At 49.8% G+C, this 138675-nt stretch overlaps 8 protein-coding genes and 1 non-coding gene across 32 annotated transcripts; 5 read left to right on the forward strand and 4 right to left on the reverse strand.

Annotated features, from left to right (window-relative positions):
* Positions 1 to 2171: 2171 nt before the first annotated feature.
* Positions 2172 to 18279, forward strand: ADAM8 (ADAM metallopeptidase domain 8). Its single transcript, XM_051618658.1, has 22 exons — positions 2172 to 2247; positions 4018 to 4127; positions 7588 to 7664; positions 7945 to 8023; positions 8121 to 8197; positions 10039 to 10225; positions 10685 to 10750; positions 10853 to 10921; positions 11508 to 11677; positions 11760 to 11841; positions 12433 to 12578; positions 13273 to 13450; positions 14180 to 14269; positions 15447 to 15642; positions 15849 to 15948; positions 16042 to 16225; positions 16324 to 16401; positions 16506 to 16590; positions 16731 to 16845; positions 16936 to 17104; positions 17194 to 17250; positions 17500 to 18279. The coding sequence occupies exons 1-22, from the start codon at positions 2181 to 2183 to the stop codon at positions 17671 to 17673; spliced, it is 2556 nt and encodes an 851-aa protein (XP_051474618.1). The 5' UTR covers positions 2172 to 2180; the 3' UTR covers positions 17674 to 18279.
* Positions 18280 to 19075: 796 nt separating this feature from the next.
* ERLIN1 (ER lipid raft associated 1) lies at positions 19076 to 40720 on the reverse strand. 2 transcript variants are annotated; one of them, XM_051618686.1, is made up of 11 exons: positions 40489 to 40720; positions 38624 to 38705; positions 37897 to 37943; positions 31989 to 32050; positions 31056 to 31181; positions 30507 to 30580; positions 25355 to 25413; positions 24238 to 24329; positions 23618 to 23707; positions 22862 to 22941; positions 19076 to 22348 (listed from the first exon to the last, which is right to left on the reverse strand). In XM_051618686.1, exons 1-11 carry the CDS (start codon positions 40683 to 40685, stop codon positions 22130 to 22132), a joined length of 1128 nt encoding a protein of 375 aa, XP_051474646.1. In that variant the 5' UTR covers positions 40686 to 40720; the 3' UTR covers positions 19076 to 22129. The 2 variants fall into 2 exon arrangements, with proteins under 2 accessions (XP_051474646.1, XP_051474647.1); XM_051618687.1 differs by lacking the exons at positions 37897 to 37943; positions 40489 to 40720 and having other exon boundaries at positions 38624 to 38703.
* A 280-nt stretch (positions 40721 to 41000) lies between these two features.
* On the reverse strand, positions 41001 to 74476 carry CHUK (component of inhibitor of nuclear factor kappa B kinase complex). Of its 23 annotated transcripts, none has more exons than XM_051618684.1 (21): positions 74468 to 74476; positions 73160 to 73254; positions 71534 to 71648; positions 68422 to 68491; positions 65708 to 65796; positions 64735 to 64824; positions 64037 to 64161; positions 62970 to 63077; positions 61416 to 61551; positions 60030 to 60224; positions 59559 to 59661; positions 56493 to 56616; positions 55094 to 55245; positions 52283 to 52344; positions 49987 to 50096; positions 48251 to 48300; positions 47080 to 47176; positions 46249 to 46396; positions 45305 to 45432; positions 42747 to 42846; positions 41001 to 41518 (listed from the first exon to the last, which is right to left on the reverse strand). In XM_051618684.1, exons 2-21 carry the CDS (start codon positions 73165 to 73167, stop codon positions 41492 to 41494), a joined length of 2037 nt encoding a protein of 678 aa, XP_051474644.1. In that variant the 5' UTR covers positions 73168 to 73254; positions 74468 to 74476; the 3' UTR covers positions 41001 to 41491. The 23 variants fall into 23 exon arrangements, with proteins under 23 accessions (XP_051474644.1, XP_051474635.1, XP_051474643.1 ...); XM_051618675.1 differs by lacking the exon at positions 74468 to 74476 and adding an exon at positions 74452 to 74465; XM_051618683.1 differs by lacking the exon at positions 74468 to 74476 and adding an exon at positions 74394 to 74402.
* On the reverse strand, positions 73532 to 90946 carry CWF19L1 (CWF19 like cell cycle control factor 1). Its single transcript, XM_051618685.1, has 14 exons — positions 90857 to 90946; positions 90211 to 90295; positions 89564 to 89642; positions 86886 to 86987; positions 85758 to 85972; positions 84102 to 84220; positions 83358 to 83442; positions 82340 to 82480; positions 79332 to 79443; positions 77671 to 77750; positions 76617 to 76826; positions 75726 to 75845; positions 74552 to 74649; positions 73532 to 73758 (listed from the first exon to the last, which is right to left on the reverse strand). Exons 1-14 carry the CDS (start codon positions 90877 to 90879, stop codon positions 73614 to 73616), a joined length of 1614 nt encoding a protein of 537 aa, XP_051474645.1. The 5' UTR covers positions 90880 to 90946; the 3' UTR covers positions 73532 to 73613.
* Positions 76016 to 76157, reverse strand: LOC127384996 (small nucleolar RNA SNORA12). Its single transcript, XR_007889559.1, has one exon. It is a non-coding gene; the product is annotated as a small nucleolar RNA SNORA12 (small nucleolar RNA).
* A 20760-nt stretch (positions 90947 to 111706) lies between the features above and the next one.
* On the forward strand, positions 111707 to 113377 carry LOC127384171 (PHD finger protein 7-like). Its single transcript, XM_051618253.1, has 7 exons — positions 111707 to 111809; positions 111991 to 112082; positions 112168 to 112269; positions 112493 to 112650; positions 112733 to 112895; positions 113030 to 113136; positions 113263 to 113377. Exons 1-7 carry the CDS (start codon positions 111707 to 111709, stop codon positions 113375 to 113377), a joined length of 840 nt encoding a protein of 279 aa, XP_051474213.1.
* Positions 113378 to 116196: 2819 nt separating this feature from the next.
* LOC127384172 (PHD finger protein 7-like) lies at positions 116197 to 117867 on the forward strand. Its single transcript, XM_051618254.1, has 7 exons — positions 116197 to 116299; positions 116482 to 116573; positions 116659 to 116760; positions 116983 to 117140; positions 117223 to 117385; positions 117521 to 117627; positions 117753 to 117867. Exons 1-7 carry the CDS (start codon positions 116197 to 116199, stop codon positions 117865 to 117867), a joined length of 840 nt encoding a protein of 279 aa, XP_051474214.1.
* Positions 117868 to 120688: 2821 nt separating this feature from the next.
* LOC127384173 (PHD finger protein 7-like) lies at positions 120689 to 122357 on the forward strand. The gene is made up of 7 exons (XM_051618255.1): positions 120689 to 120791; positions 120973 to 121064; positions 121150 to 121251; positions 121474 to 121631; positions 121714 to 121876; positions 122011 to 122117; positions 122243 to 122357. The coding sequence occupies exons 1-7, from the start codon at positions 120689 to 120691 to the stop codon at positions 122355 to 122357; spliced, it is 840 nt and encodes a 279-aa protein (XP_051474215.1).
* Positions 122358 to 125178: 2821 nt separating this feature from the next.
* LOC127384174 (PHD finger protein 7-like) lies at positions 125179 to 126850 on the forward strand. The gene is given in 9 exon segments (XM_051618256.1): positions 125179 to 125281; positions 125464 to 125555; positions 125641 to 125742; positions 125965 to 126010; positions 126045 to 126123; positions 126206 to 126236; positions 126238 to 126369; positions 126504 to 126610; positions 126736 to 126850. Coding segments are annotated over 9 exon segments (807 nt in total).
* The last annotated feature ends 11825 nt before the right edge of the window (positions 126851 to 138675 follow it).

Genomic DNA, 138675 nt, shown 5'->3' on the forward strand with positions numbered 1-138675 from the left:
ATAGACTTAACAGCCTGTGCTGGAGCTCAGACAGAGGGGCCTAGGTCCTTGGAGGAGCCCTTGGTGTCCAACATCTCAGGCTAGAGAAACTCCCCTGGCACCTCGCTGTGTCACCATTCGTCACACATACTTATCTTAAACCAACAAGCAGGGTGGTGGCTGCTGCAGGAAAAAAAACAGTTCACCCAATTTAAATTAAACCAGGATTTAAGCTGTTCATAGATTATTAAGGTGCAATTAACCACCCAGCACTGAGTCTCAGCAGAAGTCAAAGTTGGTTTTGAAATACTAATTTTTCAGATGTGAGCAACCTAGTCCCCACTCACTGCAGGAGGTTGGACTAGATGGCCTTTGAAGGTCCCTTCCCACCCAAACCAGTCTGGGATTCTCTGATTCAGTTTCCGCAGAACTGTGGCCCACACGTGGATGAGGGGCTTAGGGTGCTTGGACAGGTCTCCACACAGGTCTAGCTGAGAGTAGACCTTGGTCCTGCCAGCCCAAGCAGGAGGTGGACATGGGTCTTCTCTCCCTTCACCAAAAGTCAGGAGGTGCCAGGACAGGGGCAAGAAAAGGTCCTTCAAGGCCAGCTCAGCTCTGTGAACCTCAAGAGAGTTATCATTGTGGTGGAGACAACCCTAATGGAGATGGTTAGATAGTCATGACCAGGAGGGTAAAGACACTGGAGTAGCACTTGTCTGCAGGGATCTCTCTGCCATTTTGAAGAGTATTTGTCCCTGGTGACAGAGCTCTGTTGCAGCCAAATTCAGTGTCTGATCCTGATCTTTCATTACATGCAAAAGTTTCCAAGTGTTTCCTGGCTGGTCTTGGCCCAAAACACTGAGAAAGTATAAAAAATTAGTTTTGTGGATGGGGTTCTCTCTTCACAAGTAACCACTTGGAAAAGACAAGGAGTCATGGGTTGCACAAGAAGCTTCACCATATTGCTAAGAAATACTTTATCCTGAGAACACTCACTTGCTGGAGTAACCCCCCCAGGGATGTGGTGGAGTCCCCATCATTGGAAGGTTTCAAGATGCATCTGGACAAGGTGCCAGATAACCTCATGCAGGCTCCCTTTGGCATGACAGGTTGAACCAGGTGATCTTCAGAGATCCTTTCTGACCCGGGGTGTTCCATGGACAAGGGGTGGACACCAGTCAGCTTTGTGGCAGACTGGAGAGCTCAGGGTGCAGGGCATCTCCCAGATCAGCCCCACATGGTGGTTCCAGCCCCTCCAATCCTTTGGGATCAGGGCGGGTCCCAGGTGCCCCACTGATATGCTCTGATGTCCCACACTCCCTGCAGGGCCCCTAACAGCTCAGTCCCCCACGGTGGCCCCAGCCCCTCCATCATCTTAGTGCTCCATCACCCCAGTGCCCCACAGACGCCCCCTTCCATGTCCATCAGACATGCTCAATGTCCCTGGACTCTCCAGCCCCTCTTGTCACCTAGAGACAAGCAGGTACCTCCAGTGCCCCATGGACACCCACCCCCATGCCCCACATACAGTCACCATCCAGTGCCCCATGGACAATTCTGCCTCCTGTGGCAGCCCCTCTGAGCCCCTCCAGCACCTCAGAGCCAGGTGGGGCTTCCCAGTGTCCCCTCCACCCCCAATACCCTACTGTCCCCTCTCAATGCCCTGTGGACCCTTACGGTGCCTCAGGACCTGTCCTCAGAGGCCATGGACCCTCCCTGGTGCCTCTTGGACATGCTCTGAAGCCACGTAGGCAGTTCCAGTGCCACTCGAACACCCTCTGATGCCATCTGCACACCTGACACCCCACAAACCCTTCTCTGTGTTTCACAAACATCCCTCGATGACCCGTGGACCCTCCTCAGTGCCCCAAGACCATCCCCAGTGCCTCAAGGACCCCTTCGATGCCTCTCGGACCCTCCCCAGTGCCTCACAAACTCTTCGCTGCCCTGTGGACCCCCTTGACGCCCTGTGGTCCCTCCCCAATTCCTCACTGACCCATTAATGCCCCGTGGTCCCTCCCAGTTCCCCACGCCCCCCCCCCCCCCCCCCCCGATGCCCCACGGACACCCCTCGGTGCCTCCCCACCGCCCCGCGGATCCCGCCGGCGGGGCCGCCCCGTCCCCGCCCCGTCCCGCCGGGTGAGTCACGGCAGCGGGGGCCGGCGGCAGCGGCGGGGCCGGGCAGGCGGCCGCTCCGAGCCATGGCCCCGGCGCTGCTGCTGCTGCTCCCGCGGCTCCTGCCGCCGCTGCTGCTGCTGCCGGGACACGGTGAGAGCCGGGGGGGGGCGGGGGGCAGCCCCCGGAGGAGCGGGGGGCACGGGCAGGAGCAGGGCAGGGAGAGGGGCAGGGCAGGGGCAGGAGCAGGGGAAGGAGCAGGGAGAGGGAGAGGGGAAGGAGCAGGGCAGGAGCAGGGGCAGGAGCAGGGGAAGGAGCAGGGGCAGGAGCAGGGGCAGGGAGAGGGGCAGGGAGAGGGGAAGGAGCAGGGGCAGGGAGAGGGGAAGGAGCAGGGGCAGGGAGAGGGGAAGGAGCAGGGCAGGAGCAGGGGCAGGGAGAGGGGAAGGAGCAGGGAGAGGGAGAGGGGAAGGAGCAGGGGCAGGAGCAGGGGCAGGGAGAGGGGAAGGAGCAGGGGCAGGAGCAGGGGCAGGGAGAGGGGAAGGAGCAGGGCAGGAGCAGGGGCAGGGAGAGGGGCAGGAGCAGGGGCAGGGAGAGGGGAAGGAGCAGGGCAGGAGCAGGGGCAGGGAGAGGGGAAGGAGCAGGGAGAGGGAGAGGGGAAGGAGCAGGGGCAGGAGCAGGGGCAGGGAGAGGGGAAGGAGCAGGGGCAGGAGCAGGGGCAGGGAGAGGGGAAGGAGCAGGGACAGGGACAAGGGCAGGGATAGGGACAAGGGAAGGAGCAGAAGCAGGAGCAGGGGCAGAAGCCGGGAGAGAGGCAGGAGCCAGGAGAGGGCAGGGGGGGACGGGCAGGGGCAGAACACGCAGGCAGCTGCGCTCCACCGACCGGACGAGCATGTAGTTTTGGGGGCGTGCGGCAAACACCCGTCTCCCCGGGGACCTTCTGCTGCAGGGCAGGGCCGCGGGTACCTTGGGCAGGGAGTGCTCTACTCTCGAGAATGAAGGGGACGCGGCACGGGAGGGATGTGCAGCGCGGCAGCTGGGCGTGGGGTGGCTTTTGGTGTCGGGTGACACCTCGACAGGGTTTCGGCTGCCATCTCTGCCGAGCCCTGAGGTCACTGAGGAGGCAGGTGGGGCACCGGAGGGCAAAGGCTGGAGAAAGGAGCTTGGGGGATCCGCTTGCAGCAGGGGAACCTTTGTGCCCCGTGTCCCCGCTGTCCCCCCGTGCAGTGGAGCACCCGCCCTGAGTTAAAGGCACCCTGGCCGGGAGGCTCCTGTGAGCAAGGGGAAATTTGTCACCGGCAGCCTGCGGCATGCCGGCGGAGTGGGGGATGAGTGGTGACTCAGCCGGCCGAGGGGGTGGGTGACAAGGCTCCTGGATCCCGCTCAAGCTGCTGGATCCAGCTGGGGTGCGTGGGCGAGGGCACCCGCAGACGGAGCACCCCGCTCTGCTGCCTGGGCTCTGCTGGCCCCGACTCACCCCGGGAGCACCAGTTTGGGGCTCTCAGAGAAGGTGGGGGGGTTATTGCAGCAGTGTCTCCCTTCTTACATTGAAAAAAGAGCCTGTGAGGAGACTGAGCCAGCCCAGAAATGAGCCCTTCTCCAAAACACAACCACCCCAAGCTCCAAGTCCCAAACTGAGGAGCTGAGAAACCTCAGTCTTTGTTTAGTCACCAGGGTCTCGGTTGGGTTTTCCAGCCTAAAATGGACTCGCTTGTCCATGGGAGATGTTGCGCATCCTGTGGGTGCCTGGGCTGGCGGGGCTGGTGCATCCCTGAAGCCAGTCAGGGAGCTGTGTTCTCCCAGTAGGTGCTTCAGGGTTGATGGATTTGGCTCTTCCTTGTGCCTTCACGTTATGTGCTTTTTCATTGATCCCCCAACTCAGTTGTTTCCGGGCACCCCAGCTCAAAGCCCTTTGACTTTTCCCAGCTGCCACAGCCAGGCTGGAGGAGAAGCTTGCCCATGTGGAGAAGTATGAGATGGTGACACCACACAAGGTGCTGGTGCCTCGGGGGAAGAGGGACCTCTCTGGGCCACCGGTGAGTAGCATTGCCTTCCATATACTGGCTTGTCAAAGCTGCTCTCTCTGGGGGACTGGGGAGGTGGGGGTGCAACCAGCGGAGACCCTTGGCCCATCCCTGGGCTCAGAGCTGGATCCTGTTAGCCCTGTGCCAGAAGAATGACCTGCTGCGCCTTTTCTTTCATTGTTGCCATCCCAGAGGATGGAAATCTTGAAGTGATTGATCAGCTCAGCTTCCCCAGGCTGTTTAGGGTCAAAATAGGAACTGCAGATGGCAAGGTGGACTCTTGGAGAGAGGGGACTGCTTTCTCCAATGCTTTCTTCAGAGACGTAACCCTGCGGCGCCACCTCTTGCAGTGATCTTGTGACACCCAGTCTTGGCTTCAGGAGGGATTTGGAAAGCCTCATGGTGCTGTAAGCACTTTTCTTGCTGCATTTGCTAAAGCTGTTTTTTTTTTTCATCCTTTGGGACAGGGAAGTAACAGTCAGAATATTGTAGCAACCCACATGAAAGCAAGCTAGTGTTATTTTTCTTAGGAAACCTTGTAATTTGGGGAAAGGAATGAGGTTTGACTCAGGAGTTTTGAGGGTTGACATCCACAGAATATCATCCTTGACCTCAAAGATGTTTTCTTCATTGTCTTAAAGTGAAATTCAGCCCAATATGTGGGTTCATTTTCTAGGACTGGAAGGCATCTGATGAGGTGGAGGGGCTGGGGACATTTATTTCCTACTAAAATCTTTTATCCATGATCATCAGTGATTCAAACCCTTTCTGATCAACTAGCTTCAGAAACACTCCCTGAAAGCATCTGTTTTCTCTGCTCTAGAAACCTAAACTTGTCCATGAGATAAACATTCTCCAGGATATTTCGAGATACCATCTGTGCTGGATATGCCAGGTGGCTCTGTACCCATCTCCCTGGAAAGGGGACCTCACCCATCTCATGGTCCTTCTGCTTTCCTTGGCAGGGGAGCAGATATCTGCCTTAAGCTGTGTCCTTTGGGACAGCCATGGGTAGTGTCTGCTGGGCGCTACTTGGTCTTGAACTGGGAGGTTCTGGGACCTCCCAGACCTCCTGTGTTGAGGGTTTGAGGTCTCATGACTCTCAAGCCATTTTTCTCCTCTTCCACAAAAGCTGGATTTGCTCTCCCAGAAACCTGGGTGGAGAAGAAGTTCTCAGCAAGGCTTGACCACCGCCAAGCCCCTCTTTGAAGAGGAGACAGGTAGCTGGATGGGCATTTTCTGTGCCACCTTGTGTTAGCAGTCTCTGGCTGGGATGGGCATGGGCCAAGATCTGGTTTCTGGGTCAGAGCAGTTGGGACACATGGGGTTGATCTAGTGGAACATCTGCCAGGTGAAGCTTGGAGCAAACCAGCTCCCCTGTGGCTTTGCTTAAATAAAAATGTTTAGCCCTGCAGATAGGGTGGATACCTGGGTCCTGCAGCACAGGATCTCTTGGGATGCCAGCCTTCCCAAAGGCCATGGTCTTCTCCTCCTACCTGCCCTTAGCAGGGACATGACAGGCCATGTGGGTTCTTCATAGAAAGGGACCTGAAATAGAGCAAGAAGGGCCTTCAACAAGATTTATAGTTGCACACTCTTGGTTGCACAAGTGCCATCTCTCTCTTGGTATGGAGCTCCAGCATTTTGAAGAGGTGCTTGGAATGGGAAGGTGCTTTCCCGGTCTTGTAAGCCCCTGGTGCTGCAAACTGCTGGCTTCTCCTCCAGCAGCCCCATGCTCACACCCTCCCCACTGCATCGAAGAGCCAGATGATGCAAAGAGGCAAGTCCTTTTGTCTGGGTGGAGACAGCCCATCTCCTGCTGGCCCAGCCTGGGGCTCTGCAGAAGGCAGCAGGATGTTGCAGAGTGAGCCGTGGGGCTGGGTGGAGCAGAAGCAAGGGATAGTGCTGGCACAGCGACCTGCTTTCTCCTCCTCTCTTGTGCCTCAGCTCCTCCATGGTGCAAGAAGCCCCATCATTAATGTGCTAGCAGGACCTGCCACATCTTCCCATCCAGGGTGGCATCAGATCCTGATGCTCTGCAGGTTCTCTGGGTCTGGGAAGAAATCCCTCCCAGCTGGGTGCTGTGACCAGGATGACTCTGCTTGGCTTGCTCAGCACTGCCACAGGGTCAGCTTTATCAGGACTCATTTTAACTTGCTCTGAGGTCATGTCCAAGAGACTGTCTCTGACCCACCACTGCCTTCCAATTGCTTTCCTGCCACTTCTTGAGACTTCTGGCTCTGGTGCTGCCAGCAACAACAAAGCCTGGCTATGTTGGTGGACATGGGATGGGATGGCCACATGGGGTGGGAGATGCTGGTCATGAGAGAAAACACTGCTGGGGTGCCATGAATGTGCCAGCACATGGGGCTGCCTGGCTGCCCCACAGGTTGTTGGAACCTGATGTCAGGTTGGAGACAAAAACTGGGTGGAACTGAGGGCGACCAAGCGATGAGCAAACCCTCTTACCTGGCCCTGCTGGAGCTAAGTCAGCAGGACCTTCTCCTCAGCCCCAGCTCCTGCCACATCATCCCCCTGGGAATGCTGAGCCATCCTATGACTCCCCAGGGAGAGGCTGCACATCACACCCAGGAGGAATGCTGGCCCTGCAGGAGATTTTTGCTTTGCCTTTTGCTCAGCGGTCCACCTCAGGATCCTGTAAGGGCTGAGGATGTGCCCTCAGGAGAGGTTTCTGTGCTGAGGTGGTCCCTGGTGCCAGTGGTGCAACCTGATACAGTGCATCAGGCAAGGGACAATTGTACCTCTTGGTGGCCCTGGTAGGATGGGATCTCTGGAGGGCTGTGGCCCAACCCTTGCAGCTGGAGATCACAAAGTAGCCCAGAGGGAAACACTTCTGGAGGGACATCTCCACCCTGGGGGTTGAGGGCTCGGCTGGGCTGAGCCACAGCCACCCCGACTCAGTCCATAGGGACTGGTGGTTGGACTTGAGTTGCCTGGAGGTCCCTTCCACCAGCATGAGGTGAGGGTCTGGCACATGGTACAGCTAAAATCTACAGTATCAGAGAACCAAGAGAAGGCTGATCTCCAACTGAGCTGTTGCTAGTTAGATGGATCAGAGATAAGGAAGTCTCTGCTCTTTGTGGTTCAGCCCATGAGTAAGAGCTCAGCTCAGTCCCCAAAAAAGGAGCTTTTTGATTGATGAGTAGGAAACCTCTGCAGTGTGTGTCAGAGACAGGAAACCAGACTTTGCTGACTCTGTTCCACTGCTGGTGACCTCTTCTTCATCTCGGGATGTGCTGGGGTTGGCTTTACTGTCCACATGCTTGCTTGCTGCTCTCCTGATTTCCTGTGTCTTTGCTGGTTGCCTCCGGGCTCCCTGTCCCACAGCTGCCTTCCCATGGGGCACATACATGTCCTTTCTGGGCAGGTCCTCTTTTCTGTAGCTCTTGCTCCTGGTGACGGTGGGTTTGTGGCTCCTGGTGATGGTGGGTTTGTGCTATCTTTATTGCAGAGCATCTACCCGGACCTTGTTCTCTACAACATCCATGCTGAAGGCAGAGACTACCTCCTTTGGCTGGAGAAGAACAAGTGAGTGTGGGTGGGTACAGTGGGATGTACTGGGGAGACTTTATTTCTTCCCCTTGCCATGAACATCACCTCTCCAAGGTCCAACATGACCACACTGGTGATCCAAACCCTCAGCCCACACCCTTGCTAGCAAAATAACTCTCTTTTTTTCCTCCTTGCCAAACCCACCCAGGGAGGTCATGGGCTCACCAAGCCCAATCTGACCTACCTCATCCCCAGAGCTTCACCGTTCCCTCCCCAAAAGTAGGCTCACAGCAAATGTCCCTTCCCCAACCTGCAGGGAGCTGCTGGGGCAGCACTACACCGAGACACACTACTCAGCCGAGGGCATGGAGGTGACAGAGAAGCCAGACACTCAGGTATGGAGCTGGCTCTGGGCATGGCAGTTTCCTTGCTCCCTTGGGGTCCCACCATGCAGACTCCCTGGTCACCTTGCTTCTCCTCTCTCGGGGGCAGGATCACTGCTTCTACCAGGGCCATGTGCAAGGACACACCGACTCGGCTGCCAGCATCAGCACCTGTGGTGGGCTCAGGTAGGGTCTGGCACTACTGCTCCTGGGGACACTGTGGGAGTCACAGGGGGTTGGTGTCACCCATCCCCACTAGTGCTGGACTGATGGAGAGAGGGCTCAGCTCTCCCCCGAGGAAGGGAAGGTGTCCCTTGTCCTGCTGGCAGTGGGAGTGCTGACCACCCTGGCTCGTGCCTGGCAGGAAAGGCTCGTGGTGCCACTTCTGGGGCTTAGACTGATGAGGTGGGATGAGGCTGGAAGCCTGAGCAGGGCAGAAGGTCTGGGCAGGAGTGCCCTCCGTGGGCAGAAAGGCACAGCTTGTCCCAGATCCCTCCTCTCTTCCCAGGGCAGACTGGCCCAAGCTCACAAAGGGGTGTGTGCAGAGCCATGCATGGGCTTGCAGGCAGCTGCCATCTCCTCCAGGCCAAGCTGAGGGCCTGGAGCTGGTGACCAAGTGCCTGGCCAAAAGAAAAGCAAAGCATGTGGTGCAGCAGGCCAGCTCTGTCTCCCTCTGCCCACTGGCTGCTGGCTGAGCTGGTGCTCATTCACCCGAGCTGGGCTGGGGCAACCACAGGCACAGATCCAGGCTGGGCAGAGAGTGGGTGGAGAGCAGCCCTGAGGAGAAGGACCTGAGGGTGTTGGGTGATGAGAAGCTCAACATGACCCAGCACCATGTGCTGGAGCCCAGAAACCACCCGTGTCCTGGGCTGCATCCCCAGCAGCGTGACCAGCAGGGCCAGGGAGGGCATTGTTCCCTCTGCTCTGCTCTGCTCTGCTGAGACCCCCCTGCAGGGCTGGGTCCAGCTCTGGGTTCCCCAACACAGGAAGGACATGGAGCTGTTGGAGAGAGTCCAGAGGAGGCCACAGAGATGATGGGAGGGCTGGAGCAGCTCTGCTCTGGAGACAGGCTGGGAGAGCTGGGGTGTTCAGCCTGGAGAAGAGAAGGCTCCAGGGAGACCTTAGAGCAGCTTCCAGTGCCTGAAGGGGCTCCAGGAAAGCTGGGGAGGGGCTTTGGACAAGGGCAGGGAGGGATGGGATGAGGGGTGATGGATTAAAACTGGAAGCAGGGAGATTTAGGATAGACATTAGGAGGAAATTCTTCACTGAGGGTGGTGAGACCCTGGCCCAGGCTGCCCAGGGAAGCTGTGGCTGCCCCATCCCTGGCAGTGTTGAAGGGCAGGTTGGATGGGGCTTGGAGCAACCTCGGCTGCTGGGAGGTGTCCCTGCCCATGCAGGGGGTTGGAACTAGCTGGTGGAGACCTTGGCTTTCACAGCTTGTGAATTCCTGGTACACCTGATATCCTTTTGAAGCAGGAGCACAAGATGTGGCAGGGCAGGGGAGGAGACAGAGCTGATAGACAGGGCCCATGGTGCCCCTAGCAGAAAGCATCTTGAAGGCCAGAGCTGCTCAGCTGCGTTAAACCTGGCCTGGCCACATAGCAAAGTTCTTCTAGCTGGATCCTGGGTTGTTTCAGGACTCTCCCCTTGCTGCCTCTCAGCAATGCTTCAGTTTGCTCCCTCCAAGCCCAGCAGCTGCTTTCCAGCCTCTCCAACGGGCCATTTGTTCAACCACAGCTTCTACAGCCTCTGAAAGCAGAAGCTGTGAACGTGCACTGCCCAAGGGCTGCTTGGGGCTTTTTTGCCTGGAGTATGGTTCATCCACATGGCCAGAAGGACCTGACTGTCATGGCCTGCTGGTGACCTGTAGCTCATCCAGGCTGCCGGTGGGAACCACTCTGGGGTGCGGTAGTTTCCTTGAGAGATTTAGCAGCTCTGCTTGTTAGCACCAGGCACTTGTGGAGGTGCATGTAGGGTCTGTCTGTGTCCTGCTGGACATCTCCCCAACTTGCCCTTTCCCTTTGCAGTGGGTTTTTCCGGGTTAACGAGACCACCTTCCTGCTGGAGCCCCTGGAGGAGGACGCGGCCGGCCAGCACGCGGTGTACAGAGCAGCCCACCTGCGCGGCAAGCGCGGCACGTGCCCCCACCCTGGGGCCAGCCTGGAGTATGACCATGAGCCCCAAATCCCTGCGGCCATGAAGCTCTACCACTGGGTCAGGGATTGCATTTCTTCTCCTTCCTGTAGCTGGAGTGGCAGGAGCTTAGGGCCTGTGAAGTCCAGGAAAGGAGTGGGGCTGTGCCACATCTCCTGGAGATGGTCCTCTCCCATGCCTTGTTGTTTGGGTACCCAAACAGAGGTTGCTCCTGCTGGCCTAGCTCCTGGTTGGACCAAGTCCTCAAATCCTGTACCATTAGCACGAGCATCCTCCTAACCCATGAGCTCTGTGGTGCCCACACCACAGAGTGCCTTATCTTGTGCCTCATCCCAGTAGCAGGCTCGAGTTTTTCCTTTGTTGGAAGTTGTCTGAAACGCCCAGCAAAGTAACAGCAGAGCTAGAAGACCTACTAGCCTTGAATTAGCATTGGACCACATCCTAAGATCCACACATCCCACAGGAGAGTCCAGGCAAGCTGCAACCCCTCCTTGTGCTCACTTTCCTCTTCCCTTCCAGAAATCAGCTCCATTACACAAAGGACCCCGATACGTGGAGCTGGTCCTGGTGGTGGACAACAAGGAGGTAAGCTTGGCAGGGGCAAGCCAGTGCCTGTATTTTCACTGTCATCTACTGCAGTGAGGAGGTGGAAGCCAGCCTGGAAACATCTCTGTATCCTTCCCATAGTTCAGGAAACACAAGGACTTGCGCACTGTGCAGAACCGCATGAAGGAGATCGTGAACCACGTTGACAAGGTGAGGCCAAGGGCCTGGACCTCCCCCACATGCCAACACAGGCATGAAGGCTGTGGAGGAGAGGTTGACAATAATAGGGTGATGGAACTGATCTTAAGCCCATAGAAGGGATTCCACAGGGTGGCCAACCCTCCTGGCCAACAGTGTCTGTGAAGTGGAGGTGACTAGCAGCTCAGCACTGACACCTCAGGAGCTCAGTTGGCTCCCAGCTCTCCCATATGGAAAGGGGTGAGAAGCTTCTTCTTGAACCCCTCGGAAGGACATCCCATAGCCACTCTAAAGCTGGAGCAGGTGCTAACAAGGGGAGGCTGATGCACCAAGGTGGGGTTTCTGCTCACCTTGCTTCAGTCCCACTTTTTGGTCAGCAGCATGGGATTGCTCCTGGCCAAGAGGGAGCCCAGAAGTTCCAGGGTAAACCCTGTCTACGTGATCACCCCAGCTTGTGTTATTTATTGAAGGGCTGACAGAGTTGCACAGTGAGGTGGGATCTTGGCTGTGGCTGTGGTTCCCCAAGGAAGGTGGGACCTTCTTCTCTGCTCGTACAGCTCAGTTCTCAGGTCTCCTTCCTGGATGTCTCCTGCCCCAGCTTTATCAACCTCTTCGCCTGCGGGTGGCCTTGATCGGCTTGGAGGTGTGGAGTCACAGGGACAAAATCGTGGTCAGTCCCAACCCAGAGGTGACGCTGGACAACTTTCTCCACTGGCGGGAGGTAGAGCTGCTGCGGAGGAAGCCACACGACAATGCCCAGCTGATCACGTAAGGATGGGGGGGGCCACCACCTTGCTGCCCTCGCAGCCCTGCTGCTGCCTGGGCCACACATGGCATCTGCATCCCATAGGGGCATAGACTTCCATGGCACGACCGTAGGGCTCGCCAAGAAGCTTGTGATGTGCACCAGGGACTCAGGCGGTGTCAACCAGGTGGGTCCCACTACCTGGATGTGTGCCTGGAGGGCAGCAGTGTTCCCACCAGCTGCACTCTCTGCTTTGTGTTTTCCACAGCGGGTCTCACCTCCACTGCTCTCCAGCTTTCCCCCTCCACAGCCTTAGGGCTGGATCTGGTTCCTGGCAGCTCCAGCCCTTGAGCAGATCACCCCCAGAGAAGTGTGGGGGTCTGAGGGGAAGCCTGTGTAGGGCTCTGGTGAACCTGAGCCCTGAAGAACCTCCCAGACCAGCTCCTCAGCCACTCTGGCTGTGCTTCTCATCCATCCCCAGGGAAGGCATCCTATGCTGGAGCAGGAATGGTTGGCCATGGGACATGTGACTCTCCAGAACCACCACAAAGCATTGTTGCAGGATAGCTGCTACATCTAAGTGTCCTTACACCCCTGAGAGCCCCAGCTGGAAGTCTTCAGGGGCCATGGGCCCAAACCCAGCTTTTGTCTTCTTTTACCTCAGCATGGCAGCATTAGGGAATGAATTGTAGATGCCATTAGCAGCTGAAGAGCCCCAGTGGGGCCATGGAGATGCTGCTGAGAGCATTTGGGCCACACTGCACCTCTTGTTCCACAGGACCATAGCATGAATCCTATTGGCGCTGCATCCACCTTGGCTCACGAGATGGGGCACAACCTGGGGATGTCTCATGATGAAGACGTTGGCTGCCGCTGTCATGTCCTCAAAGCTGATGGAGGATGTGTCATGGCAGCAAGTGTTGGGTGAGTCTTGGAGCAAGTCCAGAGAAGGCCATGCAGATGATCCAGGGCTGGAGCAGCTCTGCTCTGGAGACAGGCTGAGAGAGTTGGGGTGTTCAGCCTGGAGAAGAGAAGGCTCCAGGGAGACCTTAGAGCAGCTTCCAGTGCCTGAAGGGGCTCCAGGAAAGCTGGGGAGGAGTTGTTTACAGGGGTGTGTAGTGAGAGGACAAGGTGGGGGGAGGGTTTTAAACTGGAGAAGGGGAGATTTAGGTGAGACATTAGGAAGAAATTCTTCACTGTGAGGGTGGTGAGACCCTGGCCCAGGTTGCCCAGAGAAGTTATGGCTGCCCCATCCCTGGCAGTGTTGAAGGGCAGGTTGGATGGGGCTTGGAGCAACCTGGGCTGCTGGGAGGTGTCCCTGCCCATGCAGGGGGGTTGGAACTAGATGGAACTAGATGATCTTCAAGGTCCCTTCCAACCCAAACCAGTCTGTGATTCCATGAGTGAAGGAGGAAGGGGAATGTCCCTGGGCAGTAAATATCCTGAGGTGTCCTCCAGCATTGTCCTGATGGCATGAAGCCTGCGAGATGATCAGGTCACAGGGGTGGACACTTCATTTGAAAATTGGTGGCCCTCCAGCTTCTCCTTGGTCTTGTGGCTAGAAGGGTCCTTGTGCTCTCACCTCTGCTCATGGCTGCCTGTTTCTGTGCCCCTTCAGCTTGGTGTACCCCAAGCGCTTCAGCCGCTGCAGTGAGCAGGACATGTGGCAGTTCCTGGGAGACCCCAGGACCAGCTGCCTGCTGAACGTCCCCAAGGCAGAGGAGCTGTTTGGGGGACCAGTGTGTGGGAACCAGTTTGTGGAGCGGGGAGAAGAGTGTGACTGCGGCACGCCAGAGGTAGGGACCTTGCTGGGCACCTGGGAAGAGCGGGCAGCAGGGACCTGGCATTCATAATCTGAAGAGGTTGTGCAAGGACACCTTGCTTTACAAGACTCATCTTATGTTCCTGAAGCTTCTGCTGAGGAACCTTATGTTCCTGAAGCTTCTGCTGAGGAATGACTTGTGGAGGACATTTGTTACATGGATGTGTGCCCCCCCTTCATGTAGCTGGCTGTTTTTAGCAGGGAAGATGGACATTCCACCCAGCATGTTCTCCAAAGAGGTGATTCAAGGAGGGGGACATCATTGCCCTTTCAAGAGGCTTGCTCAGCTTTTCCTCATCCCTTGCAGCCCATCATGGCATCGCAGTGGGGAGGTCTGAGACAAAGGGCCAGGCCATGTCTCTGGGATAAATCCCTGGGTCACAAGCTTGCTGTGGGACCTGAAGAGGTGCTCCTCCGATACAGAAAGTACAGAGACCCTCTTGTGTTCTCCTTCTTGGAGTTGTGCAAATGGTGCTACCAGAGAGCAGGGGCCCAGCTCAGGTCCCAGCTTCTGAGAAATCTCTTCTGTTAGCAATAGGGGTAGAAGTGGCAGGAACAGTTCACCCCAGGGGTGATGCTGTAGTTTTGCCCTAGTGTTCAGCCCATGGTGGCCCTTGGCAACTGTGTCCCCCCACCCAGGAAAGGAAAGAAAGGGTCTTCCAGGGGGCTCTCAGGAGGATTTTAGCTCCTCCCTGTCTTGCAGGAGTGCTCCGACCGTTGCTGCAATGCCACCACTTGCCAGCTGAAAGAGGGAGCCGAGTGTGCCCAGGGTGACTGCTGCCAGGACTGCAAGGTACTGCTGCCACCAGGGGTCCAGCTGGGTGGGGAGAGAGCTGGTGGGTGTGTGGTCCTGTCCTGGGCTCCAACGGAGCAGGGCAAGTAGAGGCAAGATGTGTCCGTTGACCCCTGTAGAGCCTGAGGGACCTCCATAGCATCCCACCAAGAGCCAAACACACCCAGTGGTTTGGGAGGGGTCATGGGTAGTCAGCATCCTGGATGGAAGTGGTTGGGAAGATGAAGCAGCTTCTGTTTCTGCCATCTTGGAGCCCAGGTCCCCTCACTCTGTTAGGTTAAGTGCAGGATGAAAGGTATTGAAGAACTGGGCCATGTTCAGAAGAGATCATCATGGCCCATTCCTTACTTGTGAAACCAACCTGCCTCCAAGTTGAGAGGTCCATGCATTGGTTCCTGCATGTGGGCATAAAAAATGCCTCAGTGTGATGAGACAGGGCTGGAAGAGGAGAGCAATGAGGCTGGTGAAGGGACTAGAGGGAAAGTCTTCTGAGGAGAGGCTGAGGGAGCTGGGGTTGTTTAGCCTGGAGGTGACTCAGGGGGGACCTTCTCGCTCTCTACAACTACCTGAAGTAGTTGTTGCAGTCAGGGGGGTCTGGACTCTTCTCCCAGGCAAGTAGTGACAGGATGAGAGGGCCTGGCCTGAAGCTGCTCCAGGGGAGGTTTAGGTTGGATATTAGGAAGCACTTCCTCATGGAGAGGGTGATTAGACATTGGGATGGACTGCCCAAGGCAGTGGTGGAGGCACCATCCCTGGAGGTGCTCAAGGACAGGCTGGAGGTGGCACTTAGTGCCATGGTCTGGAGATGTGGTGGTGTTAGATCATAGGCTGGACTTGATGATCTTAAAGGTCTTTTCCAATCTTGGTGATTCTTTGATTCTGTGGAAGAGGACCTTGGGGCAAGACCAGAATGGAAGAACAGCACAAGGTGTTGCCAAAGGGGAGATACTTAACTATGGGAAGCTCCAGTCTCAGTCCTGATGCTGTGTCACATCCTGCACAGTAGCTCAGTCCATAGCAAATGTTTTTGTGTCAGAGCAGCTCAAGCTGCCATGTCTAGATCTGTCAGGTGTCAGGAGATGTTCTTGAAGACGAGGGTGCTGCCTGACTGTGGCACCAGGTGGGTCTGAGGATGTGGGAGCCTTGAGGCAGCGGCCATGTCCCCTCCTGTGTGCAGGTGAAGGCGGCTGGTGTGCTCTGCCGGGCCAGCAAGAACGACTGTGACCTGCCCGAGCACTGCAGCGGCCTCAGCCCCAGGTGCCCAGAGGACGTCTTCCAGGAGAACGGCGTCCCCTGCCAGCACGGCACCGGCTACTGCTACAACGGGGCCTGCCCCTCGCGTGGCGAGCAGTGCCGTGCGCTCTGGGGCACAGGTAGCTGTCCCCCTGCCCACCCTCCTCACCCCGAGGTTCAGGTGATGTGCCTGGACCTCCTCGGGCCGGGTCCACGCTCAGCGCTGTCCCCTCCTGCATCTCTAGCAGTGGTGCCACACCTGCTGGCCCCACAGTGTGGCCACTAGTGCTGGTGCCACCCGCTTGCTGTGGCTCTGACTCCACCTGGCCCTTTGTGTGTGCCGTAGAGGCCCAGGTGGCTCCTGATGTCTGCTTTAAGCACAATAGTGAGCACCATCTTCACCTCCACTGCCTGACCGAGTACGGGAAGCAGCCCTGTAGCCCCAAGTAAGGAGCGTGGGACAGAGGCCGGGAGGTGGTGTCCATGCCACCTGCCCTGTGCCACCCCGTCACTGGTGCTCACGGCTGTGTCTCCTGCAGGGATGTGAAGTGTGGGACGCTGCTGTGCCTGAGTGACAATGCCACCCCCATCCTCGGTGGTGGCTCCTACTCCCTCTTCTTCGGTCGCGTCAAGTGCAAGGCGGTCATTGCCAGCAGCGACGCCAGTGAGGTGGTGGCCAAGCTCAGGCTGGTGCCCACTGGCACCAAGTGCGGAGAGGAGATGGTGAGGACTCTGGTGGCCATGCTGGGGTGGCAGACAGGGGGGTGTCCACTGGCCACAGCGACCTGGGGCAGCCTCAGAGCCCCCCTGCCTGCCCCCAGGTCTGCTACGCCGGGCGCTGCCAGAGCCTCCTGGTCTACGGCAACAAGAACTGCTCGGCCAAGTGCAACAACCATGGGGTAGGCAGTGGGATTGTCCCCTCCCAGAGCAGCCCCAGGGCCAGGCAGCTGGCCTGGCCCTTATGGCGTGTCCACCACCATGGTGCTTCCCTCCTTTCGCTCAGGTGTGCAACCACAAGCGGGAGTGTCACTGCGAGCTGGGCTGGGCAGGGCCCCACTGCCAGCAGGAGATCTCAGGGATGGTGGCAGGTACAGCATCCCCCGCACCCGGCTGGCACCAGCTCCCTCAGCTTGTGCTGGGCAGTGTGGAGCTGGTGGATGCTGCTCCATCCCCACAGGTGCCCCCAGCACAGGGGGCACCCACCCTGATGCCCGCTGGTTCTCCACAGGGAGCAGCAGGGTGGTGATGGTGGCCACGCTGGCCGTGCCGCTGCTCGGTGGCATCCTGCTGGGCAGCGCCGTGGTGCTCCTCAGGGGCAGGGCAGCCAGACGCCACCACAAAGGGTAACTCCCCCCCTCCCCTGCCCCCCAGTGGGGTTGAGCCATGGCTCAGGGGTGCCTGGAGCAGCCCCCCACTGTCCCTATGCCCCACAGGACCCCCAGCAGACCTGCTGCTGGCCTCGCCAACCCACTCTTCCAGGAGAGCGGGCGGCTGCCCCGCCAGCAGCTGTCCCACCTGGACATCGGCCACCCCAGCCTGCTGAGCAGCACAGCAGCCCCCCGGGACACCCGGCCCCTGTGGCCCTGCTGCCCTGCCCCACAGGTAGGAGGTGTGGGCTGCACAGGGCCTAGCATGGGGCAGCCTTGGTGGGGTGTGGAGTGGGCTCACCCCATGTCTTCTTGACCCTGCAGCCACCAGCACCAGTCCCCCAGGCGCCAACTCCAGCCCCTCCAGGAGGGCATCTGCAGGTAACCACCCCTCTAAAAGCCACTGCTGCCTCGTGGTGAGGTGGCCTGTCCTTCCCACCATCTGAGCAGCTCTCGGACATCCCCCCCTACCCTCCCCTGACCTGACCAGCCCAAGACGTGGGGTGCATCCATGGGGTGGCCCAGGCAGCTGATGACTTTGGAGGAGGCCCTTCCTCTGCCCTGTGTCCCCCTCTGTGTCCCTCCCTGGCACCCAGATGAGGGACTCTGGTCACTCTCTCCTCTTACCAGGCAAAGCCAAAGCCACCCAGCAAGCCTCTCCCAGCACTGAAGAGCAAGATCCTGTCCCATGGTGAGGGGCCACCAGGACCAGACCTCCATCAGCTGCCACCAGCACCTCCCTCAGTCTTGCAGCAGGGTGTTCCCCTGAAGGTGGCCCTGAAGCCACCCCCGGCCTGGAGGTGACCAAGGATATTCCATCCACTGTGGCAGTCAAGTTGGTGGCTGTGGCACTAGGGTGGCATTGCTGGGGAGCCACCATCTCATTTCCACCCTTGCTTGGATTGCCCACCAGACGCTCCCCCGAGGGGGGACACAAGTGTTTACAGATACTTCAGTTGTGCCTTTAGCAGACTTTGTAGCCTCACAGCTGGCCCAGGGAGAGCCATCATCTGGAGTTTCTTGAGGAGACCAGGACCAAGGACAATACCAGCTCTGGTTTTGAGGCAGCCCTGAGTTGGCCCCCTGTGTGCTGGGAGCTGCTGCCTACTAGCACCACATTCTGTGTCCTGCTCCTCCTGCCCCTTCCCTGCTGGGGCCATGGTGAGGAGCTTCTGGCGTGGTCTGTGAAACTGGCCTTGGCAGGAGTTCTGCATTGCTGGGACCAAGCCCTGGGGAAACCACCCAGGCTGGGGACAGTCACACAGGGGGGGACCCAGGTCCAAGCCTTGCTTGGCCTCCCTGCAGGGCTTTGACCTCTGAAGTTATCACTGATATTACTGCTCTCCCAAAAGGGAATTTACTAGGAGCCTTTTTACTGCAGCCATTAACTGATGCCCCTTCTGGAACCACTTTGAGCCCTCTCCATTTTTTTATATAAATTAAGTTGAAGGCTTTTATACCAATAAAGAGTGAAGGTAGTGGTGTCATGGGGTGTCTCTCAGCAGAAAAGGGCAGCACAGGCAGGGGGGTGGGAGGGCAGTGGGGTGGCAGTGGGCAGGGCGATGCCCAGGCAGAGCTGGCATGGGTGGAGCAGCACTAGAGCCACTCAAAGCTCCTAAACCCTGTGCCAGAGCCACGGGGACAGACGGCACCACTTCCTGCCAGCTACATGGCACGAGGCTGCCACAAGGGCTGGAGGATGCCACAGGGAGACCCTGCCTGGCACACAGCACTGGTTGCCCCCAGCTGCAACAGGCCCTGGGCTTGCTCTATGATCAAAGACTGGCTATCATGATTTCCACCACCAGCTGGGCTCCCAGCATTCTGGTCCAGGACAAATGTTCAATGCTTGCAGGCAATGTCAGTGCCCAGGGACACAGTGGCCATGGCTGTGTAGGACACACTACCACACTGGCTGCATGTGAGCAACGGGGCAGCTCTTCTGGGGGCCCACGGGCTAGCAGGGCTTAGCTCCCTCCACAAGATTAGAGGATGAAAGCAGAATTCCAGCCATGTCCTAAGTGCTGCTGCTGCTGCTCAGCACCATCCTGGGGGTGTTTTGGAGCCCAGGCTGCTGTGAGGCTCCTCCACTGCAGCTGGGGACATACAGCTAGATGCAGTGTTTCTGCAGGATGACAGGTGTAGGTGTCCCCTCTCCATGTGCCTACAGCAACCACCCCTAGGACTGAGAAAGCCACCAAGGAAATGGTAACAAAATAAGTTTTATTCTGCTTTATCAAAAGAACTTAACACTGTGCATGTAAACTTGAACATTCTATCGACTTTCCTTAAAGAAGGTGTGACTCCAGTGGCTGACCCCTTGAGTCACCCGAATCACCTTTTTAACAGGCAGAAAAGAAACAGTTCAATGCCACATTCCTGGCTGCACTGGTGCTCCTGCTCTGCAGCTCCCACCTTGGGGAGAAGCAAAGCCTCCTGCACACCTGCTTTAGATGTGGTGGCTGAAGAAGCAGAGAGGTGGAGGAGGCATCTCCAGAAGGCACTGAGCATCACACGTTACTGTGGACTTGCAACCACAGGAGCATCCCAGGTGTCCCTCAGCCCACAGGGGTAGGAGGTGGCTGCTGCCTACCCAACCAGAGCAGGATGACATTTCCCCACTAACAGCAAAGCCGTGCCACCTGGATGGCTGCAGGGAAGCTCAGATCCAAAGGAAAGCAGCCTTTCCTGCAGTGGCCTGGAAGGCTTTCCTGGTCCCTGCACATGGGTCTTGCTCTGATGCCTGCAGGAGCACTGTGAGCTGCCTGGTTATTGCTTCTAGTGGTTCCCCTCACTTCTTGTCTCCAGGCTGGCAAAACGTACCCTGTCCACCCAAGCTGATGCCAGCAGTGGGCAGTGCCCAACCCCAGAGAGGACCACCGGAGGACAAGTCTACATCTTTAGGCACTTTCAGGAGTGCCTTTGTTCTAAAAAGCCTGCCTTCATCCCCAAACTCAACCCAATTGGCTGCAGCAAGGCAACAACACTAAGGAGGTAGAGGGTCAGAGAGATTAACAGGCTCCTCAAAGCCCTTCCCACAGGAGAAAGGGGACCTTGAACGTCAAACAGCACTTCCAGGAGACATTTCAAACATCAGCAGCTGCTCTTCACCAAGAGGGCAGTTTGCTCTACCCTTTGGCAGCTGAAGACATGACCCCCCCCCCCCCATGCAAAAGCTGGGCTCAAGTGTTCCCCTGGGATCTGCAAGGCACAGAGCTGTGCCACAAAGCCTGCAACCAGGTGTGCTCAGTGAAAACTGGAGAAACCTCCTGGCAGGAGCAGTACCCTGCCTCTCATTTTCAGAGCACAAGGATGTACCCTCACCCAGGACCTCCCTGGAAGCCAGGATTGGTGCTCAGTACCTTCAGCTGGCCTTTCACTGGAGCAGGGTACTGCTTCCTGGCTCCTGCCATGGCTGGGTTTGATGAAAACCTGGAGCAGGGCACCCACTGGGCCTTGGGAGCTTGCAGACAATTGGAGGAAAGACCAACAACCAGCTGCTAAGCCCCACAGCCATGCATTACCCAAGCTGGCCAGCAGTGAGGAGAGGCAGGACCAATGCATCCCTGCTCTGTCCCAGTGAGAGACCAGAGGCAGCTTGGGCAGGGGCTGAGACAGTGGGAGTCACCCTATGCCACCAAGTTTCTTTGAGGAGAGACACTGCCACCCTCCAAGTCAAGCTACGCAGGACAGGGAACAGCACTGGAAAGCCTGAAGGCGACACAACTCATTTGGAGAAATCAGCAGAGGTGAAGTTCAAGCTGTTGTTTTAGACTCTTCACCAAGGCAGAAGCTAAAGCCCTTGCTGCAGATGGCCTCAATGCCAGCACTAACGGGCCAAGTGCCCAGAGCGCCCCAGGGCCACAGTGGTGCTGTCACATGGGGAACAGCGTCACAACACAAGCTCTTGCCAGTTGTTTCCCCAGCCACTGTCATCTGGGATCATGGCAGAACATAACAAGCAACAGGTCCTAGAAGCAAGCATGTCCTCACAAGCAAAGAGGAGGGTGGAGAAGAGGAAAGCAGGTCATACCAGCAGATCTCCCCCCTGAGCACACCTCTCTCACCCTGCAGTGGTCCCCAGGGAGCAGAGGTTGGACAGATTCCAACACTCAGCAGGTGTAAAGCTCCTCCTGACAGCACTGCTTGCGAGTCAGAAGCCCTGTGATGCCACAAAGCCTGGCCAGTGCTGAGAGGACCAGCGACAAGACACCACCACAGCTGTTCAAGGACTCATGAGGCAGGTCCCACTTCTTGGAGCGATGGCTTTTGCACCAGGGAGCAGCAAGGCCTCCTCTGCTTTGCAGCCAAGGTGTCAAGTGTCTGGTCTGCTGCAGAGTGGAGTCCTCTTCTCTTCCCCTTCACTCTTGCCCTTCACTTTGCCAGCCAAGCAGAGTAGTGGAAATTCAGCCCCTTTTCCCTGGTGGAAAGACCTACGGGGAAGCTGGGTGCTGAGGGAAGGTGTCCCAGCTCTGTTCCCAACCAGCTGCTTGGAGGTGCTCCATGCACTCTGGGATCTGATGCAGGGTGGAAGATGAGACCCAGCCACCCACCTGAAATATGTTCCAGTCAGTCACATGTGGCCAGCACGAGGCTCTTGCTTGGAGAGGGGGAGTTAGAGAAGTCATTTAGAAGTTGCTTGCTCTGAGTTGTTATCTAGTGCCACTGCTTACAGGAAAGATGATTATGGCTATTCAAATAACCTACTCCACACCAAATCACTCTGTGGCCAGGCCTTGCTCAGACCAGGAACATGCAGCCTCCACTGGCCAAGGAAAGCCCATTCCACTGGAGTCCTTGAGGAGAGTTAAGAGAAGCGCCGGTAGAAACCTGCCTCTGAGTCCACCAAGGCGAAGCTTCATCAGCAGGATGAAGGAAACCTCTTGGCTCAGGCTCAGCCAGGAGCTCCGGGGAAATGATGAATATGCAGCAGCACAGCCCTCAAAGCCACATCTCCTGCCTCCAGAGTAATGCTTGCTAAATAATTGCACCTACTGCAGAAGGCTTTCCTGGTGTCTGTCTTTTAATATTCCAGTATAGGTGTGTTAGTACAGGATTATCCCTCATTTGGAAGCACCAATTTAATAAGGGAAGAAACAGAAGAGGCAGAGAACTTGCAACATGTTGCTAGAAGAAAATCACCCCAACTGCCAACTATACACAAGATGTCCATGCTGCATCTGCCCTACCAGCCCAGGGCAACATCCTCGTTCACAGCTGGGCTAGCTGTCAAGCCACACTAGCTAGCTTTCCACCTCCCTCAGCTAGTGCTTTCTTTTGCTCTGAGGTGGTTTTCTCTAGAGGTCTCTGGGGCCTCCTGCGAGGGAAGGCTGGTTTCTTGGGCAGTCCCCAGATTGGGTTGCTGGAAGGCACAGGAATCCAGAAACATGTTAGGGATGCGGTCCCCAAAATACAGCTTGCTGTTGGCAGATATTGCCTGGTATTTCATGAGTTCCAGATACTCAGGGGTCAGTTTCAGCTACAAAAGAGAAACCAGACATTGTAAGATAAAACCTTCTGGGCCCCACATCATAGAATCATAGAATTGAGGGGACTTCTGGTGATCATTTGAGTCCAACCCCCCTGCCAGAGCAGGATCACCTGGGGCAGATCACACAGAAATGTGTCCAGACGGGTCTTGAAAGTCCCCAGAAGAGCCTCCACAACCTCTCTGGGCAGCCTGTCCCAGTGCTCTGTAACCCTCACAGTAAAGAACTTTTTCCTCATGTTGAGGTGGAACTTCCAGTGTTCCATCCAGTTTGTGTCCATTGTCCCTCATCCTATCACAGGGCACCACTGAGAAGAGACTGGCCCATTCTTGACACCCACCATTCAGATATCTGTAAACATTACATTTCATCTTGGGCAGCTGCTAGCTGGGATGTGAGCTGCTGAATCCACTGGTTTTCCAGTGCTGCCCACTTGAGCCCAGCCTCCTGTACGGAGGAAAAGAGCAAGCAAGTCCTCTTCTGACCACCTTTCAAGTGCTCACCTTGTTGGAGTCAGCCAGCTTCCGAGCAGTGTAGAACTCTGCATCAGCTTTTGCTTTCTCTCTTGCTAGGAATGCAGCATCTAATCCCAAAACAGAGTGCAAAGAGGAAAATAATCACAGAGAATTACAGAATCATCACGGTAGGAAAAGGACACTAAGATCACTGAGTCCAACCGTCAACCCTGAAAACCCTCCATGCCCACTAGAGCATGTCCTGAAGTGCCACCTCTACATGTTTCTTGAATCCCTCCAGGGATGGTGACTCCACCACCTCCCTGGGCAGCCCCTTCCAGTGTCCAACCACTCTTTGGGTAAAGAAATTCTTCCTAATATCCAGTCTGAACCTCCTCTGGTGCAACTTCAGGCTACTTTCTCTGGTCCTGTCATTATTCACTTGGGAGAAGAGCCCAACTCCCACCTCCTTACAACCTCCTTTCAGGGAGTTGTAGAGAGCAATGAGGTCTCCCCTTGGCCTCCTCTTCTCCAAACTAAACAATTCAAGAAGCTTTAGCAAGTCAACAGCCGCAGGACATCGAGCACCGGAGCATTTGTCCCATGTGGAGGAGCTAACCCAAACGTGCTAGTGACACAGCCTGGCTATGTAACTCCACTGGTGGCTTCTGAGAGAGGGACTTGCACTAGAGAGGAATGACCTCAGTGCACAACCTTGCATTACTGCACCTTCTGTTCCAGCTCCGAGGATCCTTCCCCCTGCCACCACCCTTAGCTGGAAGATGACCTCAGCAGCACAGTTACCTTCGATCTCAGAAATTCGCTTCTCTGTTTCCTTCTCCATAATCTTCTGTTGATAGTGAATCCTGGCCACCTGAGCAGCCTTCTCTGCCTCTGCAATCACAACAGGCTCAGCTCAGACATCTTCTCAGGGCTTGAGCAGCAACACCCTGACCCCAGCACACTGGTGGCAGGACCTGCCACCTGAGTCACTGGCTCTCTGCTGCCTCCCCTTCTGCTCAGCTCCTGCAGTGCCAGGTTCTCCTCCAAGCAACAGTTACAGAAAGAAAACACAGTGCTGATGTTTCCACAGCTGCACTACTTAATGTCCCTTTTACAAGCATGAGTCCCCCTGACATAAGGGGACTTTAAGCCCAAACAGTTCCACTGGCAGAGCTGCCACCTCTTGGCCTGCTGTAGGACAGAGGTGTTGGCTGCTCTGCTGCCATGGGCAGGAAGGTGGGACACAGACAGAGCAGTAAAAACACTCATGTTTCCCAAATGACTGCTGGTGCAGCCTGGCCATGCCTCCTGCAGCGACCTGTCACTGAAGCAAGACAAGGTCCTACCCCAGGTCTGAGGAGGATGCAGGAATGGAAATTCAGCATGGCCCCCATCTCCCAGTACCCCAACTGGTGACGCACCAATGAGCGCTTTCTTCCGGTCTGTCTCTGCCTCCTTCTCGACTACCTTCTGCTTCTGGGCTGCAATCAGCAGCTTGGTCTTCTCAGCCTCCCTGCAGGATGAGAAACATGATCACAGGGAAAAGAGCAGCTCTGCAAATCACGGTGTGAGGGCCAAGGGTAGGAGCTGCCAGCATCACAGCCCCATGGCTGTGGAGACCAGTGCTGCCCTCAGTGTCCACGGAAGGGACTGTTCCCCTTCTTTGGCTCTGATGTAAGGTGCTATATGCAACACACAGCCTGAGGCCCCCAGGGACACAGCCCATCCCTGGGGACACAGCCCATCCCAGTGCCAGCAGATAGGGCCCGAAGCTGGGGGGATCCCAATCCCTGCAGATGCCTCAGTTCACCCAGACATGGTCCACTGGGACCTGCCACAGCTGTGGCACTGGCCCTGCTTTGAGAATGGGCTTGGGCAGAAGACCTCCACGGGCACATATGAGACTAATTCTGCATTGCTGGAGGGGAGCTCACAGGTGAGAGATCAAGACCCCTGAACCCTGAATCATAGAATCCCAGACTGGTTTGGGTGGGAAGGGACCTTAAAGATCATCTAGATCCAATCCCCTGCATGGGCAGGGACACCTCCCACCAGCCCAGGTTGTTCCAAGCCCCATCCAACCTGCCCTTGAACACTGCCAGGGATGGGGCAGCCACAGCTTCTCTGGGCAACCCGTTCCAGTCTCTCACCAGCCTCACAGTGAAGAATTTCCTCCTAATGTCTAACCTAAATCTCCCCTCTTCCAGTTTTAATCCTCTCACTACAAGCCTTTCCAAGTCCAGTTTATAAGTCTCCTGTAGGTTCTTTACAGCACATCAGTGTCCCCTCTACAACAAGGAGCAGGAATGTAGCCTTCATCCAGACTAACAACCATCTTTGTGACAGGTTCAAAGGCTTCAAGGTCAAGAGCTACGGAAATGGGAGCAACAGAAAGCACAAGTGCACCTGGCCAAGCACACACTGACCAGAAGCCCACCTCTCACCTTCTGAGCACCAGGAAGAGCTTTCTAAGGGCATTATGTCTGTACTGGACCCTAAAAAAATACAATTAATACAATGTCATGTTCAGCCACTCACATGAGCTCAAAATTCCTTCGGATAGCTTCTGGGATTTTGGGTTTGGTCACACGGACAGCCTGTGGGAAAACAAAAAGGGAGTGCACTTGATTAAACATTTTAATGTGAGCTGCATAGAAACATCTTTGCCAAACCAGCTGTGGTGCTCTGGACATCTCCACATTGACCCATTGACCGAAACCCACACCCTCCTGTGCCACACAGCTAAGCACAGCCATGCTCACAGAGGTGCCTTACATTTGTGTTTTCTGTATCTGAACTTTTATGGCACCTCAGTGACCAAGTAAGGCCTGTAGAATAGATGGCTGAAGAGGTCCTCCACCCTGGTTACAAGCAGCTTAATTCTCCACCCCAAGGACTATTAAAACATCACCAAACAACACTTCTCAAAGTACTGCTCAAGAATGGGGCTCACCAAGCTGATGAAATCAAACTACAACAGCAAGACCAGAGGCAGGGATAGGAGGTCAGGAATGGGTTTTCCAGGAGAAAAGCTTGCAAAAACCACCACACAATGAGAGACACAGCAGTGAGGATAGGGGAGAGCAGCAGAGCATGGGTGGGACATGGGAACTCCTGTTGGATGCAACTGCAGACCACCAAGGGTGATGTGCACTGTGACACTAACACCACAGCCCAGGGACATGCGACAACCTCCAAACTGCTCTGGGTAGGACTGTGAAACACCACAGAACCACAGAATCTACACTAGTTTGGGTTGGAAGGGACCTTAAATACCATCTAGGTCCAACCCCCCTGCATGGGTGGGGACACCTCCCACTAGACCAGGTTGCTTCAAGACCCATCCAACCTGCCTGAGGATTACAAAGAGGTTGTGCAAGCAGCTAGGGATCAGGTCAGGAAAGTCAAATCCCAGATGGAATTAAATCTCAGCAGGGATGGAAAGAGCAGTAAGAAAAGCTTCTATAGGTATGTCGGGGATAAAAGGACAAGCAAGGAAAATGTAGGCCCTCTCCTGAAGGAAACAGGAGACCTAGCTGCTCAGGATATTGAGAAGGCTGAGGTTCTCAAGGACTTCTTGGCATCAGACTTCTCTGGCAAGTGCTCCAACCTCATCACAAAGGCCACAGCAGGTGAAAGCAGGGACTGGGCGAACGAAGCATCCCCCACTGTAGAAGAAAAACAGGTTCATGACCATCTAAAGAACCTGAAGGTGCACAAGTCTGTGGAACGTGATGGGTGCAACCATGGGTCCTGAGGGAGTGGGGGATGCAGCTGCTGAGCCTCTGTCCATCACACTTGAGAGGTCCTGGTGGTCTGGTGAGGTTCCCACTGACTGGAGAACAGGTCCCACAGCCCATTTTTAAAAAGGGGTAAAGGAAGAGCCGGGAACTACAGGCCAGTCAGTCTCACCTCTGTGCCCAGCAAGATCATGGAGCAGATCCTCCTGGAAGCTCTGCTGAGGCACATTGAAAATAAGGTGATTGGTGACAGCCAACATTGCTTCACTAAGGGCAGATCATGCCTGACCACTTGGGTGGCCTTCTATGACAAGGCTACAGAAATGGTGGATAATGGCAGAGCAACTGATGACATCTATCTGGGTTTGTGCAAGGCATCTGACACTGTCCCACATGGCATCCTGGTCTCCAGACTGACAAGGCATGGACTGGACAGAGGGACCACTCAGTGGATCAGGAATTGGCTGGATGGCCCCACCCAGAGAGTTGGATCCTGATGATCTTTAAGATCCCTTCCAACCTTAACCATTCTATGATTCTGTGATTCTATGGGGCAGCCACAGCTTCTCTGGGCAATCTGGGCCAGTGTCTCATCACCTCCACAGTGAAGATTTTCTTCCACGTGTCTACCCTAAATCTTCTCTCTTCCAGTTGAAAGCCATCAACCCTTGTCCTCTCACTCCCTGCCCTTGTCCCAAGTCCCTCCCCAGCTTTCCTGGAGCCCCTTCAGGCACTAGAAGGTACTCTAAGGTCTCCCTGGAGCCTTCTCTTCTCCAGGCTGAACACCCCAACTCTGCTGCTACTCTGAACATAGAGAGCAGATTTATGGAACAATGGACAAGAGCATTCTGCAGTGGAAGGAATTTCCTAAGGTCCTACCAGGCACAAAGCCTTCCCAAATCCCTAGAAAGGCAGCAAGCTTACCTCACCAGCCACTGCAGAGAGTGAAAGGGACGGTCTTTCTACCTCCATAATGATCCCTGCCCTGAAGACTGATTTCCAGAACCTCTTCCAACATGGGCAAAGATTCCTCTGCCAACAGGAAAGCTGCCACCACTTTGAGAATCCCCACTAGCTGCTTCTTTTTGAAACCAATGGTTCAATCTATTTAAAGGTGAAGTTGACTTCAATCTACTAGATAGAAACACCACTGTACACTGTAAATGTTGTTAACAATCAAATGTCAAGGCATTGGGAACCTGCTGGGACCAACTGGCTGAGCAACAGCTTTGCAAAACAAAAAGAGCATGAAGACATCAAAGGAAAAGCTGACTGTATGACAGCACCTTCTCCCTGTGGCCACGAAGCCCAGACCCATCCTGAACTACACTGTCCAAACTCAGCAGGAGGCTGAAGGCAATTTTTATGCCCCTCGACTTTGCACCAGGAAGGCTGCATCTGGATACTGTACCCAGTGTGAGGAAGCCCCTCGTAGGGATTCCAATAAAGTGAGAAGTACAGTTGAAAGCCACTGAGATGGCAAAGTAAGTGCTGCAGAGCATGGGAACAGGCTGATGGTCTGGGACTTCTCTCCTGGAGATCCTCCCCCTTGCACGTGGGCGTGATATTTGCCTATTCCCAGTTTTTAGAGACCTCCCTTGGCTACTGCCATCTTCCAGAGATAAAGAGAGCAGCTTCATGATGGTGCAGGCCACCAACTCAGCACCCTGTGATGCATCCCAGCTGATCCCACAGACTTGCGTGTGTCCATTTGCACAGCTGTCCTCCACCATGAGTAATGTTTCACCTCAGCACTCTGATGCTAGGTTGAGGAACGGGGAGGCCCCAGGGCAGACCTTGCCAGAAAGAAGTCAAAGGAGGTGTTGAGTACTTCAGTATTTCCACTGTGACCTCATGGCTTCCTTGGCCTTCCCTTTGCTGTGGATGCACCTCAGAAGCCCCTTGTGATGCCCTGCACAGCTATCATGAGGTCAAAGCCCAGCTGAGCTTTGGTTCTCCTGTCACCCTGCTCTCAGCTCAACTCACTTTATTCCTCCCTGCTCATCTATTCCTACTCCAACTTTTCTGAGTTTCCGTTTTGCTGTTCAGCTCAGTCAGGAGGTCCCTGTTCATCCCCACTGCTACCAGACTTTGCTTCTAAACTGTTTCTTCCTTGTTTCTAAAAGGTGCAGAAGAGCATCTTCCCCAGTCAGCTCTGCTCACCAGTGCCAAAACCTGTGTTCAACACCCTTCAGAAGCATCCAGCATGGCTTGCACCCAGCCCTGCTGCCCTTCCAGAAGACTCTGAGGTGGTCAGAGACCTCCATGAGTACTAGGGGCTCTAATCATGAGGCTTCCTCTAGTCTTCTACAGGCAGCTTTACCTACCTCGTGGTACTAACTGGGTGATCTGCAACAGCCAAGGACCATGTGGTCCTCCACATTGGTCCCATTCTTACCTAGATTGGCTCTTACCTGAGCTGTCCATCAATCACCCCAAAGTGAAGCTCCACATGATTAGGGACAGTCCTCTGCAGGCATCACAACCCTGCTGCCTCACCTCAGTTCATCCTCCCCAGAGAGCCTGTACCCACCCACAGCAGCACTGCCCTCCCATCAGGTGTCCCACCAGGCCCCAGTGCCTCAGGTTTGTTTCCCAGGACGTGTGCTTCTGTCCAGCCACCTGAGACAAGTCCCAAGGTGTGCTGCTTTCCCCAGGGAAGTGCAGACGCCTCCTCACTACGACACTTGTCACTAGACACCTCTTACCATCCACTGGCCTCCACTTCTCTTCAGGCTGTTGGTCACCCATTCCAGTTAAGAAAGGAAGTTTTGCACTGAGCAACTTGGAGGACTTGTGAAGGCTTCATATACAAGAAATAGTTTTCATAAGCTTAGAAGTAAATGCTGTAAATTACCTCTAACAGCATCTTTTCAATAACTGAGCTGTTTCCTGTGTCACTCCTTTAAAAAACAAATTGTCAGTGATCTCTGAAGTACTCAGGAATGCAAATGTGCTCTTCAAGAGGAGAACATCTTGCCCAAATCCAGAACTATTTCCATTAGAGGCCACAAAACAATTACATTCTAGGTACAGTTAAGTTACACAGCTGCATGAGGAGAGTTTAAAGAAACCTGAGGTCTTCACTGAAGGAGCAGGGTATCTTCTGACAGGGGACACAACAACATGGCAGAGTTGTATACTGAGGGACAATTTTACAAGAGATGAAGGTGCAGCTCTGTTTTGAGAGGGACCAACAGGAACACGAGGGCAGGATCACACTTTCTCCTAGAGAGGAACCACTTTTACCACAAGTTGTGGGACCTATTCAAACTGCTGGTCTGGTGAGCTCAGTCAGGACTGATACAGGCAAGATAGCCTTCAACTTCCAACCAACAGGGAGGGTTTGGCAAGCCAAACTGAGGTGGGACAGTGTGTGCTGAAGATCAGATTCAGCTCTGCAGTTCCCATCTCTCAGCAGAGAGCTGTGAGCTTTGCTTATGCCCTTCCATACCCTGCGATCAAAAAGGGTCATCACGTTATGAGGATGATTTTGATCAATGATGAACTTTTGTAGGAAATCTCTCTGTGATGCACAGCACAAGTTAATCTGGATATTTGGAAGACTGGTGCCACCTCAGCTTCTCTGTGATGAGACACTGCCTGTGGGCCACCCTCATCCAGACAGAGCAAGCCAAGCATAAAGGAGCCACAAAGCAGAAGGCAGTTTTAAGAAAAAGATTTTCTTGCTCTTTGCAAATTAAATCCAATACCTGCAGTCCTGTGGCATGAAAGGTCCTTTTCCCTAACCTGCAGGTCTTCTCCTAACATCCAACTAGTGTCTAGAAGTAGTCACTGTCACATGGACAGTCTTCAACTGATGAACCTCAACTCAAGGCTCAACTATTTCAACTATTTGGAAAACCAAAGCAAGACACCTCATCAATTCAGCAAAAGGTGAGCAAATCTGAGGTGGGAAAAGAATTATCTTTAATAGGAAATGAACCTACCTGGATAGTGAGACCTGGTGCCATGACATTGAGATCCTTCTGCAGGGCCAGCTTCAGATTCTCATCTATCTGATCTGTGGTTGGAGGACAAAAGAGAGACCAGTTAGCTTAGCATCATTTCTCCTACAGCTTGTGTGGCAGAGCCAGCTGGCCTTGAAGAGCAAGTATCTCTATGGTGTAAGACAGAGGTGCTTTCCCATGTGCAGATGTTGAAAATCAAAGAAATGTGACTTGTTCAAGTTACATGGGAAGTGATGTATGGATATATGATGAGCTGGATTCTAGACTGCACCTCCAGCACAGTCATAGAATCCCAGACTGTTTTGGGTTGGAAGGGACCAACCTAGATCCAACTCCCTGCACGGGCAGGGACACCTCCCACCAGCCCAGGCTGCTCCAAGCCCCATCCAACCTGCCCTTCAACACTGCCAGGGATGGGGCAGCCACAGCTTCCCTGGGCAACCTGTTCCAGCGTTTCACCACCCTCACACAGAAGCTGTAACACATTCCACAGCAGAAGAGGGAGATGCCCCAACCCCCCCCACTCACCAAACAGCTCGATGTACACCTCCTGCAGGGTGTGGGCACTGCAGAACTGATTCAGTTCATGGTGAATTTTATTGAAGATCAAGGTCTTATCGTAGTCAGCAGTATAGTTTCTCACAATGTCATACACTGAGGAAGCAAGAGGGTCATCAAATGTCACCATGAGATTTACTGCTTTCTGCAGCACCACAACCACAGAATAACACAGTTCTAGGCTATGGGGAGGGGAGTGCAGCACTGGGACAGGCAGGTGTGGCAGCTCCATCCTTGGGAGGCCTCAAGACTTGACTGGACAAAAACACAGCTGCCCTGCCCAACTGCTGGGAGGGCAGGGATGTCACGAGAAACTTGCAGAAGTCCTTTCCACCAGTGCTGCTGGGATTGCAATGCCTGCCCAGGGTACACGTCCATGGGAGCAGACACCACTGTAAAGTGAAAACAAGACTCATTCCCACAATTATAACATTAATTCACCCTTCACTGCCTCAGTCACATCTGTATCTTCATTAAGCCCTGCTAAAAAAGCAGCTATGTGGGTCTTTGTTTTGGCAGCTGGTGAAATAAGGAGGTATGAGGCTCTACACAGGCTTTGCCTTTGGAAGTCTCCCAGGAGCTGAGCTGGCAAGAACCTGTGGCCTTTCTCCCGTGTCTTTAGCTGTGACAGGTGGTCTTCTCTTCAAGAAACATGACTGCTTGAGCACCAGCCACATTTCTAACCATGCAGGGGAAATGCAATCCTAGGCTTTCTTTTCATCTCTGCAAACCTGATGCTTTTTGGAGAGCTCACAGACACCTGCATGAAACAGAGAGCTACAGTGCTGGGAACCATAAGGACGCTGAGACACAGAAAATGGAAGCCTTGCTAACCAAGACAGAGAGACTCCAGGAGGAGTGAAGCCAGTCATGGAGACACTTGTTGGAACAGGATGGAAATACCTGCATATGGTGCCAACTTATTCACAACTTCTATTCGGTCTATGTAGATCATAACACCACCACTGTAAGCAAGAAAGAACATCAATGAATTACTATTGCAACTGGTAACACTGGACTATATTTAAAACAAAGTAATCTTTTTCCCTCTTTAATTCTTAATTCTGCATGTGTGCCCAGGCATGTGCAGTGGTGGGAAGCTCCAGACACCTCATCACAAGAGGCCTGCAGGCAGCCCTCTTCCCAAAGGATCAGCCAGAGAAAAGGGAGAATCAGAGGCTTCTTTATCCCAGCCTCTGCTCTTACTGAGGCTTTCAGCAGATCATGCTCACCCCTAGGGAACTGTAGCACCAAAAGCACCAACTCTACAGTGAAGGAAAAAACCTTCATTTTTACCGTGTCCAGCTCTGGAGCACCCAACAAAAGAACGACATGGAGCTCCTGGAGCAATTCCAGAGGCCATGAAGATGCTCAGAGGGCTGGAGCAGCTCTGCTATGGAGCCAGGCTGAGAGAGTTGCGGTGTATCAGCCTTGAGAAAAGAAGGCTCCAGGGAGACCTTAGAGCACCTTCCAGTGCCTGAAGGGGCTCCAGGAAAGCTGGGGAGGGACTTGGGACAAGGATGTGTAGTGAGAGGACAAGGGGGAAGAGGGGAGATTTAAGTGAGACACTAGGAAGAAGTTCTTCCCTGTGAGGGTGGGGAGACCCTGGCCCAGGTTGCCCAGGGAAGCTGTGGCTGCCCCATCCCTGGCAGTGTTGAAGGGCAGGTTGGAAGGGGCTTGGAGCAGCCTGGGCTGGTGGGAGGTGTCCCTGCCCATGCAGGGGGTGGGACTGGATGATCTTTAAGGTTCCTTCCAACCCAAACCATTCTATGATTCTGTGAATTTTAGAGTTTAAGTCTCTCTCCAGCTTATTTTTAAAGCCATTTTCTCCTCGGGGCAAAGGTACATGGCAAGCAAGAAGCTTCAGCAGTAATTGCTTGGAGACATCTGATGCAGACCTCTTATGGTTTAAGTGGCCCTGGCAAGTTTTTGACACCTATAAGAGGAACTAGAGAGAGGGTCTTTAGGACCCTGAAAAACCCAGGAGGGTCAGAACAGGGGTGGTCAGGATTCCCTCCCACTTCCTACCATGCTCTAGAAAAGCCAGGAGAACCAGAAGCTCAGCTCCTTTTTACTGCACCATCTTCCTTGCTGCTGCTGCTCAGAGCCATGTCCTCTCCAGAATTCAACTCCACCGGGTGCTGTGTTGACCCCCTCTTCTGAGGCAGCCTTGCCACAAGGGACCCTCATGCACTTATTCCTGCCATCATCAAGATTAGTTTTTTATCTTTCTGGATATAAACCTCACACATTTCCAACCTGAGCCTCTCGGGTGTCTGAACTCCAGTCTGGCCTCCGTGACAGGCTCAGTTTCTTATTCAGCAGATCTTCATCTCTGGCATTTGAAAGCAAAATCTGCAGAAACATCACCTAAGCTTGCCCGTGTCTGGGCTCTTTTAGAAAAGGTGTCTCTGACCCCACCTGCTTCTTAGCAACCTACAAGCCAAAACCATCAGTGATGGACAGAACTTGCCTGCTGGAAGGGACAAGCCGGCAAAAAAGAGATTTCACAGAATCATCCTGGTTGGAAAAGACCCAGAAGATCATCAAATCCAACCATAACCTAAATCCACCAACCATAACCTAATCAACCTGTTCAGTGCTTAAATCATGTCCTTAAGCACCACATCTGTATTTCTTTAAAACGCTTCCAGGGATGGTGACTCCACCACCTCCCTGGGCAGCCCCTTCCAGTGTCCCACCCGTTGAGTAAAGAAATTCTTCTTAACATCCAGTCTAAACCTCCCCTGGAGCAGCTTCAGTCCATTTCCTCTGGTCCTGTCATTATTCACTTCGGAGAAGAGGCCAACTCCCACCTCCCTACAACCTCCTTTCAGGGAGTTGTAGAGAGCAATGACCAGACCTTCCACCAGCTTGGTAGCTCTTCTCTGGAGCTATTTGTGGCTAAGGAGACCTATTTCCCAGTGTTCTCCATCTCACTTGTTCTGCACTATAATTGTCCCACCACCTCCAGTAAAATGCCTATATATGGTTGCAACTGACATCCAACAATATCACAACTTCTAATCCTCCTGATTTGTTCCAGTCACCTTATGACACCTCCACCAGATGAACCCCTGGCTCCAAAGCTGGATCAGCCCCTGGCCCATGCAGCCTTTGAAGGACCATGGTGGAGCAGATGTGAGCCTGGAGCCTGTGAAAGACTCTGATTGATTCACTCACTGGAGTCGTTGCCATTTGACACCAGGCAGGGGACCAAAAGACACTGCAGGCATTTCAGGAGAACTTTGGAAGCCTCCTGCATTTCAGGCTTTGGCTTATGAAGGGCCAGAAGACAAGGGAAAAAGGGGCCATAAAAAAAGGCAAAGGGTTAACGCTCATTGCTAGAGCTGCCCACAAACAAGATCAGAGCAGGTTAGGCAATCAGAGCGTGGAAAAATAGGGCCTAAAGGTCAGACATCAGAGCAGGTCAGGCAATCAGAGCGTGGAAAAATAGGGCCTAAAGGTCAGACCTGGTGTGTCTGGAGCTACAGGGATTGATGCAATATATCCACCTGCAGTATTCATGACCCATTTTTCCCCGTGACTGGCGCTGTCCCAGGCCAGCATTCCTCCAGCTCTGAATCTGCCAGCCATCTCCAGCACCAGACAACTCACGCCTTTGCTAATGGCAATAAGCAACATTACTGCTCAGTCTCCTGGCTATTCACTGTTTCTTACCATTCTAAAATTTTTTATTTAGCATTATTTAGCATTTTAATAAATATTTAGCATGAGTCTAAGTTGATAAGAAAAATGCTCCTTACCTAATTCTTTCATGATATTTGCATGACACCATTTAAAAAACCCATTTCTTGAACTCCATGGTGAATATATTTGTGAGTATATTAATTCTCAATGAATTATTTCTGTCAGTCCTTTGGATTATTTCACTCTCCTAAAACTAGTTTGTTGAACTGATTTTTCTATTGGGTTTTGGAGCTGAGCAGACCTTCCAGGAAGAAACTGCTAAACTTTCCAGGGAACTCTACAGGTATTTTCTTGTTGGGGAAAGCCAGAAATTGCAGACACCAGAGACAATCCACAGCACAGAGCAGGTACAAATTCCACCTGCTGCAGTTAAATGGTTTTTGTCTCTGGAGTGACAGCTGTTTTATGAAAACCAGTCATCTGGTGCCAAAGTATTTTAAACCTGTATTTAATGTATTCAGTTCATGCTGTTGAGTATAAAGCGGGTAAGGAGGGAAGAAACTGGGGCTTGGACACCCACCCAGCCATTCAGAAGCTTCCTCATGTAGATGAGGAAACAGGAATATGGATACAGTGGAAGAGAAACACAGTCCTTAAAATCTGGAGGTTTAACACACATTTACAGACATTTAAACTGTTTAGGATCTATTCTTGTAATCAACTTCAAAACAGAACAGTGAAATGTCACATTTGATCCATCTGTTATTTATAAGGTAACGTTTTGTTATGGAAATGTGGATCCAAAGCTTTGGCATGGGAGCAGCTGCAGACTTTGATTCCAAACACAGCATATCTAAAGGCTCCTGCAGCAACACCTTAAAAACGGACAGGGCTACTGGGACCTTTGCTCTGAAGTGTATTCAATTATTAACCAAGAATTGCTTCACCAACTGTTTGGTGTTTTAAAGCATGTTTATTACCTGTAACTTCCCAACCACCTGTACTGCCCAACTGAAACCTGCTGAAATGCAACAGGAACTGAATGAACCAACTCTACTGAATTAAGCAGAATACTTAGCTCCTAAATCACAGACATACAGAATGGTGGAGCCTGGCAGGGACCTCTGGGGGTCACCTTGTTCCACCTCCCTGCTCAAGCAGGGTCAAAGCAGCATGGTTTCATTCTCGTTGTATTAGTATGGCAAACATGGTGAATCATAGAATCATAGGGGTTGGGAGGGACCTCTGAAGATCATCCAGTCCAACCCCTGCTGCAGCAGGAACACCTGGGGCAGGTCACACAGGAACGTGTCCAGATGGGTCTTGAAAGTCTCCAGAGAAGGAGCCTCCACAACCTCCCTGGGCAGCCTGTCCCAGGGCTCTGTCACCCTCACAGCAAAGAAGTTTCTCCTCATGTTGAGGTGGAGCTTCCTGTGTTGTCACTTGGTGCCATTTCCCCTCGTCCTGTCACAGGCACCACTGAACAGAGACTGGCCCATTCCTGACACCCACCCTGCAGGTATTGATAGACATTGATAAGGTCCCCCCTCAGTCTTCTCAAGACTAAACAGCCCCAGGTCTCTCAGTCTTTCCTCACCAGGCAGATGTTCCAGTCCCTTCATCATCCTTGTAGCCTCCTTTGGACTCTTTCCAGTAGATCCCTGTCCCTCTTGAACTGGGGAGCCCAGAACTGGACCCAACACTCCAGATGGGGTCTTATGAGGGCAGAGTAGCGGGGGAGGAGAACCTCCCTTGACCTGCTAGCCACACTGTTCTTAATGCACCCCAAGATACTATTGGCTCTCTTGGCCATGAGGGCACATTGCTGTCCCATGCATAACCTGTTGTCCAGCAGGACCCCAAGGTCCTTCTCCATAGGGATGTTTTCTAGCAGGTCAACTCCTCATCTATATCGGTGAAGATTCAGCAGAAAGCTTTGCTTGATCTGTTGAGAAAGGTATGCTGGAGAGCAGGACACCATCCCTGGCCCAGAGATGTTTACAACTTGCTGCATGTGAAGTATTGCTCCTCACATGCTACTGCAGAGCTACCAGTTTTCTTATACTCTGCTCACTTATTTTTACCTATGCCATTTAAAAGATACGAACCTGGAAGATCAGGAGTCTTACCCCACCTTCCTATAATGACTGTTTGCTTGACCGAAAACTCTTCACCCAACCACAAAGGCATGGCCGCAGCACTGAGCAGTGCTGTGACCTCCAGAACCTCCTGGAAGAGGTCTGAGATCTGGAACTGAAGCCAGCCAGGATTCACAAGATCTTTGTGGTAGTATTTAAGCCCAACACACGTCTGATCATTTCTTATACGAGTAATTCTAAGAGCTCATTTCAGTTCCAAGGGCTAAACCAGATAAAAATTCACTGCCTCATTAGTGTTGCCACTAATATTCAGTTTCTAATTTCAACATGATTGTTACATGTCATCACTCAAGTAATTCTGACTTATTTTTTTAAAACACAAATACTGAGGATCCTGAAGATAAAGACAAGGAGAATCACCAGATTTGTTTTGATCCTTAAGAAACAGGTTTTACGTTGTGAAGGAACCAACACAATGAGATATGCAGCCCAGCTCAATTATCCTCTCAATCTGCTACTGCTCTCCTTGTTAGAACTATACACATCTGTGCTGATATAAGGATCATCTTAATTATGGAGCGCGCAAGTGCCACCCATGCATGGGCTTCTTCTTTATTCTGTCTCACTCTTAGGACAAATGTCAACTCCAAAAATGACCAAATGATTCCAGGAGACTCCTCAGTTTTGAAATGACCCATCTCCCACTAGAAGGATTCCCATCCACCACTTCCCTTTGCCAACTGCTGGGGTCAATATCTGTATTAGCCACGATTCAGGCTTGAAATTCCCCCCAGCAGAGGACAGCCCAAAGCACAAGCAATGGAAGAAGGGGAGAAAAATCAAGAGACTATCACTAGAAAAGCAAAAACCTTCAGATGATCAATTCCACGAAAAGCAAGAGCACTCCCACACCTCCTGTGTACAAGTGTGATGCATGTGTCTACGCTGGGGGCTAATTTTACAGTATGTGCCTCTCCTCTTCAGCCTCTGTCACAGCACTGCACATGACTACATGACAAGAGTGCATCTGCCCACCACCAGAAGAAAAATGAAGAACATACCTTGTCCCACAAGGCACATTTTTCACTTCATCAGTCTGCAACGTAGTCTGAAATAAGAAGACAACCCGTGTTGACCAAACCTCTCCATTCTCCAGGATGATCATGTTGTGCCCAGACCCTCATACCATGACACAGGAACATGGAGCCAAAAAGATGTCCTCTGCCTCCCTCCTGACTTTTGCAGGTGTGTGGAGAATCACAAAATCATGGAATGGTTTGGATTGGAAGGGACCTTAAGGATCACCTAGTTCCACCCCCCTGCATGGGCAGGGACACCTTCCACCAGCCCAGGCTGCTCCAAGCCCCATCCAACCTGCCCTTCAATACTGCCAGGGATGGGGCAGCCACAGCTTCTCTGGGCAACCTGGGCCAGAGAAGATGGACTTCTTTTCCTCTTGTCTTCTGGGAGACAGACAGGCAGCTATGCTCACCTCCCTGCTCTCACGTCCTGCAGCTGTAAGGCCTGCAGGTCTTCTGGAGCCACAAGCTCAGACTGTCCTCCCAGAGCACAGCATCTCCTGTCCCAAGCAGCACACATGCATGTTGTGGAGATGCCACCAAAAGGGTACACCTAAGGCAGAAGGAACCAGGGAACCAGAGCTGCTGCTCTGACTATGATACTGCTGATTCCTTCTGCAAACACCAGTTGCCCAAGTCACCCCCATCCTGCAACATCCCTCCTGCCACTTCTCCCACTCACCCTCTTCCAAGGCAAGAAGATACCAACCTGCACGGATTTGAATGTGGTAATGAAGGGGAGCATGATGTGGTAGCCTGGTCCACTTGGGCTGCTTAACAGGGCACCACCCCTACAGAAAGCAAGAGAAACAGGGAAAAGGATCAAGCAACTGGGCAACAGTAAGTGCTGGCTTGGAGAGCAAGCAAGTGCATTCAAATTGGCAGGAGTCACAGCTGTGGTGGTGTAAATTATCCTACTGACCTGCACCAAATCAGCCACCAATTCCTTTACAAAGGGGCTGACTGCATATGACCTTTGTCTGCTGCAGCTCAACAACCCTATGCTTCAGTTCTGGCAGCCCTGGGCTTGTAAAGCAGGCAGCTCTTGCTACATTTTTGCATCACTGCAACATGCAGAGAGCTTATCACAGAATCCCAGACTGCTTTGGGTTGGGAGGAACCTTCAAGATCATCTAGATCCAACCCCCCTGCATGGGCAGGGACACCTCCGACCAGCCCAGGCTGCTCCAAGCCCCATCCAACCTGCCCTTCAACACTGCCAGGGATGGGGCAGCCACAGCTTCCCTGGGCAGCCTGTTCCAGTGTCTCACCATCCTCACAATAAACCTTCAAGAAGATGCATTTTCCTCTCTAAATACTTCATTAGCAACCATGGAAAAATCCAGCAGTTCAGAATTCCAAAGGCATTCCACAGAGTCTCCTCCCCAAAGCACAAAGAGAACCTGCAGTCTTTGGTGGGGACTGGTAGGTGGCTAAAGAACAGGAGAGACCACAAGAGACTGATCCCTGCAGGGCAGAACAGACTCAGCACACATAAAAGGTAAAAGGGAGAAAACTGGCCCATGCTGGTGAATGTGAAAGGTAGAAATGACGGGGAAAAAACCAGCAGAAACGGCAAAAAGTGCAGACAGGTTGGTATGGAATTTCTCCATTTATTACAATTTGAAGCAAAATGTGGTCAGGAGGTGGCACTGAGTGTGACCACTTGCTGTTGGGGACTGCCAAGGAGTTGCTCTGCAGATGCTGTTCAGTGGAGCTACAAGCCTCAGATGAAACCCACAGAAGAGTGGGGGTTGGAAGGGACCTCTGCAAATCATCCAGTCCAGCCCCTCTGCTAGAGCACGGTCACCTACAGTAGATGCCACAGGAAAACATCCAGAGGGATTTGGAATGTCTCCAAAGATTCCACAGCCTCTCTGGGCAGCCTGTCCCAGGGCTCTGTCACCTTCACAATAAAGAAGTTTTCCCTCATGTTGAGGTGGAACTTCCTGTGTTCAATCTTGTGCCTGTTACCTCTTGTCCTGTCACTGGGCACCACTGAAAAAAAACTGATCCCATCCTCCTGACACCCACCCCTGAAGGATTTAGAAGCCTTGGTAAGATCCCCCTCAGTCTTCTCTAGACTAAAAAGACCCAAGTCCCTCAGCCTTTCCTCACAACAGATGTTCTAGTGCCGTAATTATCTCGATAGCTCTTTACTGTCTCCTCTCCAGCAGTTCCCTGTCCTTCATGACCCGGAGAGTCCAGGACTGGACGCAGCATTCCAGAGGCGGCCGCACCAGAGCAGAGGAGCCGGAGAACCTCCCTCGACCTGCTGGCGACACTGCTCTTAATGCAGAGCAGGACGGCACCAGCCCTCCTGGCTGCGAGGGCTCGCTGCCGGCCCGCGGGCAGCCAGGACCCAAGGTCTCCTCCCCCGAGCAGCTCTCCAGCACGTCACCCCCGTTGTGCTGATCATGGGCTTGTTCCTGACGAGGCACAAGGCCCCACGCAGCCCAGAGCCGGGGAGGACACTCAGTCCAAAGCCACAAGCTCTGGGGCTGCCTGCGCGACAGCCCTGGGACACCGGCGACAGCCCTGGCGGTAAGAGGGGGTGCCCGGGGTCCCCAGTACCTGTAGTACACGGCCAGGTGTCCCTCCTCGACCCTGTGGATGGAGCAGTACAGCAGCAACGCCAGGAGCCCCGCGGCCGCTGCAGCGACGGCCCCGGCCTGGGCCATGCTCATCCTCGCATCGCCTGCGGGACACGGAGCGTCACCCGCGGGAGGCCCCGCGCCCCGCGGAACATCCCGCCCGGGCCCCCCCGACATCCCGCCCGGGCCCCCCGGGACATCCCGCCCGGGATTCCCGGGACATCCCGCCCCCCCGGGCGCTCCCGCCGGGACCGGCCCCCCCCCGGTCCGGCCCCCCCCCCCCCCCCCCCCCCCCCCACCTTCCGCCGCGCGCCCACGTGCGCCCCAGGCCTCGCGCCCTCCCCGCCGCGCACGCGCACCAGCCCGAACCGCCGCCGGGGGGAGGGGGGAGCGCGCGCCGCCCGGCGCCTGCCGATGGCGTCATCGCGAGCAGCGACACCGCCCCGCCCCCCCACGTTGCCTAGCAACAGAGCCAGACCCGGCAGCCAAAGCGCCCCCGCAGCCTCCACAGCATTTATTGCAGGTAACTCTATTTTAAAATAGTATATAGAATCTGTACACTGATTGCGACACACGTGAAGAGGCGGGAGGGGCGGGGAGGGGGCGCAGGGGCTCGGCCCCTCGGCAACCGCCGCCCTCTCGGCCCTCCTCCCCCTCCCGCCAGGCCCGGCCGCCCTGCCCGAGCGCTCCGGGCCCCGGGACGGCCATGGCTGGTAGCCCCGGGAGTGCTCGCCACAGGTGCGTCTCTGACAAGCAGTTAACTTGTTTAGTTGAAGGCCCGACAGGGCAACAGCCTTGAAAATGCTGGTTGTTCCTGCCAAGAGTCTATCCGCTACTGACCACCACCTTTGTCATCAACATCCTGAAGGTTTACAAAGTACAGGGTGGACCACCAGTCCCCTCTGGTGCGTCACATCCAAGGCTGCCAAGCTCACTCTCAGCACGAAGGCACTTTGCTGATAGCAGCACGGCAGCTCCTTGGGCTATTTCAGCCAGCTCCAGTCAAAACTCTGCAAAAAGAAGCAAGAAAACAACTGAAATTTGTGGCTCTGAGGAACCTGGTCTAGTAGGAGGTGTCCCTGCCCATGCAGGGGGGTTGGAATTAGATCATCTTTCAGGTCCCTCCCAACCTAAATCAGTCTGGGATTCTATGAAGAGCAAGAAATGGCTGTTGACCATGGAATTTCCAAGGTGGTGACCAAAGGACACTCAGTATCCAGTATCTCTCATCCTCCTGATCTAAGTACATGAAAAGTAATCTCACCACTTCACAACTCAGCTTGCCCTTGATAGAAAATTCCCCAAACTTCTAGCAGTGCTCAGGCACGTTATGGACGGTACTCCATTTTGAAATCCCACTTTGTGCCTGCAAAAGCCTTCCACCAGGGTTCTTAGTGCACCACAGGACGTGGCGGTAGTGCAAAAACAAATGAGAAAGAACGGCTCCAAGTCAAACGTATGCAATAAAAGGTTCTTATTAATTCCATTTCTCCATTCATTCTTCAATCCCCACTAGTAAATTTTCATTTTATCATCCCAAATAACTTAGTAATTCCAGTTCACTCTTTATTATTATTATTACTCACCAACATAGACCATGAAAATGTTTGGGAATTAAAATGTTTATGAATTGCAAGAGCTCAATTTCATCAATCACCTCAAGCTCCGCAACCCTCTCTCTGTTCCATGCTATTTCAGAAGTTAAAGCTTCTTTAGCCCATGAGAATGGAAGTTACCCCAAGGAGACCTTTAGGAAGTGTTTTGAAAACCCAAGTTACAGCACATCAGTGGACCTTTCTTCTTTACAGGACTTCAATAAATTTGTGAGACAATCTCATGCCAACAGAAGCTACACTGACTCTTCTCCATTACAAACAGGTCAATATACATGCCTAATTGTCCTTTTCTCATCTTTATACAGGTGCTTCTATGATACAGCCTCTAAAAGAGGCTCTCAGCTGCTTTTAAAAGCATTCTGTAGTACTCTTCCATTCTTCTGGTAACCAGGCTCTTTTGAGCAATTAGTAGAGTCCAGGAACTGAGCTTCAGATTCTGTCAAAACATCTGGGTAATAATTGGGTGACCTGGGTCACTTCTTGCCTATTTCAAACACCAACTGAGCAAAGGACTCTCTGAAGCCCCACTTCTGCCACAAGAAGAGCTTCTGTTCATGGTCAGGAAAGGGCTGTGGCTGAAGCTCTCAGAGATCAGGTCCCCAGGGGGTTTCATCAGACTTACCATCACACTGTTGCTCTGCTCCCGTCTTGCCTCCTGCAAAATACTGCTAAAGAGTTCGAGGTAATACAGATTCTCTTCTATCACGTGGACAAAATTGTCCCTGCAGAGAAGGGAAGGCGTAAGGTGACAGATTCAGCACCAACTTCAAAAGGCTCTGCACTGGGGAAAACCAAACCAAACGAAAACCACACACACACACAAAAACCCTAACCCACGACAAAACCCAAACATCCCAAAAATCTAATTTATAGGAGTGCATTATAACTGTAGGAGCTACCATAGGACACAAAAACGTGTTGAAGTGGCATTCTGCAGATCCCCACCCTAGAAGTGTGGATTTGCTCTCTTTGGCTCCAGAGGAACTGCTCAAACCATGCTGAAACTCAGCAGAACCTAGGAATTAGCTGAGGGGGCTGACATTACTGCCCACTCCCCACAAAGTTTGAATCTCTTGGCTCGCTGTACAGTGAAGTCATGGTTCCAGGAGGAGCTCTGAGATGATCCAAAGGCACCTTGCTCAGGAAAGCACCTATTAAAGGGTGCTCACCCCACACTGCTCAGAGGCAAAAATTCTCCTGCAGCAGCAGATGGAAAAGAGGAAGTGGAAAAGGTTGGTCAGGTTACAGATAAATCAGCTGACTTCCAGCAGAAGCCTGCTTAGAAGATGTGGGTCTTCAGGACTTAGGTCTTCCCCTGAGCACCACTCACCAAAAAGGAAGAGATGGCTGAATGGTTTGATGCCCACATTCACAGCCCAAACAGAAACAGCACTGCTGCGTATCAAGGGCTGAGCAGTCTTTCTGTTATGCTGACTGGAAGTAAAATTGCTAGTGAAAAAAAGAAAAAAACCTCTTCAGGTCCTGACCTCTTTCTTACCCAGGTGGGAGTGTCTGAGAGAGGGGCCTTGATAACTAAATCCAACCCCACGACAGAACAACACGAAATGCAAGAAATGAATAGCATAGTGCTAGCTGATGGAGATCATCAACTGTAGCTGAGAGTGGCCTGTGGACCAGAGAGTTCAACCTAATTCCTGATTTTTTAAGAGCATTAGCAACGTTTGAGCTACTGAAACTTTAGTGGAAGAATGAAAAAACCCAAACCAACAGCTACTGAACCAGAGGGATTGCTTAGTGCTGACCTTCAGAGATCTGTTTGAATTACAACTTCTTAAAATCACTGAAGCTCTAACAAGGACTAGGTATGGTCTGATTTATTCTCTGGAACTTGCACCAGAGCCTGGGCATGAAAAGAAACTGCATTTTGGGTCAAAATCTCATTGCTGCCTTTTGCTGTTGTATGGCCAGAGGCAAGTTAGAACCATACAATCATAGGGGTAGGAAGGGACCTCTGAAGATCATCCAGTCCAACCCCTGCTGCAGCAGGAACACCTGGGGCAGGTCACACAGGAACGTGTCCAGATGGGTCTTGAAAGTCTCCAGAGAAGGAGCCTCCACAACCTCCCTGGGCAGCCTGTCCCAGGGCTCTGTCACCCTCACAGCAAAGAAGTTTCTCCTCATGTTGAGGTGGAGCTTCCTGTGTTGTCACTTGGTGCCATTTCCCCTCGTCCTGTCACAGGCACCACTGAACAGAGACTGGCCCATTCCTGACACCCACCCTGCAGGTATTTATAGACATTGATAAGGTCCCCCCTCAGTCTTCTCAAGACTAAACAGCCCCAGGTCTCTCAGTCTTTCCTCACCAGGCAGATGTTCCAGTCCCTTCATCATCCTTGTAGCCTCCTTTGGACTCTTTCCAGTAGATCCCTGTCCCTCTTGAACTGGGGAGCCCAGAACTGGACCCAACACTCCAGATGGGGTCTTATGAGGGCAGAGTAGCGGGGGAGGAGAACCTCCCTTGACCTGCTAGCCACACTGTTCTTAATGCACCCCAAGATACTATTGGCTCTCTTGGCCACAAGGGCACATTGTTGTCCCATGCATAACCTGTTGTCCACCAGGACCCCAATGTCCTTCTTCATGGGGCTGCTTTCTAGCAGGGCAACCCCTCATCTATATTGGTGCATGGTGTTTCTTCTCCCCAGGTGCGGGACTCTGCGCTTACTCTTGTTGAACCTCACCAGGTTCCTCTTTGCCCAGCTCTCCAGCCTGTCCAATTTCATATCATCAACAAACTTGCTGAGGATACACTCCATCCCCTCATCCAGGTCACTGATGAAGATGTTGAGTAAGACTGGGCCCAGCACTGACCCCTGGGGAATACCACTAGTCACAGGTCCCCAGCAGGTCTCTGCACCATTGATCACAACTCTCTGGGCTCTGTTGTTTATCCAGTTCTCCATCCATCTCACTGTCCACTCTTCTAACTCACTGAAGTTACTGAAAACTCCAGTCAGGAGCTGAATAACGTTGCCTTTAGAGATGGCCCAGTATGCCAAAACCCTCCCTGCCCAGCACATCCAAACCCCATCCCACAGGATATGGTGAAGACCCATGCAATGGAGACTCCAGTGGCGGAGGACAGGATTTCAGAGTGCACACACACAAACTGGCTCCACAGATGTCTCTGCAGTGACCTACTTTCCCAACAGCTCTTACCCATCCTCAGGAGTTGCCACAGATGACAGAGGGTGAGGCACGCTGCCCTGTGGGAGCCAGGTGGCTGCTGGAGTCGAGGCTGTCCCTTCCAGGCTGGAGCTCACCAGTGATCGAGAAGAGCTCTGAGTCTAGAAAAGAGAAATTCATCTGCTGTGATCGACAAAGGGAGAATTAAAGCTTAATTGTGTACACAAAAGCTGTGATTAAACATAAGCCCTCCTTGTACCACAAACACGTCTAGGCCATGACTAGGCAAGTCAGCTGAGACAACCTGCTGCAGGTTCTGCAAACAGCTGGCACCAAATGACCTTGCAGTTAAGCCACCCAAGGTGAACCTGGCATGTCTTCTACCTTGAGGGATTAGGAGGGAGTGCCATGTCCATGCCCAGCAGCAACCCTCCTGATGGGGGAAAGACAGGACATGGTTCCTGTGCTGCCCTTGAATGCAGGCATGTGGAAAGCAGGAGACTGCTTCAGCTATATCATCATTGTACTTGATGCAGGAAAAGCAGTGTAGTCTTAAAACACCTTCAGCTAAGAAGGAAACCAGCTATTTTGCTTTTGAAGCACCAAAATCATGACAGGTTCAATACACCAGGCTGAAGTTCACCAATCCCAGCGTATGCCCCTCAAGAGCAGCCTACACTGGATGTCCAGGGGATGTAAAACTAAGCTCATGGCTTGGCATGACCACCATATTCCAGTCACCAGCCATCTCCAGTTTGATGACCTGTTGGGACCAAGGCCTTCTATACTGGGCTTCTCTTCCAGGAATTTGTCTGTCTCCTTTCTAAACCTGTGCCAATTTTAAGCATCTCAATCTTCCCTTCTCTACAGTGAAATCAACTGTTGTGTGGAAGTTCTCCCTTTCTGGTCTCTCCAGAACTTCATTTGACATCCCCTGGCTCCTGCACTGGAAGGAAAAGCAAACAAAAGCTACTTACACAAGCAATTTTCAGCAAATGCCAGATCTCCCTTTGCCTTTTGCCCTGCATCTGCATCACTAAGCTGTCTGCTTCCTTGATGTTATTTAGAGCCACTTCAATCTTTGGAAGCAGGTCAATGATCTTCTGCTTACAGCCCAGCAGCTTGCTGTAAGCAAAACCAAACACAAAGTTACTTTTCCATCCTTTGTAGCAACACATTCTGGCAAAAACCAAAGCCTAACCTTGGGATTCAGGAAAAATTCTGAAAATACCACTTTTCTGTTAGCACAGCACTGACAGCTGCAGCAGCTCAACCAGGGTATTTTACTGATCTCATCTGTATTGGTCTCTCTGGGCTGACCATACCATAGCTAATTTCTTTCTTCATGGGACCTCCTAAGCACAAGCCACATGGGAAAAAGCTAAATAATGCTTTGCTGACTTCTGATAATGACATTTTTTTCTGAGCTCCATGAAGAATGAATCAATTAATGAACAAATCACTGTGGCATCTTCTCAGCTGTTACACTGTTCCTTTTCTTTTTTCCCCTTAAGATGTTAATCCCAACCTAAATACTGGCAGAATTTGTCTAATTCTAAAATGAAATCTTGGATGCTGGCACTACAAGGTTCCCATTCCCAATTAGCTCTACATTTTTAAAAAGGAAGTGGAAATTCAACAGACACAAAAGAGCAGATTTAATATTGCCGTGAGAAATGCACCCCTCTGGAGAGAGCTTTTGGGCTCTGTTCTCCATGTTTTTTATCTCTCCTCTCTTGCTACAAAGCTACAAATGCTGCAAGTTGAATTTGTTTGTTGTTTGTTGTTTTTTTCCTGCATAAAAGTACCTGAGATGGCCGAAGAGCTCCTTGAGAACTCGGTCTTGGCTCTGAACTGTCTGCACAATGATCTTCACCATGTCTGTGCTGTCACTGTAGGCATGGTCTGGAAGGAACATCAATCACCACATCAACAAACTGCTCTGGACACAACTGCCCAGAAATAAGGAAAGCTTTGACTCCATGAGTGCAGCCAAACAAGCTGAAACACAATGAAACATCTTAAAACCTGTCCCAGCTTCTCCTCCGGCACAGCCTTTCCTTCATGTCTCCTCTCTGCAGTAACACACCATTCCAGCCATTGTCACTGTCTAGAGTACAGTGTGTACTGGCTTCAGTCATGACTGCAGGAAGCTGCCAAACACACAAGTGGCTAAATCCTTCTCTCAACAGTTACAATGATCAGAACATCGTAACTCCCAAACATGGGATTAAGAGAGGGAGAAGAGAGACTGCCCTGGGCTTGGAGTGATGACAGAGGAACAAGGAGATCCTCCCATGTCTGCGAGGAGAAAAATGATGGTACCAGGGACAGGAAAGATCAGGTAGAGAATGCCAAAAGGCAGACAGGCATTCAGGGCAGATGCTCCAAGACTGAAAACCTTGTTTTTTCAGAAGGCTCCAGGGAGACCTTAGAGCACCTTCCAGTGCCTGAAGGGGCTCCAGGAAAGCTGGGGAGGGACTTCTGAGAAGGGCAGGGAGTGAGAGGACAAGAGGGAATGGATTAAAACTGGAAGAGGGGAGATTTAGGATAGACATGAGGAGGAAATTTTTCACTGTGAAGGTGGTGAGACCTTGGCCCAGGTTGCCCAGAGAAGCTGTGGCTGCCCCATCCTTGGGAGTGTTCAAGGGCAGGCTGGATGGGGCTTGGAGCAGCCTGGGCTGGTGGGAGGTGTCCCTGCCCATGCAGGAAGGTTAGGACTAGGTGGTCTTTAAGGTCCCTTCCAACCCAAACCATTCTATGAAAAGACAAACCTAAGGCTGAAGGAACAGAACTACAGGAATCTGGGAGAGCTCTAGGCTCAGCACAAGAAATCAGCTTAAGGCATACCCTTGGATCTGGTTCACTCTAATAAAACCATCTGCCTTCTCCTACTAAAAAGTATTTTGTGGGGTTGAGTTCAGAAAAATGAGTCATACAGTATGAGTGGGAAAGTCTGTGAAACATTTCCTTCCATACCTGGAGGTCTTGTTTTCAACTGCTTGTACAGGTCTATGGCTCTCTGCTCCCTTTAAAAAGAAGAAAATTGTTCATATATTTATCAACCAGCAGATGTCTCAGGAACAAAAGCAATGCAGTGAAGTTAAGCCCTCCTGAACCTCAGGGCACTGGAGATACCACCTTCTTCTACAGCTGCTACACCAGGTATGACATTTGGAACACAAGGATGGTCTTCCTGTGATGGAAACCGACTCTTTCCTCAAAGCTGTCTCTTCCTCTGATTGTGTATTTTCTTCTGAGATAACCATCCCAATTAGAGGCTATTTTCAGTTTCAAATTTGCAAGTGTCTCAGCTATGTTTTCTTTCCGTGTTATCCTTAGTTATGAAACTTCATTTCTGTAACTAGAAGAGCTACTTCTGCACAATTGAGAAATTCTTGTTCCTGTTCTGCATTTTCTACCTGAATTTTACAGTGATACTGAGAACAGAAAGAGACAGCTGCATCACAAACAAGAGGAAAGTGTTTCTCCTCTTCCATGAAATAAATGTTACTTCTTTCAAATATTTCCAAAGCAGACCAACACTGAAAACTTCCCTCCTTGAACAAATAAATCTTCAGTGCTTTAAATCAAAAGTCTGTCAGAAACAAGCAGTTTAGCCAGTTCTAACTCTGCTTTTGAGCCCTCACCAGACCTCCTCTCCCCCTCAGATCACCCCAATGCTGTTTCAAGAGATCCTGCAAGCTGCTTCTCCTTAGCTAAGCCAGTATTTCCAGCGTGCTGGACAATTAATCATCTTGAAACTCCTGCATCAACCCAGGATAGGGGGAGAGGGTAGCTCTGTTCCTGCTGCACTAGGGAAAAGAGAATATCAGCATCCAGCACTGGCAGGGAAATCTGAAATGTCACCAGGACCCATTTGTGTCTGCTGGTTGTGCACCTCAAACTGTCAGCTGTACTCTGCACTAGGCTTTGCTACAGCCCCAAAAACTACAGAGCAGGAAACTCCAACTTGAGGTTTCAACAACGATCAGGAGCAGCTTCAGGCACACTTTAAGCACATTTCAAAAATTAGGTGCTGCAAACTTGGGTTTGCAGTGGTGAAAGTGCCTAAAAAAGAGGTTGTAGGAGGCAGGTTCATGATGATTTTAAGCTGCTCTGAATGTGGGCTATCGCTGCAAGAGCTGATAGCTCCCACCACTTCCTCCCCTCTGCACCAGTTCTGCTGCTCTTGCAACTGCACGTGGATGAACATAGCTGATCCAACCCTTCAAAGAGGGTGAGGAAGAACATGCCAGCAATGGGCCTGAACAATCAGTCATTCAGAAAAGCTCTAATTAAGAACAGGTTTAACCACCAAGATTCAACAGCCACTCTGATCCCTCTCTTTTTTAATTGCCACTTGTACTCAGCAACAGCCCAAACTACAATAACTACTTCCTACGTCTTCTTATGATCAGTAATACCACTTAGCTCTTTCTTGAATACTTTTAAAAAAGATAAATATTCAAGTTCCCAAATATTCAAGTATCCATGAGGTGTTAATTAACTTTACTTTGAAAACACGTGGAAGATATTTAACAGGATTTTACAACAATCTCATAATCTTCCTCACTCGACCCCATAAAATTTACTCTTCTCCAAGGCAAAAAGAAATCCTCTGCATTTTGCAGTTGAGACCAAGATGTATTTCAGGGCCACCCTCTTCTAAGATTCCATTTATGTGCAATAAAGATAATAAGCAAAGAACTTACAAGCTCTCCATGACCTCTCCTTGGCGCCTTGCATATGGACTCTTCTGAAGCTCCACGATCTCTGTGTGCAGAGCCATGATCTGCTCATCCAGATATCCAATATCTTCAGCCTAATGGTCCAATGTAGGTACAAAGGAAACCGAAGGAGGTGAGCAATAAAGTAGCTAAAGATCCTCGGCAAAACTGTTTGGATAATGGACTGTCTCCGTACAGAGTTTGGGAGAAAAAAAACTCTTTGACTTTATTGCTGCTACAATAATTGAGGTTACTGTTATTACCTTCTCAGTGCATGATACCACCTAGATTCAAATCTCTGACGACCACACTGGATGAGAAAAAGCAGTTTCTTTATAAATACTGCCTCTTTGGGATGCAGGCTGCACACACACACACACACACACACACACACGTGCCCACAGTAAGTCAAGTGAGGCAGCCAACAACATCTCTGAGCGTGAGGAGTAGATACATTAAAATATTTTGAGATCTTTCAGCTTTTCCTTTCTGACCTGGGGCTGTATGACCTGAAAAGCAAAGATTTTCCAGGATATACCCCCTGCTGAAGCTGCAGAAGTACTTGGTATGAGGCCATATAAATGACCTTGTTCAGAAAGGGATGTCTGTTGGTCTTGCAGGTACAGAATAAACCAACAAGAAGTGAGAAGCAACACAATCAAAAGAGAAGCAGATTGTGAGAAAACTGTGAAGTAAACCCTGTTATCAAAATAAACATTTTAATCTGAAGCACCATGAGTCCCCACACAGCATGACACTGATTCTTGAAATCACAGCAGTTAAGCAAAACACCTTCCATTCCTGACAAATGGATATGGTGTGACCACACATGTGGACTGCACAGCCAGAACATAATCCTTAGGGTATGCCAAGTAAATATTTATTGAGGTTCTTGGTGTTTTAGAAACAGGCAGTGGCAGCTTTGTGTTACTCTGCTGGAAGCAGCCTCCCTTGTATGTTTCTTACTTCCTAACAGGGAGCAACAAGATCCCAAAATATAAAGAGCTAAAGAGAGGTGAATTCAGGTGGCAATCCCAATTCCTTTCTCTCCATCACAGGACAAAGCAGAGTCAAGGCTCCAAGAAACTTCTGACTTTGATGAAGATACCTAATGGATCCCAGAACCTTAACTGCCCAGTCTATTTCTTCATAGGGGCAAAAAATAGGCAAGGTAATTAATTGCTGTGTTTCTCATGGTGTCTCAGATGTGTAGGTATTAATCAGTGTGCTGTGTGTAAGAGCCAAAACAAAACCTCCCTGCAGGGGAGAGGGGAAATACAAGACATCAGCCCACAGTCCTGGCCAGCAGAACAAGCCATGTTCTTGGCAGTCCTGCACACAGCTACTGTCACAGAACACAAAACCAAGGGACACTGGAGATACTTTAAAGACCTCTACTCTGATAATAAGCTACAAATGTCCTGATTTTTCCTTGTATTCTTTCCCAATGCTCTGCTCTGAATGCCTCCCTGCTCCCAAGCTTTATTCAGTAGGTCCAGTAGAAGAGAAGGATAAACTGCTTTTGACAATAAACTACAACAATCCTAACACTGTCCCTAGTTTTCACAGCTAAAAAGCTTATTCCTTCCCTGGACAGAACTGTAGGCAGAAATATGCTCTGTCAAAAAGGTGTCTGCCTCCTTGTTTTTCAGTGGAGGTAAAATGCTCTTTCCCAGAAGACAGATAAGAATTCTAAGCAGTAGGTAATTTTGAAGTAGCCTTCAGCTCAACTGTCCATAAACCACAAGTGAAAACATCTGTTTTCATGACTCAGAGTAAGAATTGGCTCTACCTCTGCTCTAAATTTAATCAGGATGACTCTTATTAAAAATTATTTTGCATATTGACTTGTAGATCACCAGAAATTTCTGTCAGTTCTCCTAAACAAAGTACTACAATTTTGAAATCTCTGCACAGCAAGTGATTTGTATTAGTGCCACCTTCAGCAATGGAAATTTTTGTGTGCAATAAATCCAACCAGGAAGATTCTTGTCTACAGCAACACTGTTTCTTTTGGGCAATAAATGATATGTCTCTACAGTCTACTTTCCTATCTAGACAACTGAGTCTAGTGACACTTGTGTTGGTTTTGTTCAAATCACTAGAGTCAAACAACCTGAGGATGGGGGCTGTTTCTTTTTTAATGTACCCATAGTGATAGTCTCTTTCCCACAGCATGAAACACACTGGAGGGACAGAGCAGTGCCACATAGGACACTCCAATTCCCTGTCACCATCTCCTTCACAAAGAGATCATGAAGCTTTCTTTACTGTCCCTTACCTTTGCACACTGAGAGGCCTTCTCTTCCATCTCCTTCCAGGCTTTGAGCATCTTTTCTGAAGCTTCAGAGAAGAGAGTTTTTAATTTATAAAAAGATACAGACACAAAAATAAAGCATGACCTAAATTTTATATACATCAGTTGGATTTGAACACCAAGACCAAGCAAGAGTGCTGACCCAGAGATTCCAGAGACAGCAAAATTGCTGCTTAATGACTCCATGCTCGACCTTAACTCACATAACAAACCCTTTGGTAGGATTTCACTGCTTGCAATCACCAGCATAAAAGGAGTTTGAGTCTTCACCCTCCACCATTTAGCTCAAGAACTGCCACTTTTGATTAAACACAGTCCAAAACCAGTTCACCAAGAATCTCCATTTTCCATCATTATCATTCAGCCTAATCATAATTTTTTACTCAAGTTTCAGTTTTTAGCCATATATCCAAACTAAGCATAAATATTACTATTCTCCTCTGAAAAATATTTGTAAGCTCCAAATGTTTCCGTGATGTTAAAGCCGTAGCTGGTGATTTTTCATAGAACCATTCAGGTTGGAAAAGACCCTCGGGATCACCGAGTCCAACCATCATCCTTACTCTACAAAGTTCTCCCCTAAACCACATCCACCAACACCACATCCAAACGACCCTTAAACACATCCAGGGATGGTGACCTCTCCCTGGGCAGCCTGTTCCAGTGTCCAACCACTCTTTCTGTGAAAATTTTTTTCCTAATATCCAGTCTGAACCTACCCTGGTGTAGCTTTTATTCCTTCCCCCTTGTTCTATCACTAATTACCTGTGAGAAGAGACCAGCACCAACCTCTCTACAACGTCCTTTCAGGTAGTTGTAGAGACTGATGAGGTCTCCCCTCAGCCTCCTTTTCCTCAAACTAAACATTCTCTGCTCCTTCAGGTGTTCTTCATAAGATTTATTCTCTAGGCCCTTCACCAGCTTCATTGCCCTCATCTGTACTTGCTCCAGCACCTCGAGATCTCTCTTGAATTGAGGTGCCCAGAACTGGACACAATACTCAGGTGTGGCCTCACCAGTGCTGAGGACAGGGGGACAATCACCTCTCTACTTCTGCTGGTCACACTATTTCTAATACAAGCCAGGATGCCACTGGCTTTCTTGGCCACCTGGGCACACTGCTGCCTCATGTTCAGCCGCTTGTCAATTAGAACCCCCAGGTCCTTTCCTGCCAGACACTTTCCAGCCACACTTCCCCAAGCCTGGAGCATTGCCTAGGGTTGCTGTGGCCCAAGTGCAAGGCCCGGCACTTCACCTTGTTGAAGCCCAGACCACTGCCATCAGCCCAACAATCCAGTCTATCCAGGTCTCTCTGTAGAGCCTCCCTGTCCTCATACAGACCAACACTCCCGCCTAGCTTGGTGTCATCTGCAGACTTACTGATAATACACTCTATGTTCTTATCAAGATCATCAATAAAGATGTTAAACAGAAATGGTCCCAACACTGAGCCCTGAGAAACACCACTTGTGACCAGCCCCAGCTGGATTGGACTCCATTGACCCATTGATTCTTTGGGCCCAACCGTCCAGCCAGAGCTTGATCCAACTTATCGTTTGTTCATCCAGGCCATGAGCAGCCATCTCTTCACCTCATCTGCCATCCTGACTCACACTACCTCCCAATCTCAAGCACAGCAAGACCCCTCCCTTAGCACAGCTCAAAACATTTCTACAATCACTCTGCCCGTTTCTTCAGCCACAGGGGGTTAGTGACTCTTCCATGTCTGCCCTTCACTTTATGCCCAGTGACAACTCCAAAGGAATCAGACTCTGAATGAATAAATCACAGAATTACTGAGGCTGGAAAAGACTTTAAGATCATCAAGTCCACCCTATGATCTAACACCACCACATCTCCAGACCATGGCACTAAGTGCCACATCCAGCCTTTCCTTGAGCACCTCCAGGGACGGTGCCTCCACCACTTCCCTGGGCAGTCCATTCCAATGTCTGATCACGCTTTCCATGAGGAAGTGTTTTCTGATGTGCAACCTAAACCTCCCCTGGAGCAGCTTCAGGCCAGGCCCTCTCATCCTGCCACTCCTTGCCTGGGAGAAGAGCCCAACCCCACCTGACTACAACCTCCTTTCAGGTAGTTGTAGAGAGTGAGGTCCTCTCTGAGACTCCTCCAGGCTAAACAACCCCAGCTCCCTCAGCCTCTCCTCAGAAGACTTTCCCTCTAGTCCCTTCACCACCCTTGTTCTCTTTTGGAGCTGCTCCAGCACCTCAATATCCTTGTTGAAATGAGGGGCCCAGAACTGGACATAGGACTCAAGCTGAGGCCTCACCAGTGCTGAGCACAGAGGGAGAATCACATCCCTACTCCTGCTGGCCACACTATTCCTGATACAAGCCAGGATGCCATTGGCCTTCTGGGCCACCTGGACACACTGTTGACTCATGTTAAACCGGTTGTCAACCAGTCCTCCCAGGTCCCTCTCTGCTGGGCCACTCTCCAACCACTCCTCCTCCAGCCTGCAGTGCTGTAGGGGGTGGATTGTGTTTATTTACATCACGAGTACTGTTAATTTTCCTAGCCTGGTGTTCTCAGGGTACAAGAGCTGACCACTTGTTTCACTGGCACTGAAGGTCTCAAAAAATATTTCATTTTTTCTCCTCCTGCCTGTGCTTCTGCCAAACTCTTCTGCCAGCTAAAACACCCCCATAAAGATGCTGAGGAACACAACTAATTTTCTTTCAAGCTAGCTCTTAACCACAGTCCTTTCTTACTGGGATCAGCCAAGAACCCTAGCAAGTATCCCACAATACATACATATGCCATAAGCCATCTGGTCACTGTATTTCTCCAGGTCGAGACGAATGCTTTGATGGAAGAATTCCAGCTTTGCTTTCAGTTGCTGGGATGCTGACACCATGTTGTTCTTCATCTTGATTAGGTTGGCATTATACCGAAGCAGACTGAGCCTGCCCAATGAACCAAGAACAGGAGGTGTTAGCTGAAAAGCAGAGCTGGGAGAGGAAAGGCTGAGAGACCTGGGTCTTTTCAGTCTAGCGAGGAGAAGACTGAGGGAGCATCTAATTAACATCTATAAATACATGAGGGCTGGGGGTCAAGAAGGCAGGGACAACCTCTTGTCACTTGTGGCCTGTGATAGGATGATGGGCAATGGATTCAAACTCCAGCACAGGAAGTTCCACCTCAACATGAGGCTGCCCAGAGAGGCTGTGGAGTCTCCTCTGGAGACTTTCAAGACCTGTCTGGATGCCTTTCTGAGTGATATGCCCTAGTTTTGGTCCTGCTCTGGCAGAGGGGTTGGACTTGATGATATTTGGAGGTCCTTTCCAACCCCTGACATTCTGTGATTCTGTGATTCCAAGTTTTTGTCCAGCTCAGTTAAACACTCTTAGCAATGTGAAGTGTTTCTTAGCATCTACAGGGTCCTGCAGTGAATGTTGCCCCTGGGAAATGCTGGCATCTTTTATATCACTTGAGATCACTGAGTCATCATGGTTGGAAAAGACCTCTAAGATCATGTAGTCCAGCCATCCATCCAAGCCTGGGGGCGGGGGAAACAACACAACCCACCCAAATAAACAACAACAAAAAAGCCCCAAACCAAAAAAATACAACCACACCACAACCACTCGCCCCATAAAATCAACAACACACAACCCACAAAAAAAACCCCAAGCCCACTAGACCATGCCCTGAAATGCCACAACTACAAGTTTCTTGAATACCTCCAGGGAAGGCAGCCCCTTCAAGTGCCCAGGGACAGGACCAGAGGCAATGGGCAAAAAACTGAAACACAGGAGGTTTTCCCTGAACATCAGGAAACCCTTTTTTACTGTGAGGGTGACTCAGCACTGGCAGAGGTTGCCCAGAGAGGTTATGGAGTCCTCATGTTTGGAGATACTTAAGTCACCTGGACAGCTGACTCTGCTGGAGCAGGAGGTTGGACCTTCAGAGGTCCCTGCTGACCTGTGACTATATTCGAGGTTCAAGTTTTTTCACCTTTTATCAATGTCAGGCACTAGGCAGTAAACCTCCTGGAGCAGAATAAGCTCCCAGCCTAAATATATTTTATAACATAGAAGTTTTGAACAATGGAGAGCTGTAAAACTTTGGGTCACCAAAATGCAGATTTCCATGCAAACACTCTCTGTATTTGCTTACTACTGAACCTTCTGAATAAGGAGGAACAACTTACATGGCAGCTCTCTGGCCCTGAAAAAGCCTGCTGTAATCTTCTTTCAGCCCAATCACGTAGTGAACTGCTTCTGCCCACACCTTACGCAGCTGAGGAACTGGAAGCTGGATTTTACTGTCCTGCACTGAATACAAGAAAACCACAGTTGTACACAAATTAAAGGACAACTCTAGAAAAGGAGTTCAGTGCTTGCCAATATTCCCAATTCCTGCTTCAGGTGTCTAAACTAAGGAACCAAGCCACATAGGATCTGCTCAATTTGTATGTGATGCTGCCTACATATGTATGAGCTTTTGACGTGTTGACTCCCCAGGTGTTTGACCACCTGCTACTGGCTGGGCAACAGCTTGTGTTTGAACTCACAGCCATGAGGGCAGTGACTTCTTTGAGCACTTTGGGCCAAAGTCCTCAGTTGGGGATGTTCAGCCTTGAGAAGAGAAAGCTCTGGGGAAACCTCAGAGCAGCTTCCAGGGGCTACAAGAAAGCTGGGGAGGGACTTTGGACAAGGATAGGGAGTGACAGAACTAGGGGGAAGGGTTTGAAACTGGAAGAGGAGAGATTTAGGTTAGACATTAGGAGGAAATTCTTTGCTGTGAAGGTGGTGAGGCACTATAACAGGTTACCCAGGGAAGCTGTGGCTGCCCCATCCCTGGAAGTGTTCAAGGCCAGGCTGGATGGGGCTTGGAGCAACCTAGTCTAGTGGGAGGTGTCCTTGCCCATGCAGGGGGTTGGAACTAGATGAACTTTAAGGTCCCTTCCAATCCAAACCATTCTACACTCCTAATAATTCTGTAATAATTATATTGGCCCCAGCAGACATAGGGCACATGGCATGAAACATGGCACAAGACAGAACCCATGGGTGGCTTTCTCCAAAAACTCTACTTAAAGCACTTGCTCAAGGTAGCAAGTGATACTGGTCACTGTATTGATATATGTTTAGTATGAAAATGTCTTCAAACCTTTTGTACATTTCCTCACATATTTCTGATGTAGATGTTTAATGGGAAAAGATCCAAGACTTACGTGTGTTCCCTTCAGAGACGGGGAACTGTTGGTAGGTTGGGATGTAAATAAACATCGTGCGAAAAGCCTCAGCTCCAAGAGACTCAGCACAATGATGCCACATAATGAGATCTGGCCAGAATAATATAGCCCAGAACACAGACAGTAAAAGGAGACAGGGAAACCAACCCAACTTCCCCAGAGCCAGGTCAAAGAAAATAAAGCTATTTCACAATAAGTCTCCATTACATGCAGTATCCCAGCAGGTGTGTCCTGTCGCTTTAGACCATTTTTTCTTTCATAGGGGTATACAAGGTCCTTCATACAGATACATTTGGTATCTATAAACCTTCAGAGGTAGTTTAGGTCCTGCAGATGACTGCTGTCATTACAGGAGAAATGTAAGGGAAGCTGTAAGCAGAGAAGTAGCTTTCATGGTTGGTCTAAAAATACAGGCTCCCCAGGGAGGCAGTAATGGCACCAAGCCCGACAATATTCAAGAAACACTTGGACAAGGCCCTCAGGGACATGGTGTGAACTTTGGGCTTGTCCTGTTCTGGGGTGGGAGATGGACTCAGTGATCCAGGCTGTCTGAGGAGGTGGATGAGCCACCATCCCTAGAGACATCTAAGAAGACATATGTGGTGCCAGGGGACAAGGTTTAGTGGTGGATGCAACAAAGTTAGGGTAGTTGTTGGACTCAATGATCTTGAAGGTCTTTTCCAACCAGAGTGATACTGTGATACACCGATGATGCCAGGGCTAGGCAATGGCAGCAGAACTAAGAGAAACCATTGGAGAAGATCCCACAAGTATCCCTGCAGCGACAGGCTCTACTCCTAGCAGTTCAAGAGGAAGGAGAGGCCTGGACTTTCTCAGACACTTGGTGAGACCAGAAGTAGGATCAGTGCCATAGAGTTATGGTCACTTTATCACTAGAGCTAAAACCTGTGGCAAAGACCATACAAGAGTGCTGGTTTTACACCTTTACCGAGGGTATCTCAGAAGACCAACCCTAACTCATAGCCTTGACAGGGGAGCAAATCCAGTTCTGCAACTGGTGCAACATGGCCAAAAGCACTGGCTTGGCTTCATGACCAGAGCAAGGTGGACTTCCTCACACAGGGCCTGAACGATCAGCAGCATAGATGGAGGAACCTGTTCCTTCAGGTGAGACAGAAGAGATGGATCATTTTTGGGGTTGGACTAGGTCACCTTCAGAGGTCCCTTCCAAACCCGACCACTCTGTAAAATGCAATTACCGCAGGTAGAGGCCAAAAGGGTAACTGGTATCCTCAAGATGCTGATATTCAGAAGCATAAACCTAGGAGAGCTGTAGGGCAACTGCTCATGGACAACCAAACCACCCAATCTCAAGAGACAGGACTGCAAGGACCTGCAACCTGCTTGTACTTGTGCACAGGGAGAAGGAGAAGAGGGGTTATATATGCACAACTTCTTCAGATACTGAGTCCTAAGATAAGAAGGTCCCTGTCCCTTGGTACCACCAGAGGATATCTGTGTAGGCTTCCTCTCAAGTTGTGCCAACATCTCCTGGCACAATGTCACTGCAACACTCGGTGGGTGTGAAGGGATCCCTGAGCAGAGCAGAAGGCTGTGCAAATCTATTCACAGCCCCCAGGTCAGAATCTTCTTCCCAGGACATAGTGTGCAGATGCAGACTAAAAGTTCACCTCTCTGGGCTATAAGATGAGGTTACCCTCCCCGGCCTTCCCTCACCCCACCATTCTGTTTAAGTGGGGCAAGACTTAGGCTTAAGTGTTCAGTGCACAGAATTTAAACACCAGGGCAAAAACCTTATACGAATTCTGAAGTTGCTCTACAGGAAAGTTCCCAAAGGGCAGGCAAGAAATTCTCTGACCCATTACATCTACAAAACGTGGAGACAACTTTGTTAGGCTCCTCCAGGTTCTTATATGATCCTCTTTGAAACTGAGAATGCCCTTCAAGGTAATACACAGAAATCTGTGAGGCAAACCTACTCTCACACTAGGTGAGCAGCAGTGCTTTCAGCGCTGAGCTGCCTCTCAGCCTACTTACCAATGTAATTGACACAGTCAGACAGACTCCGAGAAGCAAAGGGTCCATCATAGACAGTTTTGCTTTTATCGAACAAATAGACCATGTAGCTATCCCAGCCTCTCTGGTGAGAGAAGAGAAGAATATAAGCAAAACAAATCTCAAACACAGCTCCTACTAACTCAGAGAGCCCTGGTTACATCATGAACTCATGACTGTGGGCAGACACTCTTCTTATCAGGTGCCTTCAAAACCTGATTTTGACAGATCCCACAGGAAAACGGGACCCTTTGCTAACAAGTTACTTGATTTAGATGTTTAGACAGAGTAATAACTGTAGGAATCTGATTACCTCATAAAGGTAATGCTAGACCTTAAGAACTACCAGAGTCCCACTGTCTCCAGTGGGAGATTAACATTATTTATCTTCCCCAAGATGTTTAAATTCCCCGAGAACGTGGAAAGACATTAAATGGACAGAATCCTTCTTACAACGCCATCAATAACACACTGGGAAGCAGGTTTCCGAGGATCCAGACAAATCCCTGTTTCCAGAAGCAGTTCCTGATTCCCAGTACTTATTCCAGTTTCAAACTCGATCCGAATCTGAAGGGAATGAAGGCTTTCCTCAGGATGCAGAAGAAATGAAACAATCTTGGCAGAGGTCATATTTAGTATGTGAACTATCTGTAAAAAGAGGACAAGTTTATTACAAGTCACTGGCTACCAAACACAAAGAGCAGCAAGGGAGGGAGTTTGTAACAATTAGCACATTAGGCTGAGAGCATCTTTTGAGTTTTAATGACTACAACAAGCAAGTTCACGAGTAAAGTCCCACATTAATAAAACTCCCAAGTCAGGGCCTGTAACTTTTAACTTCATGTCAGAGAAAAAGACAATCAAACCCACTTAACAGCCTTCACAAGCCATGCTGCAGCTTAATGACATCAAAAGGATGGTGACAAGATAGCAAGAAGGCCACCTTGAGCCTTGCTGGCTCTGATGCTGGTCAGCACTGCTCCCAGGAAAGGAAGCACCATTTCCTTTAATCCCTATTAACTACCACTGCTTGTCTTCTCATTGCTCTCCTGGCTTCTCTCTAGTTTTACTAAATCTAGGCTGAGACTATGGGACCCAAACCCCACCATGATATGCAGATTTTGACAAGTTCCAGTTATGGGCACAATATTTTATGTTTCAGACTTTAATTCCTTTGGAATCCTTCCAGATCAGACAAAATTCTCCTCTGGCTTCTACACATGCTTGCTTCACCTGGTCAATAATTACTTGAAGGGGAAGAGTCAGGTGAGTGTAAATTCTATTCTGGACTAGATGATCTTTGAAGGTCCCTTCCAACCCAAACAACTCGCAGAATCTTGGAATTGTCAGAGTTGGAAAGGACCTCTAGATATCATCTGGTCCAACTGCCCTGCTAAAGCAGGATCACCTAGAGCACACTGCTCAAGACTGCAGCCAGGGGCGTGATTCTACTACAGATACTACTATTAATACATGGACATGGAGGTCACAGCATCAGTACTGGAGTTCAGGAAAACAGTTATTAGCAAATACTAAACCATTACTAGATCTTGGTAAGTCCTTTCTGAGATGGCAGGCAGTAAAGCAGGGCATTCTTCTACTCCAAGTGCAGAGCTAGAGATTAATATTGCTGGTGATATTTTGCCTTCTGGTATGTACTGGACAGGCTGTAAATACACTCACTTCCTGATCCCAGGAAAAACATTCCTTGTGATCCTGCAGCTGGATTATGCCAAGATTACAGTTCTCCTCCACTGACCACACTTTCTGTCCTGTGAGACACCTTCTCTGTGAGATACTTTCAGTTGGCCTTTAAACCCAGTAACAACCCTCACTCACCTTCAAATTCAGAATGTGATCCATTATTAGGAAACACTTGGGACGACTGGTCTCAGGATCTAAACCTCCACCCCTCTGCTGTGGATCCCAATTCAGCATCAGTTGCAGCCAATTTTCCATTGGTTCTACAATTAAACTACAAGAGAGGCTGTAAGAAAGACTGTAGATATTCTACAGCACTCAGATGGCTTAAGAAACCAGGGTCTCACGAGAACAACAAGCTTACAATTTGTGCAGCACCCAGTGAACACGTGTGAGCAGCAGGGAAAGCTTGAAGGGGAGGAAAGTGCCTGGAGAGTGAGCACCCTCACCCTAACAACAGCCTCCACTGGCCTCAGCAAGAGCACGCCCCCATCCAACACACCTTGCATGACACTTCTCCCTCTTCCTGACTCCTGTTCACTGAGTCAAAAGTACCCTGACACATCAGTAAGGCGTGTTTTTTTTTTCCTCCCAAACCTGTCTGTGATGCACACAAAATCAGTTTTCAAAGCCTGGTCTGCAAAATAACCAGGCCTATGCTCCAGAGCCACCTGGAAGGTTCTTCTACATGTTTATCCACACAAGCAGCACCTAAGTTTATTGTCAAGAATGCCTTTAAAGGCAGTACAGAGTGCAAAAAGCCCAAAGCCATTTTTACTTCATCCTCAAATCCAGCAACCTGCTAGTGCCAATGAGCTGTGCTGCACAGCTAGGCACACCTAAAGCCACAATCACTAAATGAGGGACAAATCAGAGCCTGACTTCTGACATGGTGTGGGCCAGTTAATTCAGGTTGAAGGCTCTCCTGGAGGTCTCTGGTCTGAACTATGACCCACAGCAGGGCCAATGTCACAGGAAGCCGCTCAGGACTGTGTCCAAGTGAGTCTGGGCAGTCCCCACAGTTGGAGGTCACCACTGCTCAGGTCCTGTCCCAGGGGTGCATCAAGAGCACTGGGAAATCTTTTGTCCTGTGCCCAAATTTCATTTCCCTCCTTGTAACTTATTTCTGTCATCCTTTTACTTCGCCCCTCTGAGAAGAGCCTAGATCCATTTTCTCTGGAATGTCCCAACAGACAGAAGACAAAATTAACACCTTCTTTATTCCAGACTGACCAAGCTCAGCTCTCTGGGCCTCTCCTTGTCTGCTCTGTTCAGCAGGCTCTGACCATCTTTGTGGCCTCTGCTGCTGATTTCCCAACACAAAAACTAGAAACTTCTGCTTTTGTGGAGCAGCTAACTCTAGTAGTTGGTTTACGAGACTCAATACCATCAAGTTCTTGGGTAGATGTTACTCAGTGGCCTTGTGATAATGGATGGGAAGCAGCCACAGAATTCAGACTGCAAGATGACCCAACATCATCCTGCCAACCACAGAGGGAACGGCCACTGGAGAGCCTCAAGTATCAAAAAAGAGCCATGTGACCATGGGCTATTCCTTATCAACTTGCCAGGAGCTTGAAGCTCTCCTTGGGAGAAAGGAGGACATCTTAGCAGTTGGGATAGAGAAGAAGGAGACCTCATTGTAAAAGACAAGTAAAAAAAAACCCCATGTAGCCCCAAGAACACACTTACCCACAGAGGCTGTGAGGCTGTGGCAAATGGGTACTAAAGCGAACCTCCCCGTTCATCTCTTCAGAAGCAAAGATGTGCTTGGGATCCTTTTTCTTGATTTTTTCATGCCTAGAAAATAATATCCTTTGTGGATAGACTGACAGCATCAACTTGGTCAAGGGCCATCTGAATATGGCAGCAGCAAAAAGAGCCACAGGGTGGCACCTTTGGAAAAGAACCTCTTCTTTCAGGACAAAGACAACATTTCCAAACAATCCACCCAGAACATCTCCAAGTGAAAGAGGGGAGCCCTTGCAATCAACTCTGACTCTGGGAACAGTTTTACGTTCTAAGCCCCATCCAACCTGCCCTTGAACACTTCCAGGGATGGGGCAACCACAGCTTCCCTGGGCAACCTGGGCCAGGGTCTCACCACTTTCGCAGTGAAGAACTTCTTCCTTATGTCTATCCTAAATCTCCCCTCTTCCAGTTTTAAGCCATTACTCCTTGTCCTCTCACCACAAGCCCTTGTCAAGAGTCCCTTCCCAGCTTTCCTGGAGCCCCTTCAGGCACTGGAAAGTGCTCGAAGGTCTCCCTGCAGCCTTCTCTTCTCCAGGCTGAACACCCCAACTCTTCCAGCCCGTCTCCAGAGCAGAGCTGCTCCAGCCCTCTGAGCATCTCTGTGGCCTCCTCTGGACTAGCTAGAACAGCCTCATGTCCTTTCTGTGTTGGGGGCTCCAGAGCTGGACCCAGCCCCCCACCCACCCAGGTGGGGTCTCCCCAGAGCAGAGCAGAGGGGACAATCCCCTCCCTGGCCCTGCTGGTCACACTGCTGGGGATGCAGCCCAGGACACGGGTGGTTTCTGGGCTCCAGCACATGGTGCGAACTCGTGCTGAGCATCTCATCACCCAACACCCCAAAATCCTTCTCCTCAGGACTGCTCTCCACCCACTCTCTGCCCAGCCTGGATTTGTGGTTGGGATTGCCCCAACCCAGGTGCATTCATCATTCTGGTCCACACTGTAACCTCCCCACAGGCAGCAGGTGTCACTGCCTGGCATCACCCCTTGTAGAGTCAGTGTCTCACCAGGTGAAGGGCTGTAGGTTGTGTAGGAAAGGTCTAAATCCCACAATGCACTCAAACACCATTGTCCCAAAGCTCCAGTAATCAACAGTAACTGAGTAGGATTTGTTCTCAAAGAGTTCTGGAGCCTAAAAAGTATCACAGAAAGACAGGTTGAAAGTGGCATTTCAGGTTGTCTATTTTCTTGCATTTCTGCAGAGACAAAGCTGTCCCCAGTTCCAGAGTGCACAGGGACCTGCATGCAGCTCTGCCTGGGCTGCCTGGAGCACACAACCCACCAGGAGATGGGAGGGAGCTGGGCTTGTCGGGTCCAGCTGTGAGGAGGTTGGAGGGGGTATCTAGGAGCAGCCCCCAGCTGTGGCACAGGAAAGAATGGATGGGGCCAAACTCATCTTGGAAGGTGATTCAAGGAGGGGCAACTGCCCCAGATCACCCTCTGGGAAGTTCAGGTTGGACGTAAAGAAACACTCCTTCCCTGGGGAGGGACCACATGTGGTCAAGATCCCCAGGAAGGTGTGGGGCTCCATTTCTGGAGGTTTCAGGGCTTGGCTGGACCAAGCCACAGCAGTTCTGACCTATAGCTGGTGACAGCTGTCAGTGGGAGGCTGGACAAAGGCTCCTTCTGACACACCCTTCTGTGATTCTATAAAATTTAGCAAAGTATCATCGCTTGTATACACGAAAAAATAATAATTTCTTACCAAATACTGTAAAGTTCCAACAAATGAAGTGCATAAACTTCCTTGATCCAGATCCTTTGCATATCCCAGGTCTATTATTTTGTGAACAATCTATAGACAGTTTAAATAATTCATGAAAAGAGCAAACTCGGAGGAAAAAACCCACCAAACAACCCCAAATCTGGGCAGTGACATCCACAGCAAACACTCCAGAAGAAGAAAGCCAGAACGGAAGTTCTGGAGACAGTCAATGGCAAAGCTTGAAGATGTGACACAGTGTAAAGGCTTGCTGTTTCACCACAGAAGCTGACCTTGTTATCAAGCACAGACTGGTTTGGGTTGGACTTTAAAGGTCATCTAGTCCAAGCCCCCTCCCACTAGACCAGGTTGCTCCAAGCCCCATCCAACCTGCCCTTGAACACTTCCAGGGATGAGGCAGCCACAGCTTCCCTGGGCAACCTGTTCTAGTGTCTCACCACTGTCACAGCAAAGAATTTCTTCCTTGTATCTCATCTACGTCTACTATCTGACTTCCTCTTTGTTGGGATGCATTGCTCCTGGGCTTGGAGGTGGTGCTCCTTGAATATTAACCAGCATTCCTGGGCCCCTCTTCCCTCCAAGGCTTTATCCTATGGTACCCTACTGAGCAGGCCCCTGAAGAGGTCAAAGTTTGCTCTCTTGAAGTCCAGGGTAGTGAGCTTGCTGTCCTACAAATCTTGAACTCCATCTCATGGTCCCTGCAGCCAACGTTGCCCTCCAGCCTCACATTCCCTACCTGTGCCTCCTTTTTGGTGAAAACAAGGTGCAGCATGGCACCACTCCTTGTTGGCTCCTCTATCACTTGGAAAAGGAAGTAATCATCCACACATTCCAGGAACCTCCTTGCTGTCCAGCTATTTCAACTTGACTTTATCTAGCTTTTTATCTGGGAACTTCAATACCAACTTCCAGAAATGACAGTGGGAACACCACTAACAGAGGCCACCTGACTTACCTTCCCACCTTCATCCTGAAGAACAATATTTTCAGGCTTTAAATCTCTGTGTATAATTCTGTTTTCATGCAAATACTGGATACCAGACCCTGAAAGACACGTATTTGATTTAGTAGAAAATAAACTCACATCACCATCAGATGTGTCTGATAAAAATCTAATATGGGGTTGACATCAATACATTTTCATTTTAAAGCACTGCTAAGAGCTTTCATTGACTTGAAAGATTCACCATATTTCTGCCAGGCCTGAACTAGCTCTGTTCCTCTGCAGAAATGGATGTTCCTGTGGAGCTCAGACCTCATGGTGGTAACCACGGGTCACATCTGCAAGGCAGCTCAATTCTTCTCAAACTGTAGAGCTACAATATGAAACCCAGCAGGCAAACAAAGAAAACAGGTCTCCAAAATGTGCAGGCAGCTTCAAACAGCTCTGCATGTCCTCTTGCCTAGGATCTTGGGACGTTAACAAAACAAAAAGACAACTTTATATACCTGAGCACATTATACAAGATGCTAATGAAAGAAAATGCTGAAATTAAGCAAATGAAAAATCAGTTGAGTTTCCCTTTGACCTAAAGCTACTGCCAAACAGTCTATGAGGGGGTTGTGCCTACAAGGAATACAGGTACCCACATTCTCCTTTCCCAGATGCCATTTCCATGGCAACACAAGCATTTATGGTCAGCTTGGTCCTCAGACTGAGCCAGCTGGAAAGTACCAAGAAAACAGAATGTTTTTAGCCAGCCTGGGTTCCAGAACCTGCTCCTCACCTGGGCACTGGAGCGGCTGCAAGAGGGGAAGGAATGACAGGCAGAGAGAAGGACTCTGCCTTGTGGCAACAGTCCACACTTGAACTGCCTCAGTGGGACTGTGGAGACACTAATAAAAGAGAAATAAGATAAATTATAGATGTGGGAAGGGGAAAATTCACTACTGGTCCACCCAAATAACAACACTGGCTGCTAAATAAAAGCTTAGCAGGCAAGTGTCTGCCACAGAACATGATTTTTCAATCTTGGAGATGTGCAAGTGGAAATCAAAGGAAAGGTCCCATCATGTAAGGCCCAAGGCAGGTCTTGTTTCATTGTGGGGGAATTAAGAAAACAAGGAGCTTTACTGAGGAACTCTGCTGGAAAGCCTACTTGCTAGAGAAACCACCTGTAGGCATCACCCTCAATCAGATTACTTGTCAACCCCAGGGTGTCCAAGAAGCCAGGCACTTCTTGACAGACAGAAAGGCCAGTTTGAAGTCCCACATATTCTGTTTACTTACAGTGCTCTCAGTGGTCAAGAACTTGGTATCAGACAAGCTACAGCTCAGCAGCTTGAAAAATGAGGTATTTCACTTCTGGACCCCATCAAGTTTGTGTCACAGAATTATTTCCATGGATTATTGCAGCCTTGGGAAGGGACTTTAAAGCAGGCACTCAAAGGCATTGAATAAAATTGCTTCCTCTGAGTACTGCTGTCATCTTGGGCTGCTCCCATCCTGTGCAGATTTGCTGCCTGCTCCCTTTCCCAACTGCAGAATCTGGAATCCACATGGTAGCAGACACCTTCTGCCATGGAGATCAAACTGATGTCTAGCTAATCCTCACCTTTTCACCACTCTGCCACCCTGTGGGCTGCCTTGGGACCCTCCCCAGGACCATGCACAGCACAACAGCAGTGCTGGTAGGAAAGGTTTCTTCTCCAACCATGCACTTCAACCTCCCATGGTGTAGCATGGAGCTGGTGCCCCGTGATGCTGCTCACCAAGTATAGTCTGGTCCCATCCATCACCTTTGCACCTGTCCTTTCTGTCACCACAGACCCTCCTCAGCCTCCCTGTGATCACATACAACAGGCCTATCTCCTGGTGGCTCAGGTGCTTCAAGCCTTGGGCACTCTTCGTAGGGCCTTGCCAGGATCCATGTCCCTTCTGAGACATGGGGCAGATGTGGACAACTGTATCCAGATCCACAGTGCTGACTGCAGCAGATGTGTGTGTTAGCCACAACCCTGATGCAGATCAAGAGAACTGCTCTTCAAAAACGAAAAGCTTCTCAATAGTTAGACACGCTTCTCTTGGGATCACCTACCTAATTAACCTACAGTTGAGAGCAAATCATTAGGCAGAAGACTGCTGGAGTAGCCATGGCATGGGTGGCTTCCTCTTCTGCTATGCTCTTAGCTATCTCGCTCTCAGCTCCATTCCAGTTTATCATCTCCCTACTGCCACCCTTAATAAACAAGATTTCCCTCCTACTAAGCAAATCCAACACAAAGTAGCCATAGGACAACTTTTGCACTTCTGATGTTGGTACTTGCTTTTTGCCTTGTAAAAGTCACATTCTTTCAAGTGACATTCCACTGGGCATGGGGGGGTTTGAATGGACATTAAAAACCAAAATGTTCAGGTCATAGTTACTTCCAACTGACAACTACACATCTTCTTCAATCCCATTCCACAGACACATACATCATCTGTGCAAACTCCTTGTCTGTGGAATAAGCAGGGATACCAAGTCCTTCCTTTGAAACAGAAACCTGATTTGTTTTAACACCTTGTTCTCCTTAGTCCCCTTTTCAGGATCAGCTGAAAAAGCAAAATGCCATTACACATAATAAAAAAACCACTCCACGAAAACCAAAACACAAATGGCATTAAAAAAACCCAAACTAATCAACAAAAAAAGCCCCAAAACAAAAGAAAGGTATTAAACTACATACCAATGTCACTAAGCAGAGAAAGTATTTGGCTTTCCTTAAGTCCACAGCAGTTTTCCGGTTTGTTTAGCAACTACAGTAAAGAAAAAGATGTTTAGACCCAGGAGGCAACAGTTAATAGTCAAGAAAAACATCTTCCATCCCCTGCTGACCCAACACAGAAAACAGCAAAGCTCAGGTATAACTCTAGTTAAACAAGGTAAGATGACTTGGTGAAACAAAAGCACACGGGGAAAAGAAAACAACTCAGACAAAAAGGAAATTCCTTGCACAGAGATGGAATTGAAAACAGGATGAGAATTGCTAGAGTTGTACCACAACAGCATGAAAGCCACCAAAATGCAAACAGGCAAGACATGCAGAAAGGGTTGTACAGTTGCAGGCGCCAGGGATCCTGAGGCTCCTGGAACCTGCTTGTTCTTCATCTGAAGTTCATAGAATCCCAGACTGGTTTGGGTTGGAAAGGACCTTAAAGACCATCTAGTTCCAACCCCCATGCATGAGCAGGGACACCTTCCACTAGACCAGGCTGGTCAACGCTCCATCCTGGCCTTGAAGACTTCCAGGAAGGGGGCAACCACAACCTCCCTGGGCAACCTGTTCAGCATCTCACCACCCTCACAGGAAAGAACTTTTTCCTAATGTCAAACCTAAATCTCCCCTCTTTAACTTTCAAACCATTACCTCTTGTCCTCTCACTACATATCCATGTAAAAAACCCTACCCCAGCTTTCCTGTAGGTCCCTTCAGCTATTGAAAAGCTGCTCTAAGGTCACTACCGAGCCTCCTGTTCTCTAGGCTGAACAACCCCAATTTCTTCAGCCTGTCTTCACAGGGAGGTGCTCCAGCCCTCTGATCATCCTCGTGGCCTCCTCTGGACACGCTCAAAGAGTTTGGCTTGATGGAATCTGGGAACACCTGAAATACCTAAAGCAGGAACGCTGCTTGGAAGAGCAACTATCCGTGAGGAAAATAAACAGTTACCAAAAGCAAGAGGAATGGATAGGATCTAAGCCCTTGACACTCCAACATGGGTCACTGATAAAGGGACAAGCTCACCAACATATGAGCTCCTAAATTTGGTATAGGGCACAGACCAGAAGGTGACTGCAGGCATTGACAGATCCCAAACAGCCCAGCTGGCCCAGAGCAATTGCTGCTGCTTTAATCCAAACAGGGGGTCCATGGGCTCTAGCAGAGCCTAAGTTCCTCAGTGTGCTGCACCCAAGTGATAACCCCTGCTGTGGAAAAGCCACACAGGTACCAGCCCCTGCTGCAAAGTGGAGTACTCCCTCACTCCAAAGTGCTTCTTTGTCTCTCTTCTCCCTTGCCCCAAGTTCTTCTCCTCTAGCAAAAGGTATGGTAGAAGCATCATTGGAAGCCCCCTCCTAAGCACTGTCTTCATGACCCGTCAGTAAGTTCAGCCATTTGCCCTGTACACCCTGAGGCAATCAACATGTGATTTGATGTTCTGATCACTACAGTGAAGGCTTTTACAGGTGACTCAGGTCCAGCTGGGCACTGCAGCCACCCCTCCCATGATGTACCCTCCTCTTTTTACCACCTCCCACATCTCAGGCACCAGCAGCAATCCAGCCGCTATGGGGAAGAATCATAGAATCATCACGGTTGGAAAAGTCCTCTAAGATCATCAAGCCCAGCTGTCCACCCTACAACACCTAATCACTAAACTATCTCCCAAAACACTAAATCCAGCTGTTTTTTGAACACCTACAGGGATGGTGCCTCCACCACCTCCCTGGGCAGCCTGTTCCAAATCCTCACTGCTCCCTCTCACCCCTTCAGTTCTGGGTAGCTGTGATGAACAACAAAGGGGGAGGGGAGCAAAGTCATAAATGCAGCTTAGAGCCCACAGCACTACCCTGAAAGAGCACAAGCATGAAAGTGCGCACATCCCACAGACACAAGCAAGTAATCTTCCAGGCTTTACGAAGATTACGGATATGCAGTAAGAAATTAACAGCAGTGCAGAATGCAGATGATGCCAAGTGAGTGTAAGTAAGATTTAAAAAGCAGGACCAGAAACAAAAAAAAAGGTTGATTTTTTTTTTCCTTAAAGGAACAAATGAAACAAAGCAGGTTACTGTCTAAATCGACCCGGCATCTCTGCAACACCTATGGATTATTAGAAACTAAATTATCCAATAGTGCATTGCAAGTAGAGCCAAGGTAACCCCAAATTTCTTGGCCAGGGTCTCCAATTTACCTTCAAGCAGTCTCCAAATATTTACTGCAAAAATACATCAACCAAGGGTCACTAAGAACGTGGTCAGCTATGTTTGTTTGCAACATCCACATGCTGTTTTCTTAGACACACACTTCCTTTCATTGCCAACCTTGTCTCTTAAAAGTATCTCTACTGTTTTGAAAAACCTCAAAAGCATAAAAGGAGGCTCAGAAAGTTACTAGCTGCTGTCACAGATATGCAGTTATTGCTTTCAACATCTGCTCATGTTTCTCCAGTCCCATTTAATATCAGTAACAAAAACAACAGAAAAATGAGCTTTCTGATCTCTCAGAGGAGGTGATTTCTAAATAAACCTTAAGCAAGGTCTTCTTCACCCACACATAAACAGTTGCTTCCTGAATCCAGGTGGAAAAGGAGCACAAACTCTACCAGACCATACAGCCTTTACCTCAGGAACTACTGAGAAGTCCCTTTACTCTTGGGTGTTGCTGCTTTGAAAGGCAGTTCACAATTCAGCAGCAAAGTCTCTGAAGCCCTGGAGGCCCCAGAACGATTCTTCCCTGTGCTGAGCAACACAACCCTGGGTACATGGGAGTCAAAGCCCTATCAGACTCCAGAGACACACTGCAGCAAAGGCAAATACGCTGGGCTGCAGGAGGTTGGATTAATGCTACTGCAGCTCGAGGAAAGAACACACAGCTTCAGGATAAAAGAGTATCTGCCCTTGGATTGCTCTCAGTCCTCTCTGGTTTCAACAACAAAAGCCTCATTCCCCACTTTACATTTTCATCCCCACAACTGTACCTACAAAGGAAAGGTCCACAGACCACATATGGTTTCACAGACAGCCACAAATACAGAAGCAGCATTAAGGTGCTACATGTCGCAAAGCAAAGCAGCCATTACCTTCCGGAGGTCACCCCCTGAACAATATTCCATTGCCAGAAGAGGAACATCATTAACCAGAAAGTTCATCTCCTCAGGAACTTCACAGGCTCTTACTACACTGGGATGGTTCAACCTAAGTATATGGAAAGCTGGATGAATATGACTCCTCTTTTGGAAGAAGGAGACAACAGATTGTCCACCCACCATGTTTTATGTTTCATGTACAATTTCTGTCCCTCAAATGTATCCTTGCATGAGAAGAACATTCTTCAGCTGGTGTCTACCAGTATCCCAATGCATAAAATCCATACCTTGGGAATACGTAAGCCAGTGACGAGCAGAACCAATGTCTCAAAGTCAAGGTACAGGACTTTGATGATGGGGATCTGGGCTCAAGTTCTGCATTCCTGCACATTCCTGGCAAACTCGTTACATCTGTCCCTGTTTCTCTGTGTGGGAACAGTTTCCCCCGGCCTGTTTAAGAGGAATCCATTAACAGCTGTGTAACTGTACTAGGTAGGTAGAACCAGGCAGATTAAATCCATTTACATGGAGAATTAACTTCTGCAACTGAATTAAACCAGTTTTTTCCTGATCATTTCTAATATATGTTCCTCTTAGGACTAAACTAGCAGGAAATGAAGACAAATTACCTTTGTGTACACCTTCCAAAGCCTCTGGAAGCCACCAGAAAAGCACCTGTAGGTGTGCAGCTCAGTGCTTGTACCCAAAAAATAAATATGGTGAAAGCCCTAAGATCAGTGATCACCAAGCCCCGACTTAGAAGCATAGGTTGCCTGCAAGAGGTTTCCTCTGATGTTCCTGCATAGAGTGAGCAGACAATGGTGATACGAAGGCAGAGTGGGAGCCCAGTGTAGCTCCCACTGGAGCAGGAGCAATGCTGGTCTTAGCGAGGACAACTCAGAACAAAACTGATTGGCAGCATTGCTCCCACCACTGGGACAGAGCATTTCATGCTCCAGAATCTCTCTCAAAGGGAATGAGAAATTCTCAGGACAAGAGAACAACTGTATGAGGCTCACATCCATGAGAACAAACCTGGCCAGCTCTGGTTCCCAGGTTCCTCAGAGTAACATGCTGGAGCAAGGGATGGTGGGCAGCACAGAGTACATAGTTTCTTGTAAGAAAGCACTAGGAGAAGTTACTCTGTGCCTGTGGAAGTGCGACAGATAAAAAGCAATTCCTAGATTTCCTGGTTGCTAGATCAAAGATGAATATCCTGCATGGTGTGGGAACGTGTGGTTGTCTTCATGTCACCACACTGAGACAACACACCGTGTGGTGCGAGTCAGGAGGTGTTTGGGATGGACAAACAGCTCAGGCAGCACCAGAATGTAGTGTGCTTGGATGTTGCCAGGTCTCAGGAGAAGACACGAGCTAACAGACCAGAGCAGAAGTGCTCAGACATCTTGGTAAGACAGATAAACTAGGGGAGAACTGCGGGGTGACAGGCTGGCTCTGGGGTGGGCTGTCCCCACCTGCCGGTCAGGGCTGGCAGGCGAGAGGCTCCCAGCCACGGGCCGCGGTCCCTCAGCCCGGCCGGTCGCGGAGCTTCCTGCCCCTGCGGCCCGCTCGCTGGGCCCGGCCGGGCCAGGGCCTCGGGGCCGCCCCCCCCGCACTCACTTCTTCATGATGTCGATCTCGTGGCACCAGCGGTCCTTGTTCTTGACGCTGAGCTCCAGCCGGCACGATTTGATGGCCACCCGAGCGCCCGAGTCCTGCGGGACACAGCGACGTCAGCCGCCCCGGCCCGGCCCTCCCGCCGCCCGGCCCCGCTCCCGCCGCCCCACCTGGTGCTGGTACAGACAGACGTTGCCGAAGCCGCCGGTGCCCAGGCGGTCGCGCATCTCCCAGGGCCCGCAGCCGCCCGCCGGCTGCCCCCGCAGCGCCGCCCCGCCCGGGGCCCGCTCCGCCGCGCCGCCGAGCCCGCCCCGCTCCGCGGACCCGCCGGGCCCGGGCGGGCCGCCCCGCTCCATCGCCGCAGCCACTCGCCGCCACCGGGGACTCCGCCTTTATTGCCGCGTCATCCGCGCGCGCCCGCCCGCCCCCTCCGGCACCGTCATCGGCGTCGTCACCATCAGTCGCGGAGGGTGAAGTCGAAGGGCTGGAAGGCCTGGCGGAAGGCGCGGGCCTGCGCCGCCTCCTCCTCCCGGCCCGCCGCGCAGCGCCGCCAGTCCGCGCGCTCCGGCAGCCGCAGCAGCGCCGGGCTGGCCAGCACCGCCCTGCAAGCACCGCCGCGTCACGCACCGCCCTGCACGCACCGCCCTGCAAGCACCGCCCGCGCCACGCACCGCCCGCGCCACGCACCGCCCTGCAAGCACCGCCCGCGCCACGCACCGCCCTGCACGCACCGCCCTGCAAGCACCGCCCTGCAAGCACCGCCCGCGCCACGCACCGCCCTGCAAGCACCGCCCGCGCCACGCACCGCCCGCGTCACGCACCGCCCTGCACGCACCGCCCTGCACGCACCGCCCGCGCCACGCACCGCCCTGCAAGCACCGCCCTGCAAGCACCGCCCGCGCCACGCACCGCCCTGCACGCACCGCCCGCGTCACGCACCGCCCTGCACGCACCGCCCGCGCCACGCACCGCCCGCGTCACGCACCGCCCTGCACGCACCGCCCGCGCCACGCACCGCCCTGCAAGCACCGCCCTGCAAGCACCGCCCGCGCCACGCACCGCCCTGCACGCACCGCCCGCGTCACGCACCGCCCTGCACGCACCGCCCGCGCCACGCACCGCCCGCGTCACGCACCGCCCTGCAAGCACCGCCCTGCAAGCACCGCCCTGCAAGCACCGCCCGCGCCACGCACCGCCCTGCAAGCACCGCCCTGCACGCACCGCCCGCGCCACGCACCGCCCTGCAAGCACCGCCCTGCACGCACCGCCCGCGCCACGCACCGCCCTGCACGCACCGCCCGCGTCACGCACCGCCCTGCAAGCACCGCCCGGCACGCGCCGCCCGCGGCACCGGCGGGAGAGCGGGGAGGGGGTTACACGGGGGAGGGGCCCGACCTGCCGAACTGCAGCGGGAAGCGGCCGCGGATGCGGTGGAAAAGTTTCTGCCCCGTGTCCAGCTCCACGTAGAAGTAGGGTGTTCCCGACGGCACCACCTGCGGGGTGGGGGCGGTTAGGGGGACAACCCAGCACCCCCAGACCCTCCTGCCAGTTCTGCCTGCCTGCAGGAAGCCCGGTCTGATGTCTCCAAACCGGAGAGGTGTTTCTGTTGAGAGGGAAACTCCAGAAAACAAACCGACCAACGCGAAGATGCCAAACTGTGTCTGGCTGTCAGACTTCTGCAGCCACCACTACAGAAATGAGCCAGCCAGGCTGTGCTGGTCACTCTCAGCCTGAGCCGAGTCTTCCCATACCAAGAAAAGCACATGAAGAGACTGCATCATAGAATTATGGAATTGTCTGGGTTGGAAAAGACCTTTAAGACCATCCAGTCCAAGCACTAACCCCGCCCTGCCAAGGCCACCCCTGCCCCGTGTCCCTCAGCACCATCTCCAGGGCTTTGAAATTCCTCCAGGGATGGGGACTCCCCCCCTGCCCTGGGCAGCCTGGGCCAGGGCCTGACAACCCTCTCTGTGAATAAATTGTTCCTAGTATCCAATCTAAACCTCCCCTGGCAATTGAGGCCATTTCCTCTTGTCCGATCACATGTAACTTGGGAGAAGAGACAAACATGCACATTTCTTGGCTGAGAAATCGGTCTCTGAGCTGACCAACACGGGTATCAAAAGCTGCAATGGCTTCCAGACAAGTGCACACATAACGCTATTTCTGGCTCCTGCTGCAGCTCAGGTCTCCCTGGGACCACTGAGCACGAACAAAAAACCAAACCCATGTCACTACTGACTCATTTCTCTAACAGAACAGGAAGACTCCTTTCAAATTTGAGTCAAAGGGAACCTAAAACTACCTGATGTGCAGAGACACTGAAAAGAGGGTTGGAATCTGGTATCCAGAAGGAATGAATTCAGCAAGCCTTACTGACACCTCTAAAGCTTTTGAGATAAGCAACACATCTGTTGCTCACAGGAACTTCACCCAGGGGAGAACATATCTGGCATATTGCCAAATCAAGTCTACAAAGGTCTATCTCCAATAGCTTAAGCCTACCACACAGTGACCTCAGAGGGAAACAGCAGCCTGGAGGACAGAGGGAAAGTGACAGGTTTCATACTTGCGTGATGTCTGAGTGCTCTGGGATTTCTAATAATTCAATCTGCTGTTCCTGTGCCTGTGTGATAAAGGACTCTTTAATGTCTTCAGAAGTACAGTGCTCCAACGGTACAGGAATCACCTTGAGAGGGATAACAATATTTCCATAAGAAGAAAAAAAAGACAAAACAAACCACTTGCAGAAAACAATCAGTCCATCACTGGAGCTGGTACACTCCTCAGTACCTCTCAGCATCATCAAACCAGAGAGGTGAGCACCTCTCTGTACAGGCTTAAACTTATGAGATTTTTTTCTGTAGGAGACAGACAAAAAGCTGAAAACTAAAAGCTTGAAAAAGTTCTCAGCACAGCCATCTCCTTTCTGATTTCTGTGGTGGTTTAAGGCTGCTCTGACACAGTTACAGATCTGCCAAATACAGAAACCACCACAATAAACCCAACACACAGTAACACCAACAAAGAAATAATGAAAGATCTGGTCCTGGTGGGCAACAACCAGAGTTCTGCATCTATCCTTAGATGTTCAGCCTACTTCAGTGACAAATGTGAGCACAGTGGTTCATGTGCTATTGTGAGCCAGCAGAGGCAGAGCACAGTCTTGCAACTTCTCTGAAAACCTCACAGGCTTTTTACTGCTTCCACACGGGAAAACTTTTCCTCACCCACTCAACACAGCCCGTGCGCTGTGCTGCTGGAACAGGAAGAATTAAATGTGGCAGAACCAGCACCCTGGTTTTACTTTTGCTCTGGCTCTATCTGTGGGGTAAGATGACTTCTCTGCACGCTCTGGGAAGGCACAGAATAAAGAAATTTGCAGGTGAGCTTTCTCTCTCAGTTCCTTTGCATCATAAGTACAAGTTTACATTCTCCCAGGGTGCCACTAAAACCGTACCTGTAACTGCAGATGCTGACTCCTATAGTTTCTTTCAAATAGGACGTATCTCTTTCCCTTGCTTCTGAAAAATTCCTTTAGGGCAGATTTGTACTTGGTCACTTCTTCCACCACCTCTGAGGACAAGTCAACCACTGACTGATAGTGCCCAATAGGCAAAATCAAGACGTGATCAGGCAACAAGCCACCTTTTGCCAAGGCGAGGTAGCACTAGAGTGAAATGATACACACCAGTTACTCGCTGCAAGTACCAATTCATCACCCTGCTGTAGAAATTCCCTCCCTGACTGCACTGAGTGTCCTCCAGCCTAGCAATTCTGCCTCAGAAACAGGGAAGTCTTCTCCTCCATGTCACTTCTAAGAGATTATTTATTAGCAATTTATTAATTACTAGAAAAATGAGAGAGGGACTGCTAAAGGACAACAAAAATAGAAATTATTGAATGCCAGAGAATGCTTTGTCAGCAGCTGAGTTAACTTCACCATTGTGGCTAGACTTTCTTACCAGGACAAGAAACTGTACCTGAAAATTGCTAACAGCTTTTAAAATAAGACCATGGACAAACCTGTCCCTGTCACAGTCTGAAGTGGATTAAACTATATAGGAGCAAGAACTTTAAGGAAAGTGACTCTATCAATGACTGAATTAACCTCCAAGATGTACTTTAAGATGTTGACTTGCAAGGTACCTTCTCTCCTGTTTAATCTATGCATAACAAAATTGAACTAAATCACCCCAGGGAGCTCTGGCTTCACTCCAGACAGCACATCCTTTCAAAGCAGATCCCACTTTACACTGAGTTCATGCTGGAAAAGTTCTGCCAGTAACATAAGCAGACCGTGAGGGGCTGGCACAGCAAAAAGTGTTCTGGCACGCTCGTCCATCTCTCCTGCTGGAGCAAATCTGGGCTATGCTTCATTATTTAAAATACTTTATTTATATAATTCTGCCTTTTGTAGGGAGATGTGCAGAAACTGAACACAAAACCAAGAGTCAGCTTCAAATTAGGTTTGTGTGGTTTTTTTAAGATTTAAAGTTGCTACAGGTACTTACATGAGTGCCAATACTAACAACCAAGTGCTTCTCAACCTCTGGGCTGGCAAGGCAGAACCAGCAGGGCCCCGTGGGCTGTGCTTTATTGAGAGAGGAAAGAGAAACAAGTGTTAGCACAAGGCTGATTTGTCAGAACAAGGAAGGGAACAAGATCTGGAAGATCAGTTCTTTTCCAGCCTCCCTTCCCAGTTGATAAAGTGCTGAATATGTCAGAAAGACATGACTGCTGGGAGCTGATGGTGCCTCTAGGAAATTCCAACAAGAGAGGAGGTGGCAGGAGTCACACCCTTGCTGACTGTCATTTGATGGAAGAACACTAATTCCAGGAATTTAGTGGTTACAGCTCACTAATAAGAAAGCCCCAGTAAATTTAAAGAAACAAATCAAAACCAGGTAAAATTACTGCATAGGTACAGACAATGACAGATGCTGTCAAACACACCTGGCAGTTCTGGCCTAGTCACCACACTCAGAACACCTGGATTTACACCCAAACTGTGGTACCTGAGCTAATCTTTCACGTGAGTGGAGGGCAGTGCTAAGCCAAGCTTCTCCTTAGGGTTGGACACTATACCCAAACCCTCTCCAGGCTGCTTGCAAGAGTAGATAAGCAGCTTTGCAAAGGCAATAACCATGACAGGGCTCCCCCAAGAACCGTGGGAAACCAAACATTCAGTTCTAGAGCTCGTTTCTCAGCACAACAGTGTAACCAGGCTCTGTTCATGTGACATCAAGTTCCAGAAGACTTTGGAAGTTATACAGAAATATAAGAAAACAAAAAAACCCACACAGATATTCATTCTTTCATCAAAACTGACTGCCATCACAGCCAGTTGTGCCTCTGCACACAGACAGAGAACTGATACTGCACTCAGTTGAGCACAAAGAAATTCAGCCCATGGAACCATTACGTGGAAGGACTATGCAAAGCATTTGGAAATCTAATATATAAAAACTGAACAAGTTAGTCTCATAGAACAAAGGCAACCAGATTTACCTACCAGAGGCGCTTCTGAAGAAAGTCTTCTTACCTGCTGGCAGTGGGAAGAGCTTTCACAGAAACAAAAGGGGAGGCTGACGCCTACATTTGCCTACATTTGAAGCCCAAATTTCTTTATAACTGAGACCAACATTTATAAAGATCCATGCTTGCAGTAACACTCTCACTGACAAGTCGCAATGCTTAAAAGTTTCATGTCAATTTCTTCAAGTCAGACAAACTCCAAGGGGATATACAACACAGAAATACAAAGGTAACTGAAGGGCTTCTTCCCTTCATAGCTGATTAATACTTTGGGAACTCGCAGCACAGAACTTCTGTCTCATGCATTCCCTCTGAGTGGAAGTGTGTTGCTCTGTGGAACAGCCTGTTGTCACATACGGAGGCCAGCTGGGTCCACAGAGTAAATGGCATCAGTCCAACTACAACACCACAGATCCAACTAGCTTTTAAAATGTGCTTTTGACTTTATTTTCAGCTGTGTAGGAAACAAGGGACCCTTCGTTCCTCTGTATTCCCACAGCATCTAGCACAGTGACAGAGCACATTGGCAAGCTGACACACACAGCTCAACAGCATGAGACAAATGAAGAGTGAGATGGTCCAATACTTCACTGCAAGAGCCCAGGGATACTTACTGGAGGAGCACCTGCATACTTACGGGGTTTTCTGGCTTGTTTAGGTTGGGAGTTCCCTCTCTCTTTCCCATCTGAGGGACGTTTCTTTCCCTGATGCTTGTTCAAATCAAAGAAAAACTGACAAGCTGGTTCTTCCTGTTCAGAAAATGAAGACCAAAGCCCATTATAACTGCATCACAGAGAGTCACAGTACATCCAAGAATTAGCTTTTTCATGAGGAGCTGTTGTCCTGGTTTGAGCCAGGATGAAGCCAATTTTCTTTTTACTGATTTTTTTTCCTTCAGTGAACTCTCTTTTAAGCAGCCACTTGCTGAAAGTAGCAGCAAGTTCTCCAGCCAGTGCACTGGTGACGCTCTAACATTTATAGTTACTGGTGAGGGACCATGCTCTGCTTGTTGAATCTGCTGCTTCACACACTAAAGGAGCAGAAGAGTCATATCTGCAACCCTCCCACAGGGAGGAGAGGACTAGAGAGAGGGGAAGATTGGCCAGACAGATGATCCCATCCCATATATGTAATTATCAGTATAAATTCAGGGATCACAGAAGGGAAATTCTCTCTCCTGTCCATGGCCAGCATCCAGAGAGGACTTCATGTGTTCATCTCCAGGCCTGTGCATCCCTGCCCCTCATCACTCTCCCCTCAGCTCCTGTCTGCTCTGCCCTCTCTCCAGCAGCTCCAGGACATTTTGGGGCTGCTCACAGCTCAGGAAATACCGGGGGAGTTTTGGAGGTGGGGGGAGGCAAGAGGGGTTTGCACATTCCTGAACACATTTGTATATAATTTTACATATTTTCTTTTATGATTAGTGTTTAATTAAAGCTGTCTAGTTTAGTTTTCAATCTGGAAAGCCTCTCTTTTTCAATCTCTCTCTCCTTTCCCTACCTGGGTGGGAGCGGGAGGGAATCAAGAGCATTGTTGTCTCTGGTTTTACACTTGACAGCCAGTGCCAAAGAGAATGTCTGTATTTCTTAGAAAAAGAGGCTGAAAGTATTTGACTGAATTGTCATGTAGGGCAAAATGCCATCAGAAGGCTTTAATGCTGAAGAATAAAGCACTTGGCAAGAGGATGGCAAACAGCTCTGGTGAGGCCACATCTCAAGAACTAGGACCAGTTCTGGGCTCCCCAGTTCAAGAGAGACAGGGAACTGCTGGAGAGAGTCCAGGGTGGGCAACAAAGATGACTGCGGGATTGGAACATCTCCCTTATGAGGAAAGGCTGAGAGAGCTGGGACTGTTCAGCCTGGAGAAGAGAAGGCTGAGGGGAGACCTTATTAATGTCTATAAATATCTAAGGAGCGAGTGTAAGGAGGATGGAGTCAGCCCAGCAACAGGACAGGGGGCAATGGACATAAACTGGAACATAGGAAGTTCCATCTGAACATGAGGTAAAACTTCTTTATGACGAGGTTGACAGAGCCCTGGGACAGGCTGCCCAGGAAGGTTCTGTAGTCTCCTTCTCTGGAGACATTCAAGACCCCCCTGGATGCACTCCAGGGGATCCTGCTTTAGTGGGGGAGTTGGACACAATGAGCTCTAGAGGTCCCTTCCAACTCTGATGATTCTGTGATTCCCTGCCATCAGGGATTTCTCAATTAGGTTTCTCTATATTACATTAAGATATTGTAATTAGGAGTCCAGAGGAGGCCACAGAGATGCTCAGAGGGCTGGAGCAGCTCTGCTCTGGAGACAGGCTGAGAGAGTTGGGGTGTTCAGCCTGGAGAAGAGAAGGCTCCAGGGAGACCTTAGAGCACCTTCCAGTGCCTGAAGGGGCTCCAGGAAAGCTGGGGAGGGATTTTGGACAAGGGCAGGGAGGGATGGGACGAGAGGGAATGGATTAAAACTGGAAGAGGGGAGACTGAGGTGAGACATGACTAGATTCTTCACTGTGAGGGTGGTGAGACACTGGCCCAGGCTGCCCAGAGAGAACCTGTGGCTGCCCATCCCTGGCAGTGTTGAAGGGCAGGTTGGATGGGGCTTGGAGCAGCCTGGTCTGGTGGGAGGTGTCCCTGCCCATGCAGGGGTTTGGAACTAGATGATCTTTAAGGTCCCTCCAACCCAAACCATTTTATGATTCTATGGTATTAGGCACAACTATTCACACATCCACATTAGCCAAGTATCCCATGACACTTAAGGGGGAAATAATCTGATTCTCTCCACTGATGAACACAAACCACTTGCCTGGCGATCAAATTATAAAGTTGGTAATTTCAAATCTTCTGAGACCAACAGCTGAGTCATCAAGCCCCAGGAAGGAAGCCTTCTAGCCTCAGGTGGCAAGCAAGCAATATTTAGAGCAGCACAAAGGTGTTAACTTAGGACACTTGTGGAAAAAAAAATCAGCTGTACCCAACACAGCTCACCAGCACTGAAGGATGCAGAGGAAATACACCATTGGTGCTGGCACCTGGGTAGTCAACAGTCTGATGAAGAAAATAAAGCCAAATGCCAAGGACAACTTTTAAGTCTTCAAGCTGAGAAAGAATAAGACCATGTGTGCTGAGATGCCCATAGGGAACAGTCCTGACAAGCAAGTAGATCTAACTACAGCATCACCACGCAGACCTGCATGAAGAACCATAGAATGGTTTGCGTGGGAAGGACCTTTAAAGACCACCTAGTCCAACCCCTTGCAGTGAGCAGGGACATCTGTAACTAGATCAGGTTGCTCATCTTCGTGGTCTTCTCTAGACTCACTCCAACATCTTTATGTCCTTCTTGTGTTGGGGACTCCAGAGCTGGACCCAGCCCCACAGGGGTGTCTTCCCAGAGCAGAGGGGGACAATCCCCTCCCTGGTCCTGCTGGTCACACTGCCAGGATACAGCCCAGGACACGGGTGGCTTAAGAAGGCACAAACTGTAACAAAATGCCATTGGAATTGCACCTATATAATTTGGTTGATATAAATAGTTGACACAGAACCCTGAAGTGCTTTGGACAGCAGTGCAAGGTGAGAACCAAACACTCTTCTAAGCTCCCTGAACACCCAGAGTGAAACCAGAGCACACACATGGAAGAGACGGTACCTCTGCGCACAGGGGTGCTCTGGTCTTCTGTGCCTCCTTCTGGGATTTTCGGTAGGGATTTTCGGTGACGTCCTGTGGCTGTTTAACCAGCTCTGCAGGGTCCATGGAGCTCATGGGCACAATGCTGAAGGCATAGAGGTACTAGAACAAAGAGATATGGCTCAAGTGAAAGAAGCTTTTGCCATGACTGCAAGTCTGAAGAGGTCAGCTGTGAACTAAGCCACCCTGAAATGGCAACACACAACTGAGCACTGCAGGAACTAAGCAAATCCACGTTGAAGCTATGGCAGGACATGAAAAACACACTTCCCGTGCCTGACTTACACCCAGTGCAACCAGGTGTTCATGGGGTGCTTCCACTGGTCATTCCTTTTACTGTAAGGAAAGATCTTTTTGAAAAGCAGCAGGACATCCTACTTGAAAAAGAATTGATCCTTGCCTGTTTCCAGGCCTTCTTCCTGTCCAGAACTCCTGGATCTGTTTTTGTTACCAGACCCAGTTCCTGTGCCTACTCAATCACTAGCAACCTGTCCTTCTATACCAATAATCTGAAACTTTCTTAAGGGGAGAGAGAACAAATTAAAACCAAAAAACTAATCCAACAAAAACAATGACCAGCAACTCTCTTCACATCCCAGAAGTTATCTCCAGTGATCTGTAAGGCCTCCTTTGGAATTTTGCTCCCTTCTTAAAGCAGGCCATGTGGACAGAAAACATGGAAAGTAGCTGGGCAAGAGGAAGGAGTGGCAGCTTTCTAACCACCTTCCTCTGTAGCTGCCTTCACAGCTAAATGCCATCTGAACAGGTAGAAAAGAACCACGGTGCCTCAGAACACATCTTGCAGCCTTTTCCTTTCTGATATAACAGGTAAATGGTACCTATCACTCAGGCAAGACAGATCCCTCCAGCTCAGTCAAGCTGGGAAGTGATCAACACTGTCCTCTAGCAAGCCAAAGCTGGGCCTACTGCCCTGCTCCTTCTACTTGAGACATGAAGAAAGATTAGAGAGTGTCAATACCTTTTTCTTGCTTGTATTGCCAACATCAGCAAGCGCAATAAACCTGCTCACATGCTGTGGGGCCTCCTGTAGCACTGTGTGGTTCCTGTAAGGAAGCAAAACACAATTGTACTGGTATGTACCAGAGAAAAGCCCTCCATGAAGCTTATCAGACAGCATGTTGGCCACATACAGGCTTTGGCTAGGAAGGAGGCTTGAGGACAGACTTGTGAGATGAAACAGCTGCACAGACCCAGATGACATCTCACTGCAGTCCAGAGATGAGAGGACAATTTATTGGGTGAAGAACAGCTACACCTTTGAGGCGTTTCCTATGGCAAGGAATCTTACCAAACACTAGCACAACAGCCTTAGTTTTAGTTGTAGGTTGTTCTGACACCCACCTTGTGTCACTGGTCACATTTTATACACCAAGTTATGGCTGAAGACACCAATCTCTTCACCACACAAGAGCTTTTCCACAATACATTTGCAGACACAACCCTGAATTAGCCTGAACAATGTTTAAATACAACTAACATGGCCTCAGATTCACAGCAAGGTACTCAGACAAGTATTGGCAGCTACTGCACAGTTTGAGGCAGCAGCAATTATGGTCATGAGATGTATCTAAGAAACCATTTTGATCCTGTGTTGCAGCTGGATGACTTCCCAACTTCCCAAAATTATTTTAAAGTCGTCCTCCTGTGTTCTTTAAAAACTGAACTCTTATTAGAAAATGAGCTTTCACATGGTCCTACAAACCTGTAGGGCAGTCTTTCATAATAGGCCTTTTCCAGGGCAGCAAAGTGGTACCTTGGCTTGAGACTTGCAGCTAGATCAGATATTAACTTGGAGCCACATTTCTTGGTATCTATTTCTCCCTACAAAATACAAACCAAAGAAACTTGTCAGTCTGCAGTGAAATTAAACAGTTCTATACAGAACTGCATGCTGGAAATTTAAGAGACTGGTTATAGTGGTTGCCATTCCCTGGAAGTGGAAAAAAAAAAGTCAAAAGGGCTGGATCTCTTGTCACCAACCAAAGCCTACTCATTTATTCCATCCTGGGTACTCAGGATTTGCACCCATTCATATCACGGACCCAAATTTGTAGTATTTTTCTTCTCTCACCCTTGTGAAGCCAGAGCAGCACAGAGCAAGCTGGGCAAACACCAACAGATGTCAAAATCCTTAAGTTTTGACCACATGGCCGGAGTGCCAGAGCTTTAGCGCATGAGTCAATAGGAAAGCTCTGAGGTTTGCTTAGGAAGCAACATTTTATCCTGCTCCCATCCCTGAGCAATCAAAACACAACCAAAGAGCAGGCTTCAAACCATTCCCCTGGGTGCAGACCATGCAATTTAGCTCCTCACATCACTTTTGCTGAAAGCTCAACTTCAGGTGACAAAGAGCAAGAGACCGAAGTGTTCATTCCTCAAACTTCCTGCTTCATTCGAGTGACAGGATTTCAGGGGAAGACTTATCACTGAAGTGCTCAGGTGACAAAGCACATGATGCTTTGTCCAACACACATGATGTGTGTTGGAGGCACACATCCAACATGATGCATATTTTAATACAATCACTGTAAATACACTCCTCTGTTAACTCAAGTGAGTAAGTTCTCAGAAAATTCCTGCTGAGGGAAGCCAAGTGTGGAATTATAAATGGAACTACTACAGAGATTCCCTGTGGGAAGCCACAACATCGCTACAACTTATTTCTCTGCAACGCCCTCAGCTAGTAGGGTTGGTTTTTCTGTGGAGGAAGACAGGGAAAGGTTCTTGATTATTTCAGACTGAGGATCATCTCTTTTTTGGAGGTCAGAAGATACGAGAGAAAGCAAAATGTGTCCTTTTGCCATGGTGTGCAGCCATGTTCTCCAGGAAGATTTTGCATCACCTGAGCTTAGGACTGGAAAATCATTTCTGTTGAGGAGCATGAGCAACAGAAAACTGGACACAAATGAAACATCCTCAAAATCCAGACAGGGATGAACCAGACCATTTAGTACAGCTGCTATTTATAGAAAACACCAAAACATTTTAAGAAGTTTTGAAGGGGGGAGGAAGAATTACTTCATGTCAAGTGGTAGTGGAGATGCTTAGACCTTAGCATTCCACATCAGAAACCAGCAGCACTGTTCCACAGCAGCTGCAATGAACTGAATTCAGAGCAACTCTTGTGATGAAAGAAATCTATTAACTCTGATTTTTCAGGTAGGGACAGATCAAACACCCTCCAGTTTCACAAACCTCCCTCCCCATGGGTCCTTCTTCTCTGAAGAACCAGAACATTTGCTGTCTATTTTTCACTTTCAGCTTTTTTGTTTGTTTTTTTTTTGTCACAGCAAGCAGAAAGGCAGTCCTTTGTTAAACCCACCTGGAACCCCATTCCACCAGAAAACAGGACACTTACCGCACTGTTGGCAAAAGTCCCCACACCTCTGGGCCAGGGGGATGTCAGCAAGATATCCACGCCTCTGAAATTGGGGGTTGATAACAAGGATGTTTTCAGTTCTGCCACATCCTTTGAGCTGAAGCTGTAGGCAGGAGCTGGCTCCCCTTGGGCCTCGGTGCCACTCAGGTATGCGATCTGCAGCCCAGAGGTGCCACTGTAGAGCCCTCGCCGGCCTGCGGTGACACACCAGCACACACTTGAGATGTTGGAAAGTGATTTCTTGCTAGGGCTTGGAAGGGATCTCTGCAGATCATCTAGTCCAACACCCTGCTAGAGCAAGATCACCTACAGCAGATCCCATAGGAACATGTCCAGATAGGTTTGGAATGTCTCCAGAGAAGGAGCCTCCACACCCTCTCTGGGCAGCCTGTCCCAGGGCTCTATCACCCTCACAGTAAAGTTTTTTCTCACGTTGAGGTGGAATTTCCTGTGTTCCATCCTGTTTGTGTCCACTGCCCCTCGTCCTATCACAGGGCACCACTGAGAAGAGACTGACCCCCTCTTCTTGACACCCACCCTTCAGATATTAATAAGATCCCCTCTCAGTCTTCTCCAGACTGAACAGCCTTTCCTTATAAAAAGAAGTTCAAGTCCCTTAATCATCCTTTTGTCCTCTGTTGGACCTTCTCTAGTATATCCCTGTCCCTCTTGAACTGCTTTTTCCTTTTAGCTTTGGTGCAGCTTTGTTACCTTTAAAGATGACATTTCTTGTCTCTGCTCCAGGACAGCTTCAGAGCACAGAGAAATCATACTTCAAGTAGGAAACCTTTCCCACCCAATGACAGGCCTGCTCTGAGAATAAGATACTCTCAAAGAACAGGCTCTTTCAACCACTATTCCTTTTGGTAAGCAAGCTCAGTGTTAGAAAACAAAAAAAAAATCAGGGTTTTCTTTCACATTTTACATAGCAGATTGCTTCACCCTTTCCACACAGAGTCAAGCTCCAGTCTGAACCCCAGAATAAGAAGTGCCACCATAACATTTTCAGAATAAAAGGAAGAACTTTGAACTGGGAAGATCAGAAAAGGTTCACAAAAGCACCATGGGAAAATGCACATCCTTATCACACATCAACTGCAGCCTTACCTAAATAGGTGATGTTCTCAGCTAATTCACAGCCACTGACATCTGGGAAACAGCTGACAGTCTCCTGGTCATTAGCACCAAGCACATAGGTTGGAATTGGAGCTGAGGAGGAAAACCACATGCACTCTGTCTGCTTCAGTTTAAGTACATCAGCACATGGGGTAAGGGATCAACACTTGAAGAGGGAAGATTTAGGTTAGACATTAGGAGGAAATTCTTCACTGTGAGGGTGGTGAGATACTGGAAGCTGTAGCTGCCCCATCCTTTTGGGTGTTCAAGGTCAGGTCGGATGGGGCTTGGAGCAGCCTGGTCTAGTGAGAGGTGTCCCTGCCCATGCAGGGGGTTGGAACTGGATGGTCTTTAAAGTCCTTTGCTACCCAAACTAGTCTGGGATTCTATGAAGTCCAGTCCACACTTCTGAGAAGCAGAGCAGGTCCCAGCCATTCCTACAGCCCCCACCACCACTCCTTGGCAGCATGCTGAGAAGCAGGAAGCACAGAACAAGAAACCTGCTCTCACAGTGACTCCCCACACCTGCTGTATCCACAGATCCCACAGCACCGGCAGAGAACAACCTCTGCTTCACCTACAGCTTGCTCCACTGCCTGCTCAAGAAGATCAGCTCCAAAACAATCCATTTTTCACTGAACAAAACCCAGTAATAGTTTCCTAGTGAAGAAGGGAGAGCAGCAGCTCTGCTACAGCTGCTGGGGAACTGGTGCTTGACGTTCCAGCTCCCACAGTCAGAAGGTACAGGTGATTGCTTTCAAGCATAGGGTTGAGCTTGAAAACATTATGAATGGCTTCAAACGAAAATGAAGGGACAGGAATTTTGTATCTGTCTGTATAGGTGAGGTTATAAGCTACAGATTTATTTTCAACAGTTCAAAGGCTAAAGACAGCTCAAGTGAGCATGAGCAGTGAAGTCTCTGCAAGTCCATGGAAGCCTTTGCTGTTCACACCCACTCTCCTCCCTGCACATACAGGAGAGCCAGGTTTAAACCATTAACAACTCTCCTGACATTCTCAAAGCAACAGGAACACAAGGCAGCAGATGCCTCGCCACAGTAAGTCCTCAGCCACAAGCAGCAAATGGGACAATCTTTGCCCAGATGGCTTACATAGATGCAGGAACAAGCAGGGGAGAGCTGGGAGGTGATGCAGCTGCACAGAGGAACCAGAAAGCAGGAGGGCCAGTGCCTTTTTGGCTCACCTCATGCCAGAGGCGAGAGCCACAGTAGCACCAAGGAGAAAATAGGAACAGCACAAATGGTCATGAAGTAGCATCTGTTTTACAAGATGGGTGTGGAAAGAGGCAGAAAAGTCCACAGAGCACTCTCTGTATTCATGGCTAGGAAAACATCTTCAGCACAAGGGCTGCAGGAGGGCAAAATCCTCTCCTCTGGAAAGCCTTGTGATCTCCCTGCCTGAAGAACACAGATGTTTAGCCCACCAGCACCTCTTTTCCCTCTGTTCTCCTTGGGCCTGAATGCAGGGAGGGGAATAACAGCACAGCTACACACTGCAGGGAGGAGTCGGGGGGAAGCATGAACATGGGTGTGAACAGGGGACAACGGGGAATTTCTGCAAGAGAATCACAAGGTGGTCAGGGTTAGAAGGGACCTCTACAGATCATCTAGTCCAATCCCTGCTAGAGCACGGTCACCTACAGTAGATCCCACAGAAATACATCCAGATGGGTTTGGAATGTCTCCAGAAGAAGAGACTCCATAGCCTCTCTGGACAGCCTGTCCCAGGGCTCTCTTACTCTTTTTCTTTACACAGTAAATAAGTTTTCCCTTATATTTAGCTTGAACCTTCCATGTTTCAAGCTTGTGCCCATTGCCCCTTGTCCTGCCACTGAACACCACTGAGAAGAGTCTGGACCCATCCTCCTGACACCCATTAACCTCATGGTTAACTTACTGTCTAGAGGACTCTGACATCCTTCTCCTCAGGGCTGCTTTCCAGGTCATCCCCTAATCTATACTGATGTGTGGCATTGTTCCTCCCAAAGTGCAGGACTGTATACTTGCCCTTGTTGAACCCCATTAGGTTCCCCTCTGCCCCAGCTGTCCAGCTGGGCACAGCCCTCTGGAGTGTCACCAGCCCTCCCAGTTTGGTACCATTAGTGAACTTGAGTGAAGAACCAGGAGTGGCAGAAGAAGTGCTACACACTAGTAGGCTTGCTGGGATCCCATGGCCTGCTGACCCAAGCACCATAAACATGCAGCCTCCCAGGAGACCCAGGTTGGGAAACAAGGACTGCCCCACACAGCAGCCTGCAGGCTGAAGCTTTGAGGAGGTGATGGCAGGAACAGAAGTGTGACCATAAGACATACAGGCAAGGAGAGAGAGAAGACTCTGACACCAATTAGCAGCATCCTGTGTCTGTCCTCTGACTAGAGATGACTCAGGAATAGGTCATGAAACCCAAACTGTGGGTAGGCCACTTAGACACAAGCATCATTGTGCTCCCAAGTGTGGGAGCAGGACAGAAATGAGTTTTGTTTGAAAACAAAGCTATCCTCTTTCCCTCCTGCGTGGAATTTTCCTACTGAAGGGTAACTGCTTTATCATTACACCACTGAACTGCCACTTCTGCACTCGGCAGCAGTGAAGCAGGTGGTTAAATGGTAAGTGACATCAGTCACAGCACCCCACAACACCTTCCTTACCTCTCTTGGCCCCGCTGCGATACTCTGCCCATTCTGTCGCTGATGTAGAGCCAAAAAAATTCCCAACGCACAAAAGCATCTAAAAACATCAGACAAAGAATTGCCATCTGGCCCGGGCCAGAACACCCGCAGCTTTCCCCCCTGTGCGGCTCCCTCCCAACGCCACGACGCGCGGCCCCGCAGAGGCATTTTAGTGGTGTGGGAGAGAGGACCGTCTGGCTTCACCTCCTGTTTCAAACTTCATAATCATGGGTTTAGAGGAGACAAAGAGGCTGCTGCTCTCCCCAGCTCTGCCCGCACAAATCACAGCTCCTGTCCCAGGGCTCTCTTACTCTTTTTCTTTACACAGTAAATAAGTTTTCCCTTATATTTAGCTTGAACCTTCCGTGTTTCAAGCTTGTGCCCATTGCCCCTTGTCCTGCCACTGAACACCACTGAGAAGAGTCTGGACCCATCCTCCTGACACCCATTAACCTCATGGTTAACTTACTGTCTAGAGGACTCCGACATCCTTCTCCTCAGGGCTGCTTCCACGCCAAACCCGCCCACCGTGTCACCCGTGTCAGCCATCCCAACGCTCCCGCCCACCCAAAGGGTGTCTACGGGAACCCCCGCCGAGGAGCCCAAACCTCCCCCCGGAGCCTTACGTCGAAGTGGCCGCTCTTGCCCTGGATGGCCCGGACCCGCCCGAAGAGGGTCTCCAGCCGTCCCTCCACGTCGCCACAAGCCAGACTGCGAGACACGGCGCCTCAGCGGCCGTCCCAGCCGCCCCGCCCCGCTCCGTCCCTCTCTGTCCCGTCCCGTCCCGCTCCGCTCCGTCCCGCTCTGTCCCGTCCCGTCCCGTCCCGCCCCGCTCCGTCCCGCTCCGCTCCGTCCCGTCCCGCTCCGTCCCGTCCCGCTCCGTCCCGTCCCGCTCCGTCCCGTCCCGTCCCGTCCCGCTCTGTCCCGTCCCGTCCCGCCCCGTCCCGTCCCGCCCCGTCCCGTCCCGCCCCGCTCCGTCCCGTCCCGCTCCGTCCCGCTCCGCTCCGTCCCGTCCCGTCCCGTCCCGTCCCGCTCCGTCCCGTCCCGTCCCGCCCCGCTCCGCTCCGCTCCGCTCCGCCCCGTCCCGTCCCGCCCCGCTCCGTCCCGTCCCGCTCCGTCCCGTCCCGTCCCGCCCCGTCCCGACCCGTCCCGACCCGTCCCGCCCCGTCCCGTCCTGTCCCGTCCCGTCCCGTCCCGCCCCGTCCCGACCCGTCCCGTCCCGTCCCGTCCCGTCCCGCTCCGCTCCGCCCCGTCCCGTCCCGCCGCACTCACACGCGCAGCGGCGCCGCCGCCATCGCGGACGTGCCGGAGCCGCAGCAGCAGCCGCGCCCGCGCCCCGAACCTCCCGCCGCCGCCGCTTCCGGTCCGCCGCCCCAAGCGCTCCGCCGCTTCCGGTCCGCCGCCCCGAGCGCTCCGCCGCTTCCGGGGAGCCGCGGGGTGTGTGGGCAGCAGCGATCGGCCCGCCCCGGTGAGCGGCGGGGCTGGGGTTGTGCCCGAGCCCGGCTGGCGCCCCGCAGGGCTGAGGGAGCTGCCAGGAGCCCGCACGGAGCCGCTCCCTGTTGGCTCGGGAGGGCCCCAGCAGGGAGAGGCTCCCGAGGACTGGGGTGAAACACCTGTCGCTCCTCTCCCGCGGCGTTGAGCGGGACTCAGAATGACCGCGCTGCAGGGCGTTAAGTGCTGGACTGGTGCGTCGTTAACCAGACAGGTAAAACCAGGAACGCCCCCCGGGCCGGTGTCGTTAAGAGGCTGTCACAGGAACACGAAGAGGAGGAATGCGCCCGAGGCAGGCGCTGCTAGGAGGGCGTGAAGGCAGCAGGACTGTCCTGGGCGGAGCTCGATACATTCCAGGTGCTCAGGAGGAAGTCTCCGGGACCCCTTCCCCAGCGTGGCAGCACCCGCGGGGGCTTTAATCCGTGACCTTTCCCCCTTCCCCGTGAGGCTCCAGGCTGCACCATCAGGAAGTCTCCACGTCCTACCACACAACAGATCAACCCCTCAGATGTTCATGTTATCAGCACCCACCAATATTTCCACATGGATCCAGGGCTTCCCAGAGACAGGTTGCTTGGGGATGCAGCTCAAAGCAGGTGGAAAGCTCCAGCTCAGGCTGAAGACTGGTACAAGGTCAAAAACCAACAAGGACTGTGGTGGAACATTGGAAAGAGATCGGTGAGTGAGTCTCCACTTGCCTGGAAGGACAAGCTCAGCCAGCATGGCCAGGGGCTGCGGCACTGTTACCATCCTGCAAGGTGCTGCCCCTCCAGCTCCGCAGGGACAGCCTGGAGTCTCTTGGTCCTCCCATTGTCCTGCACAGTCCCAAAAGCACCTTTGTGTCCTCCAGAGCAAGGGAGGAAGCTGTTCATACAGCCCTGTGAGGAAGAGCTCCCCTGCCTGCATTGGGCACTGCAGGACTATGTGCCCTGGGCGCTGTCCAGAAGATACTGGCAGGTCCCAGCTGCTGTAGCACTGCCTGGTGCTGGTCCTGCAGAGCCAGCTCCTCCACTGGTCCTGTCCAGGACAGAAGTAGGATGTGACCCAGTGTCACGGCTTGACTCAGGATGGACAATTAAACCAGAGACAACAATGCTCTTGGTTCCCTCCCTCTCCCACTCAGGTAGGGAAGGAGAGAGAGAATGAGAAAGGATTGAAAACTAAATTTAATCAAACACTAATGTTAAAATAAAATATGTACAATTATGTACAAATGTGTTCAGGAATGTGCAAACCACTCTTGCCTCCTCCCACCCCCACAACTCCCCTGGCATCTCCTGAGCTGTGAGCAGCCCCAAAATGTCCCAGAGCTGCCAGAGAGAGGGCAGAGCAGCCAGGAGCTGAGGGCAGAGTGATGAGGGACAGGGATGCACAGGCCTGGGGATCAACGGGGATGGATGGATGGATGGATGGATGGATGGATGGATGGATGGATGGATGGGTGGATGGACGGACGGATGGAGTCCTCCCCAGACTCCAGCCATGTATGGGAGAGAAAGGGAGAAGAAGCCAAAAGGGGCTTTACTTCCATGATCCCTGAGCTTACACTGAGATTATGTAGATATATGACATTTAATACTTTGGTCAATTTGCTGTCCATCTAGTCCATCTCTTCCCTATGGCAGAGCTGCAGATACGACTATTCTGCCCCTGAAGCATCTGAGGTGGCACAGCAAAGTATCCTTGGAGTCTCAGCAGTAATATAAACTTTCCAGTGTTATCAGTCCCAGCTGGAACACTTGCTGCTAGTTAAAAGAAAGCTTGCTGAAGGAAAAAAAACCCAACAAAACAGTAAAAGGAAAATTTGCTTCATCCTGGCTCAAACCAGGACACCTGTCTGGATGCCTTTCTGAGTGACCTGCCCTAGATTCTGTGGTGGTCCTGCTCTGGCAGGGGGGTTGGACTTGACGATCTCCGGAGGTCACTTCCAACCCCTGACATTCTGTGATTCTGTGATCCTGGACCTGTCCACATTTTATACTCTGAAGCTGCATTTTACAGATTGTTTCCTTCTTGGAAACAGTTATAGTTATTTTGCTTTCTAGACACTGACTATTGGCAATATGTTTAGAATTTGCAAATAAAGTATTTTTTCTCCTTGTTCATTGTTCAGTATCTTAATGGCACTCGCCAAATGGGGTTGGTTCATATTAGCTGCCTCAAAGACTTAGGTTTGCTCAGAGACAGTTGTATCATTAATTGCTACCTTCAAAATTACATCTTACTAGAGGACTTCAAAAAAAGCCCAATTATTTTACATTGATTCTGTCTTCTCAGAAAATTAGGCTCTAAATATAAAGCTTTTAAAGGGTGTGCCAACGTGGAACTGCATTTTTGTCATCTGAAAATGCACAGACATAAGCTGACTTGTATCCACTATGCTTTTACTGATCCTGTTTACCTAGTAGATTCCTCTGATTACTACCCACTGCTGATTTTTCAGGTTGGCAGTGACAAAATCATTACGAGAAATGTAAGGGCAATGAAGAGAGACTTCAGGGCCCTGGGACGGCTAGTTAGGGGGTCTGGAGCGCAAGTAGTGTTTGCCTCCATACCTCCTGTAAGAATGGGTGGGGTGGTAAATAGGAAGAGTTTACAGGTCAACAAATGGCTAAGAGACTGGTGCCAAAGACAGGGTTTTGGTTTTTTTAATCATGGGCTGCTGTATGAGACACCTGGCCTGATGGTGGCAGGTGAGATGCACCTGTCCCAGAGGGGGAAAAGGCTTTTGGGGCAGGACTTAGCAGGGCTCATTGAGAGAGCTTTAAACTAGATGTGAAGGGGGAAGGGGAGAAAACTGGGTCTGTTAGGGACAAGCCCAAGAGGAACATACCAGGGCCTGAAGGAAGGTGGTCTAAGGAGGTTTTGGTCCCACCAGTGTGCTCTGCTTGCTTCCTGAAATGCCTGTACACCAATGCACGCAGCATGGGGAATAAACAGGAGGAGTTAGAGGTCTGTGTGCGGTCTAAGGGTTATGATCTGGTAGCAATAACTGAGACATCGTAGGACAGCTCACACGACTGGAATGTGGCCATGGGTGGCTCTGTGCTTTTTAGGAAAGATTGGTCGGTGAAGCGAGGTGGTGGAGTTGCTCTTTATGTGAGAGAGCAACTAGAATGTATCGAGTTTTGTGCAGGGGCTGATGAGGGGCAAGTTGAAAGTCTGTGGGTAAGAATTAAAGGGCAGGCTGGTGTGGGTGATACAGTTGTGGGGGTCTACTACAGACCTCCTGATCAAGGCAAGGAAGTTGATGAGGCTTTCTACAAGCAGCTGAAAGCAGCCTCACAACTACAGTCCCTAGTCCTTATGGGAGATTTTAACTACCCTGATATCTGCTGGAAGACCTACACAGCCAGCCTTGCACAGTCTAGGAGGTTCCTCCAGTGCATTGACGACAACTTCTTAATGCAAATGGTGGACAAGTCGACTAGAAGAGGAGCGCTCCTGGATCTTGTGCTCACCAACAAGGAGGACCTTGTTGAAGCAGTGGTGGTCAATGGCAGCCTTGGCTGCCGTGACCATGAGATGGTGGAGTTCAGGATCCTGTGTGGAAGGAACACAATACCCAGCAGGACCAGAACCCTGGACTTCCGAAGGGCAAACTTTGGCCTCCTCAATCAACTGTTAAGGGAAATCCCATGGGATAAGGTGCTAGAAGGTAAAGGGGCTCAAGATAGCTGGTCAACATTCAGGGACCACTTCTTGCAAGGACAGGATCAGAGCGTCCCAATGGTTAGGAAATCTAGTAAGGGAGCTAGGAGACCTGCATAGTTAAAAAAGGAACTGCTGGGCAAACTTAAGTGGAAAAAGAAAGTCTACAGATCATGGAAGGAGGGGCTGGTAACTTGGGAGGAATATAGGACTGTTGTCAGAGAATGTAGGGAGGCAATTAGGAAAGCTAAGGCCTCCTTGGAACTTAATCTTGCAAGTCGGGTTAAGGATAATAGAAAGAGCTTTTTCAAATACATAGCTAACAAAACAAACACTAGAGGCAATATTGGCCCACTGTTGAATGAGGTGGGAGCCCTGGTGACAGAGGATATAAAGAAGGCAGAGGTGCTGAACGCCTTCTTTGCCTCTGTCTTTACTCCTGCAGGCTTTCCCCATGAGACCAGTTTCATATAGCCCCAGTAGAAGTCAAGATAAAGGAGGAGTTTGCCCAGGTAGATGAGGATTGGGTTAGGGATCAGTTGAGTAATCTGGACATCCATAAATCGATGGGTCCGGATGAAATGCATCCAAGGGTGCTGAGGGAGCTGGCGGAGGTCATTGCTAGGCCACTCTCCATCATCTTCGGTAAGTCATGGGTAACAGGAGAGGTGCCTGAGGACTGGAGGATAGCAAATGTCACTCCAGTCTACAAGAAGGGCAAGAAGGAGGACCCGGGTAACTATAGACTGGTCAGCCTCACCTCCATCCCTGGAAAGGTGATGGAACAACTTGTCCTTGGCACTATCTCTAGGCATATCAAGGACATGGGGTCATCAGGAGCAGTCAGCATGGTTTTACCAAGGGTAAGTCATGTTTCACTAACCTCATAGCCTTCTATGAGGCAATTACTAGGTGGATGGATGATGGCAGAGCGGTGGATGTGGTCTATCTTGATTTCAGTAAAGCATTTGACACCGTCTCCCACAGCATCCTTGTAGATAAGTTGATCAAGTATGGGTTTGATGATCAGGTAGTGAGGTGGATCAAGAACTGGTTGAAAGGAAGGAGGCAGAGAGTTGTATTCAATGGGGCAGAATCTAGTTGGAGGCCTGTGACTAGTGGAGTCCCTCAGGGGTCGGTACTGGGACCGGTGTTGTTCAACATCTTCATCAACAACCTGGATGAGGGTACAGAATGTACCCTCAGCAAGTTTGCTGATGACACCAAGCTGGGAGGAGTGGCTGACACACTGGAGGGCTGTGCTGCCATTCAGAGGGACTTAGACAGGCTGGAGAGTTGGGCGGGGAGAAATCTGATGAAGTTCAACAAGGGCAAGTGTAGAGTTCTGCATTTGGGGAAGAGAAACCCCATGTACCAGTACAGGTTGGGGGCTGACCTGCTTGAGAGCAGTGTAGGTGAAAGGGACCTGGGGGTCCTGGTAGACAGGAGGATGACCATGAGCCAGCAGTGTGCCCTTGTGGCTAAGAAGGCCAATGGCATCCTGGGGTGCATTAGAAAGGGGGTGGTTAGTCGGTCAAGAGAGGTTCTCCTCCCCCTCTATTCTGCATTGGTGAGGCCACATCTGGAGTATTGTGTCCAGTTCTGGGCCCCCCAGTTCAAGAAGGACAGGGAAGTGCTTGAAAGAGTCCAGGGCAGAGCCACAAAGATGATGAAGGGAGTGGAACATCTCCCTTATGAGGAAAGGCTGAGGGAGCTGGGTCTCTTTAGCTTGGAGAAAAGGAGACTGAGGTGTGACCTCATCAGTGTTTACAAATATGTAAGGGGTGAGTGTCAGGGAGATGGAGTTAGGCTTTTCTCAATGTTGACCAGTGATAGGACAAGGGGTAATGGGATCAAATTGGAGCATAGGAGGTTCAAGGTGAATATTCAAAAATTTTTTTTTACTGTGAGAGTGACAGAGCACTGGGACAGGCTGCCCAGAGAGGCTGTGGAGTCTCCTTCTCTGGAGACATTCAAACCCCCCTGGACACGTTCCTGTGTGATGTGCTCTAGGTGACCCTGCTCTGGCAGGGGGGTTGGACTAGATGATCTTTTGAGGTCCCTTCCAACCCCTAGGATTCTATGATTCTATGATAGTTTAAATGAGATCAATTTTGTTTTCAAGGCTGACAGCAGCTTGCAAAATATAGTGAAAGTCATTATTTACTTTGGTTCCTATGCAAGCAGTGGTATGAGAAGTGGTCACGTTACTATGAAATCAGTATCTACCTTTAGAGACTCCCTGAAGGTTTCAAGATAAAGTTCTGACCTCTCCAAGATTTGTGTTTGATCATCCTTGCAAAGACTGTAAGCAATTTCAGAAACTGAAAGTATTCAGAAAATTTCTAAGTGACTCTGAACAAATAAGCTAATTTTTAAAAATTAATTGTTCCTTTCAGTTACTAGAGAATGTACTAATAATATCAAGACAGTTTTTACATGACACAGTCACTTTTAATGTAGAGTTCTTTTGTGATCACCTGTAGTCTTCGCTTTAATACTAAGCATGTTGCTTTGTTCACAGATCATTAATTATTTTAGCAAGGAAATGTCTCTGACTGAAGTATGATATATTGCACATAAGAAGGTTCTACCCCTAGGGGCCTACCAAGGTACTTCTGTTTTCACTAGTATTTATTTCAGTATGATTTACAAAACGGGTTGTGTGCATAATACAGACACCCTAGTGTACTGTTACTGAATCCCAAACGTTCTGGTCAGTACACATAGCTATTTCTTTAACATTTATGAGAATCTGGTCCTTTCCCTGGAAACGTGATGCGGAGTGACTTAAGACTTCATGTAAAGACCCTTTCTCTGCTTGTGCTTTATTTCCTTGTGCTTTCTTCCCTTGTGGTTTCAGTCCAAGGTGATGAGTAATGAATGATTGCTTTAGAGAAACGAAGTTCATTAGACAGTTTGGATTTTCTTTACTACCATGAAAAAAAGCCAAAAACATTATTCAAAATAACTAGTGGACGCAAGACTACTATGGTCATATTGTATAGAAAAAATGCTGAGCAGTACAAGAAAAGTGTGAACTACAGCTTTCAAGTAGTTAATATGATATAAGCACTTTGCTTATAGATAAAAAGGTAAGATTGTTTGGAAAGTTTAAAACTGGTTCTCTCAAGACCACTGAAATATCTTAAGAGTTCACTCTTCTATTGATGCTGAGAATGAATGTTAATGAATGCTGTTAAATGAAGAGACTGTACATTTTCATTGGCAATGTTTGCACTACAACAGCTTGGAAATTTTGAAACTCACCCATTCTCTTTTACAGGAGTAAAATAATGAATGCTGCAGACTGAAGCACTACCAAAATGCATTCTGGGCACCTGAATGTATAAATTGCCTGGAGACAGATAATGTGATTTTTCATATGAATAATGGTGATAATTGTTAGGCAATAATAATAATAATAATAATAATAATAATAATAATAATAATAATAATAATAATAATAATAATAATAATGTTATTCCCTTAGTAACCTTGGACTTTAAAAAGACTACTACAGTGATTCAGAATATTAAAAGTGTTTAATTTCATTCCTACATCCTTCTTTGAAAGTGTATGTTTTAATTCAGCAGATGATGCTTAACATCACAAATTTGCATTCTGTGAATATTGTGGTACTGGGTCCTGAAAAGTATTAAAATAAAATAAAACCCCAACATTCTTAAGCATGTGTCCTTTACCAAATGCTCTAATGAGCTGATGACATAAAGAACATGCTTGCTGAGAGATCACAAATAACCACTGTTGTATTTTCTATTGTCTTTATTACAGACTGACGAGAAGGAGAGAAGTGATGCCTTGAATGTTGCAACAGGCAGCACATGCAAGAAGACAAGAGATCTCCGTAGGTAGGTAAGCAACCTAGGGGAATTAAAAGATAGGAGACTTGAAGGATGGTTTTCCAAACTGCTCTTTTCTAACACTGCACTTTGAAAAGAAAGATTACTTCTATATTAAAAAAAATACTGAAGATAGTTAACTATTCCACAGAATACATACATAACAATTTTTAAAACTCTGGGGAAAAAAAGCCTAACAAACTATACTGGCTGAATATATGTATGTAAATAGACAAAATTCTGAACGTGTACATGTCTAAGTATGTACTTACTATAGAAACATATCAGTAATGTACTTTGGACATCAAGATTTGTTTTATTTAAAATAAGCTTGAAATATTATTGGTTGTTGGCAAAGATACCTTGAAGAGACCACTGGGCCACTGTGTTTAGTTCTTTACAGTTGTGAGAACTTGTAAACAGAAAAGGGTCCTAGGAATGCCTAGTCCACAGTCCACCCATTTTGCTTCCTGCATCCCAGTATCCTAAAACTAGTGTAAGACATAGACCAAAATCCACAACCTCAGTGTACTACAGCAGTTGAGCAGTAGACGTTAGCTGTGTTTGCATTCTTTCTCTGCAACAAACATCTTTGAGAAACACTGCAAATTATATTGAAAGTATTTAACCTTCCAGTTTAGAAAGCCAGTAGTTCTTTCAGTTAGGTTACCCCAACCAACTCCATGAGAATTCATGGCTATGCAGAACACGAGCATGCATGACTTTCATCCTGTCTCCAGCTGTGGCTATTCTTCAGCTCTCTGGTGGAAGAATATCACTCCCAACTTTGTGTGCAGTCCTACAAGCCAGCCTGTGCGTCATGATGAATAAATTCCTTCCTATCTCACATAATCAGACAGGGGAAGCCTTGAAATATGAGATTAATATAATAGAAATGCAGTGTTTACAACTAGGCATCCAGTTTCTGCTCACATTCAATCAAAATGTTTTCAGTGCAGACACCCAGCAACTTGCATCACAAGCTGGAGAAGCCTAGGAAATCCCCTATTCTGCCCTATAGTCTCTTCTATGAGTTAATTAAACTCAAGCTTTTAACAATTTACTGACTGTTATAGTGGTTATAATCTGTTAACTAATTCAATTGTAAAATGTTCAGGCTGAATATAATCGTGCTTATAGTCAGACTAGAAAAATTATTTTTCTCTAACTAGATTAGCTCTATGGCATCTTGGCATTTTCCATTGGAAGGCATTTATGAGAAATATTTAATCTACTTCCTCCAGGTCTGTGTTCATACATGTGAATTGCATCTCCTCCTAGAGAGGAGAAGGCTCTGGGGGGACTTCATAGCACCTTCCAGTACCTGAAAGGGCTACAGGAGGGACTTTTACCAGGGCTTGTAGTGAGAGGACAAGGGGCAATGGTTTAAAACTGAAATAAGAGAGATTTACATTAGAGATCAGGAGGAAAATATTTAGTGTGAGGGTGGTGAGTCACTGGAGCAGGGTGTCCAGAGAAGCTGTGGAAGCTCCATCCCTGGAAGTGCTCAAGGGCAGGTTGGATGGGGCTTGGAGCAACCTGGTCTTAGTGGGAGGTGTCCCTGCCTATGCAGGGGGGTTGGAGCTCGATGATCTTTGAGGTCCTTTCTAACTTGAACCATTCTATGATTCTGTGAACAGAATTTATCTACTATTATTTCTGCTGTGAATGTTCACTGTCCTTCGTACAAGGAGAGCAGCAGCAAAAAGGGAATGGCTTTTTGCCTTTCCCTAGCTGTAGGAGTCTTCTACTGAGTTTTCAAAAGATACATTGGTGCAAAATCGGTGCTTTCACCAAGTGAATGCATATCCTTTGGCAACAAACCCATCATCATGAAAGAGCTGAAAAGCATTTTGTGTTCTTTTCTGTTCCAATCAATATAATGCATTCATGTATATATATATAAAAAATATATGTATTTTTGCAGTAGGAAATTCAGTGAATTGATAATTCAGTTGCATTGCATATATTGTTACAATTAGTGTATTTCTTGTAGTGTTTTATGATTATAATGAACAATTGCTATGTGCAGGTTTATAACATGTAAAGTAACCTCTTAAATGAGGTAATGTCCCAATGATCAGTTATAAGTTTACATGACATCTAATTATAATAGGTAATTTGTAGCAGAATGTTACATTTCTTTAATAATTTCAGTAAGAACTTTAAGAACACTTAAATAGAGGAAATTTAACTTCAGACTCATTTATATTTCTCCTTGCTCTCTTAATCTATTATCAGGTGCATAACTAGTAATCTCATTGATATAATTACCATGAAGGCTAGCATTTTGCTAATCATGATGTATGCTTGGGTTTTCCAAAAAGGTAGAAAACATTTGGTTAACTTTGCAGTTCTGAAAACACGTGATGTAGACTACTTTGGAAGTACAAATATAATTAAATCCATATTTTCTTTGTAAAATGAAATACCTTTCTCCCTTCTCATCTGAACTTGAAGAGAAAATAGCCAGGAGACATCAGGTTTGGTTGGAGCATTAGGTATGGAATCATTTAGCCATTCTATTCATCAAAGAACATGAACATTTGTTTGGCTCCCTTTATTTCAACAGACCTATTACATGTTTTAAGTGCTTTAAGTATCAGTTCTCACACACACATACTCACACGTACAAATATGTATACTTAGGTGGTGGTATTAAAACTGTCCCTATAATAGAGTTGTCTGTATAATAGGTAAATGGCAGTTTCAGTAGGTTTCAGACACATCAGCCTGCAAATAATGCAGGAAAACAGCATGTACATTTTTATGTTATAAAACAGCAATGGACAATAATTACAAAAGAATTTAATATACAGTCCAATTAGCAGATACTAATGTAATGCTTTCTTCTGCAGCTCTGCAAAGCCATTATAGATCACATCTCAGACTCCTTCTTAAATTATATCATATCATATTATATTATATCATATTATATTAAATTAAATTAAATCATATGATATATTACATATTATATATGATATATGCTATATTATATATGATATATTACATATGTTATATGATATAATATATAATATATAATATATTATGTATTATATATATTATATATTATATATTATATATTAATCTGTTCCACTTTTAGAAGAAGAATGGAAGAGAGAAAGAAATAAAGGAATATGCTGCTGTATTTTGAGAACACATCAGCAGGCTTGTGAAGGTGTGTTGGATGGAGTTGCACTTTTTTTTTTATATATGTGGTAAGTGACTTGCCTCTGCATGTTTCCTTTACTGGCAGATGTGATAAAACAATCCAGCCTGGCACTTCAGGAAAGAATACATAAATGGCCCAGAGTAATAGTAAACATACTCCATTTTTTATATAATGTAATGCAGTAAGATAGAGGGGTTTGTGGTATCATCATTTATGTAGTATTTTGTTGCACAGAAAGCAGGTGGTGGGAAATTCCAATTGGAGAAATTAGTGTAAGTCTTTCCACAAAGATATTCAGTAGGAATTTATTCAGACGTGTGATTCTACAGAGTATTAGCTCAGAGTGTTCAGAATACTACTCGATGAGCACTGTATTAGTGTTAGTTGTTGGCCAGCTTTCTCACTTTAAAAGTTTATAGCCCGTGAAATGATATGCTGAAGAGGAAATGGTGACACACAGTTTAGAGCCATGAAGCCTCTAGCAGACTGAAGGCACATTGGCATGTATGCTGAATAAACTTACTTGCACACGTGGTATACCCAGTATTCATTTCTAAAGGATATACTTCTTTATTACTCATAACTGATACTTCTTTGTCCCTTAGAGATTTTCAAATATCATTGTAGTAAGATCTTAGTTTATTGGACAATCAATCCTGCAAATGTGACTAAATATTCACTGGTCTAAATTCATTCAAACTGGAGTTTGAAACGCTGCTGGAATAGTGAAGTAATGGATTTTGCAGGAATGTTTTTTTAAGTGCCTATAAGGAATGCACTGCTAATTTTTGGGTTTTTGTTTAAGCTTTTGGTGCTTTAGTGTGTAGCAATGCAAAAAATGAGAAAAATCAGTGAATTCACTCTGTGGCTGAAAATTTACTTAGGAAAACTACTTGGCTGAGAATTAACTAATTAATCATGGATGATCTAGAGATAATGAAAGACAAATAGGTAAACAGCTAAAGTAGAAGCAGGTATTGCAATTATGTTTCTTTTCATGGCTGTGTAGTTACAGAATAATACTAGTTATTATTCTCTGATTTCCAAGAGTGTCTCATTTTGATCATGCTGTAAAATCAAAAGAAAGTTAAAGCACAAACCCAAAGTTTTAAGTCTTTCAGATTTTTAATACTGAAGCTAAACTGGCCTGAAGCGGCTTCATTTTTAGAAAGGACAGGTGATCTCTGAAGATCAGATAACTTTACTGAATTTGAAATAGAGTCCAGGTCCACTGAAATACCCAAATCATTATTCAGTTTAGAAGATGTGAACCTAAAAATCCAATACTAATTTCCTCTCCTGGGTTTTAATTTGTTTCCCAAATGGAAGGAATAGCAGGCCCTTTGGGTAGGTTTGTGATTAAAGGGGTTCATGGCTGCACAGATACACTGCCTAAAAAATCTACAAGGACACGTAGCAGCTGCCTGTGAACATAAGGCTGCCCAGAAGATAGTTGAGCTTAGTGGTGCAGGAAAAACTATATAAACTTTTTGCAATTTCTGCATATTTACTACCAAAAAAGAGGGGTGGGGAGGGAAAGTCTAATATCCTTTTTCAGCAAGACATTACTAGTCCATTTTGCAGAGCCCCTTCTGCAAAGAGATAACCAGACTAGATAGCCATGCCTCAAAAACTTAGAGATTGCCTTCATTCACCTCACTGAATGATTAGCTTTCACGCCTTCTGGTTTTACCTAAACATCTGTAATAAACAGATGATATTGCATTCTCAGAATCATCAGCCAGCCAGAATTTGAATCAGGAAAGTTTTATTACCTACTCTTAATATGTCCTTTGTAAATGTTAGTATACACTTTCTTAAGCTGTGACTGTCAGTTCTAAATGATGCTGTTGTTGCCATACAGATTAAAAAAACCCATCGGTGTTTCACTTTCCCTCCATGATATTTCCTTTGGTTGAAGAAATTGGCAAAATAAATTTCTGCATTTGTGTAGTCAGATCGCCAGACACATAAGAACTGATTTGGGGATTGCAGCCAGCAAGGCAATGGTGATAGATAATGCAATTATTTTGATGTTACAAGATTAGGATATAAGTCCATTTTTTAAGTAAAACTAAAGATATTTATGTTATTTTCAGTTTAAACTTTTACTTCTATACTCAGATTAAAACGTACTAAAAATACTGCCCCCCTTCCCTGTCTCCCTCCTCACCAGCATCACTTGATGTTTCACTTCTTTTTTCCCTCTTCTTGAAAGTTAAAGAACTCAGGTGGGTATTTGGAGATTTGATTGGTTTTGTCATTTTTCAAGTTAAAACCTTATTTATATAGTTTACTCTTAACCCAAGATAAAGATTTCCCAAAGAAGATTTATCTTGCTTATGAAGTGCCTGTCTCTCCTTTGGTGAAATGAGTAGTTTAATATGGATGTCTAATTTCTAGAGATCTGAAGTGAGGTGAGATGAATTATACCTGGAGAGATGAGTGTTGCTCTGCTCTGAGACAATGCTGCATTTTCCTGTGCTCCATATAGCAGCTTTTAATCAAGTGTCTCCTATTTTTCAGTGCATTTTTTGTATCTGTTTCTGAAAGATCAAGGGTGTTTGACTAGTAGGTTATGTTGTTTTGCATCTAAATACAGTAGACTGAGATGAACATTGTAAAAACAAAGATTCATCTCACAAAGGTTTCTCCAACAATGAATTGGATATCAAAGTACTATTTGAAATATCAAGAGAGATTTTCTGTGGTTTATATTTTAAACTGAAAATGAAAACTTCTCAGATAGAAACAATAGGTCTTGGGTCTTCTTTGAATGTGAAATGTTAATTGAGTTAAGCCCAATACACTTACTCGCTGCTTATATAAACAGTATCCTCATAGGCCAGTGACCTTTGTAAATCAGCTTGAGGACTGATCTCTTACAAATATCTCTGTTGGAATTTACACTCTTTCCTTTCAAAATTGATGTAAGACATACAATATGATACACTTCAGAAGTACAAATATAATATAAATTCATTGAAGTACAAAACATCAGTGAAATGGAAACACTGACTGCCACACCAGATCTAGGTGATGTTTCTAAAGGTAGTAGCAACTACAGGAAATATCTTCTTCCTTGATTTCTTATGTTTTCTTTCTCCTGAGTTTATTAACTACCTTGTGCTACTATCTACCCTAGAGGTTCTATCTTCTCTTTAAAAATGCACACACTTGGGTTGCTACCCACACTTACCAGGAATATCAGCTGGTGCTTTGTGGACAGTGTTGGTATTCAAAAAGCTCAAACACTGGCAAAGTCTTTGAGATACCTTGATTAGCATCTTTGCACTATTATAGCTGCACAATATTTGCACAAAACAATCTCTTTGTTGTAAATGGAAATAGTACCTTCAAATAGATGGAGGAAGCGAAATAGTCCTACTTACACAGTAAAAAAAAACGACATTAAAATGCCCACTTTGGGTATTATATGGAAAACTTTCTACATATGAAATAAAAGCTCAGCAGCTAACATACTTTTATGAGTATCAGAGGTCACATTAAACGTTCTTCAACTGGAGGTTATTCTAGGCTACAGTGCCTTATATTGCTCATACACTGCGTCAAATATTCCTAAGTCTGAATATTGATTTTGTGACATTGAAAAACTAGGATGTAGTCTAAAATAAAAAAAGCAACCAGATTTGGATTACGATTCTGTATGTACTCTGTGCACTTCAGCTCAAATAAATTCCCAAAAGATATGTTTCTGTTAGAAATGTTTGATATTAATAGGATTTCTTACTATAATGCAGCAATTTTGATAAAAATATTTTTTAAAAAAAGATCAACTGCTTTGAAATTACACACATTAAGGTTTTGCTTTGAAATACCTTTTTATTTAAAATGTTACCATTAAATTGCAAATCTAACTGAAATATCTGATTATATGGAATGATTTTTGAGCAGTCTCATCTTCTAGGAAATGTCAAATTTAGCTCTGATCTGAATATAAACATGATTTAAAATGATGACAAAGTAATAATGAATAGCCTTAGGGGACTTTGTTGTACTTTACAGTCTCTCGTAAGACATGTGTGTTCTTAGTGGATATTCTGGCCTGTGGTTCACTTCTACCAAAGACCAAAACAAATACTGATACTGAGAGGACAAGTATGTAAAAGTGAATAAAAGGTAGGTAAAAAGGAAGAATTAAATGTCACATCTAGACAAGGGAAAAAACAGGTCCTCTATAAGTAGAAATTTCTTGTTTGGGAAAGCTACCAGGCTGTTCTCCTGAGCTCATCTATCAGAGATGTAATGCTCTCTGAGAGGAGTGATTGGCTGGCTGAACTTGAGATTAAAAAAGGAATTTCATGGGAGCAGGGAAGAATCCTCTGATTATCTTTTCTTTTGGCACAGATGCAAATCTCCCACTGCAGTGTTTAAAGGTCAACTGCACCCAGCAGAGGCTGAGAGATTTAATAGGAGAAGTAGAGGCGATAATGAAGTGAACTCTGTGTTTTTCATCTCTTCTCTCAGTACAGGAATATATCATATTCTCTCTAGTTTGATCTAATAACACTGACTTCATATCTACTACTCTGATCCATAAACTTGAGGGTTTACCCTATTGCCTAATTCTTGCCCTTGTTTTTTTCAGTTTTGACTGTGTTCCAATATGACAATACTGGCTTCTAGGAATTAGGCTCTCTAAGGTTGGATCTGTTATGAAAAATTGACAGTAACAGACAGCACATACATTTTAAGTCCATCAGTGTTGTAACAGATCTATTACAACACTATTCTAACAATATAATGTAACATTATTATATTATGCTGTTGATATAGAACAGCAAAGACATGCAGGACATAGAGTGTTCTTATAAAACAACTTGCCAGTTCCTGCAAAGATTTCCAGTGCAGGAAATCCAGCAAATCTATGGACGGTGAATTCTCCTTAAAAAAATCTTTATTTTAAAGTTAAGCTAAAAGATGTAAAGGAGAAAAAAATCTGGAGTTCTAAAAATATATATATAGAGAAAAGTAAATGGTTTTGTCACTTGCTAGTTGAACAAGATACAAGATTGCATAGAAACAAACTATAAAAATACTGGCAGAATCTTGAAGTTATATTAAGTTTCACTTAATGGAAAAAAAAAACCAACACACTAAAATATTGAATAAAAAAACTCCCTGGCTCTTGTTACTGCAGCTACTTCCAAAACTAGCTTTTAAAAACATGAAACTGATGTCATGAATGTGTTGGGAGAACTTTGCTTCACAGCTTATAATTTGAGTCCAGGCACTCCTTGCTTAGTACAGGGTTCCTGACCCCTTACCTCGGGTTTTTATGTCTGTCTCTGGATAGCAGAGTACAACAGCAAGGGTAAGGGAAATTAATTTAAACTGTCATCACTGGAGAGTTCATAGCTTTTTGCCACTCTAACCTGATCAAACTGTTTTGTTTGGAATGACAACAGTCTGGGATCGGCACCATTATTATTTAGAGCCTTTCCTGTTTACCTAAGAGCTGGATCCAGAAAATGTGTTTGAAGCCAAACTCATGGAATTGCTCACTCTTCACAGAAATAAAGTTCTTCAGGAGTAGCATTTATTTAATCTGTATTTCAATAGCACTCTGGAGACTCCCAATAAACATCTGGGTCCCTAGGTTGGGGAAAGCAGATGAGACAGATAAGATGTAGAGGGAGACAGAAAGGGAGAATTAGTCTGTCATATGGATGAATAATGTAGCCTGGAATAAAACAGAGATAAGTTAATTTAGCTAACTCAAAATTAATCACCATTAAACTAAGTTATGAATGTCCATGTATGGGTTTATTTCAATTAACTCCTTCTACTTAGAAAACCATTAATTGGTGCAATTTCTATAAAGAAATTGGGGTTTGAGATATATTTATAGGTATGAAAATTATTTCCCATTCCATTAGAGGCAGCACAGGAAAAATGCACAAATGCTTTGACTGCAAAAATGCTTTAAATTCTAATAGAATAAACCTGGCAACAGTAATTGAGAGGTGACAAGCAGATGGAAAGAGGCCTTTAAAGACAGGTAACTTGTCCTTGATGTATTGGAGCTGGTAGATGGATACATAATGGAGATTCATTGTAGACAAAATAGTGAATTAAGAAAAGTAATTAAATAAAATTAGGTTAAAGGCAACCCAGTACTTCTAAGTGTATGTAAGCTTTAAGACTTTGAACCATGCTATTCTGGGTCTCACAGACTTCCAGCACCTTGCAGCAAGTCCTGAATTCATAATACAAGATTTTTTGCACCTGTATGTTATTAATCAAATAAAGCCCACTTTCCTATTACTGTTTGAGCTTCAGGTGAAAAATGGTTAACCTTTTCTGCTGATAGTGTGAAAACAGCTGGCCAAAGCACAGTGGCACAACTGCAGAATCCAGATTTAAATTTCCTCAGCATATTAGAAATTGTGATAATAGTGATTCCATCTTGTGTCTCCAAAGTCTCATACTTTTGACAGCACTGATTGATAATGAGTCAGTCTTGTGCTTGTGTTTTTTACAACTTGGCTGAACTAAAAGGCACATACTGTTGGGTGTATTTCCCTTTGGTGTAAATTCATCCTCTGCTGAAGCTCTTTAAAAGAAACTGAAACAAGCTTATGCAACATTCAATAACATAACATAGTTACTTCCAACGAGATCACATTGTAACATCATTAGATTAAGCCTCTTATTAAAAAGTGTTAGCGTAGTATCCAAAATACTGACTTCATGACAGATTTCTAAAGCTTTCAAGAAATTTCTTCTGAAAAACACAGGCTGGTCTTGCTAGACACCAGGAACCTCCTTGCTAGACTCGGTAGGACAGAATTAAAGTATCTAGGCATGTTTTCTGCTAATGAAGAGTCTTCAGTCACAGCACTATCATCAGCTCTTTTACCCACCAGTCCAGTAAAGGGCAGTAGTGGCTATATCCCAGTACTTTTGCAATGGGAAGTTCACCTTTCTGAGTTTTAGCTTAATAAACATGTAGCCAGCCAGCCCTTTTTTAGGAAACATTTGTAAGTATAATTTTAGACTTCCTTGCAGAGAGATTTGTTTCCTTTGAAAATATTAGTAATCCCTGCATCTCTTACTCAGTTGTTGTTAAGATGGGTGTTTACTGTATGTTAGGATTGTTTCTCACCAGTGTATCCCTTTACAGTGAGGAACAGTGAATTCCAGTGATGAACAGTGAATTCCCTTGCCTTTTTCTGAAGGGATACTGTAAACAAGACAGTCTCTTTAGGAGATCTGCCTGTTAATTCAGTAGGACCACAATCCTACATTTTGAATGCTATCCACATGCTTAAGGGTGAGCCCACATGACATTATATTTCTACAAGATATTTAAAATATAGCCTGGTGTGAATGCATAGTAATATACTGTAATGCATCAATGACATAATGTCACGCATAAATCTATACTATGTCACAGATTAGATTTTTACCACTGCAACAGTGTGACATTTATTATTGTTATAGGTGAATCAGGAATTTAATTTGCTGATCAAATGTGAATGTATGTGGCTGGGTGTTAAGCTGCAATGTTTGTTAAATGTTTGTAGTTATGTTCTGTTATGTAATGGTCAATGTTGGAAGTTATACCTTGTTATTTAATGCTAAATGCTGATGGCCATATCAGGTAGGTAGTACTATAAGTTATATAACATCTTGATTGACTGTGCAAGTCCCGGAGAACAACAACAACGCAGAGAGTGAAATTTACTGAGAGAAAGGGACAGACCCTCCCCCCTCCGCAACGGCAGGAAAGAGAATGGAATTTGCCGAGATGGGGGAGGACCTCCCAAAAACGGTGGGACAAGGATGGAATTTTCCAAGAGAGCTGGACCCTCCGAACGGCGGGAAAAAGAACTGTATAAAAGGGACCCCGCGCGGAGCCGCGTGCGCGCCGTTGGCAGAGCACAGACTCTTCAGCCGCCCAGCGCTGTTTGCTCGCCTACCTCAAATAAATTGATTAATTTCTAAATTCTTTTCCTGGCTGGTTATTACCAATTACATTATGCTTTATGGACAACTTAGTGCATGGATGTACTTCACTGTGAATTATGGATGGCTTTATAGCCTCTAAAAATACAATTGCCTTGAGTATTTAAAAAAGCTTCCTATGCATGTTTACAGTTTCAAATTGAAATTTAAAATTTCGATTCAGTTCAGTATGGGAAGGTTTTTTAATAGTGATACATCATAGGATATTAGTTAGTAAATTCAATAGAAATATAGCCTAATAAAAGTTTACTAAAATAATGAATTTGCTATACTAAGAGGGTTGCTTTTAAAACAAGGTGCTTTGTGAAACTATCAGTCAACTATGCCAAGCATCCTGTAGGTTGTGATAACATTGAGTCTTCTAAGACCCTGTGGTGCCTACAGACAACCCACATGTTGATTCTGACCCACCTGGGCAATCTACCAGCGGGAGACTGGAGACAGGACCAGGATGAGAGACCAGGACAAAGATGACAAAGGACTAGAATCAACAAAGACCCCCACAGGAGACCCTTGAGCATGCATAATTACAAAGATAGCCAATTCCAGGAAATAAAATGACTATGTAGAAGAATTCTGGGAACTCATTGACATGGAACTGAATATGCATGTTTTTGGTGTATATAGTCGGGGTGTATGACTGACTTGTTGGAGCACTCATGGTGGAGAATTCCCCAGTGCTGCCCAGTGCTGCAATAAAGAATGCCTGCTCAATAACAGCTTGTTTGTTGTGATTGGGTCTTGATCTTGGAATCCTTACCCAGCCGCACCAGCCTCCCACTGCGGTGAGGAGTGTTAAAAGCAAAGGGGTTTGGAAGCTCCGAATAGCGTGACCACGTACCCAGCCTTCGTGCCTGTCCTGTATGGACAGTTAATATTCAGCAAGAAGAAAACCAACCCACTGGCAGAAGGAAACCAGGGGGTGTGAAGTGTCTTTTCCTCAAGCCACTCCTTTAATTAAAAGGCTCTTTTAAGCTTCCCAGGCACAGTCCCTTCTGCCCCCGCTGTCGGAGCGGCGAGGGCCCGGCCGGGCCGGGCTCTGCGCGGCCCCCGCTCGTTTCCCGGCGCGGGAGCGGCTCCTCCCGGCCCGCCCGGCGCCTCCCGCCGCCACGGCCGGGGCGCAGGGCGGGGTGGCTGCCGGGCCCCGGCGCCCGTCCCGGCGGACTGACTCCCGTGTCAGCAGAGCTGGCGCAGGGCGGGGTGGCCAGGCCAGCCCGGTACAGATGGCGCCGGGCAGCGGCTGCGTGCGGCGGGGGGCGATGGCGCCATGTTGTGCCTCTGCCCCGCCCGGCCCCGCCCTTCCGGAAGGTTCTGCGGCCGCGCTGCGGTGGAGCCGTGCGGGGCGGGCGGGCCTGCGCGGCGGGCGCGGGCTGGTACGTGTCTCTTTGGATGGCCTGGCACGCGTTTGTGCTGTCTGGAAGGAGGATTCTGCCCATCCTGGCGAGGCTTTTCTGCGTGCTGAGCTGCTGGGTGCTGAGGAGAGAACTGCGCGGGTAGGCTGTGCGTGGCCCAGGCCGTGCAAGAGAGTTCAGGCTGCTAAAAACTAGCAATGTTTGTGGTTTTTCTTCCTTATCAAGCCATCTACCAATCCTACTGTTCTGTGGGGACACCCTCTGAGTGCCTGCATCCATTCTGGTGGATGCTGGTCGCACGGTCTTCCTCTGCCGAGGAGACACCATTTTTTCTGGATCAATATTTACATTTATTTTGCGCCTCCGGCTCTAGAGAGCTGTACCCACCTTGTAGGACATGACACATAGTCACCTGGTAACTGATGTCATGGTGCTGCACGATGTCACAATCCACTCCCCACCCTGCCCGGCTTGTATAAATACCCCAGGAGCCCACTGCTCTGTGGTGTGTTGCACACTGACACTGGAGCGTCAGCACAGTCTTGGACTGCACTGAGTTCCTACATTCAGCAAACGCTGCCCTAGCATCCAGTCCAGAGTCATGGAGCTACGGTCAGGGCGCCGCCTGATGCCTCTGGAGAACACGGGAGCCTCCTGTGGGCCTCCCCAGCCCAAGAGGAGGCGTCAAGACCCCAATGAGAAAGGTGAGCATGGAGCATCCCTGCAGGCACTCATCAGAGGGGATTTTGGCCAGTGCCCAGCTGTGCAAGCAGAGGCCCCTGTGCCGTGGGAAGGTGCTCCAGCCTCTGCCCCATCCTGCTCCTGGTGCTAAGCCCCAGACCCACGGTGTGGTGCTGGGGGTGATGGTGCCACTGTCCCCCACAGTGTGCAGGCTGTGCCAGAGAGCAGATGCAGACCCCATGGTGGTTGGAGAGTTATGTCGTCAGGACAGGCTCTCTGTCCATGAGAACTGCCTGGTGAGTCCCTGGGACTTGACGCCCCTGCTCCCCATCCTGCACCACCCCTAGCCCCAGGCATGAACCCTCTTGGCCTCTCTTGCAGTACCATGCCAGTGGGCTGACCCAGAGGGGAGCTGACGACGAGGGCTTCTACGGCTTTCTCCTCCCTGACATCCAACAGGAGATAAAGCGGGTGGCAACGAAGGCGAGTCTTGGGGGGGGCACATGTCCCCACCGTGCCTCCATCTTCCTTCCTTCAAAAAGGCCCATTTCTGTGGAAATGGGGGATTTGGAAAGGACGGATGTCTTTATCTGTGGCCCAGTGTCACCGGCCAGGTGGCCACTGATGCATGGCAGGGTTGTGCTGGGTGAAACGGGCTCCCCGGTGCGTGCGGCACTGACGCTGTCCACTTCTGTGCTGTCCCCAGAGGTGCTGCTTCTGCCACCAGCCGGGCGCCTCGGTCACCTGCCGGGGTCGGCTGCATCGCTCATCCGGCTGGAGCCACAGGCGCCGCTGCTCCCGCACCTTCCATTTCCCCTGTGGGAGGGAGGGAGAGTGCATCTCCCAGTTCTTTGGGGAGTACAAGTGAGTGGAGCTGTCCCATGGGGGCTGGGGATGGGCCGGGACAGAGGAGGGCTGGGTCTGAACTGTCTTCTGTGTCCCACAGGTCCTTCTGCTCGAAGCACCGGCCGGTACAGCGGCTGCGGGGAATGCAGCAGCACCGGACCCCCTGCCTCTTCTGCCTGGAGCCAGTGTCGGAGCAGCCCTGTTTTGACACCCTGGTGTGTCCTGCCTGCGCCAGCGCCTGGCTCCACCGCAGCTGTATCCAGGTAGGCAGCATTGCCCCCAGCCCTGCTGTCATCACCCCTGGTTGTCACCCCATCGCCCAGCTCTGGGGCTAAGGGGGAGGTGAAGGGCCCCCCCTCTCCAGCTGCCACGGGTGCTGATGGCTGCTCTGTCCCAGGCAATGGCGCTGAGCTCAGGCCTGCGCCTCTTCCGCTGCCCGCACTGCCGAGACACGGAGCAGTTCCTGCCCGAGATGTTGCGGCTGGGGATAAAAATCCCCAACAGGTCAGTGCCCTGCCCTCTGCCTTGTGCCTCTCTGTGATGCTCCAGCCAGTCCCCTTCCTGCCTCCCCAGATGCTGGAGTGGGGGGGGACCCTCTCCCCAGGGCTGAACATTCCCTGACTTCCACAGAGAAGCTTCCTGGGAGCTTGAGATCTTTGAGGACTTTGGCCCAGGACAACCAGAGCGTCCAGGAACTTTGGCCTTCCAGGATTTTGAAGATCACCAGCCCTTCGACAACATCTAGGAGCATCACAGCTCCTAGTGGGAGCTGGAGCAGGCACAGGAGAGTGGGTGAGTGTCAGTGGCCCTAGTCGCCACAGCCCCGGTGACAGACAATGCCTTCATCCCCTGCTTTGGGCAGGGATGGAGGTGCTCTGGGGTGCCGAGCCGGGCACAGTGGCTGCCAAGGAGGACTGGGGGGAACAGGGCGGAGGTGGACTCAGCACAGCGCCAGGGCTGGCACCCCGCACATCTTGGGGGCTGTTGGTTACTTTGCATCTTGTTGCTCCCCCAGGCCCTGGAGACTTCTGGAGCCCTGTGGCTCCTGTGGAACCCACCAGCTCTGCACCGCCCTGGGAGAAGATGCCAGCTCCTGGGCGTGCAGGGACCGCAGTGACACAGGCACTGGTGAGGGGTGCAGCCAGGGGGACAGGCCACGTGGGACTGGGGGACAGGTGCCGAGTTGTGCTTTGGGGAGGGAGTGAGACACAGGGCTTGTGCTCATCCTCTCCCTGGCCCTTCCCTCACAGGGTCCCCTGCCTCAGCCAGCACACACTCCAGTCCCCTGGCACAGGGACCCTCGCCTCAACCCCACAGTTTCCCTCACCAAACTCCTGGGACTTAAAGCACCTTGGTCAAATCTGAGCTTCCTCCACTACAGGCTGTAGCTGCAAGTTCCAGCCCCTTGGCACTGTCTCCTCTGTCATTTGGAGGAGGAGCTGCCTGCAGACACAGAAGATGTTTCTTAATTACCAGCAAAAAAAAGCAGAGGAAAGCACAGTTCAATAACAAATAAAATTCATTCCTCTAATGTATATTAAGTCCACGTTGCTTCCCCTGGAGCCTACTTGCCGCAGCAGATAACCTTAGACCAATGGAAGCACATTCTGTGTCAGGTGCAGACCCCAAGATGCCTCCAAACATCCCCTGTCCTGGGCCTCCTCCATAGCTGCTCTTGGCACACAGCCAGATACACACTGAAGTCACAAGGTCCCACTCATCTTTTATGCCCTGCAGGGAAAAGTACAGGTGTCTCTAGCGTAGGTGAAGGCGAGGAGGAGAGTTGCCTCCTCTGTTGGACAGCTTGGGTTCAACTGCCCAGGATGCCCTTTCTAGTCAAGAGGATCAGTTGTCTTAACTGAGATGTTTTGGGTCCTTTGATAATGGGCATGTTCACATGGCATGGGGCCTGCTGGCCAAAGATGGAGGGGAACTGTCTCCAAGGGTGAAAAGGATTTTTGGCCAGGAGTTGGTGGGGCTCCCTGGGAGGCCTTAAAACTAGGTTTGAAGGGGGAAGGGGATAACATCAGGCCCAGGGGTGACAAGAGGGCAAGAGTTAGCAGGGCTCATGGATAGGGCTTTGAACTAGATTCAAAGGGGGATGGGGATGTAACTGGGCTGGATAGAGAGGTGCCTTAGTGTAGTAGCTCAGGCCTTGAGGGGCCGAGTGCTAGTATTTTTGAAAACAAGATGGCCTACCACCCTTCAAGAGCCAAAAGGGAAGCACCCATGAGGGAATTAAGGAGTATTTTTAAGGTGCATCCATGAGTTCTGAGAGAGCTGGCTAGGCCGGCCGTTCTCCATCATCTTTGAGAGGCACGGAGAACGAGAGACATGCCTGAGGACTGGAGGAAAGCCAGTGTCACTCTGAACCTTCACAGCTGCACTCTGAGGAGGTTTCCTTTCGATTCAGTTCCGTATGGGAAGGTTTTTTAATAGCGTGACCACGTACCCAGCCTTCGTGCCTGTCCTGTATGGACAGTTAATATTCAGCAAGAAGAAAACCAACCCACTGGCAGAAGGAAACCAGGGGGTGTGAAGTGTCTTTTCCTCAAGCCACTCCTTTAATTAAAAGGCTCTTTTAAGCTTCCCAGGCACAGTCCCTTCTGCCCCCGCTGTCGGAGCGGCGAGGGCCCGGCCGGGCCGGGCTCTGCGCGGCCCCCGCTCGTTTCCCGGCGCGGGAGCGGCTCCTCCCGGCCCGCCCGGCGCCTCCCGCCGCCACGGCCGGGGCGCAGGGCGGGGTGGCTGCCGGGCCCCGGCGCCCGTCCCGGCGGACTGACTCCCGTGTCAGCAGAGCTGGCGCAGGGCGGGGTGGCCAGGCCAGCCCGGTACAGATGGCGCCGGGCAGCGGCTGCGTGCGGCGGGGGGCGATGGCGCCATGTTGTGCCTCTGCCCCGCCCGGCCCCGCCCTTCCGGAAGGTTCTGCGGCCGCGCTGCGGTGGAGCCGTGCGGGGCGGGCGGGCCTGCGCGGCGGGCGCGGGCTGGTACGTGTCTCTTTGGATGGCCTGGCACGCGTTTGTGCTGTCTGGAAGGAGGATTCTGCCCATCCTGGCGAGGCTTTTCTGCGTGCTGAGCTGCTGGGTGCTGAGGAGAGAACTGCGCGGGTAGGCTGTGCGTGGCCCAGGCCGTGCAAGAGAGTTCAGGCTGCTAAAAACTAGCAATGTTTGTGGTTTTTCTTCCTTATCAAGCCATCTACCAATCCTACTGTTCCGTGGGGACACCCTCTGAGTGCCTGCATCCATTCTGGTGGATGCTGGTCGCACGGTCTTCCTCTGCCGAGGAGACACCATTTTTTCTGGATCAATATTTACATTTATTTTGCGCCTCCGGCTCTAGAGAGCTGTACCCACCTTGTAGGACATGACACATAGTCACCTGGTAACTGATGTCATGGTGCTGCACGATGTCACAATCCACTCCCCACCCTGCCCGGCTTGTATAAATACCCCAGGAGCCCACTGCTCTGTGGTGTGTTGCACACTGACACTGGAGCGTCAGCACAGTCTTGGACTGCACTGAGTTCCTACATTCAGCAAACGCTGCCCTAGCATCCAGTCCAGAGTCATGGAGCTACGGTCAGGGCGCCGCCTGATGCCTCTGGAGAACACGGGAGCCTCCTGTGGGCCTCCCCAGCCCAAGAGGAGGCGTCAAGACCCCAATGAGAAAGGTGAGCATGGAGCATCCCTGCAGGCACTCATCAGAGGGGATTTTGGCCAGTGCCCAGCTGTGCAAGCAGAGGCCCCTGTGCCGTGGGGAAGGTGCTCCAGCCTCTGCCCCATCCTGCTCCTGGTGCTAAGCCCCAGACCCACGGTGTGGTGCTGGGGGTGATGGTGCCACTGTCCCCCACAGTGTGCAGGCTGTGCCAGAGAGCAGATGCAGACCCCATGGTGGTTGGAGAGTTATGTCGTCAGGACAGGCTCTCTGTCCATGAGAACTGCCTGGTGAGTCCCTGGGACTTGACGCCCCTGCTCCCCATCCTGCACCACCCCTAGCCCCAGGCATGAACCCTCTTGGCCTCTCTTGCAGTACCATGCCAGTGGGCTGACCCAGAGGGGAGCTGACGACGAGGGCTTCTACGGCTTTCTCCTCCCTGACATCCAACAGGAGATAAAGCGGGTGGCAACGAAGGCGAGTCTTGGGGGGGCACATGTCCCCACCGTGCCTCCATCTTCCTTCCTTCAAAAAGGCCCATTTCTGTGGAAATGGGGGATTTGGAAAGGACGGATGTCTTTATCTGTGGCCCAGTGTCACCGGCCAGGTGGCCACTGATGCATGGCAGGGTTGTGCTGGGTGAAACGGGCTCCCCGGTGCGTGCGGCACTGACGCTGTCCACTTCTGTGCTGTCCCCAGAGGTGCTGCTTCTGCCACCAGCCGGGCGCCTCGGTCACCTGCCGGGGTCGGCTGCATCGCTCATCCGGCTGGAGCCACAGGCGCCGCTGCTCCCGCACCTTCCATTTCCCCTGTGGGAGGGAGGGAGAGTGCATCTCCCAGTTCTTTGGGGAGTACAAGTGAGTGGAGCTGTCCCACGGGGGCTGGGGATGGGCCGGGACAGAGGAGGGCTGGGTCTGAACTGTCTTCTGTGTCCCACAGGTCCTTCTGCTCGAAGCACCGGCCGGTACAGCGGCTGCGGGGAATGCAGCAGCACCGGACCCCCTGCCTCTTCTGCCTGGAGCCAGTGTCGGAGCAGCCCTGTTTTGACACCCTGGTGTGTCCTGCCTGCGCCAGCGCCTGGCTCCACCGCAGCTGTATCCAGGTAGGCAGCATTGCCCCCAGCCCTGCTGTCATCACCCCTGGTTGTCACCCCATCGCCCAGCTCTGGGGCTAAGGGGGAGGTGAAGGGCCCCCCCCTCTCCAGCTGCCACGGGTGCTGATGGCTGCTCTGTCCCAGGCAATGGCGCTGAGCTCAGGCCTGCGCCTCTTCCGCTGCCCGCACTGCCGAGACACGGAGCAGTTCCTGCCCGAGATGTTGCGGCTGGGGATAAAAATCCCCAACAGGTCAGTGCCCTGCCCTCTGCCTTGTGCCTCTCTGTGATGCTCCAGCCAGTCCCCTTCCTGCCTCCCCAGATGCTGGAGTGGGGGGGACCCTCTCCCCAGGGCTGAACATTCCCTGACTTCCACAGAGAAGCTTCCTGGGAGCTTGAGATCTTTGAGGACTTTGGCCCAGGACAACCAGAGCGTCCAGGAACTTTGGCCTTCCAGGATTTTGAAGATCACCAGCCCTTCGACAACATCTAGGAGCATCACAGCTCCTAGTGGGAGCTGGAGCAGGCACAGGAGAGTGGGTGAGTGTCAGTGGCCCTAGTCGCCACAGCCCCGGTGACAGACAATGCCTTCATCCCCTGCTTTGGGCAGGGATGGAGGTGCTCTGGGGTGCCGAGCCGGGCACAGTGGCTGCCAAGGAGGACTGGGGGGAACAGGGCGGAGGTGGACTCAGCACAGCGCCAGGGCTGGCACCCCGCACATCTTGGGGGCTGTTGGTTACTTTGCATCTTGTTGCTCCCCCAGGCCCTGGAGACTTCTGGAGCCCTGTGGCTCCTGTGGAACCCACCAGCTCTGCACCGCCCTGGGAGAAGATGCCAGCTCCTGGGCGTGCAGGGACCGCAGTGACACAGGCACTGGTGAGGGGTGCAGCCAGGGGGACAGGCCACGTGGGACTGGGGGACAGGTGCCGAGTTGTGCTTTGGGGAGGGAGTGAGACACAGGGCTTGTGCTCATCCTCTCCCTGGCCCTTCCCTCACAGGGTCCCCTGCCTCAGCCAGCACACACTCCAGTCCCCTGGCACAGGGACCCTCGCCTCAACCCCACAGTTTCCCTCACCAAACTCCTGGGACTTAAAGCACCTTGGTCAAATCTGAGCTTCCTCCACTACAGGCTGTAGCTGCAAGTTCCAGCCCCTTGGCACTGTCTCCTCTGTCATTTGGAGGAGGAGCTGCCTGCAGACACAGAAGATGTTTCTTAATTACCAGCAAAAAAAAGCAGAGGAAAGCACAGTTCAATAACAAATAAAATTCATTCCTCTAATGTATATTAAGTCCACGTTGCTTCCCCTGGAGCCTACTTGCCGCAGCAGATAACCTTAGACCAATGGAAGCACATTCTGTGTCAGGTGCAGACCCCAAGATGCCTCCAAACATCCCCTGTCCTGGGCCTCCTCCATAGCTGCTCTTGGCACACAGCCAGATACACACTGAAGTCACAAGGTCCCACTCATCTTTTATGCCCTGCAGGGAAAAGTACAGGTGTCTCTAGCGTAGGTGAAGGCGAGGAGGAGAGTTGCCTCCTCTGTTGGACAGCTTGGGTTCAACTGCCCAGGATGCCCTTTCTAGTCAAGAGGATCAGTTGTCTTAACTGAGATGTTTTGGGTCCTTTGATAATGGGCATGTTCACATGGCATGGGGCCTGCTGGCCAAAGATGGAGGGGAACTGTCTCCAAGGGTGAAAAGGATTTTTGGCCAGGAGTTGGTGGGGCTCCCTGGGAGGCCTTAAAACTAGGTTTGAAGGGGGAAGGGGATAACATCAGGCCCAGGGGTGACAAGAGGGCAAGAGTTAGCAGGGCTCATGGATAGGGCTTTGAACTAGATTCAAAGGGGGATGGGGGATGTAACTGGGCTGGATAGAGAGGTGCCTTAGTGTAGTAGCTCAGGCCTTGAGGGGCCGAGTGCTAGTATTTTTTGAAAACAAGATGGCCTACCACCCTTCAAGAGCCAAAAGGGAAGCACCCATGAGGGAATTAAGGAGTATTTTTAAGGTGCATCCATGAGTTCTGAGAGAGCTGGCTAGGCCGGCCGTTCTCCATCATCTTTGAGAGGCACGGAGAACGAGAGACATGCCTGAGGACTGGAGGAAAGCCAGTGTCACTCTGAACCTTCACAGCTGCACTCTGAGGAGGTTTCCTTTCGATTCAGTTCCGTATGGGAAGGTTTTTTAATAGCGTGACCACGTACCCAGCCTTCGTGCCTGTCCTGTATGGACAGTTAATATTCAGCAAGAAGAAAACCAACCCACTGGCAGAAGGAAACCAGGGGGTGTGAAGTGTCTTTTCCTCAAGCCACTCCTTTAATTAAAAGGCTCTTTTAAGCTTCCCAGGCACAGTCCCTTCTGCCCCCGCTGTCGGAGCGGCGAGGGCCCGGCCGGGCCGGGCTCTGCGCGGCCCCCGCTCGTTTCCCGGCGCGGGAGCGGCTCCTCCCGGCCCGCCCGGCGCCTCCCGCCGCCACGGCCGGGGCGCAGGGCGGGGTGGCTGCCGGGCCCCGGCGCCCGTCCCGGCGGACTGACTCCCGTGTCAGCAGAGCTGGCGCAGGGCGGGGTGGCCAGGCCAGCCCGGTACAGATGGCGCCGGGCAGCGGCTGCGTGCGGCGGGGGGCGATGGCGCCATGTTGTGCCTCTGCCCCGCCCGGCCCCGCCCTTCCGGAAGGTTCTGCGGCCGCGCTGCGGTGGAGCCGTGCGGGGCGGGCGGGCCTGCGCGGCGGGCGCGGGCTGGTACGTGTCTCTTTGGATGGCCTGGCACGCGTTTGTGCTGTCTGGAAGGAGGATTCTGCCCATCCTGGCGAGGCTTTTCTGCGTGCTGAGCTGCTGGGTGCTGAGGAGAGAACTGCGCGGGTAGGCTGTGCGTGGCCCAGGCCGTGCAAGAGAGTTCAGGCTGCTAAAAACTAGCAATGTTTGTGGTTTTTCTTCCTTATCAAGCCATCTACCAATCCTACTGTTCCGTGGGGACACCCTCTGAGTGCCTGCATCCATTCTGGTGGATGCTGGTCGCACGGTCTTCCTCTGCCGAGGAGACACCATTTTTTCTGGATCAATATTTACATTTATTTTGCGCCTCCGGCTCTAGAGAGCTGTACCCACCTTGTAGGACATGACACATAGTCACCTGGTAACTGATGTCATGGTGCTGCACGATGTCACAATCCACTCCCCACCCTGCCCGGCTTGTATAAATACCCCAGGAGCCCACTGCTCTGTGGTGTGTTGCACACTGACACTGGAGCGTCAGCACAGTCTTGGACTGCACTGAGTTCCTACATTCAGCAAACGCTGCCCTAGCATCCAGTCCAGAGTCATGGAGCTACGGTCAGGGCGCCGCCTGATGCCTCTGGAGAACACGGGAGCCTCCTGTGGGCCTCCCCAGCCCAAGAGGAGGCGTCAAGACCCCAATGAGAAAGGTGAGCATGGAGCATCCCTGCAGGCACTCATCAGAGGGGATTTTGGCCAGTGCCCAGCTGTGCAAGCAGAGGCCCCTGTGCCGTGGGAAGGTGCTCCAGCCTCTGCCCCATCCTGCTCCTGGTGCTAAGCCCCAGACCCACGGTGTGGTGCTGGGGGTGATGGTGCCACTGTCCCCCACAGTGTGCAGGCTGTGCCAGAGAGCAGATGCAGACCCCATGGTGGTTGGAGAGTTATGTCGTCAGGACAGGCTCTCTGTCCATGAGAACTGCCTGGTGAGTCCCTGGGACTTGACGCCCCTGCTCCCCATCCTGCACCACCCCTAGCCCCAGGCATGAACCCTCTTGGCCTCTCTTGCAGTACCATGCCAGTGGGCTGACCCAGAGGGGAGCTGACGACGAGGGCTTCTACGGCTTTCTCCTCCCTGACATCCAACAGGAGATAAAGCGGGTGGCAACGAAGGCGAGTCTTGGGGGGGCACATGTCCCCACCGTGCCTCCATCTTCCTTCCTTCAAAAAGGCCCATTTCTGTGGAAATGGGGGATTTGGAAAGGACGGATGTCTTTATCTGTGGCCCAGTGTCACCGGCCAGGTGGCCACTGATGCATGGCAGGGTTGTGCTGGGTGAAACGGGCTCCCCGGTGCGTGCGGCACTGACGCTGTCCACTTCTGTGCTGTCCCCAGAGGTGCTGCTTCTGCCACCAGCCGGGCGCCTCGGTCACCTGCCGGGGTCGGCTGCATCGCTCATCCGGCTGGAGCCACAGGCGCCGCTGCTCCCGCACCTTCCATTTCCCCTGTGGGAGGGAGGGAGAGTGCATCTCCCAGTTCTTTGGGGAGTACAAGTGAGTGGAGCTGTCCCATGGGGGCTGGGGATGGGCCGGGACAGAGGAGGGCTGGGTCTGAACTGTCTTCTGTGTCCCACAGGTCCTTCTGCTCGAAGCACCGGCCGGTACAGCGGCTGCGGGGAATGCAGCAGCACCGGACCCCCTGCCTCTTCTGCCTGGAGCCAGTGTCGGAGCAGCCCTGTTTTGACACCCTGGTGTGTCCTGCCTGCGCCAGCGCCTGGCTCCACCGCAGCTGTATCCAGGTAGGCAGCATTGCCCCCAGCCCTGCTGTCATCACCCCTGGTTGTCACCCCATCGCCCAGCTCTGGGGCTAAGGGGGAGGTGAAGGGCCCCCCCTCTCCAGCTGCCACGGGTGCTGATGGCTGCTCTGTCCCAGGCAATGGCGCTGAGCTCAGGCCTGCGCCTCTTCCGCTGCCCGCACTGCCGAGACACGGAGCAGTTCCTGCCCGAGATGTTGCGGCTGGGGATAAAAATCCCCAACAGGTCAGTGCCCTGCCCTCTGCCTTGTGCCTCTCTGTGATGCTCCAGCCAGTCCCCTTCCTGCCTCCCCAGATGCTGGAGTGGGGGGGACCCTCTCCCCAGGGCTGAACATTCCCTGACTTCCACAGAGAAGCTTCCTGGGAGCTTGAGATCTTTGAGGACTTTGGCCCAGGACAACCAGAGCGTCCAGGAACTTTGGCCTTCCAGGATTTTGAAGATCACCAGCCCTTCGACAACATCTAGGAGCATCACAGCTCCTAGTGGGAGCTGGAGCAGGCACAGGAGAGTGGGTGAGTGTCAGTGGCCCTAGTCGCCACAGCCCCGGTGACAGACAATGCCTTCATCCCCTGCTTTGGGCAGGGATGGAGGTGCTCTGGGGTGCCGAGCCGGGCACAGTGGCTGCCAAGGAGGACTGGGGGGGAACAGGGCGGAGGTGGACTCAGCACAGCGCCAGGGCTGGCACCCCGCACATCTTGGGGGCTGTTGGTTACTTTGCATCTTGTTGCTCCCCCAGGCCCTGGAGACTTCTGGAGCCCTGTGGCTCCTGTGGAACCCACCAGCTCTGCACCGCCCTGGGAGAAGATGCCAGCTCCTGGGCGTGCAGGGACCGCAGTGACACAGGCACTGGTGAGGGGTGCAGCCAGGGGGACAGGCCACGTGGGACTGGGGGACAGGTGCCGAGTTGTGCTTTGGGGAGGGAGTGAGACACAGGGCTTGTGCTCATCCTCTCCCTGGCCCTTCCCTCACAGGGTCCCCTGCCTCAGCCAGCACACACTCCAGTCCCCTGGCACAGGGACCCTCGCCTCAACCCCACAGTTTCCCTCACCAAACTCCTGGGACTTAAAGCACCTTGGTCAAATCTGAGCTTCCTCCACTACAGGCTGTAGCTGCAAGTTCCAGCCCCTTGGCACTGTCTCCTCTGTCATTTGGAGGAGGAGCTGCCTGCAGACACAGAAGATGTTTCTTAATTACCAGCAAAAAAAAGCAGAGGAAAGCACAGTTCAATAACAAATAAAATTCATTCCTCTAATGTATATTAAGTCCACGTTGCTTCCCCTGGAGCCTACTTGCCGCAGCAGATAACCTTAGACCAATGGAAGCACATTCTGTGTCAGGTGCAGACCCCAAGATGCCTCCAAACATCCCCTGTCCTGGGCCTCCTCCATAGCTGCTCTTGGCACACAGCCAGATACACACTGAAGTCACAAGGTCCCACTCATCTTTTATGCCCTGCAGGGAAAAGTACAGGTGTCTCTAGCGTAGGTGAAGGCGAGGAGGAGAGTTGCCTCCTCTGTTGGACAGCTTGGGTTCAACTGCCCAGGATGCCCTTTCTAGTCAAGAGGATCAGTTGTCTTAACTGAGATGTTTTGGGTCCTTTGATAATGGGCATGTTCACATGGCATGGGGCCTGCTGGCCAAAGATGGAGGGGAACTGTCTCCAAGGGTGAAAAGGATTTTGGCCAGGAGTTGGTGGGGCTCCCTGGGAGGCCTTAAAACTAGGTTTGAAGGGGGAAGGGGATAACATCAGGCCCAGGGGTGACAAGAGGGCAAGAGTTAGCAGGGCTCATGGATAGGGCTTTGAACTAGATTCAAAGGGGGGATGGGGATGTAACTGGGCTGGATAGAGAGGTGCCTTAGTGTAGTAGCTCAGGCCTTGAGGGGCCGAGTGCTAGTATTTTTGAAAACAAGATGGCCTACCACCCTTCAAGAGCCAAAAGGGAAGCACCCATGAGGGAATTAAGGAGTATTTTTAAGGTGCATCCATGAGTTCTGAGAGAGCTGGCTAGGCCGGCCGTTCTCCATCATCTTTGAGAGGCACGGAGAACGAGAGACATGCCTGAGGACTGGAGGAAAGCCAGTGTCACTCTGAACCTTCACAGCTGCACTCTGAGGAGGTTTCCTTTCGATTCAGTTCCGTATGGGAAGGTTTTTTAATAGCGTGACCACGTACCCAGCCTTCGTGCCTGTCCTGTATGGACAGTTAATATTCAGCAAGAAGAAAACCAACCCACTGGCAGAAGGAAACCAGGGGGGTGTGAAGTGTCTTTTCCTCAAGCCACTCCTTTAATTAAAAGGCTCTTTTAAGCTTCCCAGGCACAGTCCCTTCTGCCCCCGCTGTCGGAGCGGCGAGGGCCCGGCCGGGCCGGGCTCTGCGCGGCCCCCGCTCGTTTCCCGGCGCGGGAGCGGCTCCTCCCGGCCCGCCCGGCGCCTCCCGCCGCCACGGCCGGGGCGCAGGGCGGGGTGGCTGCCGGGCCCCGGCGCCCGTCCCGGCGGACTGACTCCCGTGTCAGCAGAGCTGGCGCAGGGCGGGGTGGCCAGGCCAGCCCGGTACAGATGGCGCCGGGCAGCGGCTGCGTGCGGCGGGGGGGCGATGGCGCCATGTTGTGCCTCTGCCCCGCCCGGCCCCGCCCTTCCGGAAGGTTCTGCGGCCGCGCTGCGGTGGAGCCGTGCGGGGCGGGCGGGCCTGCGCGGCGGGCGCGGGCTGGTACGTGTCTCTTTGGATGGCCTGGCACGCGTTTGTGCTGTCTGGAAGGAGGATTCTGCCCATCCTGGCGAGGCTTTTCTGCGTGCTGAGCTGCTGGGTGCTGAGGAGAGAACTGCGCGGGTAGGCTGTGCGTGGCCCAGGCCGTGCAAGAGAGTTCAGGCTGCTAAAAACTAGCAATGTTTGTGGTTTTTCTTCCTTATCAAGCCATCTACCAATCCTACTGTTCCGTGGGGACACCCTCTGAGTGCCTGCATCCATTCTGGTGGATGCTGGTCGCACGGTCTTCCTCTGCCGAGGAGACACCATTTTTTCTGGATCAATATTTACATTTATTTTGCGCCTCCGGCTCTAGAGAGCTGTACCCACCTTGTAGGACATGACACATAGTCACCTGGTAACTGATGTCATGGTGCTGCACGATGTCACAATCCACTCCCCACCCTGCCGGCTTGTATAAATACCCCAGGAGCCCACTGCTCTGTGGTGTGTTGCACACTGACACTGGAGCGTCAGCACAGTCTTGGACTGCACTGAGTTCCTACATTCAGCAAACGCTGCCCTAGCATCCAGTCCAGAGTCATGGAGCTACGGTCAGGGCGCCGCCTGATGCCTCTGGAGAACACGGGAGCCTCCTGTGGGCCTCCCCAGCCCAAGAGGAGGCGTCAAGACCCCAATGAGAAAGGTGAGCATGGAGCATCCCTGCAGGCACTCATCAGAGGGGATTTTGGCCAGTGCCCAGCTGTGCAAGCAGAGGCCCCTGTGCCGTGGGAAGGTGCTCCAGCCTCTGCCCCATCCTGCTCCTGGTGCTAAGCCCCAGACCCACGGTGTGGTGCTGGGGGGTGATGGTGCCACTGTCCCCCACAGTGTGCAGGCTGTGCCAGAGAGCAGATGCAGACCCCATGGTGGTTGGAGAGTTATGTCGTCTGGACAGGCTCTCTGTCCATGAGAACTGCCTGGTGAGTCCCTGGGACTTGACGCCCCTGCTCCCCATCCTGCACCACCCCTAGCCCCAGGCATGAACCCTCTTGGCCTCTCTTGCAGTACCATGCCAGTGGGCTGACCCAGAGGGGAGCTGACGACGAGGGCTTCTACGGCTTTCTCCTCCCTGACATCCAACAGGAGATAAAGCGGGTGGCAACGAAGGCGAGTCTTGGGGGGGCACATGTCCCCACCGTGCCTCCATCTTCCTTCCTTCAAAAAGGCCCATTTCTGTGGAAATGGGGGATTTGGAAAGGACGGATGTCTTTATCTGTGGCCCAGTGTCACCGGCCAGGTGGCCACTGATGCATGGCAGGGTTGTGCTGGGTGAAACGGGCTCCCCGGTGCGTGCGGCACTGACGCTGTCCACTTCTGTGCTGTCCCCAGAGGTGCTGCTTCTGCCACCAGCCGGGCGCCTCGGTCACCTGCCGGGGTCGGCTGCATCGCTCATCCGGCTGGAGCCACAGGCGCCGCTGCTCCCCGCACCTTCCATTTCCCCTGTGGGAGGGAGGGAGAGTGCATCTCCCAGTTCTTTGGGGAGTACAAGTGAGTGGAGCTGTCCCATGGGGGCTGGGGATGGGCCGGGACAGAGGAGGGCTGGGTCTGAACTGTCTTCTGTGTCCCACAGGTCCTTCTGCTCGAAGCACCGGCCGGTACAAGCGGCTGCGGGGAATGCAGCAGCACCGGACCCCCTGCCTCTTCTGCCTGGAGCCAGTGTCGGAGCAGCCCTGTTTTGACACCCTGGTGTGTCCTGCCTGCGCCAGCGCCTGGCTCCACCGCAGCTGTATCCAGGTAGGCAGCATTGCCCCCAGCCCTGCTGTCATCACCCCTGGTTGTCACCCCATCGCCCAGCTCTGGGGCTAAGGGGGAGGTGAAGGGCCCCCCCTCTCCAGCTGCCACGGGTGCTGATGGCTGCTCTGTCCCAGGCAATGGCGCTGAGCTCAGGCCTGCGCCTCTTCCGCTGCCCGCACTGCCGAGACACGGAGCAGTTCCTGCCCGAGATGTTGCGGCTGGGGATAAAAATCCCCAACAGGTCAGTGCCCTGCCCTCTGCCTTGTGCCTCTCTGTGATGCTCCAGCCAGTCCCCTTCCTGCCTCCCCAGATGCTGGAGTGGGGGGGACCCTCTCCCCAGGGCTGAACATTCCCTGACTTCCACAGAGAAGCTTCCTGGGAGCTTGAGATCTTTGAGGACTTTGGCCCAGGACAACCAGAGCGTCCAGGAACTTTGGCCTTCCAGGATTTTGAAGATCACCAGCCCTTCGACAACATCTAGGAGCATCACAGCTCCTAGTGGGAGCTGGAGCAGGCACAGGAGAGTGGGTGAGTGTCAGTGGCCCTAGTCGCCACAGCCCCGGTGACAGACAATGCCTTCATCCCCTGCTTTGGGCAGGGATGGAGGTGCTCTGGGGTGCCGAGCCGGGCACAGTGGCTGCCAAGGAGGACTGGGGGGAACAGGGCGGAGGTGGACTCAGCACAGCGCCAGGGCTGGCACCCCGCACATCTTGGGGGCTGTTGGTTACTTTGCATCTTGTTGCTCCCCCAGGCCCTGGAGACTTCTGGAGCCCTGTGGCTCCTGTGGAACCCACCAGCTCTGCACCGCCCTGGGAGAAGATGCCAGCTCCTGGGCGTGCAGGGACCGCAGTGACACAGGCACTGGTGAGGGGTGCAGCCAGGGGGGACAGGCCACGTGGGACTGGGGGACAGGTGCCGAGTTGTGCTTTGGGGAGGGAGTGAGACACAGGGCTTGTGCTCATCCTCTCCCTGGCCCTTCCCTCACAGGGTCCCCTGCCTCAGCCAGCACACACTCCAGTCCCCTGGCACAGGGACCCTCGCCTCAACCCCACAGTTTCCCTCACCAAACTCCTGGGACTTAAAGCACCTTGGTCAAATCTGAGCTTCCTCCACTACAGGCTGTAGCTGCAAGTTCCAGCCCCTTGGCACTGTCTCCTCTGTCATTTGGAGGAGGAGCTGCCTGCAGACACAGAAGATGTTTCTTAATTACCAGCAAAAAAAAGCAGAGGAAAGCACAGTTCAATAACAAATAAAATTCATTCCTCTAATGTATATTAAGTCCACATTGCTTCCCCTGGAGCCTACTTGCCGCAGCAGATAACCTTAGACCAATGGAAGCACATTCTGTGTCAGGTGCAGACCCCAAGATGCCTCCAAACATCCCCTGTCCTGGGCCTCCTCCATAGCTGCTCTTGGCACACAGCCAGATACACACTGAAGTCACAAGGTCCCACTCATCTTTTATGCCCTGCAGGGAAAAGTACAGGTGTCTCTAGCGTAGGTGAAGGCGAGGAGGAGAGTTGCCTCCTCTGTTGGACAGCTTGGGTTCAACTGCCCAGGATGCCCTTCTAGTCAAGAGGATCAGTTGTCTTAACTGAGATGTTTTGGGTCCTTTGATAATGGGCATGTTCACATGGCATGGGGCCTGCTGGCCAAAGATGGAGGGGAACTGTCTCCAAGGGTGAAAAGGATTTTTGGCCAGGAGTTGGTGGGGCTCCCTGGGAGGCCTTAAAACTAGGTTTGAAGGGGGAAGGGGATAACATCAGGCCCAGGGGTGACAAGAGGGCAAGAGTTAGCAGGGCTCATGGATAGGGCTTTGAACTAGATTCAAAGGGGGATGGGGATGTAACTGGGCTGGATAGAGAGGTGCCTTAGTGTAGTAGCTCAGGCCTTGAGGGGCCGAGTGCTAGTATTTTTGAAAACAAGATGGCCTACCACCCTTCAAGAGCCAAAAGGGAAGCACCCATGAGGGAATTAAGGAGTATTTTTAAGGTGCATCCATGAGTTCTGAGAGAGCTGGCTAGGCCGGCCGTTCTCCATCATCTTTGAGAGGCACGGAGAACGAGAGACATGCCTGAGGACTGGAGGAAAGCCAGTGTCACTCTGAACCTTCACAGCTGCACTCTGAGGAGGTTTCCTTTCGATTCAGTTCCGTATGGGAAGGTTTTTTAATAGCGTGACCACGTACCCAGCCTTCGTGCCTGTCCTGTATGGACAGTTAATATTCAGCAAGAAGAAAACCAACCCACTGGCAGAAGGAAACCAGGGGGTGTGAAGTGTCTTTTCCTCAAGCCACTCCTTTAATTAAAAGGCTCTTTTAAGCTTCCCAGGCACAGTCCCTTCTGCCCCCGCTGTCGGAGCGGCGAGGGCCCGGCCGGGCCGGGCTCTGCGCGGCCCCCGCTCGTTTCCCGGCGCGGGAGCGGCTCCTCCCGGCCCGCCCGGCGCCTCCCGCCGCCACGGCCGGGGCGCAGGGCGGGGTGGCTGCCGGGCCCCGGCGCCCGTCCCGGCGGACTGACTCCCGTGTCAGCAGAGCTGGCGCAGGGCGGGGTGGCCAGGCCAGCCCGGTACAGATGGCGCCGGGCAGCGGCTGCGTGCGGCGGGGGGCGATGGCGCCATGTTGTGCCTCTGCCCCGCCCGGCCCCGCCCTTCCGGAAGGTTCTGCGGCCGCGCTGCGGTGGAGCCGTGCGGGGCGGGCGGGCCTGCGCGGCGGGCGCGGGCTGGTACGTGTCTCTTTGGATGGCCTGGCACGCGTTTGTGCTGTCTGGAAGGAGGATTCTGCCCATCCTGGCGAGGCTTTTCTGCGTGCTGAGCTGCTGGGTGCTGAGGAGAGAACTGCGCGGGTAGGCTGTGCGTGGCCCAGGCCGTGCAAGAGAGTTCAGGCTGCTAAAAACTAGCAATGTTTGTGGTTTTTCTTCCTTATCAAGTTATCAACGGTAAGTGCTGGTGTTTTCCTTTGTTTTCCTTTTACAAACATTCAGCTCGGTGGCCTTTTCCGTTTAAGACTTTTTTTTTTTTTTTTTTTTTTTCAGGATATGATCTAAAACATTGATTTGCGAAGTAAGAACAGAAAGCTTTATTATAAAAAAGTACCGATTTTCCTTTGTTGCTGGATGTGCAGTTTCTCGAGTCGGAATGTTTAGCTTTTTCTGAGATGGAGGGTATCGAAGCAGGAACGAGCTTTTGGGAGCGCCCGTGTCTGCCCTGCTCGCCAGTGGAAGTGAAGGATTCACAGTCCAATAGAGAGTAGCGTTTCGGTCAGTATTTGTACTTTATTATGCTGTATCTTTATGTTTAAATCTGTTTGATGGTGAAGTGGTAAAGTAGTCTTTCTCTGGATTTTTTTCTTTTCAAGTCACTAGAAGCAGGGCAAGAATAGACGCTATTGTAGAACAGTCTTTATAATAATTCTGAAAGCATTAAGCTATGTTGTATCTTGTGTAACTCTTAAATGAATGTTGTTTTTTTGTTGTTGTTTATAGTAGATAGAAATTTCTGTGTTCTGTCATGGTTCCCTGTCTTCTCTGTGCATGGTTGTACTTGGCATTTGGTCCTTGTATTCTCTGTGGGGGTTCATCTGAGGTACTTCATTTTGATTCCAGGAAACAGCAGTTGACAAGATTTCAACTGCTGGAAAGCCTGCGGAAAAAAATGAGTCCTTCAGTTAATTGTGAAGTGTGAAACCAAATAATCTATCTTAAAGTATTTTTCTTTTTTTCAATGCGCAGATCTACTGTGAGGGTTGCATACCATATAGCATTGAATTGGTGCTGTCCTGTCCCAAAGGTTGGAGGGAGACAATTGGCTTGGAGGAAGATTTCAGGAATACTGAAAGCAATTTAACTCTTGGCAAGTTCTAAAATGGGATTTTTTATTTTTTTTTCCTGAAAACACAGTATTTGAAAATAATTCTTCAAACATCTCTGATGTGTTTGTGAGAGGTAGAGGTTTATGAGGAGCTGGAGGTTATTATATAGGGCACTTCAGGTCCAGACTGCTGTCTTTGGTAAATTTCATTGTCTTGAATTGGGAGGTGGGCCTTGTAGTTGCTCTGGGAAGGCTTTCAGAGTGCTAGAATTAAGATATTGCTACAAGCTGAACCTTGAGAAGTTGGATGAAGCTTTTTTTTATTTTTCTTTAATTATTTTGTGTGTGTTTTGTTTTGGTGGGGTTTTTTTTATTTGTTTATTATTTTTCTTTTTTCTGTTTGTTTGTTGTTTCTGGAGGGTGGGAGGACCTCTGAGTACACTTTTGCATGAGTATCAGGAAAATTACTTTTCGTATAAAGCATTTTTTCCTGTTTGAAGACAATGCTGCTCAGGATTGGCAACAAGAATGCATACAGTTTTGGGTTAATCCTTTCTGTCATGCAGTATGAAAAGATACAGAGATTTATACTGTATTCCATATTTTGTTATATATTCATTCTATCTACAGTTAATTTGGATTTTCATTGTAGTACTAACCTGTTTGTACCATTAATAATAAGTTAGCAAATACTGCCTTCATTAACACTGCATCTAATCATGTTTACTAATCATATATTTACTAATCATGGTTCAATGTATGAATGAAACTTCTATGTAGCAGTACTGGTTTGGTTGAGCTAAATATCTAGGGAGGAAAGAAGTGTGTTTCTGGGAAGTTAGTAACACCTTTTGATGCAATCTGTAGCCAGTCAGGGATAGTATTTGCACTTTTTACAAGTAAGGTGAAAGAATCCTGTCCTACATATTGGTATGTTTTAGTACTCCTTTTTGCTGGTCATGTCATTAAACTGTTAAGGTTTTTGCCTGTGCTGATGTTAGGATTATGGATCTGAGGTAGTCTTTTTGCTCTTAGCCCTGCAAACAAAAGGGCAACCCATCATCATGACATTTTGTTGTTTCAAGAAGAGATTGTTCTTTAGAGAGAAACTGGATGTGCTGAATTCTATGGTGAGTTTTAGAGGATAAATGGTTTTACTTTTTTTGAATTTGTCACATGCATTTTGCAAGGTATTAACCATGTCCTGCAGAAAGTAAAGTAGGTATGGTTAATGATGGATTAGTGGAAATTAGTATCAAAGTTTGTATTTCTGGTAATAAAGTGAATTTGTGTTATTGACAAAATTTATGCTTGTCCCTGTCTTGTTTCTCTTCTGCTATGGAAAAAAAAAGTGTTTATTTTATTGCTAAAGAGTTTGTTCCTCTCCTGCTCCACTAATAATACTAAGTGCTAAGTGAGAGCTGTAATCTTTCATTTTGTTAGCATACTGAGTTATCTTAGCTCACTCTGATTTAAATATTAGAGGGTGCATGCATTTTGGAGGAAACACACTGCATCCCCTGGGTTTGATTTCCATCTCAGTTAACCAGTCAGAGGTAAAGAGGTGAAGAGGTCTGTCAAAGTCTGTATATTCTGTCAGTGAATTTTGATTATTCCACTTAAATATTTTAAGGTATTGGCTTGTTCTGTGCATGACTGATGTCACCTATTTTTGCTCCATGGCTAACTGCTATCTTACTTGCAGTGTTTGTTGTCAGGCTGAGATAAGGCAAACAGAAGGTTGGTTATTGGTTACGTGATTCTATATTTGGATAGTCACGTTCTGTACTTGAAAACCATGCTTTCTTCTGGTTCAACTTAACATAAAGCATCTTTACTGCTAAAATAAATTTTTGTCTTCATACTGGTGTTTTTTTCTGCCTGCACAAAGAAAGAGGTAGGGAAAAGGCAGTAAAACAGTTGGGTTTTAGCCAGTTTCTGGATGGTCCTATTCTCCTTTTCAGGTATTTTTATGTTTCTGTACTGCTGTGGTCCTACCTCTGTTTCTAACATTTCAGCAAATGCTGCTAAGGGAGGGGCTTCATAAAGTAATTTATGTTTAGATTTTTCGTCTGCTGTTATGTTTGGGCCCATGGAAGGACTTTTTTTCAGGTATCAAAGGCCATTTTGTGGTTATTCCAGGAGATAGTCTGGTGCTGGTGTGTGGATGGTACATTTTTGGGGAGTCAGTGAGACACACAGGTCACACTTACAGGCAGTTTCTGTTTAGTGGACTCTTCATCTAACTTGGGTTGGCAAATTACAAATGTAATCCAAATACAGTATCTTATCTTTGGTTGTAACCAGATCTAGAGAAGGAATCCTGGACTTAGTTGTTCAGTTGTCTTTACTGTGACCGAGAGCAGATAGAGAAAGGTTAATGGGCTCTGCATCAAGCTGCCAAAGTGTTACTGTGCAGAATTCTCCCTTACACATGCATGATCTTTGTCTCAGAGTAGTGTGTGTTTAATTTATTTTTCATTTTTATTTTGACTGAGGCCCAGTTTATCCAAACACCATTCTATAAATAAACTTACATGCGAGAATCCCTGTCTGAGCACATGGAACTTGAAAAAGCCAGTTGTGGTGGATTGTTCTAGATCTGTGTTGGTTAGAAAGAAAAACAGAACAATCTAGTCTATTGGTATTCAAATATCATTTATTAATTAATTACAGGAACAGAATCTTTAGCATGCCTGGCAGATAATATCACAAGAAGCATTTAAAGTTACATGATACTTAGAGGAGTTTCTTCATATTAACAAGATAGTTGGTTACAGTTGAACAGCAGTAGCGATAAACCTCCAGTGTACACGATAGAGCTAATGTTGGTGAATCAGTAGTGATTATAGCATTACTGAAGTACTATGCAATTTAGTTTGCAGGAAATGGAAGAGATGGAGACAGTCACAATCAAGTGGAAAAGGAATCAAAAGTGAAAGAGGCTTGCAGATATCTAGTGCCCCTCAGTAGTGAAATTCTCAGACTGAAGAATCTTTCTGGAACAGTGGAAGGAGAAAAGATAAAAAGAGTCAGGAAAAGCAGCATAATATATGTTAAATATGGTTTTGAGTATGGTTTCTTATTTTATTCCCCCCAAAGTAAAAAAAAAAAAAAAAAATTATAGTAGTTGTGTAACATTTGACCTGAAATATCCTAAAGTGTTTATAAACAATTCAAAAATAACATAAAAACTCTGGCTGCAGCTTATAAATAGCTCAGTATTACTATTTGACTTGATCTGGAAAGAAATTAAGTTTTACTTTAGAAAATGGGCTGGAAAGCAAGCGACCTTGTGATGTTACTTTATTGCCCACTGAAGGCAAGTTTTCAGTCTTCAGGAATATATTTTTTCACTGTCAACAAATATTCTAATCTGTAAGTTTTATTAAGCTCATAAAATGTACATAGTAATCATAAATGCATATAAAATGCAGCAATGACTAGGAGACATACGTGCATCAGTGTAGCCTTTTCTTGGAAAAGTATAGAGTAATTTATTGGTGACCTTTCTAGTTTTTCTATGGCATTTTTGTATGAACAGTCATTTTCCTTGAAAAACTTTTCAAGGCTTCATGAACAAAGCTAGTGGTAGTAGTTAGGAACATGTAATAAACTTGGAGATGATAGTTCAGTATACTGCAAAATTAGAAGCACAGAATATGAAAGTACCTTTTTTCATTTGTAGTTGGAAGAGAGCATACTAACAATTAAAATGAATTTTTGGAGAGTATATCAGAAGCCATGTTGACTGCTGTAATTCAGGTGGTATTCATCAGTTCAGCATTCAGTTGCTCTCAGCTCCTACAAATGAAGTATCTTCTGAACTGTGATTACTCAGGATTAATCTCTACCTCAATGGATTGCTTTATTGTATTTGTGTTTGTGTCATTGGGTCTCATCACCCTTCTCATGTCCTCTGTCATCCTCCCCCCCCATTTGTTTGTTTGTATTTGGTGCTGATCTCTGACGGTTACAAAGATAAAGCTTTTATAAAACTTTGTGAAACATCAGGCAAAACAAGGTTGTTATCTTGATTTAGGCCTTTTTAGCCCTCTACATGACAGTCATCATGTCAGTGACCTGCTAAATTCATGTATGCATTAAAGTGTCACTGTATCTGGTTAGTGTTGCTGAGGGTATGTGTAAGAAATACTTGGCTTGATTTTCAGGAGCACCAATAAGTTTTTGTTCTGATCTTTATTACGTGTGTTAAATAAATAAATACATGTAACTTTCTAGTGAAGACTGGACTGGCAAAATGACAGGGTCAGTATTACAAACTTTCTAGTAAAAACTATTGTTGCGAGCCGATATTGGGGGGCTTCCGGCTGTCAGGTGCTTTCACGACTTCACCCCTGATGTGGAGGGGTTTGTGAATAAGACCGAGGGTCACACGTGGCACTCGCCTCTCACAGAGGAACGGCCACCACGGGACTGTATTTCAGGGTGGTAGTTAGAAAGCACCCCCACCACGCTCACAAATTTTTACTACACAAATTAATCGGTTTAAGGGTTAGCACAAACTGAGAGATGATGTTTAGGGAAAATGCAAATGTGAATGGCTGCCAGGGATATATATACAGTAAGAAAGTGTCCTTTAGGAAGGCAATGCAAAAGGTCCGGTGCTTCTAACGGAGAGGGTTAAGGACCAAAGGGAGGAGGGAAGGAAGCCCGACGTCAGTCCTCCTTAAGAGGTCGCACAGTGTGTGCGAGTTTGAGGAGAGGTGTGTGTGTGTGTGTGAGGTGATGTCACCCTCCCGCTTGTCCCCGAGACGGCAGCCGCGGTCGGTGGCCGGAAGGCAGGACGGCAGGTCCGTGGTGTCGGAGGGGCAGCCTCTCGGCAGCAGGTGCAGCGGCCGCTGGTTTCCCCTCCAGCGGCAGCAACACGGGGAGGGGGCTCCGGCCCCGACCCCAGGGCTCGGGACCCCGGCACGCTCGGCGCTGAGGCTCAGGCTGGACCCGGGGCAGGCAGGCAGGCAGGGTCCCAGCACCAGTGTCCGCAGCAGGGGGGTGTCCCACGCAGAAAGCGTCCGAACGGGCCTCAGGGAGGAGGGAAGGGCCCACCTGCTGCCCTTGCCACCTTTGATACCCCCTGACCCACCTGTCCAGTCAGTGTCCCTGTCCAGAGCCAATGAGCATCCATGAGCCCCACGTTAGGGCGGTGACTGCCAGGGGCACAGGGTGGCTTGTCGCCCATCCTTTCTGTCCCAGGCCACAGCTGTTGTTTTGGGTCCAATTGTCCTTGAGAAGCAAGTCTGGTTTAGTCTATTAGCTGGGAATAATCAGGAGAAGGCCTTCACTGGCTGAAAAGGCATTTTGTTTAGACTTCTGTGGGGAAGAACAGTTTCCCACAACTATACATGAAATTTAGTGACACAAAAGTCAAATTTTTTTGAATCAGTTTTTATTTTAGAAATATCATTGGATTTCCTTGTGATCCTTTTTCTTTGATTAAGAGTATATTCCAAATACTGAAATATCAACAGAGCGTTCTTCATTCATGCTCCCAGCGTGGCCTTAAGAATATGTCTAGATTTATAAATGGGAGAGGAATTGCAGTACCAGAGAGTTCTTCATCCTATGCCAAAAATTTTACAAAGAACAAACTTTGGGCTTACCCCGAATTGTTGTGAAGGATCTTGTTAACTTCAGAATAGGCAGAGTCTTGGTGGCTCTTTCCTCAGTGGAAGGCATTCCTTAAGAGGTAGAATTTACTATGAAAAATAGGAAGTCTTCAGTAAGAAGAGGAAAACGCAAGTTTTCTTGGAATGAACAACTTGGTAATCCACTGTGATTTACAGGATGAGTTAGCAGTCTGGGTAAATAATGAGAAGAAATGGAGTTCTTACTGGTGGAGTGGGGGTGTTCACATCTAAAGAACATGGTGCTTTATTTTGTAATGCTTACATAAGAGGAATTTAATTAGTTGGAAGACTTCCCAAGAAGTACTCTTACTTTTGGCAGTTAATGCCGTGAATTTGACTGAAAAATAATCCTCAGGGGTGTATTTATTCTTTAGTTCTCAGTGTAGACAATGGAACAGTAAAGCTGTTCTTACTGAGAATGAAACAGGTGGTGAAGCAGTTCAGTGATCTACTCAGTATTTTGCTGCTCAGAAGTCTTCATTCTTCATTTGGCTTTGCACATGTGCTCTCACTTTGGAGTTAACTCTGAAGGGTGCTGCTTCATTCTTAGGCCACTACCAGGCATCCTTGAGTCATGGTTGCAGTGTCTCTTTTCTTAAAGGTGTATCTTACTCTTGAGGAGAGAACATCAGGATACACAGTGTGAGGGCACTTGTCTGAGCATAGTCAAGGTAAAAAGCCTTACATCTCAAAGAATTGTTGACAACAGTGAAAACTGTTCAAATATAATGATTCTTGAGTAGCCTCTGAATACTACTTCTTCATTTCAACTGGTAAGAGTAGGAACTGAAAAAGGCCATTGTACTCATTTTCAGATACGAGCTTTTGCAGTGGTGCTCTCTCTCCCCCAGATGCATGCTCAGTGTAACCTGCAAGTCCATGAAAGGAATAGGATCGTTTTATTGTATTTTTACTGATTGCATGTGGAATTTACAAGTTTATTCTCAGCAATGTCTAGCCTTAGAAGTCGGTGGCTCAACAAATTCTAAAGAGAGGAACCCCCTCCCCTCAGTAAAGGCAAACCTTCAGTTAATAGTAAAAATAATAGCAGGAGTTCAACTGCCTCTAAGAAGCTTGTTTAATAACTTTGAGGTGGTCAAAGAAATGTGCACCGGCGTATGTCTTGTGTACAGGCGATGAGCACCAAATAATACCATCTTTGGTGCCTTCATAATCTGAAAATCAGTCAGCCTTATGGAGTATTTTAAGTACTGTCAGTGCTGTGCTCAAGTGTTCAGTTCGAAATCTTCCTCTTCCCTCTGCACCTTAGTTAGGGTATTAATTGATGTTGCAGCAATCGTCATGGATGATTTGTTCATTGCTCTTCATGTTTTCAAGGAAGAGCTGTGTAATTGCTTTAGTGGTATCTTAGAAGTGTTTGGGGATAATGGTTCCAAATAGATGTGTTGCATTGAGTAATACAAGTTGAACAAATAGGCTTTTTCAAAAGGTGAAAAAACTTCTTGTAAAGTTCTGCTGGATGTGATTTCAGTCAGACCAGCCTTCAAGAGAGCTTTGACGTCGTCCTGACAAAATTTGCTCTTTACAAAGAGAATAATTTTTCACTGAGAGGAATCATTGGCACTTCATTTTGCAGTTTTACTCCTTTTTGAAGTTGCAGTGTACTTGGGCTTGAAGTCCCTTTGAGGGAAGTTAGTGACTTTCATAGAATACACAAGAAATGTGATGTATTTTTGTAGCTTATATTGCTTAGAGGAGAGACTGTAATGTAATAAAGGGTTTTTGCTATTTGAGAAACCTTGCAACATACTCATGATACTTCAAAGTGATAGGTCTTGATTTTGTAATGGGTTATAGGCATTTAGCATTGATGAAGCAGCAGCTTGTCATCCTTATTAGCAAAATTACGGTTTTGAAAGAGACTTCAGGTTCTCAAATGCCTTGTCCAATTCTTGGAAAAATTACACATCCACGTCCATTTGACTCTTTCAATTCAATTTATTTGGATTATTGTGTTTTGGGTTTAAGAAGATCTCTTCAGGAGTTGGTGAGGAAAACACTCTTAGCACACTGATGGTTGAGACCATGCTAATGACTTAGTGGAGTCTGGATTATCTTTTGGATGGAACAGCTATTAGCCTGATTACCTAATCATAGAATCACAGAATTGCTAGAGTTGGAAGGGACCTCTAGAGATCTTCCAGTCCAACTCTCCCACTGAAGTAGGATAACCTAGAACACTTTACACAGGACTGTATCCAGGCAGGTTTTCAATATCTCCAGAGATAGAAACTCCACAACCTCCCTGCGCAGCCTATTACAGTGCTCAATCACCCTCACTGTAAAGAAGTTTTTCCTTATATTTAAATGGAACTTCCTATATTCCAACTTGTACCTATTGCCCCTCGTTCTGACGCTGAGAACTACTGAGAAGAACCTGTCTCCATCTTCCTTGCACCCACCCTTTAGATATTTGTATACATTGATAAGGTCTTCCTTCAGCCTTCTCATCTCCAGGCTAAAGAGTCCCACCTCTCTCAGCCTTTCCTCATAAGAGAGATGCTCCAATCCCCCTATCATCTTTGTCACCCTCCTCTGGACTCTCTCCAGAAGCTCCCTGTCTCTCTTCAACTGTGGAGCCCAGAACTGGATGCAGTATTTCAGCTGTGGCCTCACCAGGGCAGAGTAAAGGGGGAGAATGACCTCCCTTGACTGCTGGCCACGCTCTTGTTTATGCAACCAAGGATTCCATTGGCCTTCTTGGCAGCAAGGGCACGTTGGTGGCTCATGGATCATTTACTGTCTATCAGGACTCCAAGATCCTTCTCCAAACTGCTTTCCAGCAGATACACCCCTACCCTATATTGTTACTTGGGGTTCTTTCTTCCCAGGT

This window comes from Apus apus, chromosome 4 (assembly GCF_020740795.1).
Source record: "Apus apus isolate bApuApu2 chromosome 4, bApuApu2.pri.cur, whole genome shotgun sequence".
NCBI lineage: Eukaryota > Metazoa > Chordata > Aves > Apodiformes > Apodidae > Apus > Apus apus.

Bases quoted from the DNA above. Each gene is read 5' to 3' on its own strand.
- ADAM8 (XM_051618658.1), top strand. From the start codon at position 2,181: ATGGCCCCGGCGCTGCTGCTGCTGCTCCCGCGGCTCCTGCCGCCGCTG. The intron at 8,198-10,038 runs GTAGGGTCTGGC...TTCCCTTTGCAG, and splicing joins AGCACCTGTGGTGGGCTCAG to TGGGTTTTTCCGGGTTAACG. The intron at 11,842-12,432 runs GTGGGTCCCACT...CTTGTTCCACAG, and splicing joins ACTCAGGCGGTGTCAACCAG to GACCATAGCATGAATCCTAT.
- ERLIN1 (XM_051618686.1), bottom strand. From the start codon at position 40,685: ATGTCGGGGGGGCCCGGGCGGGATGTTCCGCGGGGCGCGGGGCCTCCC. The intron at 25,414-30,506 runs GTAGGTTCATTT...GTTTTCCCACAG, and splicing joins CACCAGGTCTCACTATCCAG to GCTGTCCGTGTGACCAAACC. The intron at 22,349-22,861 runs GTGAGCACTTGA...TCTCTTTTGTAG, and splicing joins AGCTGGCTGACTCCAACAAG to CTGAAACTGACCCCTGAGTA.
- CHUK (XM_051618660.1), bottom strand. From the start codon at position 73,512: ATGGAGCGGGGCGGCCCGCCCGGGCCCGGCGGGTCCGCGGAGCGGGGC. The intron at 68,492-71,533 runs GTAATGGCTGCT...TCTTTACTGTAG, and splicing joins CAGGGGGTGACCTCCGGAAG to TTGCTAAACAAACCGGAAAA. The intron at 56,617-59,558 runs GTAAGTAGGCTG...TCTTGTATTCAG, and splicing joins TGACTGTGTCAATTACATTG to TGCAGGACAGTAAAATCCAG.
- CWF19L1 (XM_051618685.1), bottom strand. From the start codon at position 90,879: ATGGCGGCGGCGCCGCTGCGCGT. The intron at 82,481-83,357 runs GTATTGACACTC...TCTTTGTTCTAG, and splicing joins GCAATACAAGCAAGAAAAAG to TACCTCTATGCCTTCAGCAT. The intron at 75,846-76,616 runs GTACGGTTTTAG...ATCCCTCTCAAG, and splicing joins GTCAGCATCTGCAGTTACAG to GTGATTCCTGTACCGTTGGA.
- LOC127384171 (XM_051618253.1), top strand. From the start codon at position 111,707: ATGGAGCTACGGTCAGGGCGCCGCCTGATGCCTCTGGAGAACACGGGA. The intron at 112,270-112,492 runs GCGAGTCTTGGG...TGCTGTCCCCAG, and splicing joins TAAAGCGGGTGGCAACGAAG to AGGTGCTGCTTCTGCCACCA. The intron at 112,896-113,029 runs GTAGGCAGCATT...GCTCTGTCCCAG, and splicing joins TCCACCGCAGCTGTATCCAG to GCAATGGCGCTGAGCTCAGG.
- LOC127384172 (XM_051618254.1), top strand. From the start codon at position 116,197: ATGGAGCTACGGTCAGGGCGCCGCCTGATGCCTCTGGAGAACACGGGA. The intron at 117,386-117,520 runs GTAGGCAGCATT...GCTCTGTCCCAG, and splicing joins TCCACCGCAGCTGTATCCAG to GCAATGGCGCTGAGCTCAGG. The intron at 117,628-117,752 runs GTCAGTGCCCTG...TGACTTCCACAG, and splicing joins GGGATAAAAATCCCCAACAG to AGAAGCTTCCTGGGAGCTTG.
- LOC127384173 (XM_051618255.1), top strand. From the start codon at position 120,689: ATGGAGCTACGGTCAGGGCGCCGCCTGATGCCTCTGGAGAACACGGGA. The intron at 121,252-121,473 runs GCGAGTCTTGGG...TGCTGTCCCCAG, and splicing joins TAAAGCGGGTGGCAACGAAG to AGGTGCTGCTTCTGCCACCA. The intron at 121,877-122,010 runs GTAGGCAGCATT...GCTCTGTCCCAG, and splicing joins TCCACCGCAGCTGTATCCAG to GCAATGGCGCTGAGCTCAGG.